Here is a 123,358-nt window from a genome sequence, read left to right on the forward strand (position 1 = left end):
CTGGAGCAATGTTTTGTCAGCCTGTTTTTGGATCAATGAAAAAAAGCTTTTTTTTTGATACTAAAATCAGGATTGTTAGTATAAAGAGTTAAAAAAGTACAAATCGTATTCCCTGAGTCTTGAAACAACCTGTACAATAATTAATAATATTTTTTTACAGTTTTGATTCTCCTTGCTAGATTTAACAAAGTTCCAATTTTAAAGAGTTGGGGTATTTTTGCATCTATTAGACCTTTTAAGGAGACATTCTTAGATAATGGTGTTAATATAGTCCAAGAAACTTGAGTCTTAAACTCTTTAATATTCTGGAATATTGCTACTATAGAAAAGCAACCTATCATGGAGGTGGCACAAAACTGTGCACTGAGATCCTGCAGGCTTGATTTCTAAAGTGAGGTTCTGAAGTGTAGGATTTGATAATGATTAGAGATTTAGCAACTTCTTTTCAGTCGTGTTTCTGAAAAACTGCTTCATGAAAGTCCATTTCTGCATTTCATAGCACTGTCTTCTGCAGCTTCTAGCAGTTACTATTAAAGGCTTCGTCTAACAGTTAACAAATGTCATCGAAGAAATGAAGGAATAGACTGATAGATTTTTGTGGGTTTATATTGAGATCTCAGCGTCCATTTAAACATCTTTGTCTTAGGATCTGCAATTAGTGATTACTCTTTCTTTGTGAATGTGGTGTTAATATTGCCCATATACAGCTGTTGTATTAAGAGTCATTTGTCCATGGTAACCCTGATGTATCTGCTGAGTTGTTGTTCAAACTGAGCGGGATGGAGATCTCCCTTCCTGAATGGAGTTCATTAGATGAAATTATTCTTATTTTTTGCTGTAAAAGTCTTTAATTCCTTTCTTCATGTCATCTGCAGGAGGCTTGAGGTATGCCTGTGGCTTTGTGGCTCAGAGCACTCCCAAATCCTGAAAGGTAGTCGTGGAGTTGAGTATTTCCAAGATTGGGCAGCAGCTTCCAAGACTTTTCACAAGTACAGGCTGGATTTGTCATCACATCTTTCATACACACTTCTCTGGGGTTTGCCTGAGCCTCAGGGATGCCTTGATTTCCTATGATTTGTGTGAGCACATACCCAGTAGAGAAATGAACAGACAAATGCGAGAAGCTCTGTTGCAGAGGAGGAGGTGGCAAAGTGACTCCTTGGTGGTGGAGAGTAGACTGAGAAGAAGAGAGAAGCCTGTTAGCAAGAGCCCCCAGTTCCTCCTGCAAAGGAGACTAAAGGGCCCGAGACAAGAGCAGATTTTCTCAGAGGAGGGAGCAGTTTTGGGAGGCAGCAAGAAAGCAGATGGGATAAGCACAGCAGCCTGGGAAGACACCTGAAGGGCTGGGGCTGGAGAGAAGAGGGGCTGATGCAGAAAGAGCAGAAAGAAGGAAAGGGATTCTTTCACAGCTGTGTCTTCACAGGCTCCATCAGCCCTAGGAGGACAATATCACTTCCTCCACCTACAGCAACAACCCTTCCAAGTGCATCTGTAACCAAAGAAATGTTGCCAATGGGAGCACAGCAAACACAGGCGTTGCAGTGAAACCTCCAGGCCGGAGGAGTGATTGCACCAGTGTACTTGAGTGATACTCGGGTTACCTCAGTAACTCTGTAGTCCATGGAGGTACAAGGACCTTAGGATAGGCAGGCTCTGGATTCAGGTGTTGTAGATTCCTTTCTAGAAGTCTCTAGCACTCTCCATTGCCTGTAGGGAGTCTGGCTTAATCTCAGGCAGTGGGATTTTAGATGATCTCCAGAGGTCCCTTCCAACCCCATGTGATTATTGCCATGTGCTTTCCCAAATCAGGGAGAATATCTAATCTCAGTCTGGTATCGACAAACTGAAAACACAGGAGCTTTTTTCAGTGTGACAGGTCTGGACCATCACAGGACCTATTGTAACTTGCTCTCTTCACTCATGTATTAAAAAAAAAAACAACTCCAAAACAAAACTACCCCAAACCCACCACACCACCTCACACCAAAAGAAACCCCAAAATGGGTATGTTTTTGAGGCTTAGAGTGGAGCAGCTAGTGCAGATGACCACCAGGTACTCTGCTAGAGATTGAGTTGTTTGCAAGCTACACCCAGTCATGTCACTGTTTGCTCAAGTACGCAGCTGAACGCAGTGCGATGAGCAGCTCGCTCACCTCGAGAGAGTGTTTGCAGCCAGTCTGTATCGCCCTGGCACAGCTGGCTCTTGCTCTGCTTTACCCACTAACTAGGCTGTTACTTAACAGTATGTTTGACTGGTTTAAAAACAATTATATCACTGGGTCCCCCCTTCAGCAAGTATCAAGGAACCTACCACCGCAGCGCTGGGGAATAAGAGGCAGAATGGCTTTGAAAGTTAATGTGCTGCCAACAACCAACCTTGCAGCAAAGGGTTAAGTGGGGCCATCCTTGTAGACTGTCACTCACCAGACTTTTTTTTTGAGTTGACTTGCTAGGATTTTTTCCCTCTCCTCCCACCCCTTCCTCTTCTCTCTTTCTTTCTTTCTCTTTATTCTTTTTCTTGAGTCTCTTTTGATTTCATGCTGGCTTTTTAAATTGAGGATAAAGTTAATTCACCGCACAATGCGGCAGCTGGAATGAAATACGGCCAGTCGCCCGTGTGGAGGGGAGGGCTCTGTGCTGGCTGGGGGTGGCTCCTTGCATCTCCTAAGGCCACTACAGGCTGTTGCTGATTTATTGATAGTGCCTCTAGCGACAAAGCAAGAAGTTAACTAATTATGAACATATGGTTCAGCTCATGCTTGACTCACAGCCACCTTGTTAGCCTGGAGCTGGCTAGGTGTTCAGAAGCAGGAGAAGAGGAAAGTTTTGGGTGGAAGGTGTGGTCCAAAGTCCCACTGACAAGCCAGAGGGGAACTTGATTGATCCTAATCTATTCTTTTTGTTAGGAGGCAGCATGCTGCTGTCAGGAACAGCTTGGTAATAACAGATTTGTGGCCTCTAAGTCCTTGTGGTTATAGTCAGCACGCGACACTCGGTCGGCTCCTTGCATACTCTCTACTTAATTGGTCTCAATGGTGGGGTCTGAAATGAGACGGTAGTTCAAGGTGCAACACATGCTATACCTGAAATTGCAGCCTGTGAGCTGCCGCACAGATGTCAGCTTTTTACCAGTGGGCTTACCACTGGGGACCCGGAGGGTCCATACAGAAAGGGACAAGGGATGTCTGAGAGGACCCTGCAGATTTTCAGTGCTTAATGTGGAATTAATTAGAGGAAAACTTAGAGGGTGAGTGTGACTGGTAGAGGAACAAGGAGAGACACACAGAGAACTTGTTAGGAAGTTCATCAAGGTGGATTGCAATTCTGTCTGCGTTGAGTGGTCAGCAGGCATAGTCTGGACACAGGAGAGTATTTAATGGGAATTGATACCAGCTAAAGGGGGGAGGAGGGTGTCTCTTTCTGTCCATCTGTTGGTCTTTCACAACTGAATTGGGCTGTGCTACAAGATTCAAAACAGTGTGGTTAGAGGCTATTTTTTTTTTTTGTAGGTGTACATGGTCTCCAGGAAGAGTGGGCTTATTGCTGTCTGACTTATAAAACAATTTTAGAGTTCTTATGGTTTGCTTAACTGGAAATGCTGAGTGTAGAAAGATAACAATTTTAATAATAGGCAGCAGAAAGAACTCCAGGGATGAACGATTTGACATAGCCAACAAACAGGTTATTTTATGACTACCTAGATGAAGCAAAAGTCCACATCAGCAGGCTAATGGAGATGGTTAGTGACCTGTACTAGGCACTGGTGAAGCTGCATCTGAAGTGCTGCATCTAACTTTGGTCTTCACAGCACAAGAAAGATGTGGACAAACTGGAGAATCTAGCAAGAAGGACACAAAGCTGGTCAGGAAGCTGGAGCAGTGTGAGGGAGTTGAGTTTGCTCAGCTTGGAGAAGAGGGCTAAGGGAATCTGATGGCAACCTTCCCTGCCATGGGAGAGTATAGAGGAGAGAGAGGCCAACTCTTCTCAGATGTGCACAGTGAAAGGATGAGGAGTAGTCAAAAGATGGAACAAGTCATGTTCCAATTAGATATGTGGGACAGAAAAAAACCCAAACTCAAAATGTGATAAGCTGGAGAGGGGGTGGAATCACCCTTGCTGGAGGTTTTCATAACTTGCCTGGGTCAGATCCTGGGCAGGGTCTAAATTTGAAAAGGACCCTTAACTTTTCTATGACCTGGCTGCAGCTGGAACACAGCCCCAGGCCTGGGACAGAGTGACATGGCTTGCGTTCTGTCATGTGCTGCTGTCCTGGCTGGCTCTTGGCTCCAGTGTCATACCACGATGCACATGGCAATTATCATTGTCACTTCTATAATGTAATGAAGTAGAGCAGTTAATCCGTGGATAGAGTCAATCTGTATGCAACAGTTTGGAATATAATTCACCCAGATATAGCAATAGCTTTTCTTAGCAGAGGCTGTGTATAAGCTGTGGGTAGCTGCTTAGAGCAGGAATGACTTTTGGGGCTAAGTAAATATCTGTCCCTCTGCTATTTCTTATTACCTCCTGTGAGTGGATGCTGCAGCTGAGTTGGGGACCAGAATGTGAAAGGCCCCTGTGAGGCCTCGTGCTGCTGCTGAAGGTGATTTGAGCTCCCCTGGGTGACTGCACTGCTGCAGGCTGGAAGCACTGATGTAATTGGTATTAGAGTTCACGATATAGAGATGTTAAGTTAACAGGCATCTAGAGGAAGTGGAGGGATAAATTCTCAGGGTATTAAAGGTGCTCTTACAAGGCAGTGTCAGCATTCCTCAATGCAAAAAACAGCCACTGCTTTGGTTTGTAGCAAGTGCAGGCTATTTCAAAAGATGAGACTACGTTCATGAAAATTCAAGAGAACTGGGCTCAGGTTTGAAAGCATCTGGATCAAACAGTGGTTTTGTACCTAACTCAGAAAGGGTGCTGGGGGTGAAGATTAGGATTTAGATCATGATCCAAAAATCCCACAAATACTCAGGTATGTGTGAATTTGAAGTCCAGTTTCAGACTTGCTGCCAGGGAGATGTCCCAGCTGCCAAGTTAGGAGGAGCTTTTCAGACTTTATTTTGAAGTTGTTGCTCTAGGGCAGGCTGTATCTGAGTAGGAACAGTGATTTTTTTCTTTAGCTGGTGCCAAATAGAAATCAAGTATCAGTGATCATAGTTTTCTGAGCACCTTATTTCCTCTGAAGTTGGCCAAAAGGGAAAAAATCTAAGCAGGCTGCCTAGTGCCAACAGATGAGACCAGCACATACATATCAAAGGCAGAGACATTCCGTAGTGAGTCTCTGCAAAGTGAAAACTCATGTTCTCTGCAAGTAACACTGTGTTCCTGCTTGAGCATGTGGGGGCCTTGAAGCTTCTTTACTATGTCAGTGAATAAAGTGACTTGTCTCCTTGTGCAGATGTTGCATGAGTGTTGCTACACCTGTAATTTTATACTCAAAATCCCATTTCTTTGTCTGAGAGCGCTTTACATCACTATGGACTAACTCTTTAGGTGCATTCCCATTCAGAATTCAACAATATTTCCCCATCTGCTAATTTCCTTTGGTTTCCCAGCTGAACTCCAGATCTGTGTCATGACGCTCTTATTTTGATCCCAACTGCTGCTCCCTTTCCCGCCAAACACAGCCATTAAGATGGCTTGGATCCTGCTGCAAGCAATATGTCCGGTCTTTACCCTACAAAGGTATTGTTTAAAGAGCTCTGAAGATTTTGAACAAACTGGCCTGGCAGGGGGACTTTCAACTTCCCCTCCCTTATGGGCGCAACAGCCTGTGTTTGTAAACAGAGCCTTAGAGGAGGAGTGGGAGCCACTAGAGGACTGTCAGCTAGTTAATTGGATGTCAGCTCCCTGCCGGGGATGAAGGCTAATGAGTCATCCTGTATAAAGGGAATGGCCCTGAGAGGAAGGCAAAGAATTGGACAGCAATAATCACATCTACAGAGGAGCCCGGAGCCCGCCTGTTGGGATAAAGGCAGAGCAGCATTTGGGGACAGAGGGCTTCCCTGTTTGGGTTTCGTTAAACAGAGATTAAGAAGGTTCTGAATTTGTAAAGTTGAGATGTTATTGCTAGTGGCTGTGGTTAAACATGTGGACAGTGGTCTTAGTATACAGTATAAACACTTTCAGACCATATCTTTTTGGTTGCCTTTGTTTTCTGAAAAATACATAATAATTTTTTAAAAGTAAAGAAATCAAAATATATTAATGGGGAGTTTAATGCAGGAAATGAAAAAGGAACAATAAAAGGAACATTGCAATCATTACATCAAGTTAGGAAGTTACTCTTCCCTTGTGAAAAGTCAAAGATTAAGTCAATTTTGCTAAAAACTGCCTTCTAAAATGATGAGGCTTTCATTGAAAACCTATCCTTCAAAAAAAAAAAACCAACTTTTTGGAAGCTAATATTTTGTGCATAAATTTTATTTCAAAGAACTTATTGATTGGAAATATTTATCAGTGTAGTTACATGAATAAGTAGAGGACTTTTTGTTTACATCTTTTTCAAGAGGGAAAACATGAGTGAAAGATTGGCTATTGGCATTAAGTTGTATAGTAAGAGCATATGTTGTCATTTTACCAAAGGAAAGAATAACAAGAGGGAAATAGCCACTCACACACAAAAGGTAATATAAGGGCTAAAAAAATCATAAAAAAGGTGGCTGTACTGGGAAGTCATTTAGGCCTATCTGCATGCCCTAAAATGAGCTGCTCTGTATCTAAGCTTGATGGGTATTTGCCAGCTCTTAAAAAAGAAGGTTAGAATATCCCTTGCCAACCAGTTCCAGTACAACACTGTTCTCACCTGTGGAGACTTCTCTTGATGTTTAACTTAAACCATGGTTGTAGCAATTTAAGTCTATTGCATCATGTTCTATACTCCTTGGAAATAAAATTAATTCCATTTCCCTTTTCAGCAACCTTTTGCCTATTTGATACCTTCCTTAAATTTTCCTCAGAGGAAACAAGAAATTATTTTCCTCCTCTTCCAAGGTATCCAGATCACCTGGTCTTTCTAGGGTCTACCACAGGACTTTCTGTAGTTGCTATTTATTATTTCCTGAACCACCAGGAGAAGGCAGGGAAGGTAAAGCAAGACCTGCTGCAAAGATAACTTGTTAGCCAGGAGAATGTTGTAGGCAGGAGCTACTGCTCATTGGAGTGTCAGAGAAGAGGAGATGGTGCTGGATACAGACAAGCCACAATTGTCATCCTTAAAGCTTCAACAGTTCTCTGTGGCCCACCCTCATCCTGTCCTCTGTAGCACATAAGCAGTGTGCACCCTGATCCTATTATAACTCGTGGCAGTAGCACCAGGAAGACCTGTATGCCTCAATGCTCTTAAGTCATTCAAAAATGGCAATTCATACGGGCTGACAGCCAACTGAGTAAATGAGGTGTTGGCTTCTCTCCAGCTTTATGCAACATGCTGAATTTTATCAGTCGTCCTCTGAGGTTTTCAGTATAGGCAAAAATGCAAATAGGCAAAGTGGTGTTGCCCTTGATCTACAGTCCTCTCTAGGTACAGTCTAAAACTGTTCTAAAACAGCTGAGGAAATATCTCATCTAGTTTCTAGAATTGCTGAAATGTTGCATGGTGGCCTGGAACTGTGGGACTTCATGGGTAGGGAAACTCTGTTTTGAAGGCTGTAGATCCCTCAGTGGCTGTTGGCAATCATAGGAACTCAATCATAGGCAATCATGGGAACTCCTGTTTATGCCTTCTAACAAGGTGGCTGTTTTGGCAATAAAAAATTCTAATGAGCCTGTATGTATAGAAAAGAAAGACAGCTTGCAAAGAGCAGGAGGGATAGTGTAGTTCCAGTTACACAAGGGAGGATGAAGCACTGTGTCACCTCCTTCCAGAGCAAGCGAGACACGTTAGCTGGACAGCACGGTGTATTTACCTGGCTGCTGCTCGAGCTAGATCTGATCTGTGGAGCAAAATCAAAAGGCTGTCAATCCTGCACCAAATTAAAACAGAATCATGAGAATTAACGTGCTTTATAAATGCGGGTTAAGCACACTGTAATTACAGTCAGCTGCCTGGCTAGTGCAATCCAGTGGCACTGAGCTAGGAATTAAGTTGAATATACAATTAATAGGAGCTTATATTAAAGGCATTAGTAGAGTTACAAAAGCTTGTAACAACAGAGTGTGACCCAGCCTTGGACACAGACAATGGGGTTTTGTGTGCTATAATTAGCACGCACAAAACCTCCCCATTAACTTGACAGTTTTCCATTTGTTCTTTAAATAATTGAGCAGTGCTAAGCACTCTCACCCCATCAGAGATGGGAGCTGTGCAGTCAATATGGAAGCGTCAGGGATCTCAACCTTGTCTCCCTTTGGACAACTTGGGCAGTGCCAGCTGCTCGGCTGAGATACCTGACAAAATCATTTACCTACAAGGTCAAGCTCTGCCCCTACACTGCCTCTGCATGCCTGACTGGTACCAGGACTGGCACAAAGAGTTGCAACCAGTCCTCTGAAAAGCTGCTTCTCATTTTTCTCCTCCTTACTGACCTGAAAGAAGTGGATCTCAGTGCAGAGAAATGTTTTGATGAGAGTTAAGGGAGAGGAGCAAATGCAACAGGAGGGAAGGAATTTTCTCATACATGAGCTAAAGTACAAGAGATCTTGCATTGAATTGAAGACCAATACGGCCAGTATTTGTGATCTGTGAGAGCTGGCATCTTTGAGATCACTCTGTAGGTCTAGGGCAGAGCTGGAGAAAGATTGTACAAATTAGAGGTAGCAAGCTGCTGAGGTTGGGTGAATGCACAGATCTACATAGGACGTCTGAACCTGAAGAAGGTGAAAAAAGCTTAAGGACTAAGGGAAAGCCCTTTGGAGGCAAAGAATGTTCAACACCAGTCTATTTGCTTTGAGTCCCCCATGCAGCTTAAAAATCAAATGAGACTTAACACGTGGTCTTTTGGAGGCATGTTATCTATGTGACCAAGGTGGAGTTGGGTGGTTAAGGATGAGGAAAAAGATTTGCTCACCTTCGGCTCAGACAGTGTGTGGCTGTGCTAATTAGCTACTGCCATGCTCCACTCATGAGACTTGCATCACTCATGGCACTGGTCTTTGGGACAGGGTGGCAGTGCGTGCAGCCCTGTAGCAGTGAAGGGCATGGCAATGCCCTGTAGCTGCTGGGGTTTAAGGGATACTGACCTCACATCTGCTCCTTTTGTTCCCTAAAGACCAATTTCTCCTCCTGCATTTTACTAGGATACCTGTGATCAGATTGTTTCCCACTAGATGGAACTTCCCCTCTTAAGAGAGGAGAGATGGCTGAGAGGCAGTAGAATGCCCAACAGGGTCTTTCCGTGCTGGGACAAGCACCTTGGAAACTTGGTAGCCAGATACAGAGATCATCCAGAGTAGCATGCAGTGCTTTTCAGCAGCCACTGACTTTCTGTTCCTCCTATTTGCTGGAAATGAAATACAGTCAATTCCTAACTGCAGGTCTCTCTTTTGAGATTATTTCACACTTCGGTTGACCTGGTTTTCCCCTTAAGATTTGGCTTACACCTAATGTCCTTTCAGAGCTCATCTGTATTCTCAAGGGATGCTCTTCTTTCTCCCTTTTTGCTGTCATCACACAATTTTGGAGATAGGCATTAATCCCAAGGAATGTTATTTATGCCTTATCTTCCCTGCTGCCTGACTTTCTGTGTGGACCTGAACATTGTTTTAGTGCTCACCTGAGGCAGAAGCATCTGTTTTCAAGGGTCAGGTACCTCGTAGATAAGGTGACCCTACTTTTCCTGTCTGAAAGAGCAGCCTTCTTTTGCACCCAGGTTTCAAAATTTTGCCACTTGCAGAAAAATTCTGTATTTCCAAGAGGCTGCACAGAAGATTGGAATCATTGGATGAAAATAATTCCTTTATTGCTTCCTGCCTTTCCTATTAACTAGGCAGTCCTTGCCGGAGGTTTTATAAAGCACGCATTACCAGCGGCTCTGGCTTTCCTGTAGTGTGCTAATATGTAATACAAATGACATCTGTCACGTTTGATTTGTTCTGGTGCTTAAGTCTGGGGAAGAATAGCTTTCACTTGTGATGGGAAGTTTAGAGTATCTCCCTCTGTATTAAACTGTCTTGCAATTTGTTATGGTCAGTAAAGAGGGCTGTTCTTTGCTGAGGCTGAAATAGAAGTCCTACTAATGTGCTAATTACTAGTACTAAATATGAAAGCAATGCTTCCAGAAGTTCCTGAGCTGCAAATTCTTCATGACTAGGAAGTTACTTGGCTGAAATATCACCCTGCTCTTGCATTCTTTCCTGGCTATCTTCTACTGGCTGCAAAAGAAGACAGGGTTTAGAGCTAAATGATCCATTGTAGATACTGTTGTATCTACGTATATGTAAAGATTAGTTGATTTAACTTTCACTCCTCCTCAAAATAAGGGCAGATTATTCAGCTGTGTGGTGGTGGGTTCCTTAAGTTGCCCAATGTTTGCCACCTCTCATCCTAAAGGTGATGATGCCTGGAGGGTTAATGTTATCTGGGGTTTTGCTAGTGATGAGTTAGTAAAGATGACTACAACAAAATGTTCTGGCCCAGACAGTCGGTCACGGTCTTATTGTTATTTTGAATGGGGAAAAAATGTAAAATATCAAAATTATTTTTGAATGACATGTTCAAAATTAAATTAGAGAAAGTAATGAAATTTGCTTCCTATTTTGGTCTACCCTACAAATCAGCCCCAGGTTGTCTTAGGTTGTGTCTCTCTGTGCCACTTGGTTCCTGGCTGTCTGTCATGTTACTCCCTGCTCAGTGTCACAGCCCGTACTGCGGGTGCAAAAGCTTTCTCCTGTGCTGCTGTTATGATCTGTGGGTTCTTTCCTCATTATTTTTTCACTTAAAAAAAAATTCTCTTGTTACCTGAACCTTTTGGTTTCTGCTTTCTACCTTCTGTTCTTTGGCATAATTAATAATTTTATGAAACTATTTGGCAGATGGTTTCCATGAAGCATAAGCAAATAAATTATTCTTGTTTTGCTTAGAGTTGTCGGGGAAAGCAATGCTTGTTTAGATACACTCTGCACATGTACTTTTTATTGAACGGTGTATATTTTTAATATATATATATGGACACACACATATGTATATATACGCCCAGTCTGTTTTATCACACACTTGTGTGCATGCCTGTTGTGTGCCCTGGGTCCGGATAGATTTCATACATACGGTCTGACTGTCTGATTGTTGCTATTATGCTTCAGAGTATGTTTTCAAAAATAATTTCCTGCCACATTCCTGACTGTATTTGTAGGCTGAGTTTATCCTCTTCCCTGCTGTTCCATGATCTGCCCCTAGGTTACTAACAACCCCAACAGACAGCCTGGCTCATGCTACCTGCTGCTTAGATGCAGATTAACTCACTACCAGCCATATGGACTACCGACTTCACAAATTCCTCTCCTTTTGCTTTCTGCTCTCAGAAAAGTTAATGGACAGTTTGCTGGTAAAGAAAACGAAAAACAAAACCCCAAACCTGGTGACATAATCACCTGGGCTTAACACAACTGGCCCCTCCATCTGCCTTTGCACTGGGATTTGTGCACATAAAGCAGAATAGGGTGCTGTGCGCAATGTGGTATTTACAATACCATTGAGTTAGACAAAGGCATTATGCATATATTGCATGTATATAACCTTATATTCTTAAAAAGATCCCCTAAGGCTTTAATCAGTAGTGGCTCGTTGTCATTGGTGGTTTTCTCTGCTGCCGTCTCTGACCTGGGCCCTGGTGCTTGAAAGCTACATCACCTTAAATGTTATTAAACTGTCAGGCCATGTTTCAAGGTAATTTTCATGGTGGGTTTATAAGATATGTGTTTGGGGAAGGGTGCATGTGAGTCCAGAAAAATAGTTTTTCAGGAAGTTAAGATGCTATGACATAAGGAGAGGGCTAGAAGGAGGTCTGTCTTACATTATTGGTGCTGCATCTCAAGATTTTATCGGAAAACTAAACTCTTTAATGTCACATGCTGACTTTAGGGTCTCCTTTCTAAATACTACATACTGTCTCTTTTTTAGAGGTGGGAGCCAGGATGCTCAGGAATTACTGGGCTGAGTCTCAGAGGTGCTCAGGGCCAGTGTCAGCGAGTGTTGGTGGTGTGCTGTGCTCCTCCTGTGCTCGTGGATCCTGTCCAGGTTGAGTGTGCATCAGGACCAAGTCCTGATGGACTCTGCTTGGGCCTCTGGCAGTCTGGGGTGGATGTGGACATCCAAAGAGATGGTAACATTAGTCTGTGCCCTCAAAAATATGTCATGCTCTCTGAGACGCAAGTGAATATACCTTAAACGACCTCATCCAATCATTGGTCATGAAATACCCCTCTGTCACTGAGGCACTCTTATTTAAGACTTAGATCACAGGTGCACTACCTCCAGTTACCTGTGGATTACAGTATATATCTCCAGTTTGTAGTGTATATTTATCTGCAGTATGTGTGTTGATCAGGTGATCTGATGCATAGAAATATGTCAGATTATCATATTTATTACTATTGCTTGAATACTTGTTTTTACTAGAAGTTGGATCCTTAATTTAACCCTAGAGTTAAGATTTACTGTGCAAACAATACTTTACATAGTCTTTCTGTCCCTTTGGTAAAGGACTAAATACTTACTAAAACGAGGAGGACTTAAGTTAGCCTGCCCTTGTGCAGCGATTCAATTTGCATAACTGCTGACCAAGTTCCAGCAGTGCTGGGTTTATGAGTGTCTGTTTTCTTAAGTATTTCTGGAGTGATTTGTTCTTTGAATATTTTGGCAAATAAGAAATTTAAAGCTGTAGGAAGAATCAAGTGAAAAATGCAATTTAAAATGTTTAAAATGCAAATTGATTGGATTATTTTTTGCAATGTTTTCCGAATTCTAAATAGGAAATATAAGGAAAAGTCAAGGAGATTGTAAAAATATTTATGAATTGCACCATAACAATATAAAGTTATCTTTTTGGACTTCATCCAGCACTTTGCAGGCTGCCACTTTTTCTCATCCCTCCTAAAAGTTAAATTTTGCTAATGTTTCACAGTTCTCTGAATTTTTTTAGTCTTTGGAGGAGGGAAAAAAAAAGAAGAAAAGAACCCTCCTTAAAATAGAGTATCTGTCATTCTCCAATGGGAGGATGCAAACTTGGATAAAATAAAAGAAAATGAAGAGACTACATATAGCTCTTATATTCCAAATGATTGACTTTTCATAAAAAGATTTCCAGTCTTTCCTGTTAGAAACAAAACACTTTCAAATATTGTAACTTATTATTATCTTTTAAGCTCTGTTATTGAGCATCCATAGAGGAGGCAGGCATCACGTGTGGGAAGTACCTGAGGGGGAAATGTTGGGAGTTTCACATCAGATAACGTACTCAGCTTGTTTGATGCTTTGGTTCCTGCCTTGAGCTGTAGTTGTTTCTACAGAAACTAGTAACATAAAGATATGGATTCTGCCTTCAGTTTTAATTGAAGGGGATTTATAAGGGATTCTGAGAAGTGGTGGTTGTTCTGAAAGAGTATGTCCCTTCTTATAGACTAGATCTTGTAACATAAGTGCCTTTGAGTCAGAGACAAGTCTTTTTCCTGGTTTTATGCAAGCTGGTAACAGACAAATGAGATTAAAAGAATGAGCTTGTTCCCAGGTAAATTCACTGGCTGGTTCTGCTGGAAGTATTGGTGCTGAGTCTTACCTGAATAGAGACAAGTAGAGCTATTCATCATTCCTGGGATGCTGGGGAGCCAAATATCTGGGGACATCCATCCACATGAGCCAGCAATGTGCACTGGCAACCCAGAAAGCCAACTGCATCCTGGGCCGCATCAAGAGAAGCGTGGCCAGCAGGTCATGGGAGGTGATTCTGCCCCTCTACTCTGTGCTCCTGAGACCCCACCTGGAGTACTGAGTCCAGCTTTGGAGTCCTCAACACAGGAAGAACATGGACCTGTTGGAACGGGTCCAGCAGAGGATCACAAAGATGATCAGAGGGATGGAGCACCTCCTCTATGAGGACAGGCTGAGAGAGCTGGGGTGTTTCAGCCTGGAGAAGAGAAGGCTCCAGGGAGACCTTATAGCGACCTTTCAATATCTGAAGGGAGGCTACAGGAGAGTCAGAGAGGGACTCTTTGTCAGGAAGTGTAGTGACAGGACAAGGGGTAATGGTTTTAAATTGGTAGCGGTGAGGTTTAGATTAGGTACTGGAAAGAAATTCTTTACAGTGAGGGTGGTGAGACACTGGAACAGGTTGCCCAGGGAAGTTGTGGATGCCCCATCCCTGGAGGTGTTCAAGGCCGGGCTGGATGGGGCTTTGAGCAACCTGGTCTAGTGGGAGGTGTCCCTGCCCATGGCAGGGAGGTTGGAACTAGATGATCTTTAAGGTCCCTTCCAACCCAAATCATTCTATGATTCTACATGCACTCTTAGTTGACTGATGGCATGGTCAGAGCAGTGGACATGATGTACAGTTTTAAGGTCTTTGCCTCTCTGATAATACATGTTCAGCTTGAGTCCTCTGTCCCATCCTTGTGTAATGAAAATTTCTCAGCAGGATGGTGACTTGTACTGTGGCCCCAGGTCCTTGAGAGGGGGGAGGAAAGGAGGGGAGGAAGAGATTTCTGTATCAGCAAATACCTTGGGAGGGGATGCAGGATATTTAGTAAGCACGTGCAAGCCACCATGAGAGCAACAGGGAACCAAAGTCTTAATGAAACCCTTTGACAGGAGGGTAAGGCTGGCTGGCGTGGTCACTGGTGCTTAGCTCTGGTGCAGACGCCAGCCAGGCCCTGCTGAAATAATCCTCTTAGGGAAAGAAAGAGTAGAAAGCGTTTCCATCTGCTGTATGTTCTCTTTGGATGCAGCATTTGCTGTGTCCGAGTCTTCTATGTTTCTCCCTGTTTTCTCTCTCTGATGCATGGCAGATCTTAGGAGGGGAGAAGCACAGAGGGATAGCCATCCTCATTTGGACCTAGGTGTAACCATGGAATTGGTTTACCTCCCATGAATCACTTTGAGTATGGGCTGGCAGCCCTAACCACCTGCCTTGGTGCTTCTGTTCTTACATCTCCACCTTATTCCTTCTTTCTTCTCTGATGCTGGATCACACTGCTTTTCTTCTGGTTGCTTCCTTAAAGATCTCATGTAGAGTCACTCTGCTTTCTACAAGCTGTCTTCTGAAGCTCTGCTGATGGTTTGGTACCTCTCGGGACTAAATGGCTGCTGAGATTGATATTTAAAAATACTTCAGTTTTGGTACTGAAAATCCTGAATCCAGCCACCTGGGTGTTAATGCAGAGAAGAATGCTCTCAACTAGGTCTGAATTCTGCTGATCATAATCTGAAAGAAATGTTTTATGCTTTTTTAAGGAGTAGTTATGAAATCGGATTTCCCACCAAACTGGAAGAGCCTGAGCAGGCCTTCTCTCTGGCCACTCTGAAACACAGACCTGGGGTGGTATTTGGTGCCTCAAGACTCTCAAAGGAATGTGTTATACACACAACCTATTGGTTAAGGGTTTGCCATCTTCAATCTATAAGGACAGGTCTCTGCATCTTCAGAGAAGGAATCAAACATTCATACCTTGATTTTATTTCCACTCTTGATTTTTTTTTAATTATTTTTTTCTCTTTTGTGTTGTAGACAGTCTTTGATAGTTACTTTGTGGTATTAAATTAAAAGGTTTTTAGACGTACATACATACATACAACATCCTCGGTGTACTGTGCGCTTGCTGTTCTAGGAGAAGCTGGTCTTAGTCATGTGGTTTTTGGTCTTTGTACTGGCCAGGTCAGGTAAAGGAGCAGCAATGTTTATTTCAATATTAAGCTGTCAGCAGATTATAGCAATATATTGTAAGGAAAAAGAGGTTCCTGAACATTATTAAGTCTTTAGTTTGGGATTAGGAGGTTTTAAGACAGATTTAATTAAACAGAGCAGGGACACCTTTATGAACCTGAAGTTGGGGTTAATTCACTCCCCTAATGTGCTCCATTTCTTGATTATGCAAAGATGAAACAAATTCCATGTCCTACCTGGGGAGCCCTGGACGGGAATGTGAAGTTTCATCTCTGGACAGTTCAGTGCCCTGTCAGTGAGGCCATGATTAATAACCATGTCAGGGGACTCTTGGTGATGGGATGAGATGAAATACAGCGATGTCTGAGAGTGAGCCAGTGCCACACAGGGTGCTTTCATGGAGATGGTGGTCCTGGCTGAATGGATCTGTTAAAAGAGGTTCTTCAGAGTTGCATCAAGATGGGGGGAAAAGAAGAGTGGGACCCAAAAGTTGTCAGGAGCTTATGATTAATGGAACTGGAGATGGGTGCTTATTTAAGGTTGCCTTTGTGCTTGACATATCTTGGACTGTGATGAGTCCCTTTTCCGTAAAGTGGTGAAGTGTATCACATGCAATTAGAGCTTACCCCAACTGCCACCACCACGGTAACCAAATACAAACAAAGCCTTTTCAAAGCTGTCTTGAATTTCCAGTGGTTTCTCACTAGATGCTTCCCACTTTTGCTTATTTCTGGACCCCATGGCTCAGTGCTCAAGGGGCACAAGGTTTGCATTTGAGAATGCTGATTGTGTTGCACCTGGCAAGCTTTTCCTCTTTACACCTGTGTTAATACAGACATGGACCTTACATTTGTGTTCTGTGCCAACGGCATAATGCAAAAATTAAGCATGATGGTATTTTATCAGGAGAAATGAATGAATGCATCTGGATATTTGGGAATGTTGCAATGAATCGTGTGATTCTAGAGCTTGAAATCCAAAAGGGACCACCTTGCCTCAAACACCATATAACTCTGCTAGTTTTCTTAGTTCTCTCTACACTGAGGTTTTGTATGTGATTAAAACATCCACTCTCAAAAGGCACCTGCCCTGGTTTTGAATTACTGAGGGAGGGGTGGTGTGTGTCACTGTGTGAGAGACAGTTCCAGTGTTTAACCACTGTTATTATTTAATGTTTTCACTTTCTTTCCACTGTTAGCAGTAGCTTCGAACTGTTGAATGAAATGTACCTGCAACTGGAAACATGCTCATGTGTGGCTGTTGGTCACATCTCAGTCTTCTTTTTTGGTAGACTGAATAGACTCATCTCTCTCCACTTCTGCCAGGTCACACTCCCCTGTGTCTTAAACTAGTTGGTAGATCTTGGGGTGGTGCATTCTTTGCAAACCTGGCAGTCAGCACTTGAACTGACTTCTGCCACCTTATATGCCTTCAGGCTTATTCCTCTAATTTCTAGATTTGAACTAAATCAAGTCATACTACAAGTCTGACATTAGACAAAAAAAAAAGTGGTTATCAATCCAAATACCCACAAATGTTGGGCAAGGTGAGGGAAAAGTTGTTTCCCAGTTTTGTAGCTTCAAGTCTGTACCTGAAATTAAAGCTATAAACTCTCTTAAAAAAAAAAGTTTTAAATCCTATGTGTGAACTGAAAGTAACCAAACATGCAAACCAAGTTTCTGTATCCTTTGCAACTGTTTTCTCATTTCTTTTTCCAAGCATCTTTATAAATCTGATAGGAATTCCTGCTGCAGGCAATCACAGCTGAACACTGAGTCAAGGATACAAACAAAGTCCAGGTTTTCAAAACGTTATTTTAGAAGTAGTCTACAGTTAATGTACTATAAGCCTAATGTTTTCAGTCAGACCACTTTATACACACAGCATTCAGGGAAAATTTTAGGTTGGGGAGGAGTCAGGGTTTGGCTTTATGTAGGATTCTGGATGCATCTTGGTACAGACTTGATTTTCTCCTTGATGGGATTTTTTTGTTTGTTTGTTTTGTTCCTGGAATACCAAACAGCTTGTTTGCAGCAAGGTTGTAGCACTATTGACATGCAGATCTGGACTCCAGCCCTACAGACAGTTAAGGAAGGGAAATAATGCCACCTTATGTCCTGATTTGTCACTGCCGAGCCTGATATTTGGTTCAAGTCAAATGCATTATGAGCAAGGAGTGCTGAGGACTGAGTTCCCCCTCCTTTCTGGAGTTACTTCCACTTGGTCAGAAAGAATATGAGCTGAATGTGAAATGCTTGGTGTGTTGGTAGAGATTTGGCTCCTACTTTGGATGAGTTTGGCAGCATCGAAGAAAAAAAATTAAAAGACATTTCAGTCCCAAAGAGCTAACAGCAAACCCTGCGAAAGTGATATTGCAAGTCTTCAAACCTGTAAATATTTACATGAAACACTTCCTGGGTTACTAGTTGATGAAATAAAGTTTATAAATGCAAACAGCTTAGGCATGTGTTGAGGCAAGTGATGGTGGTTTGAAAATTTGCACATCAAATTTAAAAGATTTTTAAATTCCACTAGAAGTGGAACTGCATTGCAAATGTATATTTACAGGCAGCAGACTTTGCTTTGCTTTTGACAATTGCTTTGCATTTCTGCTATTAGATTTTTGTAGAAAACTAATCAGAATTTTTAAGAAAAATATATTTATGATCTGAAATTTAGTAGGAATGTGTTTTGTAGAATTAGTTCAAGTACTAGAAGCTGGTTGAGTACTAATATGGCCAGGTTTAAAATTCATGTGTGAAAAGGGTCTCTGATTATTGGTTTGTAGTCCCAATTGTTCAGAGGGGAAAAAAGTGTGATTTAAGAATTAAGGGATACAATTCAAGTTTTCATGTGTACACTTCTACATGCACATCACATTTCATTACTTTATTGTGCCAGCATTGCAGTTAGTGTTAGCCCTTTTTTTAAAAAAAAAAAAAATGCAAGTCAGATGCCCAGTAATCTGGCTCTGAAGTGAAGCATTAAAGAAAATTGGTAAATATTCTGGTTTTACTAGACTTTTTCTTTAGAATAAAGAAGTAATTATGTTGTAAATTAATGTGATTTAGGTAAACATCTTTATCAGCTTGGGGTTACAAACATGCAGTCAGTATGTGATCTGAGTGGCTGCTCTCTTCTAAGACTGGAATACACTTTTGTAGTATTTCTGTCAAGATGTGTGTTTTCGTCTGTGTGAAAAGGATTTGGAGACGTGCCACATAGGTTTATAACTCCATCCATACCAATCAAAGAGGGGGAAATGCCAACTAACTCAAATAGACTTTGGATCTGACTTTACTACTGACTAGGATTGAGGGTAGGCACCCCCTTCTTCTTCCAGGTCCCCCAGAGAGCCAGCTGCAGTCATCTGTCTGGCAGCCAGGAAAGTTTTGCGGGTTTGGGGGTTTTTATGTTTAATTTTTATTTGGTGTTTTTTTGGGGTTTTTTTATTCGTTAAGAGTGATGTGGAGGGCAATATTCTGAAAGACCAATTACGATTTTGCTCACAGAAAGGGGATGTAAACCTACCAAGTGGGTGGTGCTGAAGTCATTGGAACTTACTGAAATAAGCAGAAGTTGAATGTGGTGTGCTTAGAAAATGGACAGACAGGTAAAGTTCCTTAAAGTATGAGGCAAGACTCTTCTTCCCAATAGAGACTTCCTCACCTTTGGTACAAAGGTGGTTCTCCGTATTATTCATTTTCTGTTAGGGACGTTGGTGTGCTGCTCTAAACAACCTCAGGCACACTCAGATAATAAACAGGTTTGAAAAATAATGCAAGAAGAAACTAGAAATACAAAGAACCAAATACCAAAGGCTACCAAAAGGTCACAGCTACAATTTTGCATGTATGGAGCTCGCAGAAATTATGGATTTGATGAAACTCTATGAGACTTTTGGGAGTAGGTATGTGATCATATTGGATCATGGCAGAGGAACTTCTGCAAGGGATGGTGGCCTTCAGTAAGGAAAGGTGTGTTTCTTGTAAGATAATTATTTCAGTCTCACAATAGGACAGGCGTGAGCTTGGTTATTTGCTACATGTGTCAGCATAGGAAAAATGCACCGTAGGTCAGTGTCCATCAACTTCTCTGTATTGCCACAGTAGAACTTACTAAAAATACCCATGTAATATCATAGCTTCAGTGGTCAACTGAATGATCTGGCACCATTCTCTGGAATGGAGACTTTAAGTGGAATTCTTAATTCTCAGGACTTCAGAACAGCTTCCACTTTCAGTTGCCTGCTCTTCCTTTTCTTTTCCTCTCTGTTTCCTGGGTGCTGCATGCCCGATATCTCTCACTGGTGGTGGAAATATGGCCCTTTCCTGCAGAAAAGGGCACTCAAGGAGTATTTAATTTCTCCTAGCTGGGGAATAAAAACAGGTTTTGATCTTCCAGTTTTACTACAGCATGGATTTGTTTTTCCTCGTACACAGATTGCATGGTAGGGGGTTGCCGTTGTCTAAGCAACTTCTTTGTGATGGAATCCTATGGAGAGAAAGGAAAAAAGAATCCACTCACTCTCCCGCTTTGTAATCTCATTCCAGGATTTTGGCATCATCTCTCTGTGTATCGGTTGTGCAGTTTAGAGAACGTTTTACTCTGCCTTTGCTATCTTTATGCCCTCATCGGCTCCTCTGTAGGTAACACCTCCTTCTTGGCTCAAGTTCATTTTGTTTGCTTTCCTTCTGAACCCTTATCTTCTTGGTTAAATAGAGTGCTGAAATAGTTGGCAAACTTTGGGCATCTTTAATTATCATTAGCAAATTGTTGAGAACACACTGGACAATTGATGGTCTGGTCTTCAGAGTGCCATTAAAAGAGATTAGAAAAGGCTGTTTGTGTGCGTTGTACAAATTTGTTTGTTTTCAGGCACTGAGAGTATAATGAAAATGTCCCAGCCAGGCTTAGCTGTTGCCGTAGTACCAGTCAAAGCCTGGGACATAGAGTGAGGCATCATTTTTCTGGGTTACCCAGGACTTCTGAGTTACTGAAACTGGCCTATCTGAGTGGAAGGCAAAATAAAAGCCAAGTGCAGACTGACTGCCCTACCTCTCCTCAAAATCTGCCCAGGAATGTCTGCACAGCAGTTGCAAATGGATTAGGAAGCTACTTGTATATAATGACATCACTTAATTATATAAATCAATAAAGTACAGGGTGAATATCTCAGGTGATAAATGCATTAGCTGCAGCAAAGATCAGTAACAAATGTTGTAGTTAAGAATGCGAAAAAAAATGATATGGTCTCAAACATCCTCAAGAGAAGTTCCAATTGGAGGTAATGAGAGATCAGCCTGCTCTTTGATACACAGACAGTTAGATCTTTTTAAGTGTTTTCTTTGTCTAATATAAAAATACATTCTCATTTTACTCTGTGCAAGAACTCCTCTAAACATTTGGTGTCAGTAATGTCTTATGTCTGAGGAATTTCCCAGGATAAATCTTTCAGCATCAGAGTGTGTAGAGTGCGTGTGGTGAAATGAGGGTCAGAAGGATGGCTCCCTGCTGCTAGCTGTAGGTCTTCTGCCTCAGTTTAAAGTGCTATAGAAAGCTTTTCTGGTTATGTGTGTCAAACAGGAGACATGCTGGAAACATCCTTCACACTTTGTAGAAATTCATCTGGCTTTCCCCTTTGCGTTACCCATGTGTTTCTCACAATGACTTTGTCACTTCATTTTTGGATTCACACATGGGTTTGAAGTATTGAAGTGAAGCTTGACAAAATGTCATAAATTTCTCACTTTCCTCAAAATTCTGAGTGGTTGTATTTCAAATCAATGATACTTTCAGGTTTCCTTGGAAATGTGCTGACCTCTAGCAAACACTTACAAACGTGACTTCAAGAAGCCTGGTGGGTTTGATATGGTTTCTCATAGTATTCTGCTGAAAGTTTCACAGTTGTCTTGGTTGTATGGATATCATCATCCAGGCTCTGCTTAGTTATATATTTTAGTAAAGTGGAATTATTGGATGTCTGGAGAGGATTTCCAGCTCCTACAGCAATATATGCTCTGAGCTCTGTTATTCTGTTTTGCTTAGCTGAGGTGCCTAGTACATGTTGCCACAGCTCATTGTATGAGACAGTCTGGATATTGGAACAGTCTCCCCACATGTAAAGCGTTAAGGACTATTTTCAACAGAGATGAGCTGAGAATTTTGCTGGCCATACAAACCACCAAATGATTGTATACATCACTACCTGGCATTAGCACCTGAAAGACCTTACACGTTAGACACCCAGGGTCTCCTTGCCAAAAAATGCTGTAGATGCTAAACTTTTACATGTGTTTAAGGAAGCCTGAAGAAGTCTGGGAGTGAAAAATCCAGCTAGGGTTATGAACCATAGAAAACGCCCTTCTGATTTGGGAATTTTCTGGGCTGAAAATAGTTGCAGACTGGAAGAACTTAAGGGAGAAGTATCATACATGTGTGTGCTCTGTCTAGCAACTGTTGTGGTCACTGTTGATGCTGGGGTGTCTGCTCTACATAGGTATTCACTCTGATCCAATGCAGCAAGCATTATTATGCTTTATGTAAAACTTCTATCTATTAACCTGTTTTTCTCATATCCTTATATTCTAGTTTTAGTCAATACTGAATTCTCAGATGATTTGGGTATGACATGGAATATTTCCACCTAGAGCTGAATGAATCCTTTGAAGCTGCAGACCATTTGACATACAAGTGAATCTAGATTTGATGCAAAGTTTTTACTTCCTTAAAAAGTACTGTACTAATGCAAAACATAATGTTGATACTTGGTGTCCCATGAATCATACCACCTCTCCTGTGTGGCTGCTATGCTTTGGTCTCCAAGGGAATTCCTTGTGTGAATCCTACAGCAACAGTTAACAAAGCTACTGTCCACAGCTGTATGCCCTAGAAGGGCAGCAGATGACAAATGTTAAGCAGGTCTTTTAGCCACTTTGCCAGCCATCCATTGATTAAACCAGATTTGAGTAGGATACCTGATTATCTGTTGCAGTGACAGGGATGGGGGCCTGTTGCCCTCTGCTGACCTGCTGTGCAGGCAGTGGCTTCCAGCAGAAGGTTTGAGTAGTTACTGGTCAGTGTGTGCTAGCTCTGCTGGGACAGAAGCTGCCCTCTGGGAAACCACAACAAGAAAGATGTCAGAGGAGGAAGAATAAAATGCTGGCCTGGTGGCTTGATGAGACAGTAACAACATCTATGAAAATGTTTAAATTTTCATTGACTTCATGTGGTTGATTTAGGCAGAGAAACTGTAACTATCAAAGGCAGGCTTAGAGGCAGGAGGAAGGTTCAGCCAAAACAAGTCTTAAGACATGAGTGTTTGTCCATTCCTGCAGGTCTTCAGCCCCATTGCCACAGCATATTTTTTTGCCTGCACTCTGGTGGAGCAGAGTGACCGTTTCACGTGGCACTACACATGATGCAGTCCTTCGGTCCTTCCTCTTTTTGACCCCCTAATCAATTTTTTCCACTTCCATTTGGGAAGAAAGAAAAGGTTGGGGGGGGAGGGAGAAGCAATTTCTTTTTAATTGCTTGTTTGTCCTTGTCTACTTTCCCATCCTTTCAGATTTCTCAGAGCAGGGTTGGGGGTGTTTTGTCTCTCTTATTTTCACTGGTACCGATGGGGAAGAATGACATTTTCTGCTTGGATAGAAACCAATCGCTTCCCCAGACCCCCTTGAAAAAGCTTAATTTTCTCAACTAGTCAGTATTCCGTCTTCGTTAAAAAGTCCCAGACTGGAATTTGGATTTAATCCTTTGACTCACGTTTTTCCTTCTTTCCCCTGCTTTCCACATCTCCACTCAACACTTCCCAAAGTACTTTCCTCGCCACCTTTTTTTATGATCGTGCACTCAAGTTACCCTTAGCTCAGGAGCAAAAAGGACAAAAAAAATACCCCACAAACAAAAGCAAATAAAAAAGCCCCTCACCAAAGTAAATAAATAAGTAGACAGAGAAAACAGGCTGCTAGTTCATTTTCTTCTGCCTTTCCCTTAAGGCATGAGGTAATGCCAAACTATTCAGTGTGTGATGCAACTGCCTGATGGACGTTCAGAGAATCCCAGTAGTGGCAAAAACAGAGTTTACCCAAGCGCGAGTTGGCAGTGAGACCAATCTCCAACAAGAGGCTATTTAAAGCCACAATGTGATGCATTTTTAACATTTTTATTCAGCACAGGATTTAATTGCTCACTGACAAACCACCTAGACGTTTGTGCCTGAGCGTTTGTGACTGGAATTGTTTGCTATCTGTGTTTTGTTTCAGAGCTGTTTGGCCATCAACTGAGAGTCTGAGTTGGGAAGGAGAATTTGTTCCCTTAGCACTTGCTGTCTGAGATGGGTCAGGAAGGGTTTTAACCTCTGGTCATGTCTTGCGTCTTCCATTTTTCTCCACTTATTTCTTCTCAGCAACCTTTCCCCTTTTGCCAGCTTGTTCACAAAGGGTGGTGGATATGAAGATGTACTTGGCTGTATTAGCTTCACCTGGAAATGAGAAGCTGTAGCATGGAGAGGTTAAATGCCTTACAGAAGGGTGCAGAGATAATCTGTGACAGATTGAGGAATAGCCACAGTTCCTGACTTAGAGCCACCAGGATGACTTGATGGTACAGATGAGCTTTACTCTAGCTAGCTTTTCAGCAGCACAGCCACAGCACAGCCTACCTGCCAGAGCTCTGCAGCTTGCTCCCAGTCTATGGCCCTAGGGATTATACTGTGACCACATCTGCCGTAGCTGTCTGATGATAGCTCATGTATATCTCTATACCTTGGTGTTCCAAGTCTGGAATGAACGTCACTTGATTCCAGAAATGTGTTACATATACTTCTTGTTGACAGCAAACCATGATCCTCAATCATCTGTGTGCTTCTGTTTTTAATTCTTACCTGTTGCTTCTGAAGTCTTGAGGTTGGGTTAATTTTACCAATTAAAAATCACCAACACTTAAGAAACGTGCTGCATCAAAATCAAGTCATGTTGTCTGATAGGACTCAAAGGCACGTTTCAGCCCTCTGCTGGGTTGGGGCCTTGATGTCCGCTGAATGTTCTGACATCCTTGGCCAGGGGTAGCTTTGTGCAAGTCAGTGAGGGATGATGGAGCTGCACGTGCAGCTCAGCAGCTTTATTTCATTAGGGCTACCCAAGCAGATGAGCATTAGCAGTATCTTTTCAGAGTTGTCAGCAATGAACTGGTATTTTCAGCAACTACAGCACCAAAGTAACCTGTTTCTTCACTAGTGTGGGCTTGTGGGAGGCACTGTATCTTGCAGTACCTCAGTTTCCCCACCTGCTGAATGGCAGCAGGAGTGGTTGTCTTCCTTTGTGAAGCCCTCAGAATCAGCTGGTGCTGGGCTCTCTGCAGGCAGGCACTGCCAGCTCCCAGGAGGTCACTGAGGGACTGATCATCTGGGTATATCAGATATGGGAGGAGAGTCCAAGAAATCCCAGGCACTCCTGGTAGCCTTCCTCTCATCACAACACAACTTCTGGTACACTTTGCTTAAGTATTAATTAACAAATGAGCCAATCCACAAGCACGTAAATGATTGGCTTGGGTGGACTGTCCTTTCCCTTCAGGCTTCTAGGCTCTTTTTTTCTTTTCCTTTTTTTTTTTCCTTTTAAACCAAGGCAATGTGTTAAATGTGGTGACTGTGTTGACATTGCACAATATAGAACCACTCGCTCCTGTATCGGGTCCTTTTGCTGCCTTTGCATAGGAAGTTACTGCAGAAACATGTTGCTGGGACGTTGCACTTTATGCCATCTCGTTGCGTGGCAGGAGTCCAGGCCAGCACCCGGGAGCGAGTCAATGTATGAGATTAGTTTAATCCTCTCTCAGAATCCTCTGATGGGGAGGGGAAGGACAATGACCTAGTGCCAGCGTTTATTTTGTCCACAAGTTCAGTTTGAAAAGGGAGGAGAAGGTGGTAGTGGTGGGGAAAGGGGAGAAAAAACCATCCTGGAGTTCATTGGGTCTGGAGCGATGCCAAGCCCAGGGGGCAGCTCGCGAATGGGGAATGAAGAAAAGGGGGGAAAGAAGAGTGGAATGATGATTAGAAATCACAAATGAAAGAATCCTGAAGAGGGGGGAGAAGAAGGAAAAAAAAAAAAAACCACAACAAAAAAAACCTTCTCTGCTTCTCTGAATGTCTGTAGGGAGGAAAAAATTCCTTGCCTTTTCTAAGGGTTTTATTCATTAGCAGATGCACTTGCTCTGCTGCCAAGGGAAAAGGAGCACCCTGATCAGTCCTCCCCTCTCTCCTTGGGAGGCATCTACTGGCTCAATGTCGGTGTGAGAGAAAATACCATCTCTCCCCTGATGAATCTTCTTTTGTGCTCCTGTTTCTTGCAGGACTCTTTGGTCTCCATCTCCTTGCTCCAGCAGCACCCTTGCTGGCTCTCACAGGTGGATGCACACATCTGTAGACACTTCAGAGCTCACTAAGGACAGCTTCTCTAGTCTGCTTAGCAGTGCAGAATCATGACATGTAGGAAGATGCCTTCTAATGCCTCTCCTGTGCATTGCTGTCCATGGGGAGCTGTTAACACATAGACTAGACCTCTCACATGAAATCACCAATGCACAGGATCTAAATCCAGTTGTGATTCTACATTCTGTGAGCAGTCCTGGATCTCTGGGCTGTTTGGGTGTCTGTGTGGTCAGTAAACCACAAGCCTGTGTTTTGTGCAGGCAAATGCTCTCGCTGAGTGCTGTCTGGGAGACCCACAATTGCTCCAGCAGGGCAGGAGCTGGGCTGGATGCACCACAGCTTGGTCTGGTAGCAGATCCTCTGATCAGCTCTTCCTTCCTCTGCAGATACTTTGAATGTGAGCAGTCACCAAGAGAAGAGCTAGCGGTGCACCCAGGAGAAAGCAGGTTGCAGGGCACGTGTGCTATCCACAGCAGACTCCAGAGGGAGTTTAAGTGACTGCTTTACAAAGGAGCTTCTTACGGCCCTGCCTCTGCCACAGGAGCCTGTTTAAAAACCAGGAGACATCTCCTCTAATCTTACCCCTCTTGTGGAACTGTTTGCCGTGCGTTTTACTCATATTCTTTTTTACGGGAGGAGTGTCCTGTATACAAGCTCCCAGGGACACCCAAAGAAAGTTCATCTCTAGCCTTTTGGGCTTAACAGCATTTTATTTTTCCTCTTTATGTATCCTTCCAGCTATTCCAAGACATTTTAAAATAGGAGAGAGCATGACGTATATCCTGCTCCCTCCTTTATGCAAAAAGCAGCTTTTAGATCCAACTGCTTTCCCCGGCTGGGTAAAGCCCACAGTTCTTTTTTGGCCAGCAGATCTTGAGCCCCATCTCTCTCCACTGCAGCTGACCCAGCCAGGGGTCAGCTCCAGGGTTTACTACTGTGTGCTTGTGTTTCTAAAGTGAGACATTCTTCTTTCAAAAAGCACCCAGGTAAGGTTCATCCGCTTCTTTATGTGGTGGCTGACTGACTGAGCACACACCTGGAGCACCTCTGCCTGCTCAGCATCCCATCTTCTGCCAGGAACTCAGCTGGAAGGTCTCTGCATCCGTAGCCATCTCCCATCTCCCTCTCCTCCTGGGTGAACCTTGCCTTCCTGGTTACAACTTCAGCAGGAAAACGGGCATTTGCTGGTCTCCCAGGGATTCTTATTTCTCGGCCAGCGGGACGGCGCAGTGGGCATGCAGAAAGCAGTGCCTTCTCTTTGCTTCCGCAGGCGGTTTGAAAGGTGCCCCGGGGCAGCCTGTCTGCGTAGGTGGGATGTGACCCTCAGCGCTGTTATGTCCTGTCACCAGCGGCTGCGTGTCCCTCGGGGGGGCTTCTGGCAGCCCCTGAGGCTTCCCTCTCCCTGCGCCGAGAGCCCCATCTTGCGGCACGGCTCGGGCTCGTCCCGCACGGAGCTCGCCAGCCACAGCCGCCCGCTGGTCATCTCCAGGGCTTCAAGGGGACAACCTTTGTCTCTTCTGTGACAAAGGAAGATTTGGAAGAATGATCCAAGCCTGGCAGTTCTGGGGAGAGAAACCCCTTCAAGAGCTATGAAGGCATAGGCTGGGACCCCTGCAGCAGCCCAGGGAGGGGGGGAATCCTTAATATAGTGTATAAATGCTCCCATGGCTTTTTCCTGGTTCCCACGGTAATGCGTATCCCATTTTCTTTGAAAGAATTGTGGGTAAAGAAAGAAATGAATAGAAAATGCATTATCCAGGAAGACTATCAGCTAAAGGTAAAATAGATTCTAGCCAGCGGTGCGGAATCTCAGGGGAGTGCACATCTCTGCGTGTGTGTCATGTGTGCGTGATTTTTTTGAATTTTTTTTTCCAAATTATTATTATTTTAAACCAGATGTGATGTTTGGACCTGAATCCAAATCCGGATCTGAATTTCCTCATAGATCAGGTTTCTTTTGTTCTGGGACCCCATTTTAATTTGTGGACAGTTAGAGAGACAGAAACACATGTTTCCTGGAAGCGGTCTGTGTGACCTGGATCATTAAGGATCAACAGAAGTGACTGAAATACCACATGTGAGTGCTAGTGGACATGGTAACAATTTTGGAAAACTGGGGCCTTGTTCCAGGAGTGCTACAAAATGTAATTGTTTAATCTAGTAGGGAAGAATAAATGTTTTTGGAAGCTGGAAGTGTAATTGATGTAGACCCTGTTTCCTGCCCTCAGTGTGCTATCTATCAAGCCTGCTTATTGCATTGATTTTTGCCTGTTCTTTTAAATTAGTCCTGACCACTTCTTAACACATGACTAGGGCTTTCAGAGGGGCAGAGCTGCAGTAGAGTAGGATATTTGTGTAGTGGGAGAACTGTCTGATGGAAGGGGGTGACCCCCCTGCTCTGCCCAGCCCCTGCCAATTGCCCTTGCTGTGTTCCTTCTGATGGCAGCAGAGTAGCAAGGTCCATGTATTTCCAATTGATGTCATTTGGGAATTTGGAGTGCAGGAGCTCTGTAATCCCAAAGAGGTTGTAGAGACTTTTCTACTAGCCAACAAGTTCATGTACACTTGCCCATCAGAGTCAAAACTGAATGCAGTGCCCCGAGATTCACCATCCCTCAGCCGATGGGGCCATGTGCAGTAATACTTAACTCTGGCACATCCTAGTGTGACAATACAAGACACAGTTATCCTGGGTTTTCAATTACTTTACAGGAAGCTGTCAGGAAAGAAATACTCCTAGAGCAGCCCACTAAGTCTCGAGTTTAATTCCTCTGTATATTTTTCTAAAGTGATCTCAGATTATAACTCTGCAAGTGGAAATCCAGGGGGTGAAATTTGCTGTGCAGTTCCATGGTAAAGAGTATGTGTGTGTGAAAGGGGTGGGGTGAGAATCCTGTGTGGCTTTCGCTGCTCAGCTGTCCACTGAGAGCTGCCTGGGGTAAACACAAGCTTAAATTGTGTAAAACGTGATCGGTACTCGGACCTGAATCATTGTTCTGAATCTTCTGTAGGAAGAACATACTTCAAGACATACATTTAATACATGTTATTTTTGCAGTTATGTAAAATATGGGTCAAACCTTATTAGAGTTTTACAACCCTTCCCAAATTATGTGCTTGACTTGTCATTTTTGCATGGGTATAACCGCTAAAGTAAAATTCCGGGCAGTGAGGAATCACATGTAGCAAAACCACACAGGTTTGTTTTGAGGACCAATTTCAGATGCAGCCTTTATACACAGTCATTGTTAAATCCTGGACAAAAATCAGGAATAGCTTAATACATGTGCTGTTATTCTGTCAATAATGAGCTTCCTTTATTATTAGCCATCTCATGGGAGGGAAACTGAGGCAGGGGCACAAATCCCTTGTGTGCTAAGGCAGAGGAATGGTCTGCATTAGCCACGGCAAGGATTCGGTGGCTTTAACCCTGCAAACAACACTTTGGAAGTTTTACCTTGTAGATACATCTAACTGGGGACTGGTTAAATATCCAGCCCTATTTTCCTGCTTCCTTGCTAGACAGCCCACTCCAGCATGGAATAGTAGTTACAGCTGTGAGTTAATTGGCCTTTTCTCTGTGTGGCAATAGTCTATTGTAACATGTGTCATTTGTATCAGTTTCAGTAACACAAAGCATAATGCTTTCTTGGCAAGTTAGCCACCTGCAAACCTTCTAATCTAACACTGTAATTAAGAGTTTGCCTCTATCCAGCTCCGGTGAATGATGGAGTATGAGCACTGGGACTGGGTGCAAATGCTTTACTGCATACTTAGTTGGTGAATGTACAACACTATTTGCAACCACCGTCTCTTGTTTCTGTAATTATATTCAGATTGTTACAGTGACTTACTATAAGCTTGATTAACTATTGCAAGTGGGTGTTAACAATCATGTTGCTTTTTTGATCAATACGTTTAGATTTTGAAACACATAGTAGCAGACAAATGCTGTTAATGTTACAGCCGGGGAAACTGAAGCAGGACAGGTTTGTTTTCAAAGTTGCTTGAGGAGTTTTGGCTTGTGGGTCTACCTTTCAGAAGGAAGATGTCTACCCTCTACCATGGCTCACAGAACAGAGACATCTGAAGTAGTGTCCTCAGCCACCCAGTTCAGCAGGTGCCCAGCAGTGTGCGGAGATATAGCCAAAGTTGAAAGAGGAATGGCCACACTGTCACAGTGCTGTGCCCAGGCAAATAAACCCTGGTGCACCTCTGCTGCCGCACTTCTGCTGTTGCCTCTGGTGGTGGTAGAAGCTCTCTTAGCTCAGCCACCAGCTACATGCCCCAATTTCCATGTGGCATTCCTGTGCTGCTTACTAAACAAGGAAGAGGAACTTGGTCTAATAGTTTAGGGTTTTTTTCTGGTAGTGCTCTTTGAGTAAGCAAAGACCTAAGATATTAAGAGTTTGGTATTTAGGTTCAGTACTTCTAATTTAGCCAGGAATCAGCCAGTTTTCCACTGGGTACCTTTCCCTTCCATGAGAGCAAGGGAAAACAGCAGTGCAGCACTGCACAGTGTAGGACCAGATGTTCACTTGTAGCCTTGATGTTCACAGGAGTATGCAAAATCAGATGAAGGTGCTTAGATGCTTTAGAGGGTTAGCATTGCTCAGCAGAGTGGGGAGAGGGGCAGCACATTTACTGGGGAGGTGTTTGGATGCTAGTTCTTCTAAATGCATAAAACAAAGAGAATACTGGTTTTGGGGTTTTGGTTTAAGACAAAATCTTTCCTACATGCTTAGTGAAATTCTGATGCTCATTCAATGTTTATTCAAACAAGCCACTTTGATGTGATTTTTTTTTTTTTTTCTTTCAGCTGGCACTGGGTTTTGTTCAGCTCTCTGCCCTAACCAGCCCTAGAGCATGGCATCCCCACAACAGCAGCAACAGTGCCATTTTTTTGTGCATACGTGCTTTACCAGGGCCCTTTGATGCACCTTCATGTAGTTTAGCCTCACACCTCAGCCCCTTACACATACAGCAGTTAGCAAAGGGTTATGTCACACAGGGTATGACAGTGAACTGTCTGCTGCAGATCAGAGCGGGGACCACCTGTGTGGTTTCTAAGCTTTTCTCATGTGCCAGAAACGGTTGTGGGGGAATCCTGGCGCAGGCTAACAAAAGTGGGAGTTTTGCCATTGACGTCAGCAAGGCAGTAATTTCACCCAAGGCCCGTAACAAGATGCGATGGACACAAACCAGGACTCTAGAACAAATTGTTCTGTATCTCGTTACTTGTCTCCTGCGCCAGCCCCTCTCTCCACACAGCACATGGCAGAACCTCAGGATATTCTGCAACCCATGTGTAAGCAGCACATCTTCCCTAGGAACTGGAGATGACAGCACCATCTCAGCAGAGTGACAACCCTTCATGAGCTCACATGCTGGGTCTGTCCTTGTTCAGGTGTCTGTATTCTACACAGCCCTCTGTACCACGCTCCATGGTTTGCCTGGTGCTCCTTTTGGGAAGCCTAGCTGCTGGCTCAGGCTGGGGCAACGTTTACGTGCCCTTCTCTCTGTTTGCAACTGCTTAGATGAGTGACGCAGCCCTGTACCTTCCTAGCCGAAAAAAGCACAAGTGTTTATTTGAAAAGCGGGTCACTGAGGAGTGTTTATAAGGGCTCAGATTGATTCTGAGTGGTTATAAAGCCCTTCCTAAAGCTCATTAAGAACCTGCTGCACAAAGGGAGTTGCAGCTCTTTGACAAATCATCTCAGTACTGTCACACAAAGGCAGCTTAATCTGAAATGTCGTATATTATTTACGCTCATGAGTGATGGAGGAAGAGAAGTTCTGGAAAGAAGAAAGGTTATTAAGCCAAGGGGAACAGTGTCATGGGCTTTTGGCTCGTAATGGGCTTAAACATAGGTCATTTGAACAGCAGGCTGTTAGGCTGGCGTTAGACCTATAGGCTACTTAAAATAGCAGCATTTTAATAATTTAAGAGAGTATCAGAATCAATACATGTGAGGTGATCAGAAATAGGCTGGTGTAATTCCAGGAGTCTTCCACTGCATGGCTGGACTTGCTGCAGGAGGAGAGGATGTGGGGTATTCTTGAAAACTGGAGAGCATCTAGAATGAATTAATTGTGGAAAGATTTTTAACCTGTATTGAATCTGCATATATAAGTACACGTATATTTTAGCAAACATATTTTTCTGTTAGCTGTCACTGGAGGAAAAAGTTATTTCTTTAGTGCAGACAAATGACTGTCTATTTGATTTAAGGTCTGTTGTTGTGAGTGGTAGTGTTTGCTCCCTACAGCTACTATACATGCAGACAAACATAGAATTATGTGGTAGACATGCTAAATGTTTATTAGTTTTTTCAAGGCTAACCACAAAGAGAAAATGAAAAACAGAAGGAGAATAAACTCTTGTTCTTCAGCTTTTCTTTAACTAATGGAGGGAAATAGCTCTAGGCTGGTAATGATTCACTGTCCACAATGGAGGCCCCTGACCCAGCTTCCTAGTTGTGGTTGAAATTAGCTGTTGAACTGATCAGATCTGGCAATTCTCACTCTCTTTACCAAAAGGTGCCAGCACAAAGTAATTATTTGCCCTTGTGATCTCAGTTTTTGTTGCAACCCCTCCTTCACCTTATCCAGACAACAGAATGCACTTCAGAGTTCCCAGATGATCACCCTGTACAACCCTGCCGAAAGCTGGCATGGTCCTTTGTGATCTTCCTCCCAAAGCTGCAGCTTAGGCTCTAAAAGGTACCTTTGCTTCTGCACATCTGGACATGCAGATGTAATACGTAAAGCTTCAGTGGGAGAGCAAGAGTGAAATACATGTTCTTCAGCTGCAGAAAGTGTCTAGATAGCTTGGGTATTTCTCTTTGCTACATTGGGATTGCTGACATATAGCTCCTTGCTGGATGATCCTCCTACCATCTGGCAGAGGGAAATGGTGCACATGCACACATACAGGTACACGCGTGTATGGCCACCACCACTTTGCAGCAATAGTGCTTGCTTTTGCATGCAAAATCTTTCTTTTTCTTAGGAGGCAGTGTGCTTTGCATTTCACTTTATGTAAGTCAGAACAACTCGTGCCAAAGGCATCAAGAACCTAATGGAAAAATCAGTCTTGGAAAATGTTTACGTGGAAAAGGTTCCTATCACACTGGAGGGTTGGCATTGCTTTGCTTATTAGATCTGCTAGTGCTTGAAGTGATGGAGTGCTTGACCAGATCAGCAAGATTAAGGCAGCTGAAGGGTTTAGGTTTCCCCCTTTGCTTGCAGGTGAAAGGCAAAGGAAAGAAATGCTTTAAGGAAGGAAGAAGCAAGATGAGAATTTGCTACTTGCCAGCATCAGCTCTGAGAGGGATTTGACCAAGGTGAAGGAGGACTGGCCCTGGCAGATACTGACTTTGCATTGAAGAGAGTAGACTTAATTAGAAGGACAGAGCCAGCCTTGCAAAAATAGCATCTGTGCTGTTGTGTACACCAAATAACCCAAGAGAGTGTGGTTTGTTTCCATAATAGTGACTTACAGGGCCAAGTAACACTTCTCCAAACCTTTGGCTAGCAGCCATGAAGTCATCTTTAAACAGATGCTGTCAACATGAAAAATCATTATATATATATATTAGGTTGGAGATATATATCTATATTAACATTCCTAACCTGTATTACTGAAATAAACTCTTTTGGCTTTTTTTCCTTTAAGCCCCACTGACTCTTTGCCATCTCTGTGGTTTATTCGCCTCAACCCTAATTTTATTTCCAACATTTGACTAGTCAGTTCCCCTTCGATCCACAAGCCTTTTCAATGACAGCACCAATAAAAGGAAAAATGACAATTCTGTTACCATTTAATCTAATGTGGGACCAGAGGTATGTTTGGAGCCATTTTCCCCTAACTGCACATTTTCAGCTTTCCACGTGTTAGGAGGTTTTTACAGTTGAATTCCTCCAGTGCTCTTTTTTTCTGTTGTTTTACTGCCTGGTTAGGTGGCTGTTACTACCCCTCTCTCATGTATCTTACTCTAAATTACTGGGTAGTCATTGCTTGGTTCATAGCATCGTTTTGACTAGAATATAAATGAGTGTGTTCCTTACACCTGAATTTCATAGGGAATGAGTACCTGCAAGTGATTAGCCTGGCAACATGGAGGGTTAATGAATGTTTACAAAATGTTGTGAGATCAGTGGATGTAAAATCCTGTATGATTTGCTCTGACTCCACTTGGCTACAGCTCTGTGAGATTCAGTTCTTTGCTCTGACTCCCTTTAGTGTGTTCCCCAAGTCCCCATCTTCGGTTTACATGTTTTTGCACTGTATGGTGAAGCTAAGGAACTGGAGTTAGGGCTGGCTTGAGCTGGTCCATGACCAGCTGGTCCACGACCAAGACCATTACCTGGTCTTATCCCTGTGATGAGCTGTCCAAAGTTAGACATCCTCTTTCTGAGCAAGGGGTTCAGGGACTTCACTTTGAGATTGTGGCTTAGCTAAGTCTGGCTCCAGGGACTTCTCAGTTCTTTGATGAAAACTCTGTTATTCTCCATTGTATGAAGCTGCTCCTTGTGCCTATTGTGCCAACTTGAACTCTTTCTGTTAGTCACAGTAATCCCCTTTTATTCTCAGTCTGGCTTATTTTCTTTTGTTGTAAGCAAGCCTGATGTGTTGAGCGTTTCCCGTACTTTTGCACTCTCAGGTTAATTCATGACAGTGAGCTTTACTGGCAGGTCCTTGCTGGTCAGGAAGCTCTGATGATCAGAGGTGAGGATGACACTGTGTTCCTGAGATCCTTGGATGCAACAGAGTCAGTGTTTGGAGGCCCAGAACTTTCTTCAATGCCGATGGGAAGAAATGGAGTCGTCTTGGAAGTCTGGAGTGAAATTCTGTCCTGGCTCTCTTCCCAAAGGATGTTGTGTACCAGGCACTCTCCATTCCCAGCACAGGCATTTCTGCAGAAAACAAGACCTGTCTCAGAGTTACTCCCTTGAGATGTGTGATTGTCACCACAGTTTTCATCCATCACAAAAACAAATTAAAGAATTATTTTTTTTTCCCCTTGGCTATTTTGCTTAAAGAATCACTATCTTTAAAAAGGAATTTCATATCTTGGAATAAACTCTTTTGAGCATATTTTCTTACTGAAATGCAAAGTCTAAGGTATCAGCTGCCAGGTAAAGGATATTTAAAAAAAAAAAAGCGAGCAAGGCAGAGCTTTGAGCTATTCAAAGCAATCACAAGCAACACTTTCTCTGGCATCAATTCAGGTAATTGTTGTGACATGTTAGTGACTTACAGTGAAAAAATCCAGGTCTGAGAGTGAGGATGATAAGATAAATGTATGTTTATGATGGGAACAGACCTTGTTAACAGCGTGTGGCATTTATGTTCCTCTTAGATCAGTGGTTTATGATCAGAAGCTCTCCAGCAGGAAACACAACTGCAGTCTTTCAATATGCACCTGACGACACTTAGTCTCAATGACTCTCTCTGGCTCTGCTGCAGACTCTGTGCTTGTTTTTGGGCATTTCACTTGATCTCTTAGTGGCCCTCTTCCTATAAAGCAGGGATCTCTGTCCTCTTTTGTTAGCCTCCGGGAAGGATCTGGAGAGGTTGGAGTGGATTCACCAGTGTGAAACAGCAAAGAGTATGTGCAAATGGCTGTCTTGTGTCTAACTGCAATTTCCAGCAAAGATTCCTTACAGAAAGGCAGAAAAGCCCAGGTATGGATTAACGAAGAAGGGTCTGGGATCTGCAGCATTGGATGTGTTTGGATGGAGTTAACCTCCTGAGGTTCCTCCTGGCCCTTGTTTAATCTTGGATTCTGTGAAACCAAGAGATATGCATAATAATGCCATGCCCTCAGGTTCTCCTACCATTACCATGAAACAGTTCATAAATGCATTGCTTTGAAATATTGGGTTTTCTTCCTGTAAACTGAACCTGTCACCTGTTATTCTTATCCTTTATTTTGGGTAATATCTGCCTTTACTAACAACAGTACTTGAAGTCAGTGAAATGCAAACAGCAATTTTAGCCATTAGGGAACAAAATATTAATGAGCAGTCCATGAACTCCTAAAGCTCTGGTTCAAGTTCTGGATAATGGTTTATCCCTGTCTTCTTACTGATTGAATGTGTGCCCACCCTGACTGTGACATAGAAATCAGATAGTCTCAGTGGATAATTTTCAGTAGAATAAATTTGTTATTGGTATAGTATCTGATAAAGAAAATAATTAAAGGTGGCCTCATCACTGGGTGGAGACAATGCAAAAAGCTGTAACTCAGCAAGACCCCAGGAGGGTCCTGCACTGTCCATTGTCACTTTGGTTCTGGCCATAGGCACTCTTGTTCTTATTGTATTTTTTACTACAATTACATGTTTTGTCTTCAAGAGTTAGTTTGTATTTTCTGCTTTGCAGTCATTGTGATGAACTTGCTGGAGTGCATATTGATTTCAGATTTTCTGCATCAGAGCTTCTATCTCAAGATGCTCAACAACTTTTCTGTCTTGGCATTACATTACAAAACCATATCTCTCTTGAAGCAAACTCCACTAATGTGAATAAGGAGGGATAACCTGTTTGGAGAGTGGATAATAACACCTTCACAGCAAGAAACTAGGAGTTTTTTGTTTCATATGTAATAATATGGAGCTGCATAAACCTAATCTGTTCTTGTTTATAGTCTTGTACCTTTAGTGCAGGAAAACCTAACCTGACACTGTGTCAATATTAATAAAATGCATCTCTAGTTTTAAGAGGTTTTCTCTATAAGTAATTATCCTTATTTTATTTTTAAACTGAGGAATGTGATTCCTTGTTAAGTAGTGTTTTCTGATTACTAAATTCCAGGAACTAGGGCTGGTACTGCAAGACCAAAGGGAAAAATAAAAAGCATTCTTTGGTTTCCCATTGTAGGTATCAGAGGGAGGTCTACAATACTAACCAAGAATGGTTTGTTTTGGTTTTTTTTTATGGTTTGTTTTGGTTTTTTTTTATCAGAAAGGCAGATATTACCCAAAATAAAGGATAAGAATAACAGGTGACAGGTTCAGTTTACAGGAAGAAACCCCAATATTTCAATAGGCATAAAAAGGATCTTTATTTGAAGGAAAAATAATTTGCTATATAAAATAACAGAAGACAGATATAAACACTAGAATACCCACTAGATCCTATGCGAGTTTGTATAATATCTCATATGAATGCAGAGACTGCAAGACTCTTGCATCCACCAAGGGTAGTGTCCCTTAACCTCTTTGACTGTACTCCTTATGATTCAGACTTATCAAACTACTGTCCTTGATCCTCTTTTGACTTCAGCTAGAAGGGATTCATTGGCTCCCTTGGCTCAACCGTGGTCTTGCCTGAAGCCTTGAGCCAAAGCTCACCAAAGTTAATGGTGTTATTTCTCTTGATTTAACAATCTTTGAATCAAGTCCACTAAGATGGCAAGATGAGGTCTCTATCACACAATCCATAGAAGTAAATAAATATGACTATTAAAAAAAAAGGACAAAATCTTGATTAAGAATAATTTGCAAAATACAATCAGTATTTCCCCATGTTTAGTTGTGTAGATGTCAGTGCTGTTCTTGTTCCTTTAAGCTTTGGTACAATCAGTTCCCTGTATGTTATCCAACAGATTTTAGGGGTTTATAGGAAGTTTTGGTATCAATAGACAACATCTGGCTTTCTGACATTTACGTCTGCATGAAGTAGGTTATTCTGCAATTCAGGAGTATAATTATAATATTTGTTTCAATATTTCAAGTGTGTGTCTGTTCATCCTCAGTAATTCTGCAGGGATATGCGCTGTTTTCACTGTGTTTTTCAAGTTGCTGTGGTAACAAGGAGATACTCTGCTTATTATTTTCCATGTGCCAGATCTGTGACCTGGCTATTGGCCCAATTCTATGAGGTATTTAATACCACCTGAAAGTTCCAGTGCCATCAGCTCACACATAAACCAAAAGTTACCGAGAGCATTTAGTCAACCTCATTGTTGTGAAAATGGTTGTATGCTTATTGATAGTCATGGAAGAATACAAATGTGATGCACTTTTTTGACTGCAGGTACCTACAAGTGATGCAAGTGTCAGACCTGTTGAACAAGATGTGGGAGAAATCAGGTGGAGTTTTCTCCGTAACAAGAGAAACAGAGAGAAATCAACTTCCACCTTTAGTATCTATAGGTACTTTGTTTTTCCAGGCTGTATCCCATAATCTGTACCTGCATTTCTTGGGCAGAATACCTGAAAGCGTAAATGTCAACTGGGCAAGTGTTGCTTTGTGTAGGATCTCTGCAGTTGGAGCACACCTGAAATGCAGAGGTAGGGTTCTCTGAGTGTTGTCTTTCACTAAGTGGCTGTGTGATCACAGAATCGTATGTGCAGTAGCTGCTTTGGGCACACAGTGCAGTGTGGAATAGGTGTTTTCCCTTGTGTTGTTCTAAAGTTGCTTTTCCCCTTTCTGAAAAACTAGTGTTCCTGCGCTTTTACTGTCACGGGTCCTTTCTCAGTGGTGTAGGATTCACTACCTGAACCTGTGTGGCAGAGCTTCCTGGGGATTAAATTATGCCATATCTAGGTACACAGAAAACTATATAGACAGAGACATAGTCTATAGAAACTTACACTAACTCTGCTTTGTCCTGCCAGCCATCCTGCTGTTCAGGATAACAGTTTATGCTACAAGACCCACCAGCTTTGCATACAGTGAAAGTAACACTGAGTCTTCAACTGAAGCATGTTCTGATGTTGCCTGAAGAATGTTATTTTGTCAGTATTGCTGCCCCTTCCTAGCAAAGGCTGAGAACTGACTCAAACCATACTGCACTGTACACCCATTTGCTGGGCTAGAGAAAACTGGAGAGTGGTATGGGTGGATGCAGGGACTAGCAACTGCTGGGATTACGGCCATCATTCTTTTTACTTTCTGCAAGATCTGTCAAAACTTCTGAGTTCAGATTTTTGGAGTTTAAGCAGTGATGGCAAAATATCGGTTGAGAAAACATTGTCTAAAATGCACCTTTGAGCAGGGAATTGACTCATAAAAAGGGCACGCACACTCTGTGCAGTAGGGCTGGATTTCACTGGGAGCTCTTAGGTGCTAAATTCCTGCAAACACTAAGGAATATACATAACTAATGAGGTGTAGCATAGCATTTAGAATATGCTCTGAATACTGGCACCAGACAATTCACTGCACCAGACAATGCATGACCTCACATAACTTTGTATTGTGATGAAAGCATCTGACTGATATAAATCACAGTTCTCTTAGTGCTTGACATAGGAGACTGTGTGTCTGAGCTCTGCTTGGATGTGCATAAGCTACAGAATGAGCATTATGACCTCAAATGTCACCAGAAATCTCAGGCTTGCTTTCCTCCCATTGATTACTTACCGGTGCAAAGCAGCTTTGTACTGCAAGGTGGAATAATGATTCTCAGTTGTGTCAATCTCCTATATTTCCCTTTCAAGATATTGTACAAGTACTTTGATATAATGGAAAATCTCATGTCAGGGAAGTTTTATCTCACATAGGAATTGCGGAATTGAGGTCCCATCTAGTCCCTATACATTGTGGCCTGCACTACATTTACTTCTGAAGTCCAAGCAACCCTGCAGTGAGCAACCACAAAACTAGCTATGCACAGCTGAAAATTTATTTTTAAGATATTAATTTCTAAAAAGTATCCTTTCCAAGGTTTATTATTGCAAATCTTCTATTAATCTTCATCAGTACAGATTCAATTCTTTCAGGAGCAGTTCAAATGAATGATACTTTAAAAAATCTCATGTTGGAGCAATTAGAGAAATAACAGTTTTCTGAAAAAAGGATACACCTGAATGTTATTTTTCATTATCAAGTGAGAGAGGGGAATGTGGGCTTACTATTTGAGGTTCTGGTAAAACATTAAATTCTGCACTCTGTTGTGCTTTGGGCTTCTTTTGTGACTATGGGAAAATATTTGGATAAATGCTCGTGTTGCTGTGGCTCAAATTTCCACGTGTCATCTGAGTCATGGTCATTGTCTCGATGCAGGTGCTCAGTTCTCCCTTCATGTAAGGTCATGCTGCCTTCATGAAGCTTCCTTCATTGTGTTCTGAGCTAAGTCTCACTACTTTACATTGGCTGAGAGGTGAGAGCTTTCACAGAAGTGACTCACCCCAGCAAGGTGGTGCCCAGTATCTTACTGGTGCCTCTGGTGTTTCTACATGAAATGTACTCTGAGCATAAATTCACATTTGTTACACCAAATGGCTGAAGCCAGAAGCAGTGGAGGGCCAGCCTGAATACAAGGCAAGGTTTTGCCCTGTGTGCCTTGTGTTTCTCTGCCCATGTGAATCAGTTGAACTCCAAACTGCATTCAGAGCATGAGCTGTAGCTGTGTGGATGTTCGCAGAGCTTTGTCTTGGGTGTGATTCCTTGTCTCGGTTTTCCACCTCTAAATTGGAGAAGGTTCCATATCCCCAGAAAACAGCTGAATTGTGAGGATAAGCGCATAAAAAGTTGAGGTCAGAGAACTCCTGATACTACTCTGTTCATATTGCAATAAAAAACTCATCCCATACCCATGTTGGCTCATAGACTAAGCTGCAGGCCAGAGTCACTCCTGGAGGAATTTGGATCAAAAAGTAGAGTTTTGTTTTTTTCCCCCTGATTTTCTGTAACTAAAGCTCTGCCTTTCCACAGCTGCTAACCGATACCAAGCACTGTCATGCAGAGATAATTTTATTCAGAAATTAAGGCGAATGCCTTGAAGTGAGAGCACCAGCTGCCATGGAAGGATGGAGCAGAACCCAGGTGTAAGACAGAATTGGCTGTGTTTGTATCTAATCCATTGTCAGGTTTACTTGGAGAAAGCATTGGATTGGGACACAAAAGCCCTAAACTGTTTCTGTGGTGGCTGTTCCAGACCAGGTGTATGATCTTAGGTGAGTCACACCATATCCCTCTGCCTCAATGTCCTATAAGTAATTACATCCCCACTGTTGTAAAGTGCTGTGAGACCAGCCAGTGAGTGTTAGGTGTGATTCATTATCTTATAGCAAATATACAACACACTTTGCTTAGCATCACAGGTACTGTAGTTCCAAAGGCTTGGCAGGCTGCCATTAGAGGTCACTGTAGCTCTTCATGTACTGGACATAAAAATCTACTCAGAATCACAGCTATTGTCGCTTATCTTCCAGTTTAATGTATTTCATAGGTATTTGCATAGGAAAGAATGGGCTGGAGTTAAATTAAATCAAGTTAACTGAGATCACGTCTGGGGAAGGCACATGTTGAATAAAGATCACCAGTCTTACATTTGGTTTCCCTAGTGATACTACAAATAGTAAAAGCAAGCCAGAGAAGATTGCATGAGGGTGTTAAAACTGTGCTTCTCTCCGGTCATGAGGATGTGAATCTGTCCAGTTTGGCATGCAGGTGTGCTTTCAGAAAAGCATTAAACACGACCATGGGAAGAGAATAGCACAGATGGTCTAGCTACTGCTGAGTCCCCTGAACTTGGGGCCTCTTACTGTGGACATACTCCTGTTTCTTCTGGATTTTGAGATAAACAGCAGAGCTTGTTGTGATTTGTGTTTGCTATTATTGCATAAGAGAAACGGACAAATAATATTTTTTAAACTTTCCAGTAAGATGTAAATATGGGGGGGGAAAACATGAAATACACAAGAAGTGAAGCATGGCTAGATGTGGTTGGTGCTATACAAACTCTGAATATTAAGCAATCTAGGTCTTAAAGAGGTTATAATACAGTGATAGGAGTAATTGTTGTTATGGCATTATTTTTATTTTTTGTTGACAGTAAACTCTAGTAAAGGTTTCCTCTTTTTACTTTATAATGTAAGATGTAATTTCTATGAACATGTACTTTTACTGTTTTGCATTATAAGCAAGTATCTTAATCAAGAGATATTTCTCTTCTGCTAGTATAGCCACTTAGGGATAGGGGGAATGACAGGAGTTGGCGAAAATGGTAAAGCATCTCTTCAGGTAATGCCCAAGTGGAATAGAGCACTGATGTGTCATTCCAGAATCAGGGGCATCTACCATGGGACTGTGTAGCTCCACATGGATGTCCCTCAACAGGCTAGAATATTTTTCTCTCTGATATGAATGAGTGGTGCTAAAGATAGTACTGATCAGCAGAGATGAGTATGGAAAATAAAAGTAAAGGAGCTTGTCTGGGTAAAAGCAAACAGCATGCGGTGAGCTGAGCTAGGCAGAGATAAGTGATAAAACTATGGGGTCTTCAAGAACAGATCCTGTGCACAGAGCCCCAGGGTGGGCAGTGTCCATATGTCAGATCAGAGTGAGCCTAATTACATCCCAGTTTATAACAGCACGGAGGGGAGAGCAATGCTGTGCAGCACCACCTGTGCCCCAAGCTGATCTATCATTTTTATCACACCACTCCCATGTTCTGTGAATCCTTTGCAGTTCCTGGTGGTTTCTTCTTGGTGGATATGTTCATCACCTCTTTGTTGTAAGACTAATGAACCTATTACTGCAATTCTGACAATGACTTGGGAAAATCAATGAAATAAAGAAAAGCTGCTAGCACTTAGTATGCCTTGCAAGCACACTAGCTTGGAAGGTCATTGCTAACAAAAGGAATTATTTTCCTCCTGTCAGTGGTCTGGCTGGAAGCTGTTAATATCATGCAGGCCTAAGAGAAATGAGTGGTGTGAAACCTGCCAAGTTTTATTCAAAGGGTTGGTGTCCATATCAGAAACCTTGCCACCCCAACACACTTATGGGAAGTAACGAAAAAGGAGTGGAAAAAGACTTTTTATACATTCATTTATGTGTGGCTGGGGTTTTAGCAAATTTTCTTTTTTTTTTTAAATATGAACTGAAACTCAGTAGTGTAGCTTTGGATGTTTAAACATTGGTGGTCATACGATGGCTGTACTCTGCCAATGCAAATACACCCCTGGTGTGTTAGGTGGGTGACCTGTGGAGATAAGGATATTTTCATGCCACTGTACAAGGTACTGGTAAGGTATCTGGAAACAGAGCTGCAATGCACAGCAGAAAGGCTCTGGAAGCTATGTGAGTGCAGGCCCACAGTGTTTGGGATGGAGAATTAGTGGGACAGGAAAGGATAATGAAGGAAGACAGGTCTCAACAGGAATGTGGGGCGGAGTGAGAACTGATGCTGGCCAAGTACAGTGGCCAGTTGCGACAACAGCTCCTTCCACCTAATCTGATCAACCTTTTTGAGTGACCAACAAGGGAGAGTGGACTGAAGGGCAGAGCAGGCTGGGTGAAAAGACTGACCCTGTGGTGAAGAGCTTCAGGAGCAGGGATTGGGCCAGAACCAAAGTAAAGACTCTGAGATGGTGTAGAAGAGCATCATTACAGGGACAGGAGTAGTGGAAACGTGTTTGATACCCCTGTAGTGTAAAACATTGATGATTAATAACTCTCTTAGTGTCAAAAGGCATTTGCCAGGTTGGGTCTTTCTGTCCTGTGTTCTCTATGGTGCTATGATAAATACTGTTCCCTTCACCAAAGTGGGAAGTTGGTCTGGATAGGGCAAGAAGCACGAGAAGACGAGAACAAAAATAGATGTGCAGTTCTCAGTCATCCTGCTCTGGAAATGACAGCCTTTACAGAGTGACTTCCATCTGTGAGGCTGGTGGAGGTCTGTTTAGGCACAGGGAGGTCAGTTCCATAGGTTTGAGCAAACAGCTTGAACTGTAAGTGGAAACAACCTCCCATGTTCTTTGTCACACAGTACCTAGGAAAATCTTACCAGAGCATACTCATGCCATGTCGTTCAGAGTGCTGCTCTGCTTCCCCTCTTCACTCACAGTGCCTTTGAACATGCCCCAGACCATTTGGCAGAAGAGCTGAGAGATACTGCAGGAATGCCTAAAGGGCTGTCCTTGCCAGGCTCCGCGATGAGCTCCTGCCAACCCAGAGAAATAAGGGACGAGACGGCCACCAAGGTCAGAGCTGGGCTGAGCAGCTGCGTTCTCTTAGACTGTAGAAACAGGACAATTTCCCCAGAACCCTCCAGCTCAGCATCATATTTGGATAGTCTGCTGTGCTTCCTGTACACCCGTGTATTCTCACTGAGCATCTTGAAAGCATTTTGGCCAGCATCACAGGTAAAATTTCCCTTCTGTTACTAATATTCTTTTTCCTGCATTTTAATTTAATTTCCCCTATCATTTCTTCTTTTTCCACTGCACATTTCCCCTTGAAAGCTAAGATTGCACAAACGGATGTATAGTCTTCCTCCCCAAGTGCATGTAGCCTTTTCTCTGCTGTTTGAAGAAATTAACATTTGGGCTGAAGTACACCTGCAATTCCCATTAATGTAACAGAGCGAAACCGACCTGCTGGTAGAGAGAAAGAAGCTCTGGACTCCCTTCCTCTGACAACAGATCTCGGGGGAGGGAGGGAAAAAGACCCAGAAGATGGTAGGGAAGTCTGTTTTCCAAGTAGCAGCTATATGTAAGGTGTGCTGGCTGCTGGTGGAGCCTGCATGTCCAAATCCTGCTTGTGTGCTAAAGCCTAGCCTGGCCATTAGGTGCTTTGCTCTGAGGAGCCATGAAACCCCCTGCTTCTTGCGAAGGTATTTAATCCTCTAGGGGTGTCATCCATAGATTTGTGACCCCGATGGACGAGTTAAAAAGTTCTGTGAATCAAACTGTGTATGTTGAAGCTGTATAGAGTGGAGGGAAAAGAAAAATGAGGGGTTGCCTTCTTTTGAGTTCAGCTCTCATGTTGAGTGGTAGGAGGCTAGCAAGCAATTTCTGCTATGGTTGTTTATGCTCTGATTATCCATATAGGGCATTTAGTATCTTACCCTACATTTGCAGTTTAGGATTTCGGCGTAGACAGAAATATATTACATACCACTGAAGAAATCTAAAAGAAAGAGGAGGCACACAAGATGAAGAGTGAGCAAATAGGAAGTTTGCTGCTTACTAGTGTAATGTTAAAGTATAATTCTGGTCCCTTAATCTGGTAAAACATAATAAATTCTGACAAAAGCTGTGCATGAAGACCAATTAAAAAATAAGTTTTAAACAGTTTAAGTACCACAGAAGGATGTTCCAGTCAAATTATTCTTAGCAAAGTGAGTCAAGTTATTTATTGAGAATAATGTTAATGAGGAAATAACTTCACTATTTTTTCCTAATCTATCTGTCCTTTCCTAGTATACTTGTTGTTTGCCAAATAATTTGGACCAGCACATCTGTAGCATGCTTTTGTTCGTGCAAGCTGTTCCTTGTTTGATGTTTGTAGCATATCCAGATGATAGAGTATTTTCCTTCTTTCTGGAAGGAGTGACTGAAGGGTTGTGAAACTGGGGCACTGTCAGCAAGGCTTACAGAAGAATATATAAATTTGGATGAAGAATAAGACAAAGTCTCCAAAGACGACCACATGTTTTGCCTACTGTGTCCTGTTAATAGATCAAGCTCTGAAAAGTCATTGGAGACAATGAGAGATGGGGGGGAAGATGTATATACTGTATCATGCAATGCTTATGTACGCTTTGCCTTCCAGTAAGTCTTTACCTTCCTGCTCTCTAACAGGATTGTGAAAACCCACCTGGTTTCTAGCTATTTGGCCAGCTCTGGTTACTAAAGATAAAACAAGTGTATGGGACAGTTTCTTATCTGAGCAGTGAATCTGTTTTGCTTTGTGTATTGCAGGAATTAACTCATGAGAAAAATATGAAAGTACTAAGAAAGGACATGGCAGGTAATTGGTTGCAAACTGGCCTCAGACAGTCTTTTGCAAGGATGTGGGAACTTTCAGACAGTCCTCCTATGGTATTTCATGCCTTGTTCTGAGAGCGTGAGGGCTGCATGTTTCCTTTCAGTTCTTTGTGAGGTAGCTCATGTTAATGAGATTACACTTAGGAACTCATCTCCTTCAGCTTCAGTTGCTCCTGAACTTTTGTGTGATTATTACCTATTAGTATCTGTAATGTCTTCCTCTTGCTTTAGCCATTTCTCTCAACTCTCTGCTGCTGCTGGTGCCTCATGATTATTACAAAAAGGGTTTTGTTCTCTACTCTTCTCCATGGTGAGGTCCTGTGTGATCCAAAATACTTCTTGTGACTCCCCTTTCTGTATGCAGTTGGTAGATAGTGCTGCCTTTGCCAGGTGGAGGAAATCAGCACCTTTCACATCACACCCTGTATTCTCAGCTGTTTTCAGAGGGTCGTTCTTGGTGCTGGCAGTTCAGCTGGGGATTGAATTCAAGACAGTCTTGCACATCTTCATGGTAGGCAGCTGCCTTGAGGACCAGCTCCTGTGGCATTTAACCATTTCTGGTCAGAATTTCAGTTGTATTTGCAAGATGTTCTTTGTTGTGTCAAGCAACCAGAGGATATTACTTTGAAGGATAGGTAAGAAGATATGGAACCAACACAGCCTTTGTGATTGTTTTATATGATGTGTATTCATGTAGTTTGAATTTCAGTATCTCAGCAGTTCATCTGAAAATTGGAAGTAGGCAGAAAGAGCAGAGGAGGCTGCGGCATTGAAAGGAAAAAATGCAGAACAGAATTTCAGGCTGCAAGATAGCTGGATTCAAAGTATGTTTTTCTTCTTTTCCTTTCTTTAGAATAGGAAATGAATCCCAAATTCCAAACTGTATTCCTCATAAAAATCAGCAGTAGCTGTTAAAGCTGAATGGGTGTAAACAGGAGCAAAACTGGTCCTTCAAAGTTCAATAGGAATTGTGGCTAGTGGGTGCAGTTTGTGAAAATGCAGGCTTCCTGATATAGCAAATCACTGCTCACTGTTGCATTAGCCCTCTCAGTTTCAGGGACTGACACCCCAGCACCTTCCAGGTCTGCAGTTCGTAAGGCTGGGGATTTGCAGATCCCAGCCAGCCAGAAAGCAGGATTTGCAAGGCGAACAGGAAGAAAAAGAATGGAGAACCAAAAATAAATCTCTTAGTCCAGCTGGCAAATATTCCCAGGCCACAATTGTCTTTGGCACCCCTCCACCCCCCAAGGTCTCCAATGGTTCTGAGGCCCCCACCACAAGAAAATCAAGGGCTTAAAAATACAATAATTAAAGAAAATCTTGATGTCATTTGGGTTTGGGAGTCTTTGGAGGTTAGTGTTGTGTGAGTGTGTTTGCACATATGCACTCTGCTTTGTTGGAGTCTGAACTGTTCAATTACTGAAGCCATCTGCCCAGGGGCAGAGGAAGGGTACTCTTACCTACATCTCCTCACTCTGAGAGTCCAGGAACTGGTGGGATGAAATGGCACTTCTTATAGGTAAGCAGCTGAGGTGGCAAATCCCTTCCTTTGCTTTGTGCCAGCTCCCCCCTGCTGACCTGAAGGGTTTAGTACAAAGCTGGCTGTTTCTTTGAGGGGGTGAATAAAACAAGGACTATATTCAGCTTCACCTCGTGACACAGTTGGTTTGGGTCAAGTGAAGATACTTGTGGTTGCCTCAAATGTTCTGTATATAGGACCAGAGAGGTAATTAAGAGAACTGTGCCTGTATGTATCTTAATTTTGGGACTGAACGTAGGCAATATGCTTATTTCAGCCTCACCTATGAGAACAGGAAGAGAACATTTACAACAGATTCGTTGATGTGATCTGTTGCTGATTGAGGCTTGTCTGCATTAAGGACCTATTTCCTCTCAGTTCTACTCGCATTCGTTGTAGACAAAGCAGTCCTGCCCCTGCTTCCTCATCCTTTCCAAACTGGTTGGTGCAGGCAGTTACACTGCATTTGCTCTCACTTTTGGGTTTCCAGAGGGTGCCTGGAGGAGACTGTCCAAGCAAATAACAGATGCATCCCATCTCTTTGGGAGGTGCAGGACTGCCCAACAGTGAAATGTGATGCTGTTGTGATTGTTGTGTTTCAAGAATAGTGACTTCAAAGTGGTTGAGTTGAAGGCTGCTTATTATAACCTTAGCTGGTCAGAGTTTAGGATGGGGCAAATTAAGTATGCAGAAATTAAAATGATGATACAGGACAAAAACATACTTTCCCTTTCCCCCTCCCATCTCAGGGAGAGAATTCACCTTAGACTCCTCTAGCACTGATTTCAAACAAAGTATTTCTTAGCAGCAGCCTGCCAGCCCTCCTCTGCATACCTTATTCAGGAAGAAAATATCCCTAGTTCAGCAGTTATCTCTTTGGGTTTTTTGGAAAGGTATTGGGAGCAGACCAGATACATCTAATTCTTTTCTACTGAATCTTGAACTAATCCAGCTGATCTAGATGCTGAGTGTTGTAGATTCAGTGTGTCTGACAGTTTGTAACTACGTAATTAAGAAATATTAGATAAGACAGTTTAGTTTTCCTAAGTCGTGTAATTTATGATAGTTTTCTCCCAGTTTTGTAGCAATTGCTTTCTTATCACTGAGTGCAGTCTCATGCCTTGCTCATCCTCCCAAAACTGACGAAGGAGGATTTTCAAAGGAGTCTTTTCAAAAGAAAGGAGACAGAAATCATCTCTGAAGAGTGACAAGGTACAGAAAATTTCTACCCTAAAAAAGGAAGTTTCAGAAATGAACATCACAATGCAGGATTGTTACAATGGTCATTACCTTTCATTGTTATTAGGGTTTGCTCACAATAAGCTCTTTATTCTCCATGTTCCATGGCCAAGTGGTAGTGGTGCTCACTGGTGTATATGCTGGAATAAAATAGTTGAGCCTTCATTGGGAAGGTAGAGCCCTGTGCATCTAACACCTGACTGAACCATCAGTGTTTCTGCACTGATGGAGTGAGGGGACTGGAGAAGAACTAAGTTCTATTAAACTTCAGCTCCTCTTTCTTCCACTGCAGGTGATGTATAGATGGGATCAGATCTTCAATTCTTCCACCCTTTGCTTGTATGAGCTTTAAAACTTTCTTGCTGTTCTCTTTTCAACAATAATAGTAGTCACCTGCTGGTAGTTTAGAAAAGCCTTACAGTGTGTAATAGCTGACAAAAGCCCAAGGAAGATGAGGTCTCAGGGAATATACTTGGAGCCTGAGCTCGCATTTCTCTGCTCCCTGAAGGGGAGAAGGCCAAAGCTACAGTTTTGTTCTCTGGGAGCAGTCCTTAGATGTCAAAGGGCAGGGAAGAGAGTGAGTAGCTGTAATCCTCCCAGCAGAGAGGCCATGCTCCCTGCTCCAGTGAGGTATAGCTCCCATACCATTGCCTTAGATGATACACGGTGCTGGCATGTGACATCTGAATCAACCTCAGAGCAGGTCTTGAAATGGGCAGCAAATATGCACGCTGGGAACACCGGTATACAGACTGGAAGTCAGCCAGAATCATTTCAAGTGGTCAGGATTAGAGTTTTGTCTCATGCAAAGACAGTATTGCTGTTGTGATGCTCATTTCGGCATCCCATGAGAGCAAGATGACCAGGTCTTTAATCTGCCATCTTACCACTGAAAACCTTGCTCTGCCTCATGACCTGAGCCCTGCTTAGCTGCTGTTAGCCAGAAGATGACAGAATAGATAACTGAGTGCAGCAAAGTCTCTTGTAGGTGGTACAGATGGGGACAAGCAGTTGACCCCCATGGCCATGGGGAGCTGCTGGGTTGTTGTAACAGACCTCTGGGAGAATGAGTTCAGCCTTTGTTGCTGCTAATGGTTACAAGCAACTGATCTCCCTGTGGAAGTGCCATAAATGAAGAAGAGTAATTTTGCTATTAAAAACACTAAAATCTTCCATATGGAAGAGAGAGGTTTTTTTGGTTTTAATTGCTATTTATTTTTCTCATTGTGACCTAAATATACATAGCACCGTCCAGCTGGCTGAACCACAGAGCAGAATGAAATATCTGCCCCATCTATAAAGGCACAAACCTATAAAGTGCAGATGACAGACTGAAGTCTCAAATCTCTGCTCCGTTCACATATATGGAAGTTTTACCATTGGCTTCAATGAGACCAGAACCAGGATTTGGCTTACATGACAGGAGCATTAGCCAAATGAGCACAAGCACATGAGTCAGATGTTCTGGGTTGATTCCTGCTGTTCTGACTGCTTGGCCAACTTCTTCACTGTTCTCTGCCTCAGTTTCCCCTATTTATCAGTGCATAAAAGACTGAGGATGTCTCAGTTCTTAAATTAATAAATAAAACTCGCCTTGCATCGACTACTGGTTTTGTAAGAGGCTTTTGAAACTTCACTAGATGTGCATGTTTGCTGGCATAAAATCTGTTTGCATCACAAGGATTATCAGCTCTGTCATGAGTGTCTCTGTTAATTCCCAACAATTCTGTTTATAAAAAGACCGCAGCATCATTTAACTGTGCTCAGGTACAAAGAAGGCACAGTCACTGCTTTGAATCAGTATCTGATTTTTCTAGAAAAGGGATGAAAGCAAGGAGCTTTCCATTTCCCCCATGGATTGTAGGTTGGTTTTGAAAGGTGTCCAGCTACAGAAGCTCTGCAGACACAGCTCCAAATAAGACAGGGTCACCACTGCGGGGATATTACTGTGGTGAGTACAGGCACCATTGTGACCATCTAAGGGCTTAAACACATATGCGTGGCTTACTTAGATAAAGCGAAGTGGGAGAAGCCACTCGGTGGATATAACTTGGTATTATTTTTGGATGATTCCAGCTTTTCTCTCAAATGCCATCTTTGTGCTTAGTGGATGGTTTATCTGACTGTATTGCCGTGGTTAGAGTGCAATGCACAGGACAGCATAGTTTGTGTTAATAATAATAATTAATAGGAGGCCAGTACAGTAACAATTGGTTCAAGGACAGCATCTCTACCGTTAAGATAGAAGGTTTTTTTCTGGACTCCAGAGGCTTTGTGTCACTTTTCAAAAGCTTTATTTTCTTATTTTTTAAGCTTTATTATTTCAAGATCCTAAGGTCTCCTGCCAGGCTTAAATTATCTTTTTTATATTTATTTGGCTTCCCATTGAAACCATCCATTCATCCAGTTTCCATAAAACCCCTAATAACTATTTTAAAGTTTTTGTTCTTGGCTCTTTCCAAACCTATAAATACTGGTTTGAAAACCCAAGCTGAATTCTGTGTAAATAATCCTCTCTACCCCCTCCTTCTCCTCTGGTTATAAGTGAGGCCTTCAGTGTTTTCCTTCTCAGCACTTGTTAGTTAGCAGTGGTCCACGCGCCTCTCGTTTGGGGGCTAGAACAGAGAGGGGAAGGTAGTTATGATGTATGAGCAACCTGACAGACAATGTCTCAGAGACAGGATGGCTGCAATTGCAAAGGAAAATAGCAGCAGGTAAATTAGTTAAAACACAGTTGCACTCCAAATGTCTTTTCTTCCTGCCTTAGTGTAATCCCATATTCAGCAGATGTGTGCCTCTTAGTGAGCACCCTGAAGCAGGTGGTTATGTCTGTCAACAGCTCTCAGCTTCTGTGGCAAACACAAACCAAGCCCAGCCCTCACCAGTGAGTGCTGCTGGTGCACAGGGAGAGCCCTAAGAGACTCACAACTTGCCCCATGTGATCTTCCAGCATGTGAAATGGTCTGGTGAGATGAGAAATCATAGTCCTGCCCTGGGGTGGCTGACCCATGCTGCTGTGTAGCTTGAGAGACAGCGTGGAGGAGGGAGCAGTAGAGAGGTCCCAGCAGAATATCGGTGCTTTGGGGAGATACTGTTGTTTAAAGATCTAGCTTTTGGATGAGAAGCCAGCCCTGATGTCTTTTTCCTGAGAGTAAGACTTGCCACTGATATCAAAGGTGATGTCTGCTTATTTTGGGAAAGTTTTGTTGTTCTTCTTGATAAAACAAACCCTTTTATGCAAAGCTAATCCCTAGGAAGTTTCTAGCTACGCTTCTACTAGTGTTAGTATGGAGCTAAACCAGGATGCAGAGAACTCGTGTGACCTTTGCACCAAGTCTGTCAGGAGAGGATGGGGTTCAGTCTCTTGTCTTTTCTGTGTCTTGTTGGCCGTTCTTGACATTGCGTAGGTCGTGGATGCTGGGTCCTGTTGGCAGTGGAATTGCCTTGTACCAGCTTGTACTGCCACAGACACTGGTTTATTGCAGCTAACCAGAGGCAGTTCTTCACTTAAGTGCCCAGAGTGAAGACAATACAGAATCAAATGTCCCTCATGAACTTCACAGATGTTCAAACTAACTGGTGTCACAAGTGAGATGCCAGACCTAGAGCCTTTGAACTCCAAGGAAAAAAAAATAATCTATAAGTCTTCAGAAGCTTTGGATCCCCACCAGAGATAAAAGCAAATCTTATAATATACTTTTTCTACGTAGAGACACTGAGTGGGGCCTCTGGCCAACATCTAAAAAACCAGGGCCTAAAATTAGTCCCCTAAAATACCAAGAGCAGTGAGTGGTTCCAACTGATACCAAGTTAGGAAAAAGGGCCCGAAATAAACAGATTCCTCAGTAACCAAGATCCTGTTTTTGAGACAAGTGCTCATTCTCACAAATCAAAACAACAAGAAACCAAAAAGAAAAAAGAATGAAAACATCAAATCAAATCCCAGCAACCCGACGATACTATCAGCCAAAGCATGTCTTACTAGAATGTTTTCCAAAATTCCTCCGGGAGTACCAGTGAGCCATGAAGAGGATATTGCTCTTTTCTGAAGTATTGGATTGGGGTTTTTTGGAACACACCACGTTTATTTACGTGACAAATCTGTTCTTCTGTTAGGTCATGTATTTGCTGTATGGTTCTTTTGTGAGGTTTCTTCCTTTTACAGGCTTATGCTATGAGATATTTATTTCTTTAAAGCATTTTTCTGCATCTTTTTGCTTTGTGATGGACAGTATGATTATTTGTCTTATTTGACAGGTAAAGTGAGGAAGCAATTAACAACAATAAATACTGTGTCGAGTGGATAAAATTGATGTTCAGGGACTCTCTTGCTTTGATAGGTGTGTGTACAAATTGTTCAGTGCAATCCTGTTCCCTGGCTGAACTTGTTTGGAGTACCAAAATATGAATGTCAGAAAATATTAATAAGAAAGACAGCAACGCTGAGAGCATCTCCAGTTTCTTTAGATATAGTACTTGGATCTGGTTTTCAGACCTTTCTAAGTTTGTGGTGTTCCTTTCTGTATATGGTGGAAGTGGCCATGATACTATAGTTTCTATTACTTGTATGTCTCAATTAGGAATATATACTGTATCGCTTCAGGATGAATGCTTAAGCAATAAGGCATAGGAAGCTTTACAAAACAATTAGATCTTTTTTAACTGTATACCCAATTGTTACATTGTCTTGAGCATCTAGTGTATAGTTATTGTACTTAAATTGATGTATTGTCCCAACACCCTACTTCTTAATCGAGATCTCATTGTTCAGTTGCGCAACCAGAAGACAATATCTGATCCAAGAGACCATGTACTTGCTTGACTCTACGCAAAGGGCAGGAGGACTCCTACCAGCCTGAACCGTGTAGTTCCCCAAAGTAAGTGCAACAGTGCAGGTTGCTTCAGGCATCAACCAATTTTTTGGCATGTATCTGTAGAGAGCTTAAGAGAGAGTGAGTATGATTACTGGATTAGTTCTCATGCTTTTAATGCAGGATGAATAAGTAATATCTCCAAGAATATGCACCTTGAACTCCAGGTGTGAGGAAGCATCTAGAGGACACCCGGAAATATGCAGCAAAAACTAAAAAAAAAAAAATAAATAATAAAAATTGTGTGTTTGTGGCTCTTCAGTACCAGAAATAGAAAGTCGTCTTAGTTATGCACAGTCTCATTTCTAACAAACTTTTATTCTGCTCTTTATTCCTGTTCTGACCATGTGAGCTCCCATTGGGTGCCACACCACCAGACTGCCCTGGCAGCTGTAGACAAGGCAGAAGACACAGAGCAAAGAAAACATAACTGAAGTACTCTTAGGGCAGGACAACTGCTATACAATGCCAGTAGAGAATTTGACCATCCTTTTGAAATGCAGCAGGAGTTTCCTTTTTTGACCAGGCATCTGAATAAGGGCTGAGTTTCTCCCCACACTGCAGTCTCTAATGTTGCTTGTCCTCTCTCTATAACTACACAATTCACTAGTCCCTGTAACTGGACAAAGGAAAGAAGCTGAAGCTTCCAGAAGCCCTACTGACAGCTCACTTTTTAGTCTAATTTAGAGGGAGGTGGTCAGAAACTAGAGAGACTGGCACTGTTGCAAAACACTAGATAGACCCTGACATCGAAAAAGGGCTTTTTGCAACACTCTGCAGAGCAGAGCCTTTTCCATTTTAAGTTGAAGTGTAGTCACAGTGGCAGCAGTGACTTGTTCTGTCCAGTGTCAGTTTATGATGGAATATAAATGTAGTTTTAAAAATACATATTGGGTTTAAATGCTGATCAAAATGTCAGCATATTATTCTGTGGTCTTGCAACAGCAGTGTTCTAATAAAATCATAGCCCTTCAGCTTCTGGAAGACAACGCAGAGAATGATACTCCTCTGGTACTGTAAGTTATATTTTCCCTTTACAGCTCTGGCAGATTTCTTGAAAGTTCAGTGATATCCAGGCAAAAACAATCCTAAACAAACCTGAAGTAAGGAATCCTGGTGTTACCTACAGTTGGAGTTTCCTCTCTCTAATTCTAACAGAATGCTTTGATGATTGAAGGGGTTTTTTTAAGTGTGTGTGTGTGGCAAGAGGTGTTACATTCCTCTCCTCCATTCTCATTCAAGAAGCATTCAAGAAGGCCATTTTAGTAAGCAGATATTTCTATTCCAAAGATCTCCACAGGCAGCTGAGACACTTGTACGCATACCTCAGCTACCATGTGGGGTAATGCACTCCATCTCTCTCCATGCTGGAAGTCTTAATGGTGCTTCCACTGCATTCACAGTGTGTACTTGTGGATATCGCCTCTTGCCCAGACCCTCCCTACAAACCTGACAGCAACATTAAAATAGTAGAACATTTGTGTAACTCTTCAGTGGCCTGAAGTTTCTTTCCACCTTAAGTAATGTACAGGTAATTTCTTATTGACATCGAAGCTGATGTTGTGAGGTTTCCATAGACATAACTTGTTGGGTTTAGTTTGGTTCTTTGAGTGGTGTATGAAAATTAAATATCATAAGAGCTGGGTTAAATTTTTCAAATCTAAAGCTGATTACTGTGAAAATAAGTTAGTTTGTTTTCACAGAGGAAGGGAAAGAGTATTCTAAATCATGGCAGAAAACTTTGCGTTATTTCCAAAATTTGGAACTTGCATTTCTTTTCCATTAAAAATAATCACAATTTGAGGAAGTTATCAAAATTATTAGGCTAGTAAAAACCCTGTGAGCCTTTTCAATGATAGGGATATTTGCCTGCCACAGCAGATTCCAACTTTAACTTCCAATTTACTTTTCCCTTTAGTTGCTTTAAGCATTCCTTGGGCTCGTTCTCTCAGACTACTTTTGTATCAACTCCAGTTTATCCTAAGATTGCAGCATTTCTTTATATAACTTCAGTTAAGCACTTTTGAGGGCATCACTGAAGGAGTACCATGCGTGAAGGATTTGTGCCAGCTAAGATATGTAGTGACTGTCTCTGAAATAATTTATTTAACTTTGTTCAAACACATAAAAGTACGTCTTTTTCTGTTGCTGGGATGTTTATGGTCTAAGTATCAACTTTCTTCTGTGAAGGTAACAGACCCAGTGTTGATGAGTCAGGCTTCAGTAGACCTATGCTGATTCAGACTGGCTGAAGATCTGAGCAAATGTAAAGTTGTGTGGCATTCAGAGTTGGAGCAGGAACCTTAAATCAGAGGTCTTTTCCATCTGTAACGTGTGGGTATGGCAAGAGTGTTATCCATTGGAAGGCGCATGCGGTATTGTAAAAAGATAAGTGCAGCTCAGTTCCTCTGTCTTGTGGGTGCTGTAGTTAGCAGAACTCCTAACTCGAATGCCATGCTGTGCTCTGGATCCAGATGAGTCACGCAGACTGGCTGCTTCTGTCCCTAAAGACAGGGAATGTAATGTTTCCTTCCTTTCTTCAGAGGCCTTGTCTCCAGCAGCAGCAGCAAGGAGATCTTGTCCCTTTGCTAGGCAGAAAAGGCAAGTCACCACATCAGCTTTTCAGCCTGGAACCAGTCCTGGAACTGGTGAGGCTCAAGCTTTGGTAAACCAGGAAGCATAAGTCATGCCTTCATTGCTCCTGAGCAAGGTGGCAGCCAGTGTGCCAGTTTCAGACACTTCCCTGGCTTTCTGCTTGCTTTCTGCCACATGGGCGATGTCTCTAATGTAACACTCACATCCTGTACGTATTATTGTCTGTCTGTACACGTAGGTACCCAGACGTGTGGTTGCCTTCCAGTATTCAACGTGTTCCCACGTGTTGTCTGCCCAGTGCACTCTGAGCCTGGAGCTGTGGGGATGTAGCACAGCTGAGCTTAATCTGCAAGGGAGGAAAGTTAAACTCAATCAGTTAATCAACCCACTGTAAACTCAGAGTGCACAAACAAACAAGAAATACCACAGTCACCTTAATGTAGGGTTAACTTGACTACGCCCAAATCCTTTGACTGTAGGTCTTTGGGACAGGAGAGGGCCTTTCTCTTCCATTTATACAGCTTTTGACATGGCAGGGCTGTGACCTGTATTGGGGCCACAGTGAGTGGCAATCTAATCTTGTGTTTTCTTAAAACTGCAGCCCATCTCAGCTCAGGTGCAGTAATTCTCTGAAGCTCAGACAGAAACTAAGGATAATAAAATGCCTCATGGTCCAGCTTTCTTGGATTTCAGGAGCCTCTGGAAGCCTGATTACATGGGGCTTCCTACCTTGCTGGTACATCACTTCAGGCTTTCCCAAGGTGCATGTGGCCATCGACAAACACAGACCAACAAACAGGTGCAACAAACCATCTATCTTCACTCCCCTGTGCTGGGGGTGGAACAGGGCTTAGCTTTTAGTGAACATCTTGCTCTTCTGTATATGTCGTGCGAGCAATATTGGCTTGTCACATTCAGCTTTCTGCACAGAGAAGTCGGATCTATGCAGCCTACTAAAGTCCCTGTCCTTTAGTGGAAGCAGAGGAACCTATTCTGCCCTGCAAGTAATAGTCTTCAGACTACAGGAACGCTAGTGTGAAGTATAGGGCATAAAGAAGCTCAGAATCAGATGGTGACCCCACGTGGTGGCTATGGGCTAGGGCTTGCCAGCTGGATACATGGCACAGAGGGTGCACAGTCATAGTAATTAATTTCTTGCCTCGGGGTGGAATAGCAGACTTCTTCCACTCGCACTTATGTAGAGCCAACCCCTTTTCCAAAAGCCAGTGTGCTCACGTTACATGGTGTTCAAAAGTCCTCAGTGTTCCCAGAATATTTCCTTAGCTTGTTTGTCCAGTGAGGGGCACAAGGGAAAGCAATTATTGCGGCAAAGGTGGAAAATGGAGGTAACGGTTCAATCTAATCACCACCCCACCATGGAGAGAGCTGCATCTCTCCTAACCACAGAGGAGGTGTTTAGTGCTCCAGCTCAAGGCAAATATTTCCTCATCACTCAGCAGCAGTTAGGCAGGATGTGCCAAAGCCAGCCAGGTCTTGCAGCATGAGGAAAACAAGAGCTGCATGGAACTGTCATCAGCAACAAGAGTCCTAGAGTTTAGGCTCAGCTCTTCTCACTGCACTAAAACAGATGACAGGCAACATTACACAGCTGCAGAGATTAAAGTTGAAGAGATTTGAATGCAGACCGAGAGGCTGGTCACTGCATTTAGTTCTCTGAAGAATCCTCTCTGAAAGTTCCTCTCCATCTGTAGCTGTGCTGAGCTGCTAACTCAGCGTAAAGAGGGGCATCCCTCCATAGCCCACCCTCTTCTTAGGCTGAGACCCTGTTCCTGTGGAATCAGGGACCAGGCTGGATTTGATGCCTACGAAGTCTAGAACTGGACCAGGCTGTTTTGACAACTCCAATATACTACAGTTGAACTATGATCAAACTCTTACCCCAGTTCCAAGGGTGGGGATGTTGTGTATCATTGAAATTACATTACTTCAGCTAATGAGTAAAGTGAATGCACTGTGAGAGCCTGGGTTCAGACTTTAGAATAAAGATACACACATACATTGCTCCATTACTTTAAGTGTAGTACAGTTTTGCCTTCAGAAATGTGGGTCTGAAGGTTTTCAAACCTTCTATCCACTATTGTAGACAATTGCATCAGTTCCTACTGTTCATGCACTGATCAGAACTCAAAGCTGCATTTTGCTCAGACTGGTGTCCTGAGTGTAGAACTGTGTTAGGTTCTTTACTTTCTCTCTAGATCAAGTCCAAGAGGTGGTATGTTATTAATGAATAAATTGCAACTTAAGTCAAATTTATGACTAAAAATTTGATGAAGAGGTTACTGAAAGAAAACCATCCAAGTGAGCCTTCAAGAAACTTCAGGATAAAACATTGCTTCCCTGCAAATTGATCTATAGATTTATGTACACTGATGCCAAACTGCACTTACATATAATGGCTTTTCAACATGGATGCTATATGCTGGCTGTTGGTACCCCAGTTGCAACTTTCTCAGACATGTTTTAATTTTTAAGCCCCTAAGAAGTTATTAAAAAGATCTAAATAATTACAAAGGAATTGTACAAGGACCAATTAAAATGTCAGTAAGATATTTGCTATGTCAAATGTCAAGTCACATACTCTCGTTTAATGAAATCAGTTTCCAGTAGAGTTCATAACATCCTCAATGATCTAAGCAGTGCACCTGACAGCTTGCCTGCCATCTCGAGCTGTAAATCTGGGTAACTAATGGTATATCGAAGAAGAAAAGGTCAATAAACGCAGAAATGTGTGGAGAATCTAATCTTTCCCTGACGCTTGTTATTCCTCCCTTTTCACTCTCCCTTCGTTTTATAATCTGTCACATTAAACTAGTCACGCTTGGCAAGAGCCTGATCAGGACAAGTTTCCGATAAAGCTGCATCCGTTCTTGTCACACAGCATCAGATGGGCAAAGGAAATACGTGACCACAGATCTGGGAACAGGCAAAGGGAAAACTCTGTTCTGGAAATCCAATTTAAGGAGGAGTCATAAATACACATAAATGTATTAAATTTGAGAAAGGGGAGAGACTGCAGAAGTCACTCGTCTCTCCACGCACAATTAAAAAGGTTTTTCATGACTTTGGTTTTGTTTTGAACAAAACTGCTACTGTTGAGAAGAAAAAACGTCTTAGGCTTCTGAGCAGTATACCTGGTTGTCTTTCCATCTTCCAGTATGTTTTTTCCCTGTAGTGTGCTTAACACTTTGCCCAGTCCAGAAAGAAATGACTCAGTCAAAAGGACTTCCTCCATCTCCCTTGGGTGATTATTCTGCAGCCTATTAGGTCTTCCCATTAGGAAAGGTTTCCAACATCATTTTCCCTGTGCTTGCTTTTAAAGCATCGTTCTATGACCAGATATTATCCTAAACAACGCTCTTCCATCATTAGGGTTTCCATTTCTTCTGTACTTGTCTATGGTTATCCTATTCCCTCCAGCATTTCACTGGTGTTTAGTTGAGCTGCAGATGTTTAATGTATTTAACCTTTCCTTGTATGCCAAGCACAGGACTGGCACCAGGATATTTATACACCATTAAACAAGGGTGGTGCCTGTTAAATGTAATTACTTTCTTCTGATGCATTCATGGTAGAGGTTGTGCTAGAGAACAAGGGCAGCTTCTATTCTAAACTACATGGAAAAGGTGCAACTGCTAAAAAAGAATTACTTATAAACAGACTATATATAGTAATATATTAATTTAGTATCTAGCCTTGATTTAAGTCCACAGGGGAAGCAGTTAAGTTTATTTGATGCTGACCTCTCAAACAAAGATGTTGCATGCATGTGTGCACACGAGAAATTCCAACTAAACTGATGAATATTATCAGGTTTACTAGGATTCTGTATTTTAACTGTAAAGAATATCTCTAAAACCACTAGAGTCTTTTAGACTGTGGGAAACATTACAAATGTTACCACACTATGTCTGGATGCATAATATGTACGTGTTTTTATATCTCAGCATATTTGGGTTTCTTTGAATTTTAAGATTAGCTCTGAATTTCTTGAGTATGCAAAGCTCACTTCAGGGATAGTTGTATAATCACTGTATTGTGTATTACCATAAATTGCTAATATGTACTGTCTACTTGAACTCTCTATATTTTTTTAATTAAAGGTAGGGTTGATAGCTCTGTCTCTTCTTAAAGTTGTAACCCTTTACATTTACTTATCTTTGGTTGCTTATAAATTTTTTTTTGTGCCAACTCTGTCTGTCGGGCACAGTATGGTATGTGTATGTAAACGTTATGATCATTTTAGTGAATTTTTTTAGGAAAGGAAAATGTGATATAAAAGTGCAAGAACAGTCATACCAGGTCAGACCAGCCATCTGTCTCGCTCAGGATACTCACTCTGACAGTGGCTAGTACTGCAAGCATATTTGACACTTCCTTCAAATATTCTCCCAGCCTCCAACAATTTGTGGCTGAGGGATTTTTGAACCAGACAAAATATTTTGTACTTAATAGTTCTTAAGGGATTTTCCTTTGGTGACTTTGTTTTTGAATCTGTGTAAGCTTTTGGCATCTAGAATATAATTTGGTGAGGAGTTCCACTGTTTAAATACACACTGGCTAAAAAGAGGAGCTTTCTGGTTTTTGAGCCTATTTCCTGTCATTTGCAGTTGAAGATCCCAAGCTGTTATATTGGAAGCAATCATTTTGAAGGCCAGCTTCTGCCAAACCCCTCTTGGTCCTCATTTTGGAATAGAAACAGTCAGTTCAGAGCCCCTTGGTATGTAGGCAAGGTAGAAGTATTTAAGATTGTTTCTTCCTGTGTACATCACTTCGCATTTATTGATGGTCAATGTCATCTGCCCTTTATCTGGCCAGACACTCCATCTTGTCACTTTCATCTCAAATTTTCTGTAATCAGTCCTTAATTCCTTGCATATCTAATTGTTGGTGGAAAGCTCTTTTCTCACTATTGTCTTCCTTTCCTAGATCATTGCATAAATCTTATTTTTCTCAAGTTAAAAATTTTCCCGGTTTTCTCTGAGCAGCTCTAGTCACTTCATATGATAGAAAAGAGGAAGTGTGAGTTAGGATTGTGAGGAACGTGCATATTACTATGACCATGAGCATCCCAAAATTTCATGGGTTGCGGAAAACGGGATGTAGCAGATGCTCCACAGCAATGATTAAGGAAACTGGAGATGTTTGATAAAAGATAAATATCTTTTATTTATGTAACTTTAAAGGATGGACTTTAGATACCAAGGGTCAGCAGAACTTGGCTAAAGAATTAAATAGCAAACCCAACAGTGACTGAAATTGAGAGTGAGACTTGCTTAGAAGTCAGTAGGGTGTTGTATCAGATGTAAAAATAGCGTTCCTGGGTTAAGAATGAATAGAAACTAGTCCAGGAAAGCAATTAAGTGAATGTCTTACTGTACATGCTTGAGTAAATATTTTCAGTGGGGATACATATTCTGAAATTAAAAACCATACTTACATGCTTCGCTAGACCCCTTGAGGAGTTATATAGCTGTCTGTAAATATTGAATATATGTGAATTATTTGAAATGTATGACCAATTTGAAAATAACCTATTTATCAGTGTGATTCTGACTGTCAATCATGACTGATCATTAGTTGTTTGCTTTTTTTCCATACATCTCTCCGAGATTCCCAATGAGTTGCAGAATTTTGTGGGTCTTCTCTGGGGTCTGGTTTGGTCCCCATGGAAGTTAATAAGTGGCAAAGCTCATCAAAAAAAGTATCAGCAGGATTTTTTTTTTCTTTTCTTTCAAGATTAAGTTTCTTAATCTTCTCCATTCCTTCCCCTTGTTCCTCTCCAGGAGATCTGTTCCACACAGCCCATGGAATTTTGGCTTCTCATTTATATTTGGAAGAAAAACAAATTTCAAAATGTTGGAATTTCTCATAGATCAGAAATTCCTTTTTCCAGATAGGTCCCAGTGGATTCTGTGGCACTTGGCTTGCTTGTGTAGGATTGTCAGGCAGAGGTAGGAACACCTGGATGAAGGAGGAGGGACTGTACGGCAGCACACCTACCACCTCGCTATGAGATAAAGCACCCTCTGCCCCAACAATGATAACTGAGCCCCCTCTTCTCTGATTCATTGTTAAATCTGTCCCAGAATAATAAAGTTCCTTTGCTGAGTCAGTCCAACCTTTCCAGCTGTAAAGGTAGTGGATATCTTTGTTAGAGAAGGGATTCTCAGAAGTTCCTAAGAGGCAGCTGTCAGCTCACAGCAGCTTTCACTGGGACATTTCAATCCTAGCCTGCCAGTAAGGGGGAATTTAGAAGTGTGCCAGGAGGCATTGTTACTTCAGCTGATAATTTTTCCCCAACATAAAAAAATAAAAAAATAACAGAAGTAGGAGATTCCACCTAGTAGAAAAGGAATTAAAACAGTCCCAATGTCTCCCTTTATTCACAGTCCCTGCAGCTATTGTTTCACCTTTCAGTGTGTCATTTTTGCTGTCTGCTTTCCAATCTCTTTCTTTTAAGATTCTTAGGAGAATAGAAGAAAGATGAATGTCACTAAAGTGTAGTAGAAAATAGGGATAAGGGGAGACAGGAAGTTATTTTACATGGGATTAAAAAAAAAAAAAAAAAACCCAAGAAGAAATGTATAGGGTGGCAAGTCACAGGCAGGGAAGTGAGGGAGATCGTGAAGGAGTTCTGCTCCTCTGCTGCTGCTGTGTCCTTTCAATACCCATTGCAACCCTGCAGACACAGTATTTGAGTGCAGGGGGGTCACAGGTCTTCGATCTCCAAAGCACACGTTTCCTATAGTCATTTCCACGAGTATAAAGAATATGCAACAAGCTACAATTTCACTGTTTCACTGACTTTTTTGTCTTTTTTAGCAACGGACAGTCAAGGTGTACACTTACACAAATGAGAAAAGCACCAGAGTAAATTTTAAAGCACTTTCTTCCATAAATGATAATGAATTTCTGTTTCTTTGTTGGAAAACAACAATTGAAAGAGGCCTAACTGATCTGATTTGTTTACGGCACCCTTAATCCTATGATAAAGTCAGTCACAAAATGTTCTTATACAAGTTGAGCAGTCAGGAAGGAATGATAAAATGCTCAGTAATGGACAAAAAAAGAAATAAAATTATCTTCAATGTGTCTTCAGGGACAACAGCAGATACCTCAAGGTTCACTACTTAAATTTAACATACTAAGTTCTTGGAAGATTGGACAATAGGAAGCTTGCAGAATTTTTCAGATTACATTTTATTTGAATTAGTCATAGCTAGAGAAAACTATGACTAATTTCAGAGGGGTCGAGCTCAATGGGTCTCAATTCAGGGAGAAGGTTCTGAAGTACCAAGGTATTGCAAAAAATAGGAAATAGAAATAACTGGAGAAGATTTAGTTGTGAGAAAAAAGACATTCCTTAGCCTTGTGTCAGTAATTACTCATGATGTACCAACACGCACAGGATCTTTGCTGTGCAATGTGTTCTAAAGCTCTGTTCTTCTTAAGTCACTTAGTAACATGAATCGCAGAAGATTAGGCTTTCTTCATAGAGCCCTTTGAAGTCCAAGAAATCCCTTTTGCTGGGACTATAATGTTTCTGACAGCCAAGTCCGTGCTGTCACCGTGGCACATTCCTTGTGCAGCCACCCCATGTGTAGGGAGCTGTGGTGCCACTGCCGACACTCAGGTGGAGGTTCAGGAGAGACAGCAGTCTCATTTGAAACACCACCAGCCCAGGTTCAGAACATGCTGACATAACTGTCCAAAGTGAATTAAACTCCTACCAGTGAAGGTTGTGGACACGTTCCCTTCAGAAATGTTTTTTGCTTGGTTGGCTTTTGCCTTTGTACTGCAGTACACTATGAACAACCCTCAGTTATGGCCATTAGGGTATTTTGCTTTCTTCCATGCCTCAGTGCTTGTGACTTCTGCCTGCAAATTCTAGGACCTGGGTGATACTTTCTTTACACCTGGGCCTTTAGCTGCCCCCCAGGATCACAAAACTACATGTGACGAAGGACATACCATTCTCATTTCTGCCCTGGGTTGCTCAGTATTGCTATCTGTTTTGGGCATAAAGAAGTGCAGGAAGCAGCAGTGTGACCATCTATTTAGCCAGAGCTGTGAAGATAAAAGGAGGGTCCTTGGATTTTCTACTTCGCACGCAGGAAACAAGAAAAGATTCTTTGGAAATGCATTTCAGGTCACTGTCTGACAGTATAAACACTGTTCATGGCACCCACCAACCTGCACTTGTAATGGGTCTGCCTCAAAGCTGTCCCTGAGTACGTGATGGTTGAAATGAAGATGAAAGAGCTTTCAAAGATAGGGGTGGTACACCTGGTTGTTTCCCACTAGTACTCTAGTGTCGATTATCAGTGGAAAATACCACTGCTGTAAGGCAAAAACTGCTTTATATAGCTCAATTTAGGCTCCAGTCTGCTTTTATCCAGGACTAACTCTTTGAATTTCAGTATTTTTTTTTTAATTGACACCAGTACAAAGAGGAGAAAATCAAGTGATAAAAATCTTTTCCAGTAAGCAATCCTGGAGCTGTCTTTGCCATTAAAGTCTCTCTTCACAGCAGGGTCTTAAGAAAGTTTAAGGAATGCGTGTCTGTCGATTCAGGAACAGGCACAACAAGTCTAAGCGCCTTCCTGAACCACTGCCTTAAAATAACTCCACCAATGGCCACTTGTGCAGTGACATTTTGGAAATGTGCACCGCCTTATTAGAAAACTCGACTGTGAATACCAGGCAATCTACTGTGGTTCCTGGGATGTCAGCCCAGAATCCCAGCAGCCTTCTCATCTCAGCATAGCTCAGAAAGGCAGTTTTTAAATTAAAATCCTCATGTAAAATAATAGACCTTGCGAGATGGGAAGCCTCATAAATTGAAAAATGTCAGTTGGTTTTGCAGAGGTTGCTTACTTATTTTCACCTCATAAACATTTCAGAAGGGATTCTAGCACTTTGTTAAACTGCTTCAGTATTGGAGTCTTCCATGTTTATTTATACACACCTAGTAAACTCCCTGAACTAGCCAAGGGGCCTCGTTTCAGCAGCTCCATGGCTGGTGACTTGAACTTTTCATTTTTTTTGTTGCACTGGATTAATGTTCTGATAGACAAATCTGAGCAAAGTGCGTACATTAAATGCAGATGTTTGCTCCCTGAGGAAATGTGAGAGCCCACCAGCTCTCCAGTCCAGGTGCACTTGCCAAAAGAGGCCTGGTAGTTAGATGTCCAACTTGGTGTATCTTTTCTTTCGAAGTTGCAGCCAAATCTCTGTTTTCTCTCTGGAACAGTTATCTTGGCTTCAGACTCCATCCCATCAGCATCTTACCTGTCATACTTGGCACAGGTGGGTCTAGCACTCTCTTCAGGGCTTCTAAGACAGGATCCCAGCCTGACATAGGTTGGCTCAGCTACAGCCAAGGTTATTGGCCAAATTCTCAGCTGCTGGAAAGTTTAGTTGATTTAAAGTCATTGTGAAAATCTGTGCAGCTCTCTACAGAGATTTGTTTCCACTTTCAGGGTATTTGTGCTGACTTTTTAACACTGGAAACTTGCTTAAGCTGGTGGAGTAAAGTGGTGTTTCCTTGATTTCAGCTGGTCTGAGAGTCCTCTAATTCTGCTGGACCGTATCTTCATTTCAGTCACACCAAAGTAAATGCTACTGAGGACAGAGAAGCTCTCACACCAAATTAATACTGTGAGATTAGAAGAAGCTTTTTACTTGTTTTGTGAGTTAATCCTTCACCCTGTGCTGCGTGTCCTCGTGTGTCCTTCACCCTGTCCCTGTGTGGTGGGGTCACTCCCAGTTTTCCTGCCCTGAGCTCCCCCCTGCAGTCAGCCCTCTGACTCTGCAGCAGGGTTGCTCTGGAGCTCCCTAGCAGCGGTACTCAGGGTACCCCCGCTGAACACCAACGCAAAGCTAAGCTTTCACCCAGTGAAAGTCAGCATGAGCCAACAAAGTCAGTACTTTTGGGCCAGTGACAGGGAGATGTCATGGGCTAAAACCACAGTGTAAAAGGTTTTCACGTGGGTGTTAAGGGATGTGTTCGTGACAGACATCAGGCTAGCTTAACCGTCTGGACATCTCCTGCATCTGTGGGTGGGTTTTGTATCATTATTTTTTTTTTGAGCCATATACTTTCCTCATCTGGAATATCTCCATTGATTTTAGTGTATTTCTCTTGATTTTCATCAGCACCAAAGAACATTTAGTTCATTGTTCATAATACTGATATTATCTCAACCCTGCAAGGACTATGGCAAATGGGCCAAATATAAAGTGGCAAGAATATCCTCCACTGGAAATTTTAGGAAGAGATTTTGCAATCTTCTTTATCTGTGCAAATCAGTGTGTAAGCTGGCCAAAAGAAGTGTCTAAACAGAACTTGTATAGAGTGGGTGTGCAAAATGAACATGACTCTTAATTCACTGGGACTAACAGGAGGTATTGAAGAACATGAAAGGAGAAGTGTCATGCAGGGTGCACATGTGGGGACATAGCTGCATGAAGAACAAGGGAAAGTAAACCCTGCACAGATTTATGTTTTCTGTTGATCTAGCTGCTGGTGGAGTGGTGAATCTGTTGTTGCTACTACAGCTACCAGGAGCATGCAAAAGGTGTGAAGGTTGTGATTTTTGCAAAGCATTTGGGACAATTTTCTCAGTTCCTAGCTCTTCAGAGGACAGTACCCAAAGCAGTGCTTGCTGTTCATTGTGAGAGGGGAAGGAGCAAGTGACCTGCACCTTGTCTGCTGGGAACTCCCTTGGATGTGATGCCCTGTTCACGTGCTCTCCAGAAAGCGGCTGTGCTTACCTGTGTGCCAACGTTCCGTGTGTTACCATGACTTTTCCCAGTCATGCACATCTATCCTGCCAATCCTAAAATCCATATTTGCCTCTCAGATTTAACATCTGTCCTTCTGGTGTGCTGAGGATTGACTGTGCATTGCAGGTCAAGAAGCGTTCCCTCTCTCCCCGTCCTCCTGTAGGTGTGAGCTCTGCTGCTGGGGCGGGAGGGGAAGGGAATGTGTTAATGGCTCCGTAACGAGAAGGGTGATTTTTCCTGGCAGCGCTTTTAGGTTTGCTTCCAGAATGCGTACAGTTATCATCTATGCTCCTTTAAATTCTTTCCTTTTCTCAGAAGAGGTCGGTGCATAGAAAGAGAATTTGGATTATCAGGCTGCTGGCACTGGCCTGCATTTTCCACTGTGTGTGCTTGGAATACGGTTTGGTCCTGCACCTCTCCTGATTTGTTTACCTTTTCCCTTCCCCTCTTCCTGCTCCCCCCCAGTAAGCTGTTGGATTCCTCTTTTCTTGATAAACATTTAATTTTTTAAGTGAGCCACTAAATCCTTTTTGCAATTTCTCTGAAAACTTTAAAATTGTGCATTTGAACTCCTGGTGAAATGACTGACACGTTAGTGCTTGAGTCCTCAGAGTGCTCAGAAGACACTGAATTTGGGTCCTTGCTACTGCAACAAGAGCTTTGAAAATGTTGTATCTAATCCTTAATCCAGAGGTGTCACAGCTGTCAGCCTAATCTGGTCTGATTGCAGATGGGGAAGTGCTCAGCATATGGTGTGCTGTCACACCCTATGTGAGTATAGAATGGGTACCACCTCCTTGCTTTCTCTCTTGCTGCTGTCTCCAGTGTGCTGCAAAATCAAGCCCTGATTGTAGCAGGCAACGAGCAATCAGAAGGTCAAAAGAGGAGCAAAAGGGCCATGACAGTGGTTGAAAGGACCTCTCCTTCAGGTGTTTCTGCTCAGGGTTTCTGCAACCTTCAGAACAGAATGTGGCTGAACAGAACTGGAGAGGGACAGGACAGTTCTGGATCAGTCTGTATGGTAGAGCTTCGCACAAAGACACTCTTCAGTCCCTCTGAGCTTGAATACCTGTGGTTTGAGTATCACTGCTCCTGACTTAGGTACGTGAGTCAGGTATTGCAATTTAAAATTCCGTGTTACGGATTCACATCCAGCTCCAAGCTATGGTGAACAGCAGTGATCACTATTTCATAGCCAGCTGATGGGTTCTTGGGAAATGAGAACTCCTGGCCTCATCTTTTTGAAACATTGTTAGTGTTGTGAAAAAGGCCACCTTGGTCTATGTGATATCTCTGCTACTTGGAATCAATGTTTTTAGGAATGTAATTTTATTTTTGAAAGGAAAACTATTTTTTATTACAACGGTAATTATAACTAGAGAGTTTCTATGGTGCAATCAGTCAGCACTTTTGGCTGTTAACTGAAAGGTTGGTGGTTTGAGCCCACCCCAGGATGGGTTCTCCCCTTTTGTCTGCCTATGGCAAAGGGATTGGAACTAGATGATCTTTAAGGTCCCTTCCAACCATTCCATGATATTGGGCTGTAGGGTTTTGACCATGCCAGGCTGTCAGTCATAAAATGTGATATTTGCTGAAATGTGATATCTGCTGCCAGAAAAGGGGTTACTCTCTGTACCCCCACAGTGAGCCCAGGGCTTGGGAGAGGGGAGGCAGTGGATATACTTCCATATGAAATGACCATGGATGCCTACGATCAGTTGATAAAAAGTCGTGGTTCCTAGGAACTAGTCCTGTTTCACAGCAAGTAACAGAAACAATACTGCTTCTATTGCTGTTTTGCTCTAAAAGAAATATTAATGTAAAAATAGAGTAATTTAGAAATAACTATCTTCTTCCAGCTAGCTGTCATGGCAGCAAAAGCCCCATAACAGAGCCAATCCCCAAGCCAAGGTTATTTCTAAACCACTTCTAATTCGTGGAAACCAATTTGCAAAATTTTGAGTGGTTTGGGAATAAGAAAAGTCACTTTACAAATCATTGTCTGCTACAGGAAAAGCAATTGTCATGGACTCAGAGTATAAAAACATGATATGGGGTTTTTTTAGTATATCAAGTCATGTGACAAATTAGGGGGATACCAAGTAACATAATTTCAACACCGTCAAACAGCTCATGCTCCGCTTGCATGGTGATTATCCTCTCAGTTTACACAGATCTTTGCACTCCTGTGGTGCTTTAATAACATCACTTTAAAACCCTGACATTTGGGTAACATGAGGAGCAGCAAATACTCGCAGCACCTACAATCATCAGTCACTGTTAGCTCCGGGCTGAGGTTTCTCTGCTTTCTAAACATGTGGCTGTACACTTAGCTTAAACTCCTTTTTCTGACACCGGGAATTTCCCATAGCCCCCAGAAAACAACCTGGGGAGTCTCTGGTCGGTGTGCCCAGCTGCCTGAAGCCTCGGGAGCCTGTGCAGACAACAGGCAAAGGGAGAAGTTTGCAGCTCAGCCTCAAGTGCTGTTCATTAACCCTGGCTGCCCCGGAGGGGGAGGCTGGTTACCTTGCGTTTGTGTGGCAGCAGAGTGAGGGACCTGCTTGAGATGGAGGAGGAAAAAAGTCACTGAATAATAGAAGCCAGCCTGTGGTGTGAGGAACACACAGGACCAGATGGAAAAAAGGGATGGAAGAAGGGCAGGACTGAGGTGCTTCGGGTAGTAGTTGTGTGTGATAAGTGCCTTGAAGAAGGAGGCTCTGATTTTTCTCTCTGTTCAGTCTATGCAGCCAGGCTTTGGTTTCTTTTGTACTGGTGTAAATCACAGACAGCTCCACTGACTACAGTGCAATGACAGCACTCTCTGCTATCAGGGCTGATTGACTTGAGAGCAGTTATTCCACTTATAACCTGGCTGAATAGAAGCCAGTCCTCTCTCTGGGTCAGGAAGACGAGGAATGGCTGGTAGCTTGATGTTTTCCAGTTGCCGGGTCTCTATTCGGTCTAGTGAGCACCCTTGATTAATTAAATGCTCCCTGCTCCTGAAAGTATTGGAGGTCTCCGAGCGTTTTGTAGGAGCAGAACCTACACCAGTGGCATCACTATGCACCCAGTAATGTCTGTGTGCAACCCAGCAGTGTGCAACTGCTCAGCAGCCTGGCATCCCCCAGCCCTATGGAGTCATGGCATGGCACCACCAAAGGCAGAGTTTTTGTCCCACTGGGTGAGCAAAGCTGAGGTACCTGTGGCAGAGTGGAGCCTGTTGCTTTTTTTAGTGTCAACCTGAGCACTCTTTTGTGTTCAAAATGTTCCTTGTGTTATTTATCACGTACTGTTATTAATTGTAATTTTATTGCAGTATTTACAAAAAAAGTCAGCCACACCTTCTACATTTACCTTAAGCACATCTGATGTACAAGGCACCAAAACCCCCACAATGTCATTTTCTCCCAAAGGCAATTAGGCTTTTCTCTGGCAGGGCTGGGCTGTGGGGAATGTAGATGCTTCGGACCCATAAAGGATCCTCTTGTGATGCAACGTCCCAACTTCTGTGACATGATGCAGTTCAGTAGCCCAGTTCCAGATCCTCTCCTGTCCGGTCACTGGACTTTTGTTCTTGGTGGCAATGTGCTTGACTTGGGGCTGCAAGATAGGGCTTAGAGTGCTTAGTCAGTATTATCTGCTCTATTTCATTCCACTGGTTGGTTGGTTAGTTGGTTTTAAATATATTTTGGATGCCTAATAATTCCAATAAGAAATTTCTAAAAGAACATCAGAGAAGCCATCCGCAGTATTTAAATCACTATGTTAATGCAACTGAGCTCATGCGGCTAAGAGATTGCAAATCATTTTCAGATGCCGTCAGCATCTTTTTTTTGTGCTTGTCTATGTCCTCCCATGACCATTGCTTGGAGAGCCATGTACACACTCGAAGGATTTGCTTTGAGGGGAGGGCTCAAATATCAAAGTGGAAAAAAAGCATTCAAACCTAAAAGCTGACCATAAAGCCCAGCACATCATTTTCAGAAGCAGAACATTATTGTTACTCTGCTGACAAACTTCTTTTGAGGGCAGCAGCACGGTCCAGCACCATTTTAGATTTGTCTTGAAGCCGCACGTAACCAAAATAAATATATGGTTACATAAGAAACTATATTACGTTCTTGCTCCTGTGTTCCAAGTCTAATTGTAAAGTAAGCACAAATCCAGTATGTCTGCCCTTATGAAGGTAGAGGGCCAACCACATGAGATCTAGTTGGTTCGCACCTGGGATAAATGGGTCACCAAGTGGAAGGAAGGTGGTTTTGTTCCTTCTTCTAGGCTCCTTGTGTAAGATGTGGAGGTCCCCTGCAGATGTGAAGACAAGGGGACAGGTAGGGAGAGGAGCTGAACAGGCTCCAGAGAGCAGCCACGTCTCAGGGATGGCTGTATGTGGGTTTTGGACATTACCCAGCTTGGTGTGAGTAACTGAAGCCCAGAGGATTACATTGCTCGCATGAATCAATAATAATTTATACAGCCTCATTAGTATGCCAGCAGCACTGCCTATAGTTATAGTTACTTAATGCTGTGCAGGGTACGAGCCTGGTTTCTGCTGTGTATGACTAGGGAAAGAGTTATGTGGCGAAGCTGTGACAAACCTGCACTTTTAGAGCTAGACTTTGAAATTTGGCAGGGGATAATTGTAATTCTTTGCCCCTGAAAGTGTTGTGAAAATATATGAATCATTGTTTATTTCCAAAGTACTTGGACGCTATAACTTCAAATGGGACAGAAAAACCCATGAAGGAATCCAGTTTGCTTCAGAGCAGAGATCCTCGTCAAAGACAGACCTTGGGCTGCAGAGGGGAAGGATCTGGCCATGTGGCTGGCATGATGCAGAGAAGGACAAGGAAACATACAGCAAGAATGAGCAGGCAACGTTAGGACTTTGAGTTTTCTGAAGTTGGCAGTCTCTCAGCTTTAATCAAGCACAAATTGTTCAGTTCCATGCAGAAGGGACTGGATAATGTTCACTGCCCTGCGCTCCCTACAGGAATAAAACCAGGGATTCCTCCTGGCTTCTTGGCTAGGCTAGGGCACAGCAGCCACAGAAGGAAAAAAGCTGGTAAGATGAAAGGGCATTTTCCATGTCATAATGTTCTGAACAGGAGTTTATAGCCCTTGGCAATAGGATGCTACACAGTGCTCAGTATTCTGTCTCCATTTCTCGACCTGTAGCATAGTAGAATAATGTGTGTATAAGCTCCAGAGGAAGGACACTGCAGCAGAGAAGGGAAATTAAATAAAATCTGAGGCACTTGGCCATCAGGACAGTGACTGCTACAAAAGCCCACTGGAAGTGAATGTTATCAATGTGAATGGCTACACGTTGACAGAGGATAAGTTACTTAAGAACAACAAATTAAAATGACACCCACCTCAGACAACCAAAGTTTGAAATCTCTTTACAAATGATGCCACAATGCTACATCAACAGTGAGGACAGTAAGGCCCAGAGAACTGAATCTAAGGTCTCCTAGTCAAGGTAAAAGTGAAGCTGCGACTCACACCATGCAACTCCATAGGAAAGGGGCTTTTAGAGGAGACCTGAAGATCCTGATGGACGAGTTGACCACAAGCCAGTAGTGCTATTGCAACAAAGGCAGCCAACAACATCTCAGGCCGTGTTAATGTGTGCATGGACCTGGAGTGCTGAGCTCCCCAGCACAAGAGAGGCATGGACATACTGGAAGGGCCACATCTTGGAACACCTGGCATATATGAGCAGATGGTGAGAGTACTGGGATCGTATAGCAGTGATGATCTTATCAAGGTATGTAAATACCTAATGGGGAAGTAAAGAAGACAGATCCAGGCTCTTTTCAGTGATGCCCAGTAAAAGTACTGGGGGCAATAGGCACTGAATACAGGAAATTCCATTTAAACATCAGAATTTTTTTTTTTAATTTTTTTTTTTAACTGTAGCAGTGGCTGAACTATGAACATGCTACCTAGAGAGGCTGTGGGGTCTCAATCCTTGGATGTATTCAAAACATGAGCAATGCCCTGACTGAGCTGCTTTAGTTGACCCTGCTTTAAGCAGAGGTGTTGGACTAGGCAGTCTCCAGCAGTCCCTTCTAGCCTCCACTGTGCTGCAATTCTATAACAGAACACAGCTCTCCTGAATCCCAGGGTAATGTTTGCAATAAATGGTTACTGGGGTCCTGGACATCTGCTCTTTTTTGGTTAAACGTTGCCAACAGAAGTATATGTTCAGGTATGGGGCTACACATGCACAGATGGTCTGTGTGTGTGTGTGTGTATACCTGGAGAATCCTTCTATACACAGGCAAGCCAGAGCATCTGGACAGCCTGCCAGAAGAAAATGTGAAAAATTGCTGAATTCCACCTAGACAGAATTTCCAGCTGGAAAAAAGAGGACGTGTCTGGGGAAACCTGGCCGTGAGTTATTCCTGCCTCCAGGACCTCGCACTAAGTCTCTGCATTGAACAGTTTCTCCTGGAAGAAATACTCGCCCATTCAAAGAAGGTCTTTGCACACCAGAAACAATATATTAATAATTTGATTGTATAGTGGGTTATTTGCTATTCATCCCTTTTTATATTCTTCCCTTTAAAGCTTCTTGGCTTTTCCAGTCAAGGGAAAGAAATGAGCATACATAGTTGTGTTTATACATAAAGGCTTGCTGCTTTTGTGGACACGATTAATTCATGCATTTGTGCCACTGGTTTAGTTTATGCACATTGCTTGGGAAAAATAAGCTGTAAGAGTTTAGTTGGGGGGTTATTTTTACTACTTTTTATTATAGCTATGTCATATAGCTCGCCATCTCTCTGTTTCAGTCCTCTCTGGAGAACCATGACTGCAAAATACAGGAATGTAAAATGCTGCAAGTTGAGTGACCTCCCAGGCAAGAGAGGGAAGGAATAATCGAGGAGCTGACAATCAGTGCCCGGTAATTTGTTCCTGTAAGGGTACATGGACCTACTCTAATCAGCAAATACCTTCCCCCTGTTGAATACAGAAGCTCTTGGTCTGTCAGATAATTCATTTGCAGCAAAACCAAATCAGCTCTACATGCAATGTGGCCACCTCTAGAGGGCGGTGATTGACTGATTAATGTTTGTGCTGTAATTGAAGATGATTACTGGTTTATCCTGGATTAATCCAGCTGCAGCTTTTTAGCAAATTACAGCTTCATTGCAGAAAGATGCAGAGTCTACCAAAGAAAGTCTTCTGTCCAGTTGAAGTAATAGAGGAAACACGGCCAAGCAGAATTTGACCCAAACATTAGGATGAATTTTCAAACTGTTGTGAGATCCTTAATTCTTAGAAATACTGGAGACCTTCATTTCTAGAACAGCGTTTGTTTGTGCCATCCTTTGCAACTACATTTAAACCAGAGCAAAACATGGGAGGAAAACAAATCAGTCAACATCAATTGGTCTGAACTACCAGGTTTACACCAGCAGCTTGCTCTGGTTGGCTTCCAGCACAGAATGATCCCACTGTGCAAACCACCATCCCAGGGATGGGCTTACCAGGAACTGGGGGGACAGCACCTTCCTTATTAACATCATTTGGTGCAGGAATTGCTTCTAGGGAGAATCAGCTGCCCAGCCCTCCCTTTTCAATGACTTCATCTTCCTCTACCTGCATCTCAGCTAAGAAACTAGTGGCAACGTTTCCTGTGAGTGGACCTTGTGTGACCCTGTCCAGCTCCCACACCATTGTTTTTTTGTCTGAAGAATATCACTCACCTTTCCTCTGTCCCCCAGACCACTGTCATCATTTTGCTGCTTAGCTGCTTTCTTTAATTCTTCCATATCCTTTCTTCTGCTGCCAATGAACCAAACTCCAATCTACTCAGCTCTGCACGGAAAATGGTGATCAGTTGTGTGAAGAAAAAGTGCGAACTCAGGACAGGGTTTCAGAACAGACACATTTTTTCTTCTTGTGAGCATGTCTTTGAATTTAGGCTGCTGCTGCACTACGTTACCACACTTGTAATTAGCTATGGAGCTGAAATATGTGCTCTGCAGCCCCTTTGCTGCTCTGTGCTTTGTGTACCATAGTACAAGGGTTCATGGGTCAAAAAGAGCTTATTTCACTGACAGGTGATATCAGAATATGTGTCTTTGACAAGGGAGGCAGTGTGAAAACATCAGCACCACTCCCCCTCTTCCGTCTTGGCACAGAAAGATGGGGCTGGTTCTCACTTTATTATCTTTATATTTAGCATTGACTCCAAGTAGCGTAGCTAGAGGGGATGGAGACACAATCTACTGATTTTAATTTATGTGTTGCCAGTTTGAATTAGGACCAGGCTGATATTGGCCCAGAATTATTACTGTTTGCTTAGTGCTTTGAGACCTCTTTGTATGGTTTCGTTGCCTCTCGTCCATTAGCCTGTGGACCACTGTGTCCATAGCACAAAAGGCCCTGTCACCCTTCTTGGCCATCTTCACTCCTCACAGCCGTCTTGGGCTGGGAGCCAATGACATGGCACAAAAGATAAACTGTCCTTTTTATTTCCAAACACATCCTCCTGCATCATAGCATGAGCGTTACAGAAAAAGCTTGCATTTCAATAAACTGTCCTTGTTTGGGACTTTTGCTTTTTTCTGTGAATACATTTTATGGATTCTTAGATGTCATGACCCAGCTCCTATCACAAGCAGTTAATTCTAGCACAAAGGACTTTTAAAAAGTACATATATAGAAAGTGCTAGGAGGAAACCTAGCATTCCTGAAGAATGTTACTCTCTTCAGTTTTATATGTTGCTTTCACTTTGTGGGTTTTGCTTCTCAGAATCTATCTGGCTGCAAGGAGTCATCTTAAATGGAAGTGACACAGCAAAAGCTACTTTGATATCTTGCAGATTTAAAAATAACTGTCTTAACATAGTTTTTCCTTCCAAGGTACAATGTACCTTGAACTGGAAAACGTGCACGCACGTTGTTAATGCACGATCTCTCTTCCATAGTTCTGTCTAATAGTGAGTCATCTGCTCTCTGGCTCTGTATATCTACATGAAAATAGATGGGAATCAGCTTGGTTTCAGAGATTCCCTCATATATTGACTAAACATTTGTGGTGGTTATTTTAAAACATTTCCCCTTCTCTAGACAAGATATGAACATAAATGCAACAGAAGTAATGTTGGATGTTCTCCCTGAACCAGTGATGGTGCTATAAAATGCCGGGTGTTGCTAATAGAATAGAATAGAGTAGAATGCTAATCCACTTTCAGACTGGTGTGTTAATCTGGTAGAATGCTAATCCACTTTCAGACTGGTGTCAGAGTTGGGCTGATTTTGTTAGAAGAGTTTATTGTCTTAAGAAATAAAAATAGATTTAAGGCACCATAATTTGGAACCTGTCAGTTGTTTATCTCAGAGCCACATGAATCAGTATCAGCTGAGCACCTGACTTGTGGAGATCAGCTCTTTATTAAAAAAAAAATAAAAAATTAGAGTTTTCATTCGAAAGGAAAAAAGTTCCTGGATTATTTCTTAGAATTTAGAGGGAAAACGTTCAAAACTTAAAAAAAACCTTCCACTTTTTCTAGCTTCAATGTTGTCTTTATTTCCCATGCTAAACCCAGAACTAGCTCTTTCTAATGACACACTGAAACTCTGAATAATTGTAGCAATCAGAATGTCACATGCCTTTGCTCTATGCCAGCTCAATCAAAATTCCTGAGGATAGGTCTACTGCTTTGGCCACGATGCCTTCTGCACCCCACACTATTCGTGTTGATTTGTAAATGACAAATGTGCAACCTTGTGTGAGAAATCAGTGATCACTGGAAAGGGTGACATAATTTGAAGAGGGTGGAAGGTAGAGTTGTCATGGGACAACATAGTGACAGAAGGGGGAGACTATTGTGAGTTAGACCACGGTGATCCAGTATATGTTTTAGTGGGAGAAAAAGGATTAAAAGGAGAAAAAGGATTAAAAGTATGATACAGCAAAACTAGCAAGTGTGTGTCACTGTATTTATGGGTCATTTCTAAGATTTTAAAGATGAGGTCTGACAAACCCAAATATAGTTTCCAGAGGCAAGGCTGATGAAGAGTAAGATTGTTCAACACTTATACAAGTGAACCCTTGCTAATTCTTGCTCTCTGAATAAGAACCTGTCTACTAAAGCAATTAAGGAAACCACTCAGTCAGCTAAATTGATTTGCAAACTAGTATTAAAAGAATTACAGAAAATACTTGCAAGAGTGTGAGGGCAGCAGTGAGACAAGCTTGGATGGTAACAAAAAGACCTTCATGGCTTGTATCCTTACCATCTCTGATTTCTTTGTTTTTGTCTTCATAGTTGAGAAAATCACATTACGTTTGTTTATTCATTTATGGTTAAGACAATAAAGATTCCTTCCAAACTTTTGGTTGTTCTAACTTAATTCTATTGTAAGTATAATTAAACCACAGTAGTGTTGAGGTTGTCTGTTCTTTGGGTGCTCTGCCAGCTAAGTAACCACTGTACAGCATTTTCATTGCCTGGGAAGCTTCCTTATCAGCCTTCTCCAGGAGGTGTCATAAAGGTATCTTTAAGTTGTTGCTAAATCTAAGTCAATGCAGAGCAAGAAATTAAATGTTGACACTCTATTTTTTTTTTTTTTTTTTCAGAAAAAACCATGGTGTAACAGTAACACGTGTCCTATTCTAAGGTCAATAGCAGCCTATGAAGATGGCTTTTATTCAGATATGAGTCTTTTATACCTAGTCAGATTATGGTAGTTGTATCTATCAACATCCATTTCTGAAATCCTTTAGATTGTATGCTTTTGTAGGAAGAGCACAGTGATAAATTTAATTTGAAATAGAAAAAGTGCATTTTACCTAAATGGAAGAGATACAACCTCACAGTAGGTCCACGTGGTACAAAAGTGGATGGAGCTTTGTTATAGGATCACCAATCAGTGGAGGGCCTAAAAGCAAATTTTACTATTGGGTCTTAGACATCCCCTTAGAGTCAAAGAAGATGACAGTATGGCTGCATTTCTCCTCCTGCTTTTTCTGCAGCACACCATCCCACTCACTTTTGTGAGGTGCTAAGCTTCAGCTGGCTGAGTCTCAGCCATCCTCCAGGCTTCACCCTGTGTTGTGAAATACTGAAATGCCACTCAGTTGTCTGTTGTCAGCTTGCTTACAGTGGCACAGCCCATGCCTCCTACCAGCCTCATCAACATCAAATGTGGTGGCAGAATAGAGCCCTAAAGAGGTCCTGCTTTAAAGAGCTTGAGGTAGGACTTGTAAAAAATTCCCAACAGGAGTAAATGCTTGCAAGTGCCGCCTTTTCTCTTTCCAACAGAAAAAGAAAAAAAAAAAAAAAAAAAAGATAAAAAAAACCTGAGCACCCAGAACTTTAGTAGCTGGTCATCAACACATCATGGTCATACGTAGCAGAAGTACCCCATAAATCTAATAATATCTTGTGGTTAGATCATGGTTATCTTTTTCCCAAGATCCTGCTCACGTGTTTTATACAGATCAGTCAAATACTGCTGTGTCCTTCGACTTCTAGCAAGAAGCCTCCATCTAAATGGAGGTAGCACTGTAAAATGGAGCATAGTCCGGTTCTCCTTTGGTGGCAACGTTTTTAGCTGTGTTTCAGCAGTCTGGCATCGTTTGGCTCTGCCGTTTTGGTTCTGCTGCAGCTGTAGTATCCACAGAACCCATTGGGACCTCTGAAGTTGCCATCACTGTTCTGCTTTGCCCCGCAGTGGAAACCAGTCCCAATCTGCCTGCTCCAGCCTGTTGTTGGTGTGGGTGCTCATGTGGCTACTGAATGTTTCTGCAGCACTACACCAGGCCAGGCTCCCGTATCTGCCTGCAATGAGAGATGCTGTAGAATTATTTGCTTTGCCTCTCCTTGTTCTCTGGGACTGTACGTTTGTGTTAGGCTCATGATCAAAACCAGCCTCTCATTCTCCTTTGACTTTTTTTCCCCTGATACCTCAGTGAGGATGTGTGGCAAAGACATGCTTTGTAATTAACTGCCCTGATTTGTCACTTTATGTCAGTGTAAAGTTATGTCAGTGCTTTGTCTCTGCAAAATTCTGTGGCCATCTTCATCTGGGAAATGAGCTGTGCTATGATATGATTAAACTCTTGTCTTTCTCTAATCACTCTGATCAAGACAGATGTTGAAATCAAAGCTTGTGCTCCCTGGCTGTAATGTTTTTCCCACTTATTGAAAAGCTGCATTTAAAATTTCCTTTTACTCTCTGTTGCTTGTAGGAAGAGTTTTTGTCAAGTCAGAGTAAAAACTATTTTGAAAGTAATGAGCCTATCTGTTTAGAGAATGAAGTCACTATGAATTAACTGTTAAGGAGTCTGCACAGTTTGGAATTTTAGACCCCAAGATGCATCTACAATTGCTGTGTGAATCAATTAAAAGCTGACATTAAAAAGGGGGGGGGGGGCAAAAGAGAAGATAGATTTATTCTAGTGAGGCAAACAGGGGAAGAAATAGGTCCCCTGGTACTGCCTAGGAAGGACAGGCAGCTTCGTAGCTCACACTTCACAATCATTTCAATAACTGAAATGGAGTGTCTGAACGACTTAAGTTCTTGTGACTTGCTTCGCAAAACGCACTCCTTATCTAATGTGAAGTTAATGCAATCCTTCTAAAGTTATTCCTGTTGTCCCAAAGAAATAAAGTTTAAAAAAAATATAATTCAGGACATCAAGTTTCCGTACTGCAGTTTACAACAGTGAGAGGTTAGAGGAATGGTGATGCTGCTGAAAATCTTTCCACTCCCATGGCTGTCTGAATCTTGAAAGAAAAAAAAGAAAAAAAAACACATCACCAAACACAAAAACCTAGACCTTTAATTAAACTAATCATCTTGAATCTTGATCAGAGCAATAAATACAACAAATGTGAGGCAAGTATGTGTGTGAGAGTGCAGGACAGAGAAAGGTTTAGGGCAAGGATCAGTGGAAAATCTTTAGAAATGATGTAAGAGAAAGCAAAGGCAGGGATTGGAGTTTGTAGCCTACAGCAGAGACTATAAAAACTCTGAAAGCAAGCTGAACATTAGGGATAAGTTAGGGGGAAGAACTTAGCAGGACCATTAAGGTTGGAATTGCTTGTATCCAATGCAAGGTAAGAGGAGTGAGGAAAGAGATGGGGTTGGGGATGTTTTGTGTCTTCTGCTCTATTTACAGAAGCTTTCTTCCCTTCTGTGCTTTCTTCCTTTTAATTTTTTCAAGGTTTTTGCATTAACAGGCATGCACAAGGTACACACATGCCCACGTCTGATGGGAAAAGCACAGCTTCTTTTTCCAGTTTGAGATTAAGATAATAAGATGCCTCTCACCTAGTATTTTTGGTATTCAAATTGAATTAATAATACTCAGTGGAAACTTATTTCCTTCAGTTAATCAGCCAATATTTAAACAAGATGTGTCAGTGTATTTTACAACAGTGACTAGTTAGTTTCATGCTATTGCAGTGCTTTGCAGTAAACTGCTGTCTGTTTATATTGCTATGGATTTTTCCTCTGTATGTTATTGTAAAATGCAGATTACTTTTTAAAATAAGTTGAAGAGCTGTGACAGAATAGTTCCTTTGCATTACTAAATAACATATGTGGTAGACAAGCTTTCTGCATATAATATATTTTAAAACACAAGAGAAATTATTTGGGAAAATAATTTATATGTCTGCAAAAGGGTTTTATTATATCCCACATTAGATAAATGTTGATCCAGATTCTGCCACATTCCTGCAATAATAGAATAACCCTGCAAAAACATTCCTACACTAACAGAGTAATTATCATTATCCAGTGATCTGACTACTTCAGCTTTGTACCACTGTAAATGAAGGCAGACTCTGATTCAGTGATAATCATTGTAATTTCTCCATTCTGAGTTCAAAACTATTTGACTGTTTCTTTTTGCCTCCCAGACTGGAATTGTACAAGTAAATACATGTGAGTAACCTTTGGTTTAGATGTCCAGAGGCTACAATAAAGTTCAGAATCCACTTATTTTTGAGGTACAAGCACACAGTGCTTTTAGCTTTCCTTACGTGGCTTTTCAATTTGGAATAACTGTCCTCTCATGGGCAGTGCAGAGCTGAAAACTGAGGAGCTGCAGGGACATTTTGTGTCCCTACCAACTGATTCACTCAGGAAGCCTGGGGCAAATTATTACATTTATCTGTCTCTGCCCACCTGTATTCAAAATGCAGTTCAACTTACTTTCCTTGTAAAATACTCTGAATATAATAAGAAATAACAGGGAAAAAAACAACCAAGCAAATCTATGAGGTTAATGATGGGAAAATGGCAAAATGTATCTGGCTCGACCAGGTGTTTTTCAGTATTTATAAATACCTGCCGCACTGATTTCAGCAGATTAGGTCTTCATTTTCACTCTTTGAATGACTGGCAAGTGTACCTCTCCTGGCTTCTTAAGCAGCAAATTTAAAAATCTGAACCATGCAACCATTATAAGAGCTATCTTGATTGACCCTGTGAAAGATTGCAAGTGATTGCAGCTTTCCTTTTCTTCTTAGTCAGCCCAGAGAAACAGATTATTCCCTGATTTCCATTTGCAATGCATCTTCACCAAACAGTTGGCTTTTCTTCTTCAGTTAATGTCCTTGATCAGAACATTTAAGTGTTTATCCAGTAAATCAGCATCAGTGTTTGATTCTCTTGTCAAAAAATTCCAATGCCATTGTCTCTTAAGAGCTTATCTTGAAAGTTAATCTTACTGGCCTTTAAATGGCCTATGTTTTTATATTGATAACATATTCTGATACTACACTCTTCATACCAGGTAGGAAGAACTTCCTCTTATCACTCCAATGCTGTTAGAAAAGGAGATGATTTTTCTAATATAGAAAACCACTATATATTTCTGGATCTTTATCAATAGAAAGGTTTCTTACTTTTACTTTCAATGCTGAAGATGGCACTCTAACAGTGAATAGCTTTTAGTTCTCAGCTAAAGATGAAGGAAGAAAGCTAAATGTAAAGTTGTTAGAAACATTAAGAAAAGTTGGCATGTTCAGTCAGTATATGTATAAATAGTGTAGGGTTAAGAGCTTGCTGTCATTGAAGAATAGTCCAATATTTAGTTTTCCATACACTTCATAGTGTCCTTCTTATTCAATAATATCTAGGTTTCTAGACGGGTTTTATCACTTCTGCTGTGTCTCCTGCTTCACAGTTTCCTACTTTTATGGCATTGAAGTGAGTTTGAGGTTTTAAATTTCCAAAATCTGTTGCTAAAAATGGTTTGATTGCACAGTGTAGTCACTTTTGCAAGATGTTCAACTTGTCTCCTTCCTGCCCATTCTAAACAAATCCTTATTTGTTCTGCATGGCTGTTTGGTTTCATGCTCTTTATTCAAATGAAGAGATGAGGATGACGACTGAATGGTCTTCCACAAGTGTTTGTCCACCTAAGGCGGTTAAGTTTTTCCAGCTTCATGCTTGTGTCTGTTGAAAAAATGTGCCCCTGTAGGGCTGTGTTCATTCGTACAGTTTCTGTACTCTGTGTGGGAACTGGAGTGCCATATTTTGAGTCTTTATTCATATGAGCCATGGGATCCGTGTGCTGCTCCTGCAAATGTTGCTCCTTCCATGGGCAGGGTCAGTGCAGACTCTAATCAAGCCCTGCAGGGACTAAGCCATCGTTGAATCTGCTTTATCTGAGTAGAGATGGTCAGAACAGTTGTATACTCAAATATCCTCTGGCCGCATGTACATCTTCCAAACGTGCAACTATCAATAGCTGACTCAGCATTTACAATAGATACTGGGTAAAGTACAGGCAAAGATGACTGTCACAGTGATATGAAAACATGTTAGGACCAAACACTGGAAATCATATTGTTACAGTGAATGCAATTATTGAAATGAAAACTTTGAACAGCAATGACTAATCTGGAGTGCCTTCTAGAGAAACCTTTAAGGAACTTCATTTCAGAAAGTGGAACATCCTTGGCCTTGAAATACTGTCAGGCAAAATGTTTCATTTGGGACACAGAAATACCTATACATTTTCTCAAGATCACTGGTCTACACCTCTTGCATAAGTTCATTAATTTTAAGTTCTGTCTATTTACATCAGGTGAAACCTACCTGAACCTATGTATCTACATATTCAGGAAACTGAAAATAAAGGGAAATTTACATTGTAGAAGTTGACAGTGTCTGTGCCATATATCTAATAAAATAAATCACAGGGTCATATGGGGTTGGAAGGGACCTCTGGAGATCATCTAGTCCAAACACCCTGCCAAAGCAGGTCCACCTAGAGCAGGTTGCACAAGGACTTTTCCAGGCCGGTTTTGAATGTCTCCAGAGATAGAGACTCCACCAACTCCCTGGGCAGCCTATTCCAGTGCTCTGCTACTCTCAAAGTAAAGAAGTTCCTCATCATGTTTAGGTGGAACTTCTTATATTCAAGTTTGTGCCCATTTCCTCTTGTCCTATCCCTGGGCATCACTGAAAAAAGACCTGCCCCATCCTGCTGATACCCATGCTTTAAGTATTTAAAAGCATTGATCAGATCCCCCCTCAGCCTTCTCTTCTCTAGACTAAAAAGATCCGTCCTCCAGCCTTTCGAATTCTGTAAATTGTACCATACATCTAATAAAATAGATGGCATTGTTTAAAAATCTACGCGTACTGCAGAAAACACATTATCAATAACACAGAGTGTGTGACTGCTTACATTTCATTTTGTCACAAAGTCCCATGCTTCAATGTCTTGCTTCAGTATCTTTTTAGAAAGCAGTATGTAAAAAGTGTTCCATATCTCATCTGTGGGATGAGAGCAAAAACACCACTCTAACCTATTTTTGGACTCAGCTTTTTTTTCCTAAGGGTGGGATTTGTTTTGATTTTTCTCCCTTTTCTTTGATATTTACATAACTAGAAAATGACACTTGAGATATACATGGTCCCTCAGGAGTTTCTGAAATCACTAGGACTGCTGGTATGTGTATATTTTTGACTTTGTGGTAATGAGTATGCTCAGAGAATCAATGCTACAACTTTTAAAAGTGGAGCAAATTTGTTTCAGCAAGAGCAGACTTATTCTCAGAGCTTCGCACAAGCTATTTATAAATTATTCTTTTGGTAAGATACTCATCCGTCATAATTTTATTGGCCATAAAGTAGATTCCCATCAGGTGTCCAGTCTAAGGCTGGTGAGGCTTATGTTAGGACTCAGTGGTACCTTTGATTAAGGTAGGTAGCAGCACTTAATAGTCTATTTTGTGGCTTTGGAGCAGCAACAAAATACCTCAGTAAATGCCTTGCAGACACCCCCGTGATTTCCCCCAGCTGGTTGGAATTTGCATGGTATGAGAGATCCTCATGGCTAACAGGTGATGAAGGCTCATCAGAACCATCCCAGTTCTCATATAGCAGAAGGACTGGAGTCCTAATGGGTGCTGCCAGGAGCTTCCCAGTGTTTATGGGACAGTCATGCCTTGGCCCTGCATCAGGTCAGCATCAGAGCATACAGCACAAAACCCCAAGGGCTTCTAGACTCAGCCACAATGTGCCCATTGCAAGAGCAAGGTCCTCATTTGTAGCTGAGCTCAGGCATGTCCCCTGTTGGTATCACAACAGCAAGCAGAGCAATCATCAATATATAGTGGCAGCTGAAGTGAAAGATTACAGTGCAAGGCATGAAGTCTTGCCTCAGTCCTCTTGCTAACAGGCCAGCAAGAAAAATAAAGCTCTTGTGATTTATACTTGCGGAGTAATCTCCACAGTAATGTGAAATATGATAGTTCAAATGGGTAAGAACAATGACAGCTGTTACCATTTTTGACAGGCAATGGGTTTGGAGCTGGGTGATGAATTGCACACTGTCTGGGGTTTGTTCAGCCCACTTATCTTCAGGGTGTCATTTTGTTTTTTGGGTTTTTTTTTGGTTTTGTTTTTTCTTTTAAAGGAAAACATCTTTTAAGTCCTTTGGTTTGATGTCGGAGACTTAACAGTTTCTGTTTGGTAAAGAATTTTGCTTTCTTGTGATCTTTTCTTGGAAAATGGCTCTGCACAGATTCCTAAGAAAAAGTTTTGAATGTTTATCCTGCTTTGATAAGGTAGAATAAAGTTCTCTCTTTTATCTTTAATTTTATTTTAACTGGATCTGCAACAAAGATACCTAATTATATGAGGAATTTTAATTTTGACACATTTCAAGCTAAAAGATCACTAAAACATATAAATATGTCTGAATCTCAGACTTGCAGTTACATTTAGTGAAGGGTAAACCATATTTTATGTAAGATAACACCAGACCCTGAGATATGAAAGATGTGGAATTATACCCTAATCCCTTGACCTAGCTCTGTGAAATTTGTGGTGAAGTGTTTTTCAGAAGAAAGCTGGAAATTCCAGGCTTTTCAAGAAGGAGGGTGGCTGTCAGAGCTTTGTTTGTTCCCCTTCAGTAACAAATACTCTCAAGCCCAGGTGTAGGTCTCTCTGGGAATGGGGCAAGGTAAAATTTGTACAGGGTGAAGCAATAACCAGAGCACGGCTGGGAAAACCCCTTTTGGAAGGAGGGCTGTGCTTACCCAGTTGCAACAGATGAGCTCAAGGAGAAAAAGCAGCAGCTGGTGTTAACAACCGAGATCCTATGATATGGCTGAAAGTGGAAAGCAAAGTCTCAAATTGGCAGAAGATCGTGTGATTTTAATTATGTCTGCATAGTCCTCAATGCAGTCATAATGCACTTTTAGTTTTGCAGATGCTTTTCTAGAGCTAAACTGCTCCACTAGACCAAACCTGCTTCTTTCTCCCACCTTTGTCACAACACCACTGAAAATCAGCATAAAAGGATCTTGCTGGACTTAAGTTTTGCTCCCTTTTAAACCAGGGACGTTGCTTCTTTGCTACTCATTTCCATGGGAACCAGAGGCAAGCTTAAAGTCCTTACGATTTCCTCCGCTTCTAATTTCACTGGCGTCAAGTTCTGACCAGTTAATCAAATGTCTTTTGTGTTGCAGGTGCCTTAATGTTTATTTTGATTAGTGTACCAGTTGCTATTTTTAGCCCTTTGGTCTTTGGGTTGAATGAATACCAGCACAGACCTTAAAGCATAATAAACATGTGTTTTTAACCTTGCCATTTATTTTTATGTCTCTGTATCCAAATAATCAGGATGTGGTTACCTGTGAAGGTAATAGACTGCTACTTCAAATTTCAATGCACACCCACATACAAAAATATACATTGTAAAGGGTTACAGCTTTAAAAACACCCAGACAGACCCTTGTCTGACTTTAATGGCTGTTGCCATCGGAATGAGAGACAGTGGTACCACCTGGCTTACTGCTTTGTCTTTGTCCTTTGATTCCAGTGCACTATGTCTGCTTCACCCCTGCAGAATAACCAGCAGCTTTATTCCTCACTGTTGATCCCCCATGGACAACATAAGAAAAAAAAAAAAGAAGATATAGTGGGGTAACAAAATAACAGAAGGACATGTAAAACGTATTGAAAAAGCCAAGCAAGAAACAGACTTTCAAGAAACAACACAACCAATGTCATATCTTTACTTTTTAAAACTGGACTCCAAACACTTTTCTTCTTTGTAGTGTGGGAAAAAATACAAAGCCAAGTGTTTTTTAGTATGTATTTTCTGCCTGATCTAATGGGAAATTTTCTATGCAGAGGATAAAACAACGATCATACATCACAGAAATGTATTTAATGTATTTATACATCCGTTCTGTTTCTGCTTTTGCTAAGCAGAGAGTCAGCAAAGAATGGCACAATCAGGTTTGAATTATACTCTGGGGCAGGACCTAGAGACAGAGTAATCAGCAAATTAGCAGATACTTTTGGTACTAGAGGCCCCTGTCTAGTTCTTATTAACATCGGCTGAAATATTCCCACCTGGGTGAGCTGGAAGCCTGTCAGGTGTTAAGAGCTACATCCAGATGAGGGCTTAAACAATGCAGCCTAAACCCGTGGCCAAAGAAACCCCTGCAGTGAGCAGCTTCCTGATCCTGAGCCTCCCAAAACATGCCTCCCTGTGTTACTTAAAGGCTCTGTAGGTATCTGCAATTCTACAGCTGTGGCACGTGGTCAAACACCACCAGTCCAAGCAATGGATTCCTCTGTCAGCTTTTCCTAGGTGTGGGAGCTGGATAACTTTATTCCAGGATCTCAAGAAAATCCCAGAAGTTGTGACTACCATCATGTTGGGAACTGGTGAAATGTAACCTTGCTTTCAAAATGTTGCTGGGGAGGTATGTGATCTCTGTAATAGCTTTATGCACCTGTCCAGCATGAGAGGAGGTCAGGGTCAACCTGGGTGGCTACAAGCCAAAGTCTCTGAGTTTACAAATGAGTGTCTAGTTCATCTGGTTTTAATGCAAGTTTGCATTTATTATTCCTGCCACTGCAGGGACTGGGCCATTGTGCAGAAAGGAAGGAAAAGATTTGCAAGGCTGTAAAGGAGCAGAGGAGGGAGCTTATTCTGCACCCGGAGGTGAAGGGCACTCAGCTGGCACTATCTGGGGTTTAGGCAGTGGCTCTGTAAGATAAAACAGATTAACAGCCACAGGAACAGAATCTCCTGTTGCTTTCACATCTTAAAGAACTTTGGAGTGAGGTTCCTCTGTGAACTTGGCAATGCATCTGTGAAGCCATTAATAGTTTTTTCTTCTTTGCAGATGCTGCAGTTCCAGCTTGTTGTGGTGCATTTGGCCCTTGTGATTACCCTGCTGCGGTGGCACTCTAGTTCAGTGCTCCTCGCAGAGGCAGTGCCAGAGGTAGGTGAATGTTTCTGGAGGTTGTCACATAACCCTTTTCTTCCTTCAGTTGTTCTTGGCCACAGAGTGTGGAAGAGACCATGGTCTTCAAACTGTGTTGGAAGGTGAACGGTTAGTATTGACTCTGCCATGGCAAAGCAGGACAACTTCCACAGTGAAGAGGGTGATGCAAATTGCATATCTGTGGGAGGACAGACAGAAGGAAGTCTCACTCACGTTCATGCAACCTCTTCTGAAGCACCATGTGGTTTTCTGTGTGTTAAAACATTGTCCAGAGACTTTGGATAGAGAGCTTCCTGAAGAGGAGAAGGAGGTGATGGAAGGGGGGGAAGTAAACTCCTCTAACACTGAAGGGAAGGTTTCATTCTTCTTCTTAATGACAAATAATAGCATGAGAAGTCTGCAGCTTTCAGAAGCCACGAGAAGATCCCTGAAAGAAGACCATCTTCACAAAAGTTACAAAGTAAAGGAACCAGAAGAGACCAAGACAGGGAAGGAGCAAAGTAACTTGCCTAAGCTTGCAAAGGAAAGCAGCAGATGAAATGGGAGAACTGTCTCACATTTCATCCAGTACGATATGCAGAGGTTGCACCTGAAAATACTTTTACTGCATTTTCTTTTTGCATTTCATCTTGACATAAAACAGATCTGGCAGAAAAGGTATTTATGTAACGGTTTCATGCCATAAAAATATCAAGGATCTAAAAGTTTTATCAAAGTAGCACTGTTTGGCTGTAGGGTCTTTACATAGGTTTTTAAGGCAGGCTTACAAGTTAGATGCATACTGAAGAATACTGATAGATCCTTCTGCCTTGCTCTCTGTCTTCAAGTGAGCATGCCATGATTATACAAAATAATATTTGCTATAGAAAATAGGGCTTGGGGGAACCACTCCCCACATTAGTGCTGCAGCAGCTGCTGTTCTGATGCCACAGGGATCTGGTCTCCTGCCTCTGTCAATAACAGGTTTTTGTGAAAAGAATGTAAGAACAGAACATCTTCAGAGACTTCCTGATCCAGAGATGTGCACTGGACCAGGGCATGTTGTAGTTACTGATGGGCTTAAATTTGTCTTTGAAACGGTCTAAAATCTTGGTATGCATGACATCCTTTGGCAATGCTTTCCACTACATCTATCTGCTGTATTTAAATGAAGCTCCTTATATTTATTTTAAATCCACCATCTGGTGACTTCACTGGGTGTACTGGGGAGCTCTCTTTCTTGAGGAAAAAGTTACTAGTCTTTATTCACCTCTTTGTTGTTTGTAACTTTATAAACCCTTCACTGTACCCAGTGTACCCTATCCTCATCTCTTCGCTTATCTGTGAAGTTCACGGTTCACCATAGGAAAACTGTTGTCTACTTCTGATTATCATTTTGCCTGTCTCTTTACAATTCTATTATATCATTTTTAAGACAAAGTAAGTGGGATGGCACAAAGGACTCAAGAGCAGAGGTTATTTTTTACCTTTTAGTTTCAAATGTTACTGTAGATATTTATCCCCACTAACCAGAGAGGAGAGTTCGACCTTTTTTAAAGGCATAATTTTGTTGCAAAACTCTCTGAAAGTTTTATAAACCTGAAAGGGAACAGAAAGGATTACTCAGTGCACTTGAAGCTCATAAAAAATAAAGTCAGAGGACAATATGAGATCCTGTACGAAAGAATTAACAGTGCTACATCATTTGTGTGATCATTGTGTCCATATGCTCCTCCTTACCTAAGGATCACAGTTTTATACACTCCATCACCAGTTATGCCACCCAGGAGTAGTGGGAACTGTTTTCACCACAGCTATGGTGTGGACCCCAGTAGATACAGGCATATTACATCATCTATGTGATGGCTTTCTTTACATTTGTACTAAAGCCACTGTGTCTGAATAAGAAAAGGTAGTTGTGTCCTTCTAAAGGTAGAGGAAAACCTGCTTCAAGGCATGTAATAGAAGTTTTGGTTAGAAGTTATTATTTATTTCTATGAAGATTAAGTGGAGCAAGTCAGCAAGCATTTCATCTGAAGAGAGAATGATTTGAGCTTGACACTCGCTTTCATAGACTAGCTGCTGCCCTATATTTTTCTGTTATTTTCAGAGCAAATGTTTCACTTTGATTTGTTTCATTTGTCTCTTGATAGACCCCAGTATTCTCAGCTATTATGGATAGTGAAGTATAGTTTGGCTTTGAAAAGGTGCTAAGCCTAATGCCTTAGCGCAGGTTCAAAATTCTGTGGCAAGTCAACATACTGTTCTGTTCTTTCCTTTCCTCCTCCCCACATAGTGTTACTGCATAAATTCTTTAAATGTCAGTGCTGAGCAAGTTTATCTTGGGATATTTTTGCATAACAATTCATTAATTTGTCAGCTTTGTATGGAAAGTTCTGTCTATGTTTTGATTACTATTTATTAGCATTCATTTAAGAAATGAAAGTCAGTTTTCTGAAAAATATCAGGATGGATATTGGAGTCTGGTAATGGTGACTGCATTTTTTGAAAGGATTACATTACATGCTATAACTGATACTAATCACACTGCTGAGATAGGGATAGTGGGCTGGCCTACAAATACAGCTTTTGTGAAGTAATAAATGTTCGTAATTCTTGCAATAATAATGAAGACGAGTTCAATTCTATTAAAAAAAAAAAAAATCCCAACCTTTTATGGCAAACTCCTGTGGGTAGAAAATGGCCATGTTTCATAGAAAGAACTTCATTTTAAAGCATTGGCCCAGATTTAGTATCCTAGTGATTATGTATTTATGGGACTGCTTCTGTGACACTGGTTCAAATGGTTTTTCTGGAACTTAAGCAGCAAGCAAATGCCCCTGCTTTCTTTTGCAGCCTTTGGAGCCTTCTGCTGCTCTGGGCATGGGAGCAAATCCCACTGCCAGTGAAGAGAAGTCAGCCACCAACCTGGCAGCCAAACTGTTCCTTCTTGATGAGCTGGTGTCTTTGGAGAATGACGTGACCGAGACCAAAAAGAAAAGAAGCTTCCCGGGATTTGGCTCCCCAATCGACAGGATTTCTTCAACCTCTGTGGATGCTAAAGCCAAACAGAGGTAAATTCTTAGATACTTCTACCAGTGATAAAGTTGGAAGAAGGCTGTTGGTAGATGTCCTGGATACAGATGGGTTAGCTTTAGCCAGCAGCAGGTTTACTGTTGTACTGAGATGCCTCTGATGAGGGTACTAGAATCTCTACAGAAACCATTCTGGTTGCATGATGTGTAATCCTTCAGCTCTGATGAATAATACATGTACTAGTTCATTTATCCCCAAAGTGCCGTACAGCTGACAAAGAACATTCAAACAGATGCATTTTTTTTTTAGTACATTTCTTTCCAGTGATGCGAACTAAGTTTAAAACTGACTTTTTGATAGTAAGATTTTTTTCAAGCAAAAATATGCCTGAGGTTCAAAAGCAGAGGGGCAGGGCTAGGTGTTCCTGAGGCTGGTGTGAAGAGCAGGTGTGGTGTGCACGTCGTGAAAATGGGCAGACAGTTATTAGAATGGGCTTCAAGACCTTGATCAACTTACGAGCAGCCAGGGTTTAATCAATACAACAGTACAGCAATACCGTCACGGTGCACGCTTGAAGATAAGCATGTTTATAACAGGGCTAAGCGATGACGGTTGATAGGGCTGGGGAGAGCCAGTGAGTTTGGGGCAAAGCTCAAGTGGCCGTTCGCTACGTCTGAAAGAGCTTAACTGTCTTGTTCCCTTCTTCTGGTAACTGTCTTCTTTTGGATGGAATCCCCAATGCCACAAAGTATTTAATAACATGCTTAAAGCTTAATCTGGAAGTGGAAAGTATTCACGAGAGCCAGTCACCGTTACAAGTATTTTTTTCAAACAGAGTTTTGCAATATTTTCTTGTTGTTTTTCCATTTATCCACCCAGTCTGCTACCAGGACTTTTTGACTGCAGCCAAAAGTGATAAAACACAAAATTCTTAAAACCTTGAGTAGAGCTATTCTGTTCTGTATATCTCTTCAAGAGATCAAAATCAGCTCATTCTCTGTTTGCTTTTTAGAATGTTTTCCCTTTTCAGGGGAAGAAATGCAAGGTCATTTTTGAAGCTGCAGTGCCTTTTTTGCAAAAGTACATGGTATTCCCACTTTATGTCATGCTTTTTAGGTGGAAATCTTGTTTCATCTATGAGCAGTATAAGAAAAAAAACAACCTGAAAAAAGGAAATTGCTGTGAAATTTGTCTAAGTTTTCTAACAGCTTGTCTCTGAACACTGAGCTCATGCAAATGAGTGACACACTGCACAAAATTCCTCCTTCCCCAGCCTCATCAGCACAGTTGAGATTATCACTTTGGGGGAGCTAGTTAACTTTTGAGTTTGGTATTGGCTCATCTATTAGAACCATCTGAGCTGCCTTGAACACTGCATTGATAGTCAGATAGTACCATCAGCAGGGACTGCAGATCAGCTGAGGGCCACCAAGCAGCAGAAAGGCTGGGCCTTTGGGTGGAAACAGGCAGAGGCTGCTGCACTAAGAGGAGTAAAGCAGAGAACTGAGCACCCAGTCGCTGTCGTGCACACAGTATATAACAGCCTACTCCTGTACCAGCCAAGAGGGTTACCTTTAGAGACCAGAAAACGTCTTTTGAAATGTGAAAGCTGTTAAATGGATTCAGCCCCCTGAATTAATACAATGTGTGCGATGTCTGGCAACACAGCAGAAACTTTTGGAAAAAAAGCAGTTCAAATGTAAATTCACTTAACATTGTTGTGGCGCCCAGAAGTTACAGGAAGACTCAGATCCTATTCTTGCTCATTCTCATCAATTTATAAATCTTTGACGGCATGGCAAAAGCACGCAAAAAGACATGAGTCTTCAGAAGACGTAGAAAGATCCATAGATGGAGAAAAAGAGATTCCGGGAATCTTAGAAAAGGCTGTTTTAAATAGAAAACGTTGCTTTGTCCTCAGTAAGTGCTGAAGCAGGCACAGTCTGATTTGGAAGCTGGGAGGGAGCAGTGACTGTCCTGTTGTGGCTCTGGATGGCCGCAAGAGGGGAAGCTCTGCCGCACAACCTGCCTGCTCAGCCTTTCCCTTTGGCAGGAGGTCACAATTTCCTTCTCTGTTTAACTACAGAGCATGACAATGTTACAACTAACGATGTGGAACCCACTCCCAGTCCAATCTGGGAAAATAATTCCCCTTTTTATCAAGTCAGGCTCAGCATGACTCCAGCATGTCCCCACCTGCCCCCCAACGAGTTTGTGTCTACACCTTGGAGGGTTGGGGGGGCAGAAAGAGTGATGCCCTTGAGGATGGACTGAGGACCAGCCCTTTGCTTTCTTTCCCTTTGCTTTCCCTATGGCTTAGTGGATCAGTGCTGGATACATAAGTGTTTGAGGAAGGGACAGCGAGGGCTATACAAGCGGTTCCCCCTTCATTTGTGATGTTCTGCGGCTGCTCCAAAGTGACCCATGTGGTGCTCCCTACATATGTGCTACTCTGTCAACTCCTGTTTCTTCACGTTGTCTGGAAGGAGCTAGGAAAGAGGCAGTGTGAAATGGGCTGCTGATGCTGGAATGATGCTTCTGTGCCCTTGCCTGAGAGACGTGAGGAAAGGAGACTGCTCAGAGGAGACCATGGACTATACAGATAGTCCTGGGTGGGGTGTGCAGACCCCCCAAAGACACAGGCTGAGTGAGCACGAGAGTGCTAGCAATTAAAGTTGGACTCAAGTGCACCATAACACACTCTCCTGGTAGTTACTTTGCATTTGCAAACTTAAATAACGAAATTTCTTATTTATTTTCCTTGACATGGACTGATAGAGAACAGAGTTCATTTTCCAGGGTTTCTCTTGGAAAGTATTTTTCTGGCAAGTATATCCAAGGACAAAAGTTGAGGTTATTCTCAGCTGCAGAAAATCTCATTTTCATAATTAATTAAAGTAAAACTTCTGCTGCTGGAAAAAATTTTCAAAAATCCTGAATTAAGATGGGAAAACTTCTTCTTTACATTAAAAAAAAGATCATAATAAAATATTTCTGCATAGAATTTCTTTCACGCTTTCCTCATGCCCTCAGTCATTGAATCATCAGGGAATGTACCATATGGAGGAAAAAAAACAAACCCAAACCCTCCCATTTTCAATCTCATCAAAGGGTTGCTACTATACAGTTTTGAGAACAGCACGTTGCAGGATGCCCCATAGGAAAATCCTGCTAGGGCTCCTCTGACTTGTCCCCTCTGTACTTTCTACCTCCTTGCTTACCTTTCCCTCAGCTGGCCCTGGAGATTTCAGAGATCCAGGCTAATGGGTCACCTGAACTACATGATACTAAGCATGAAACTGTTCCTCTTTATATGTGCAGTGCATCTCCTCTCCTTTATGAATAACAGTTAACTTGAGAATTTTGCTGCCACATAAAAATGGAGATAGTTGATCAACATCAGCCAGTCTGTAAAACAGGTGCAACTCTTGCCTATTCTTTTATAAGACAAGTGAAGCATCTTATTTTTAAACACTTGCATCTTTGGCTGCTCCTACACAGCTGTTCTGCCTCAACAATAAAGTTGTTAGTGGGATGAATAGAGGAATTACAGATGTAGTAACATTTTGATTATTCCTATGATGTCTTTCCCCAATTCTTTCCCCCCTTCTCTCCTTTTTTAACATGTGCAGGAAAGCGGTTGAGCTGCCTAAGAGAAGGTTTGGAGTTCCTCTTGACCGAATTGGAGTGAGCCGTCTCAGCAACACCAAGGGTTAGCAGTTCCTGCAAAGTAAGCCAAAGTACTCCAGGTGTGGGCAGGCTCAGAGAAATCCCCTGTTCTCAGTTGCAAGGAGGTACTCAAGTAATGCCAGTCGGCTTGGAAAGGGTGGCTTGGGAAAGGATGGCTTCTTATAACATGGATTGTGACTGTCCATTTAGCTTGAATGCCCAAAATTAGAACTTGTACCCCCTCTGCAAGAAAACAAGTACTTCTATCGTTTTCCATCTCCTCTAGATCACCTTACAGTGTGTTTGTCCAAGCCTTGTGTTTCTGACATGGGAAAAGGTAATGTTTACTGCTTTTCTGCCTACAGGTGCTTCTGTTCTGAATGATTGATGCTGTATTGGAAACATTTCAGGAATACAGAAGATGCATCACAGCATGTCTTGTCATTGACTAATGATTCAACATGCAAGGAATTGACGTCCTGCAAAATCTGTTTCACGTTGCATTTTACAAATGTTGCATTTACAAGTAATAACAAATTCAATTTATCAGGTCAGAATGCTCTCACAGTTGTGCACAGTGCCACTGATAGGAGGGAACAGAAAATATGTATATAGTTTAATTGCATGGCATTTATTTCTTAAACCTGCAGAAGTTCATAATCCTAGCAAGGACTGTTAGATTTTTTTGGATTGAAAATAAAACTTCCAGAGATGCCAACAGCAGTCCATGAAAAGCAGACAGTTTGCTTTGCACGTTTCTTTCAAGAAGGTTTTTGTTTGGTAGCTGAAGGGAGGATTTAACAGCTACAGGACAAACCTAGAATGTATTTGAACTGCTGTTTGGGAGAAGATGTCTACTGACTTCACTAGGAGTTAGTCTGAATAAGAACTATGACAATACCTTAATATTTGTCCTGAAGTTTTTAGCAGTCTTTCTCTTATCTCTTCACCATATTTAGACATGTTTTCATCATATGGCAGATCCTGGAATGTGGTAAGACTTCTAGTTTCCTCCTCTAAACTGACGAATACATTTCACTCCTCCCTATGCATAACATAGGATAGCATCCAAATATGAAGTCATCTGCTTCCTAAGCCATCTGCATCATATGCCTTATTTTAGACTCTTGATGAGTGCATGGGGCATAACCAGACATCCAACTCTTAAAGTTCAAGAATTTCTCACTCTGGTAAAATGTAAACGTGTCCTCTCTACTTAATTTCAGAGTAAAACAGGTTATCTTAAATCCTGTTTCATGCTTTTCACTTCTTTCCAGATAATAAAATATAGCTGAAAAGAGCTGTTTGCTGACATCTCAATGCTCAGATTCCTAGCTGACGTTTTCTAAATGTCACGTGTTCCATCTTGGACTCTGATCCATGTCAGCTAAATTCCTTGGATTGCTATTCTTGGGTATAAATCAACCTGAGAATTACCAAAGAAGATACATTGAGAAAGGGATTATGCAGGACTAAAAAAAAAGAAAGAAAAAAGATTCTTGCCAAGCACCCTCTGTTGGGCAGAGGGTAATGTTGGAGAGAGGAAATAAGAGTTAATTTCCCGATCTTATGTGAAGCACAAAGCACCTGGCCATCAGCTAGCAAAATGAAGAAAAATACAGTCAGCTTTTCAGTCAGCTGCAGGAAAAGAGAAGTCAATGAGTCTTTGAAATTACAGCTGCTCTGAGGATTATGACTTTGGAACAATTGCCCCAGGTCAGGCCATGGTGGGAGATGAGGCTCCCACTCAGAAGGGCAGGTAGCATCCAATACACGTCTGAATGTATGTGCTCAGCCATAGCAGGGGCCTTTCCCATTTTCCCTCTTGCTTACAGCCCTACCCTGAGACCACGACTGGACCAGCCAGAGAAACTTTGCAAGAAACTTTGCTTTTCTTGACATCTTTGATATAGACTAATGCTTCTGAGAACAGCTGCACAAACCAGTGAATCCCATTAAGAGGTGCCCCCATCTCTCCCATCAAGCAGAGCACACTCTGGTTGAATTAGGTGATAATTTCTACTTCAGTGGGTAAGTTATCAGTGCTTGTGTGTGAGGTGATGAAGCACTGCAGATGCTTTCCAGACAAAGATCTTGAAAGTCATAGAAAGAAAGAAGAGCTGTAAGTCCATGGTCTTCTTTGTTTTTTACTCTCTGCTTTCACCTTGGTCCTACTGCTCATTTTCTGCCTTTACACTTGCAGGTGAAGGCTCTGAGAGCTGGATTGAGTGGGTTTGTGTAGACTGGCTGACCAGAGACAGGATTTTCTGTCCATGCTAGAAGCAAATCTGCAACTGCAGACAAGCCCAGACTCTGTCCTCTGCAGTGCACTGCCACCATCTATCCTGAGCCCGCCCTGTGGTTTAGGGAACAGTTATCTTATTGAGCTGAGCTCATCCAGACAGTCTGAAGATAATCTGCTTGCAAGGCAGCCATATGTATGGGGCAAGGGCAGATTAGGGAAGTGATGTACTCCTGGCCACTCATACAGCTGTCCATCAAAAGCAGCACGGACAGATTCATTGTCTGATGTATTTTGAGAGACTCAGACCAGAAGAATCCAATGCTAACACAGCAGCCTTTCAAAAACACTGCTGGATCATAAAAGTATTGGAACAGTTGGCAGGTATTAGCCTGGGCTTCCAAATGAAGATGGAAGGCTTTAGAGCCTGTAGTTGTGTGCAGAAATGCCCTCCATGTGAAGGGTGATGTGAAATTAAAGCAGGACAGAGGTGTCTGTGGTGGTATTGCTTGAAACTGGGAGCTGGAAACCTCAATCTTGCTCTTGGCTCCCACCTCACTGCATAGATTACTTGGGAGAAAGTAGCATCCTTTCTGCTCCTCTACTCCATCCACCGCAGAGCACACTGAGACCTCCTGTGGCTCAAAAAGCTCTCTTTAAAATCCATAAATTGGCAGGTGCTCCTTAAAAGATGATGATGTCTGAAAGGCTGAAACCCACAATTTATTTTCATAGATGATATTGGATAGCTTCAGTCAGCATGCATAGCATGAAAGTCAACAAATGTGAAATGAGGATATACTACAGCATCCGTTGCATGCTAGCTTTGCCCTGTGCTGCCTATTTGCAAATCTATTTGGATGCCCATGAGGATTTTCTACTAATAAATCAACATGGTCTACTAGAATGTGTAAGGGAAATCCCTTTAATTATTGCCCGTGGGTCATTAACTTTTGCAAGAGTGACTGCCCAAGCAGGTAAGGTGTGAGCAGCCATGATCTGGAGGTGGCACTTGAGGAAGAGAAGAGTTTCTGTTCCATGTGTTTAAAAGAAAGAACAGGACATCCACAGAGACATGCTGAGACTGAGCCTAGGGAGAGCATCACCGCCTTTCCTCTGAATTAAGAAATGAATTGCATTCAACACTTATCTGTGACCCCAGCAGAAGCAGCAGACTCAGCAGCATATAGTGCCTGTGAGGAAATATTGGGGTAGTTTGGGTACCATAAGCACTTAAATAACTGCTGATAGGATATAGAACACCATGTGGGCTAAAAAACACTGCTAAGCAGCATGGTGCATTGCGCTCCAGGGAATTCCTGTGTTTAGGATCAGAGCAAGCTGTTAAATAGCCACAGACCCTGCATCCCTTTTCCTGACTCACTGATGAGTTGTCACTTCGGGTCGGGAAGGCATGGCTACAGCTAGCAGGTGACAGATGGAGCCTGCTGCTCCAGCCTTTCATTGCGCTGGGATTTCCTGCAAGCTGAAAGAATCTGAGCTGAACACCAGCTTGCGGCACTCAGCATAGGTCTTGTAATACACCTCCCTTTCATATGGAGCACCAACATCTTAAAGAAAGAGGGACCCTTCTTTTGGCAGCAGGCTATAATTTCTCCTGGATTTGGTGCTGTTGAGAGAGTATGTGAAGGTATGCTCCCACGTACCTTGTCACTTGCAAAAGCAAGTGCATTTTTGTGCATTTGCACAAAAGCAAAGGAAAAAGGGGAATGTGCTCTGAATCACTACCACAGAAATAACAAAGAATTAATGTTAACAGCAAACTGTATTTTGCATGTCATTAGACCTCACTGATATAATTAAATTGGGTTTATTCCATAGATGCCAGGTTTGGCCTGTAATAGGACAAAGAGATCTCCTGTTAATGAAGTATATACAAGTGGTGAGTGTGCACATCTTGCCGGAACCCAAGGCAATGAGTGTAACATGGTATTTACAGCTTTGGGAGAGGTCAAGTTTTGAAGAATATGTAGTATGCAAGCTACAGTTACATAGCATGGCTCAACAGAGCTGGAGAGATGGTTCAAATCTAGTCAAAATCAGACCACACATTCACAGTGGCTACTAGATTCTGCTCTCATTTACACCACTGTAAGCCTCAAAGTTAACATCAATGGGCTTGAGATTTATTCTGAATTTACACCTTTGGGAACATGGTCTGTTGTTTTTGCAAATAAATGTAGGCAACATGACTGAAGATGAATATATGTAGGAACCACTGATGGATTGTGATCTCTTCCTTTTGGCCACATGCAGACATAATTCTGCAGCAGAAAAAGCCAGCTAGCATCTGCACTGAGCAGCCAGACAAACCAAAAAACTCTTCTCAAAATATCTGTTTGGGCGAGTTAGGTAGAAATCGGTGGGTCTGTTCCAGTCCTGCGAGAACGGCAGCCCACACACATCCATGAGGAAGGCCAAACCCTTATTCCTAGTTCTGGTCAAAAGGAAGGGCCCCTTCCTCAGACATGTTAAAACAGGCCTGTGTTGTTATAGTTAGGTGTTTAATAGGAACCTTTTTTTCCATTGTAAAGTTCCCATTAACCATTAGGTAAAAGAGCCTACATCAAGGGAAATACGCTGCCCCTTGGGCCTCTGCAAGAGGTGAGAAAGAAAACAGCACATGCTTCTGTGCAACAGAAAATCTTTATTGGAATGATATCCAAAGGATCCAGACTTCCGCGCCCGTCCTCCCCCAAGCCTACTGTGTACGCTGACGGGACAGGAGGAGGAGCAGCTCTGGCTCAGCAAGCCAAGGCAGGCAGCCCTTCGCCCTTGGCATTACACCCAGCCTGCCTTCCTGCCCCAACAGCGGGCGTTAGGTCATCACAGACCTGCTCCTGGGAGGCGACAGGAAACCCAGACACCACCGTGAGCAACGTCTGCAGATGTGGGCAGAGACCCAAGCTCAAGGGAACACTGAATTAATGCTTGGTGCCTTGGGGGAGCCTGGTGAGAAGGGGGAGAATGTACACTGGCAGCAGACTGAATGGCACGCACAGGGTAGCAAGGAGAGTTGGGAGGCACCTTCCAAGTAGAAGGAGGTTAAACCTGGAAGGAAGGAACAGTGGAGTGTGCTAGTGGGCTACCAGCTCCTGTCATGGTCCCTGCTACACTTGGCTGTGGTGTGGTCATGGAGGATGGCATCTGAGTTAGCAGCACGATGAGAGAACAGGACAAACTCTTAACACATTAATACCCAGCAAGGCAGTTTGGGGAAGGGCTCATCTTCATCCTCCAGTCCTGGCAAGCCTTCATATGCAGTATTTCCAAAAGCAGGCTGGGAAGGGATACAAGAGAAGAATGTTAGCATTCAAAGGACTTTTTCCAGCTTCCCGCTCTAGCCCTGGAGCGGGCTTCAAAAGCCCATGTCCTGAGAGAGTTGGGGTATGAAGCCAGCATATGGCTTCTGGACAGATCTCAATAACCATCTTTGACTTCATATAAAACTTTTAGAAGGTATTTCTTTTAGCTTTTATAATGTGAAGAAGGGGTCTAAAAGTTGTTTCCATGTTGCTTGATTTACAAGGATTTACTTTTCCCTTTGCTTTACTTCAGCAGTATCAGGAATCAACTTTTTCTTTCCTGTCTACTGCCCAGCAGTTTTGCTGCCTCAGAGATGTGGGCAGGGTTTTTCACCCGTGGCTGACTGGAAGAGCAGGATACTGACTTGGAGAGAAAGGATCTGCTGCTTATATTTTTTTTTAAAACCCAGTCGCTCTATCGCTCTGCTGGTAACTGTCCTCCAAACAACACTGATCCCTGTGGGATCTTCTAAGAATAGTTAAGGGAAGGATGCGTGTTTTGGTATTGGAAAAAATAGCTGTACCACCAGCATGCCAGGTTCTTTGAGTCCTATGTGGGTCTGCTATTGTTAAATGTGAGAAGAAATTTCTACTTGTTTTTTGAAAGCTTCTACTGAATGAGCAGTGCTCGTGCCGAGACACAAACTCCTCCCAGACTGAAAGGACTTTAGATGAAGGCAAAGATTCTCTGCTTTAATTTCTGGCAGAATCTGATTTAAACCTGGCAGAAGGAAGTCGTTTTATCTGCATTTGAACCTTCCAGACTGGTGGGGGCATGAATTAGATTAGCCAAATTAATGACAGCCTCCAGGGCTGCTTATAAATTGCAGATTGTCTAAGGATCACCTAAGCACTTAAGCAAGCCTTGCACAAAGGGATTTTCTCTCGGCTGTCTGGCAGGTTGTCAGCTTGCACACGCACAGAGTGTGTGGAGCAAGGGCAGAACCAGCTCTTTTGCTTTTAGGCAAGATATGTCATCAGTGACTTCTGGTTTACAGCTGCCTCTGCTTTGTGGAGGAATCCACTGAAAACCAGTGTGAACAGCATTGTCCATGTCCTCTTCAGGGGCAGCCTTGCAGGAGCACCAGTGCGATGTGCTCCTGAGTCAGTGGATACAGACTGGACAGAGCTTGGATTCCAACTGGGGGGCCTAGCAGATCTTAGCTTCCTGAATTCTTGGTTGATTTCCACATCCTTTTTAGCTGCTTTTCAGCAGCACAAACAAGTGCTCCTTTTTTCTCTGTAGGGAGGCAGTGACCTTGGCAGAGGGGAATGCATGCAGTCCACATGCCTCATTATGCCTTAAGGACTAGCTTTGTGCCCATAGCAAAGAGAGGAGTGCACTGCGGGGACGTGTTCATACAGAACTCACCTCCTCCAGGACAGTCACTCATTGCCATATAACCCCATGTTCCTCTGTGAAAAGGGGGATGCAACACTGACTGCCTCCAGTGAGGTCCTTGGTGTGCAGACCCAGTGTATCTGCCCTGACAGCAGACAGGGTTGGGTACACAGTCCTTCCCACCAGCTGTTAAACCAGCCAGCCATTAATAAGAGAGGGCCAGGACAACTAGAAAAGATGCCAACCTGTTTTTCAGCATATTTGGGGCATGTTTACTCTCACTGTCTTTGTTGCACAAAGGAAGCCCTGGAGATGAGAGCTGGACAGGATGGCTGCAGGGCTCTAACCCAAAACCTACCGCGTTTTTTGGGCTGGGATGCGGAGAGACTTTCCAAGGCATAGGCCACCTCTGACCCTTCCTCAGCTGAGAGCTGATCCTTCAACTTCTCCAGCTGTTTAAAAGCAAACACAGCAGTAAACAAATGCCCCATCATGAGAAGCTTTGCAGGGTGCTGGCAAGCACAGGGTGGCTCAGAGGCAGGAGGTACAGGCAGCCTGGCTGGCAGCAGCACTGGGAAGGATGGCGTTTTCCCTGGAGCTGGATCATTCCAGGAGGATCTGCCTTTGGAACACTCATACCTCCTCAGGTCCTCCTCCACTAAGCTGCTTGTTTCGTGGCAGTGATATAGGCACCCGCTGCTCTTTCCCCCCAACCCAGGGCACAAACCCCTGGGGAGAAAGGTCTGTGTAGCACCACTAAGAGTCAAGTCAGTGCTGGGGCAGGTTGTCTCCAGGTGTCCACCCACTGCAGCAGACAGCGTTTCTTCTCTACTGCGCTGGGCGGTCTCTCCCCTCCCTTGCCCCCAGCTCTTGCTAACTTCCCTGGGTTACAATGTGGAAAGTCCACAGTATTTCTTCTCCACTTGTAGCTACTCTTTTCTAGTAGACTGGGAACATCTATGGCTATCATCTAGACTTCTGCTCTGGTAGTGTTGCCACTGAGAACCCAGAGCTTACTGTCCCTCAGCACTGGAGCAAAGGGCTAGAGTAGGAGCTGGTAGCCCTCCGTCTGGCATGCCACAATGTGGGTTTTCAGTTTGAAGTGAAAAGTGCCAACTGGAACCCAGCAGGACCTCCACAATCCATGCAAACAGCTGGACCTGGCCTGAGAAAGGATAAAAAGGGTTTCCACTGCCTGCAGGGTTTGGGGCACAGAGGGAGCCGTGTCAAGGTTGCTGCACACCTTTCCCTGTTCCTGTGAACTTGGTGTAGGACGGGGCTTCCTCTTGCTCTGTGTGTGTGTGCACACTACGCACAGCCCAGCAGGGCTCTGGCCCTGGGTAGGGCCTCCCTTAATAGTAAAAAGGGCAAACAAAAATCAGTCTGGATCAGTGCGCAGTGGCTGTCCCTCTAACTTCAGCCCATTATCAGATGCAGCCAGCTGCTGCAGCGCCTAGGAAGGCACCAAGACCTCCCCTTCTCCCTCCCTTTTCTTCCATGGAGATTTCCTTTGGCATCTCTTTTGTTTCCTTGGCCTTTTCTAGCCTTTCACTGGTGGCAGAGGCAAGAGCTGCCTTTATCGCTCCAGTCTATAGCCTTGCTGGTTTTTTGTCTTTTCCAGCTTGTGCAACTATTTAGCCGAGTTCTGCTTTTCCCTTTGTGTGATATGTACTTAGATTATAGGGGCAGAATGAAGAGTAGCAGGATGTAAAGATAGAAGAATAGGGCATAAAGACAATATTTACAGTTGTTTAGCTATTCATGCAACAGTATGCATATATGCGTCTGTGCATTTACTCCTCTCACCTGTTCAAGCTCTTCAAATTTCTTTGCTAGCTCCCAGTCTGCAAGAAGAGAGAGAGTAACATCAGTATCTGCATTGCTTCCCAAAGTTCAAATCCAAAAGTTTCTTCATTTAAGCTCTTCAGTCATTGAGAAAACAAAAAGACCTAGTTATCATTTGTTTCCTGATAGTGATCTCCAAATCTATGGTAGCAGAAACAGTGACAGAAAAGCAGGCTTTTTCTGCTGAATTCTATGAGACCTTATCCTAATTCTCTATTATGAGGGAGACTTCATCATTCGCCAGGCTTTAGGGGAGTTGGCCCAACAAGGTCACATACTGTGTGATACCAGCTCGGGTGAAACTCACTGCTGCTTTTTGATTTTCATCCCGATAACAGCAAATCTCTAATGCTGACTTTTCTGTCCTTGCCTTTTATATGAACTCCCGTTACTTCCTTTAAGACTTGTTTATCCTCACATCACCCATGCAGGCACAAGTCAGAAGACGCAGATTTAGCCTAGCATAACTTATTGCTTTTTAAGTAAGCAAACATCGGGGTTGGCAGAGTGGAGCAACAGGAAAAGTAACGTAGCGGTGAGTGCACTAATTCCACACTTCTGAATATCAGGGGAGCACAGGGACCTGGGGACCAGCTTCATGGATCAGACTTAGAGATCTCAAGGCTGAGTGGTACCACATTAGACTGTCAAAAAACTACACAGATGGGTGAATGACTGCCCTGAGATATCCCATCCAGGACAAGGGAAGAGTTAGGTGCCTAGAATAGGGATCTAAAACCTCCAGCTGAATTGGGAAGGACCTGGACTAGCAATAGGGAAAGCTGCAGGAAGGGATGGGGTATTTCAATCTCACTCCTCTTGAGGACTGAGGTACCTTATTTCAGATTGAAACTGATGTCAAAACCAGTTAATTTTTTTTAATAAGATAAATGAAACAATGGAAAGCACCATGAAAAAATGAGCTCAGTCAAAGCTGAGTGACTGGACTACAGCAGTTCTCCTGGGAGGGAAATGCAAAGTGATCAGCTGGTTTTAAGTGCCACTTTGGGAAAAAAAAAATGCACTAAAATAAGCAGAAGAGCCAGGAAAGAGCTAAAGAATGTCTCTGCTGGGCCCCACAAGAAAGCCAAAACCCAGCCCTGGAGCTGCCTCCTTTGTCTGCTCCTAATGTGGCAGCAGGCGTTGGTCTGCATCTCCAGGGGGATTTAGGACATAATTCCCCTTGATTTCAGATAAGACTTCAGCACACAGACACATTGCCAGACTAGGGCTTTTTTTTCAAATGTTTGAAACTGAGCAGGAGGGTGCCAAGAAAGAGCTGACTGCCTTTGCAGTTTCTCCTAAAAGAAGGAAACCGTTCAGTCGAAAAATCCTGAGTATTTTCTGACAGATATTAATCCAACAGAAAAAGTAGCAGTTCCTAAACAAACCCATTGCATCAGGGCTTGGTTTGAGAGACAGTCTGGGGATGGGCTGGGAGTCAGGAGGTGGGGGCTCTGTTCCTGGCACTGCCAGCAATGACCTCAGGCAGATTCCTCTTAAGCATGTCTTTACATATCCATAAGATAGAGGCAGCGCAGACTGCATATCTGCAAGTGAAGAGTGCTGCTTAAGAGATGATTATTATTATTTTTCTACACATTTTTACCTCTTTCAGAATTTCAAGTGCCGATTTTGGCTCTACTTTCCTCAAGACATAAGCTTGGCCAATGACTGCTATGAATAGAAAATTATCAGCGGTCGAAATTTGGAACAGATTATCTCAGGCAGGGGGAAGGAAGTTAATTTATGGATGAAGCCTTGAGAAACTGCCTGCTGTAAATCCTCTGCCTGTGCTCTGCTCAGAGATTCATTATATTCAATTGTCTGGCATAAAATGCAGCCTTTCCTCCAGGAGTAATAAGTGCAATAATCCATAAACCAATCATAAAAATGTTATTTCTTGAATGCATCCCCTTTGCAAGAAGAATGCCTTTGTTAGTATAAGGGCTTGATTTATTTGTGTTTATTTATTTGTCCCAGGATTGTTTAACCACTACCTCACTGCATTAACAAGGGGCTGGGGAGGAGCACTGAGTGATTTTGATGAATGGATTTTCATAACAAATTTTTTCCTGAGCCCTGTTCTTGGCTGTTTTCACAGGGAAGAGCAGTTTCCTGCTCTGAGACCACCACATACGGCCCAAACCCTCCCCTGGCTGTGGTGGCCGTGGGAATAGTTGACCCCTGTAATCCACATGGCGCTTGTGATGGCTGTGCGTAGTGTCATGGAAAGCCCAAGTTTCTCTTCAGCGGGTCTGAGTTTAGCCACTTGCGAGAGGCTTTAAATTTGGTGTCTGTTCACAGCGCACAGACAGGAAAAGCCTCCATGTGGCCCTTCTTTGGCCTCTTGGCTGTGTGGGAAAAGCACGTTGTCTCAAACTCTTCCAGCAGTAGCAGGGGCTCTGGCTCAGACAGGAGGTCCCACTACCCTTGTCCCAACCTACACCTGACCCCAAGGGATCTCAGCCGTATGCTCTCTGCAAAATCTTGGTGCCACCGCATTGCCCTGTGTGCCCTTACAAGATGCTGCTGGTTTTAGCATACCAGCAAAACACTGAGCTGCCTCTCAAAGGCACATGGGGCTGTATGGGGTGTGGGTGGAGAGGTGACTCCCAAGGCTGACCCATGTCCCAGGCATAGCACACAACATCTCAGGGACAGCAGAGGCACAAGGACTGAGCAGCATCCCTTCTTGCTATTACTTATGTACACACACATGCTCCCTTCCCAGCTCAGTGCTGAGTGTCTGAGGGTCTAGGGTGTGTGTTTTTGGGCAGTTTTACATGGCATTGCAAAAGCAGGTTCAGGATCCCCATGATGGAGAACATCTGACATTAATCATGTGGAGGCACCATACTGGGTGCTTCCACTTTCTGAGCAGCCGGTATTTCTGAGGAACCTGAGGAGCAAGTTCCTTGCATTCATGCAAACATATATTTAAGAAGCTGAGATCTCTCACCCCCTTCACTTACCAATATTTTCTGGTCTCCGCCATGCAAGTTTCTTATTAAGAAGCAGAGTCAGCAGTGTGTCCTCATGATTTGTGTCTTCTCTCTCCGGAAGCACTCGGTTCTCTGCAGCACATAAAACACACATTTCTTGATCTCTAATGACAAAAAGGATGGACTCTCCAGCCCCCAACATTAAAACAATAATTAAGAAGGCTAAGAAGTGGAAGGAAAATGTCTCCTGTCAGCACTTTGTCAGGGTGGAAGGAGCTCAGGGGAAGAGGAAGATGTGTGAGCACGGAATAAAATGTCCAGCCAGGGAGGGCTGCGCAGTGAAAGGGTGCAGGATGGGGGAGCCATCCCTGCCAGCTCCGGGCTGCTGGCCAGTCTTACTGCAGCCTCATCGACATGGCTGGCTGCAGAGAGCCAGAGACTTCACCTTGATTTAGACAGTCCTAACCTCTTCTGCAAGGCGGATATAGCAGATGCCTCTGCAAAGCCAGACAACAACCCACGAGATCCTCTTCTCAAAACTGCAGATGTTCCCTCAACTCACACCATCCGCCTTCCCAAAGCCGATAGAGATGGGAACTTGCTCCTCATGAGGGCTGAAAAGCCCTGCAGCCCCACGGTCTGTTCTTGCGCTCCCTCATCCTTGGGGCTGCTCTGCCGTATTGTCAGTGGTATTAAAGGATTCTTCCTGAACAGAGCCAAAGTGTGGAGGAGTTTAAAGCAAGCGTCTTTATCCCCACAGAAGCCTCTTACAATTGCTGTAGGCCACGCAGAATTTTTCTGTTTTCCAGGAAAACCTTCCCCAAGTTGCTGTCCTAAAGCAACTTGGACCTCTCTATGAGGCCCCTTTAGGGAGCTTTCACAGTGGTTTTGCTTTAGTGGTTGTGGCTATGCCCTCAAATGAATGGTTATGAAGGTCAAGGGTTCAGCAGAAACCAACAGACACGAGGGATGGGACTAATCAGACTAAGGCTCTGAGACCCTCCCAGCTCTGCTGAACGGATTTCTAGAATCATCTGAAACCCGAGTGCTGCATTCATTTTTGAGAATGGCAGAATGTGAGCCACACTCTACTGGGAGAATGGCTGTACCCCAAAATCTTTGGTCTGAACACTCCTACCCTACAAAGCCCTAGAATTCTGCTTACAGAGTCCATGGAAAATACTAAGTAAATACGCAGAAAGGCTTATTTTCTCTTCTTCCAGGATCTTTAGGACTTTTGCTCACTCTGTTCAAGGAGGTGAGAAAGGAGAAGATGGTCTGGTATAGACAGCCCTGTGTAGCTGTGATGGGATGAATGCCATTACTTTTGATACACGAGACAAAACATTTTAACAGATGAGTTTTAAGGGTGCTCAAGAGTACGTGGGAATCAGCTAAAGTCACACAAATCTGCAGAAGCAGAGGGGCTCTGGCCAAAGTGATGCTCCAAGTATTTGCCCAGATTCAACCCTGCCTCATGCTGCGGCTGAAGCCGCCGGTCCTGATTGTGATCTCTAGAAATAAACCCGAGGGAGTTCGCAGAGCTACACGCTGTGTAGAACTTGCAGTTAGCGTGGAGTGCTGTAAACCTCATTCCTAAGTCTGGAAGACAGTTATGATTTTAAAATAGCTACTTTTAGTCATTTAGGGGATTTGCTAGGGAAAAAAAAAAAGCCCTATAAACACTCTAGTGAAAACTAAACAGAAGCAGCATTTAGATAGAGTGGCCTCAGGAATGTTTTGGTTGTCATTACAAAAATAAATAGGTGATATAAGAGGAAAAATCATTTGAAAAGCAATGTTATTTTCAAGACTATATTTAGCTGCTCTTGTTTTTTGTACTGCCAAGTCTCTTTAAGAAAGAAGATTAATGATTGACATTTCCCTGCAGAATAAGTTCGAGCTAAGATTAATTTAAATTATGGGAGAAGAGCGTATAAAAAGAAATTTTGTGAATAAAAAAAGTTCAGCAGCACCCTACAATGACATTTATGAGCTGTCAAATCTCATATGGTGCATACTGGATTTGCTACTCTCTGATATTTTAATGTTTTTCCTTGGAAATTTTCTTTTGGGAGAGAAAGAGCTACCCTTACCAGATTTCACCAGATCTGATATTTTTACTGATTAGCAGAATGTGTCATACAACCAGCTGCAGACCAGAAGGACAGCTTTAGCTCATGCTAATATGAACCATTTTCTGGGTAGTACCAATGTTAATTGATTGTTTAGTATAGCTCAAGGTTAATCTTATTTTCTTTCACGTATAAGCAAGCGTCGCATGGCCACGACAAGCAGCAAAGCAAAGCAAAAAGATAACCACCTACCTGTGTCATCTGGTCTGTATTCCAGCTTACCTTGTAGTAAAAACGGCTCTCCATGTGTAGATGGGACGTATGCAGTCATGGTCAAGATGGTTAGCACTCCAAGGGACAGCTGGACAGACCACATCTTCTCCATGTTCCCACCACCCAAAAGCATTCTTCCTTCAGGCACCGTGGAGGACTTCAATGCAACCCAGTGCCAGATGAGCTCACTTTTAAGAGGCAGTGGATGTGCCGTGATTGCAAATGGCCTTTGGAGGAGGGGAGAAAAATATCTCTTGAGATATAATTCAACCTGTCAATATGATTCACTCCTTTGGGAGTGGACAGAACAACCCAGTAACAGACGTCAGATGGAACCTGTTCAATATATCTCATATCAGACTGATTTAATGAATTCTGATGTTCCCACAGGCATGCACTGTCCACGCACACCGATATACATTCCATACGTACATACATTAAAAATATTTTTTCAGGGCTGCTGCTTTAACAGAGTTCAGACATGAGGACTCCCACATTAGCGAGGAAGATTTGTCTAACGTACAAGTTGCCGTATGTCGCCAATTTGGACAGAATCAGGTTAATGGTTTTTTGTAATATATCATCTCACTTCCTAGTGCCCATATTAATTAGAAAACTAAACAGAAGCAGCATTTAGATAGAGTGGCCTCAGGAATGTTTTGGTTGTCATTACAAAAATAAATAGGTGATATAAGAGGAAAAATCATTTGAAAAGCAATGTTATTTTCAAGACTATATTTAGCTGCTCTTGTTTTTTGTACTGCCAAGTCTCTTTAAGAAAGAAGATTAATGATTGACATTTCCCTGCAGAATAAGTTCGAGCTAAGATTAATTTAAATTATGGGAGAAGAGCGTATAAAAAGAAATTTTGTGAATAAAAAAAGTTCAGCAGCACCCTACAATGACATTTATGAGCTGTCAAATCTCATATGGTGCATACTGGATTTGCTACTCTCTGATATTTTAATGTTTTTCCTTGGAAATTTTCTTTTGGGAGAGAAAGAGCTACCCTTACCAGATTTCACCAGATCTGATATTTTTACTGATTAGCAGAATGTGTCATACAACCAGCTGCAGACCAGAAGGACAGCTTTAGCTCATGCTAATATGAACCATTTTCTGGGTAGTACCAATGTTAATTGATTGTTTAGTATAGCTCAAGGTTAATCTTATTTTCTTTCACGTATAAGCAAGCGTCGCATGGCCACGACAAGCAGCAAAGCAAAGCAAAAAGATAACCACCTACCTGTGTCATCTGGTCTGTATTCCAGCTTACCTTGTAGTAAAAACGGCTCTCCATGTGTAGATGGGACGTATGCAGTCATGGTCAAGATGGTTAGCACTCCAAGGGACAGCTGGACAGACCACATCTTCTCCATGTTCCCACCACCCAAAAGCATTCTTCCTTCAGGCACCGTGGAGGACTTCAATGCAACCCAGTGCCAGATGAGCTCACTTTTAAGAGGCAGTGGATGTGCCGTGATTGCAAATGGCCTTTGGAGGAGGGGAGAAAAATATCTCTTGAGATATAATTCAACCTGTCAATATGATTCACTCCTTTGGGAGTGGACAGAACAACCCAGTAACAGACGTCAGATGGAACCTGTTCAATATATCTCATATCAGACTGATTTAATGAATTCTGATGTTCCCACAGGCATGCACTGTCCACGCACACCGATATACATTCCATACGTACATACATTAAAAATATTTTTTCAGGGCTGCTGCTTTAACAGAGTTCAGACATGAGGACTCCCACATTAGCGAGGAAGATTTGTCTAACGTACAAGTTGCCGTATGTCGCCAATTTGGACAGAATCAGGTTAATGGTTTTTTGTAATATATCATCTCACTTCCTAGTGCCCATATTAATTAATCTGAGATATAATGAGTGCTGAAGTGGTGGGAAACAGAGGGGGAGAGCTCTTTTCATTTAACTGATTGGAGGATGTTGAGTGTGTCTCGCTCACCATGACTTATGGCTTTGTCAACGGAAAAGGCATCACACCCTATTTTGGGATTGTGTCTGAGAGGGGGAGTGCACATTTGGCAGCAGATATAGAATACATCAAGGATGGGCAACTGTCTTCAGTTTTTTCTGGGGAAAAAAAAAAGTGGAAGGTCAGCTGCTGGTTCTGGCTGCACAGCCATATTTTATTAGTTCAGAGCAAAGTTTTGAGGCACATTGCACATATTCCATGTCTTCTCAGCTCACGGCTGCATCTTGATTTTGCTTCTACTGGTTGCCTGCCCATCAGTATTGATCAGAGACCGGCTACTAGTTTTCTATTACAACCTCACCAAGAAAAATATGGTAATAGTAACAACACTAAACTTTGTTCTTCACTTCTGCTTTTTCTGCAGAACTGAATCATCTGTACCACACTTTGGCCAAGCTCTGACTTGTACATACACTCCTAGTGACTCACTTTGTGTGCTTTTTTTGACACCATATCATGTCAGATTACCCAACAGAGTTTCATCTGATGATACCTGCACTTCATCTTAACTAAAAGACAATATAATTTCCATGTTTGGGCTTTTGGCTTCTGGTCCCCAGCTCTCCTTACAACTTGCTGTGCACCTTGGCTAGCTATAGAATGACTAGCCTTTTAGTATCCCTTTTAATATTTACTTTTTACTAAAAAATGGAGGTGGGGAGGCTCAGATTTTTTGCAAGGAGTGCCTATGAAAAAGAATGTGATGCTTCCATTAAGGAATACATCTTTGTGAGGAAATACTCCAAAATTTTCCCTGCAGATATAATATGTAGAAATAAACCAAACTTGTCTTTTCTCTCAGTCTTTTAAACCAGTGATCAGCCATCTGGTTCTGCCTTTCCTTCTTCACAAAGTTCTGGTTGGACTGAAGGGCACCTATGTCTAACTGGGAACACTTTTCCAGCCACCTCTATCTCCCTAAGCTGCCTGTTTAAAACTGGTCAATAGCGAGCACCCCCCATGAAGTAGAGGCCATAAGTTGATGAGCATCACCTTGCACAGGAGTCCAGGGTGGACAATAGTATCTCTAACTCAAAACCATATTCTTAAGGGAAGGTCAGGTCCATTTTTACTTGGTATTAAATGGCTTTCCAGGTCCTTACCAGTATGTCTTGTTATCTGTTATGAAATTGGCTTTGCATTGGTATAGAAGGTGGGTCTTCCCATCTCCTCTAAGTTTATGCATAATCCACAGATCTCTCACTGTTTTTTCCTACTCTTGGCTATGAGGCATCATGGGCTATTGGCAGGTTCTTTCAGGAAGATGAGCTATTCCCAGGGATTTCCTCTTTCACTTGCAGAGAAACTTCTGTTCTGGGTCACTGCAACTGTTCAGCCCCCAAAGCAACTCATGTATAGAGTGTGCCAGTCCTTTCAAGTGAAGGTCCTGGTGAAGATGAGGGACTGCCATTCTACATTTACATACTAGAAGGGAGATTACTGGATGCTGTGAGTGGGTGGATGCTCTCAGCGGGTGGGTGGATAGATGCCTGCCAGACGCTGCCAGACACTAGTGGACTTTTTGTATTTGTTGCAGTTATGAGATGGTTGATTTGCAGTACTGGGCTTCTGTAAGACTCCCACCTGGAAAATTCCTTTGCTTTTAGCCTATTTGTCCAAGTGTTGGAAATACTATTACATTTTATTGTTCTTACATACTTTATTCTCAATAGAAAAACAACACAGTCCCATATTCTTCATATTACTTCACTCAGCGATAACATCTTCTACATCATCCACTGAGCATTTGTGCCTAGAGCTCAAAGATGGTGAGAACACTTAGATGCAGGCTCCATCTCTACCTGCCATGGTCCTAGCCTGTCTAAGACTCTTCACATAGAAGTTCCTCTTTCCATGAAGCTATGCAGACTTTAGGTAATCAAACACAATCAAATTGGAAATTTCACAAGGATGGACAAAGCCAACCAGTCCAAGAGAACAGGAATGAGAAGACTTGTCCCAAACAGCTGAGATGCCACTAACCTCAGCTGCACCAGATCTGAGTGTGAGAGAGATTACATAGGTCAGGCCCTTGAGGGTGTTAACAGTCCAGAGCAGCCTCAGCTGGAGCCTCCACCCACCCTCTCTGCCCATAGGTCAAGGAGACCCATTAAAGCTCAGCCCTGGGCTATGTCTGTTTCTGCCTGAGATATGTTGGAGGGATGCTAGTGTGCTGCTCAGCTGTGTCTTTGCCTGGCTATAGCCCTTACTGATTTGGACCCAGAGCTGCAGGTTGACTTCCTGGATTGACCTTAGACATATTCCATCAGTGTTAACCTGTCTGGTTCATTGGGCTGTGTTTGACTCTGATTGCTATCATCAGGCCTGATTCTGACCTGTGGATTGATTTCCAGCTTGACTCTGGATATGCTTCATCATTGTGAGCTTTCCTGATCATTGGGACTCTTGACTGAACCCAGCTGCTGTTTTTGGGCCTGCCCTGCTTGTACCTCTGGGGATGAGTCCCTGACCTGCTGGTAGCATCACTGCACTTGGATCCCTGTTCCCTAGGAAGTTGCAGGCCCTCACTGCTCTTGGACATCATCTTCCTCAAAGTGTTCAATTTCTTTCTGTGCACTGACTGCATCTTCTCTACCAAGAAGACTACTGGATCTTGCAGCAGCAAAGGCTTTCAGGTATGCTACATAAAAACCTGATTTATCTGAAGTCACTTTGGGTATTGCTGTTAGCTCTAATGAAGCCAGGACTGCCTCTAGAAGAGATGCAGTCCCCAAATAATCTAACTTTAGATTAAGCCCAAAGCAGTAACCCTTGCTGTTTCAGAGTAAGCCTCAGACAAGGGGCATTCATTGTGGGTTTTGGGTGACTTGTAAGATGCAGGAGGCAGTGTTGAGCTGCTGAAAGCAAAACATGAAAGGGCTACTTTCCAGAGCCAGCTTGGAGTGGCAGGCTTCCAGACCGCTTTGTATACTGTACATTTGGGGTTTGGAGAGAAGGAGGATGTTTTTCTTTTCCAGAGCTTCCTGAGAACACATGAAAACTTCTTATGCATCATGTATTTCAGGTGAGCCTCAACAGCATCCATGGGCTTTGCTGTGGTCTTTTGGTCTCCATTTAACCAGTTGCTTGGTCGCAAAGCAAACAACCTGCTGTGAGAGGATCTGCCAGGGAAGAGCCTTTACTTAATGTTGGGAGAAAGGACATATGAAGTGACCTGCAACCTCTGCACCAAGGATGGGACTTAGCTGTGACCAGGTAGTCTCAGATGGGAGAAGCAGGAATTTTATATTGTTTGGAACGTAGAAGGAGACTTCTGTCTCACTGTTTTCTTGCCTAGAGTATTTCTAAGAGTAAGATGAGGGTGGGCCCTGATAAACAAATTTGGCAATGAGGAGGTGACATACCTTGTAGAAAAGGCAGAGTAGGGGCCTAATAGACCTAGCAAAGTGGGGAGCTGGTGAGCTTTTAGCAAACAAGAAAGAGGATATATATAATGTCAGAAAGGCAGGAGTTATCTTGCTCCCCCACCCTGGGCAGCGACCTGCAATGTAATCCCTCATCCCACCATGTGCCTCTATCCCCTCTGTCAACTTATGTGCCCCACAAACTGTTTCCATCTCCTGTAGTCAAGTCCCTTCTCTCTTCCATGGTGCCTCTCTTTCTTGCTTGTATCACCGTTGTAGGCCTGATGCTATTTGTCTCTTCTGTCTGCATTCCATTTGCATCTACTTGCTCCTCTGTCTCTCCAACTGTGCCTTACCTGGTAGGAATCAAAGTAGCAGGTACTGAAAACCACCCTGTCTTCTTCACCCTCCATCCCTTACACATTTAATATCTGATTTCTCCTCTGCCTGTGTCACTCATACCCTGGGGTGAACTAGAGAACAAAACCCACAGGTTCTGTTACTTAAAGTACTACTGGAAGACACTCAGATACTCTGCTGATGTGTGGTGCAAAGTCCCTGACAGAGCAGCTTGGCTGCAGAAAGGAATTAAAATAATGTGCACATAAGCCAGGAGAGCAGCCCCCGTCACAGCTCCCTGAAAGGAGGGAGTGCATAATGAGGAGGGAGATGTAGTTATAAAATGAGATTCTCTGTTCCTTAGGGGACTGTTAAAACCAGTCAATATTTATTAAGCTTTTAGTCTGACTCATGCAATTTGTTCCCCCTTCTACGTGCTTCTCTTTTGGACTCAGCTGTTGCTTGGTCTGTTACTGCCGTAAAATTAGATGCTACGTTTTAACTGTATCCTTGCTTAGAGAAGAAAAAGGAAAGGTCCAAGGCAGAGTGTAAAGCAGTTCAGGTTGTCACCTTACTGCAAGCAACGAAGGGAGCACACAAAAGCATCACTGGCTCCCATCAGATGGGCAGTGCACTAAAGAGAAGCAGTTCCTCATGGTTAAAGCAGCAGAGGGCAAGAGGTGCAGCTGGGATGCCTGCCTGGCTTTCACATCCACTCTGGGGGCTGTCAGAAAACCACTCAGCTTCTTGGAGAATAAGCCAGCTCCAAAGTATCCTGGAGTGAGGGGCTGAAAGTGTAATTCAGGGATGTCAAAGCATGGAATGTATGTGGGAGGAGGCAGCCCATGAAGAGAAAGGAGGGAGCAGAGGCAGTTGTACCATTCTCTACTCTGCCTCTTAAGTCTTGAGCTGGAACACCTCCAGACACAGACTCCCATTCCTACTGACTGGGATTACTTGGCTGAGGTTTCTGGTGAGGAGATGAAGGCAGTATAGAAACCTTTTCTGCTTTGAAATGTCCTGTGACCTGCTGGTCTCAAAGTAATTTCCAGTGATGCTCCTGAATGGTAAATATCGGTGTGACTGTGTAGGGACTAATCTGACCCCTGTGCCAGGACAGTGACCTGAAGAGACATGATCTGGGGTGACCTGTTTATACCATCAGATTTACCCTGAGCTTGATCCCTCTCTGTTCTGACTCACCTTCTGCAAGCCCTGAGTCCATCTTGGATGATGAGTGTGATCAGTGCCTCTGAACTTGGCAGGGACACCGAGTACTGAGTAAGTGATGCTGTGAGGTGTCTTTGCAAGAGCAACATCACCTTACAGAAGCTAGTCCCCAGTAAAGGCAGTGGAAGTAGGAAGGCTGAGAGTCATTTGGAGCAGGAGCCTGCCTGGTTTTCTGGAGAACTTCTGCCCTCTCTATCATTTACAGGATGTTAGAGAACAGCCGCTTGGGGAAATGGTAACTGAGGTAATAAAGCAGTACATAGCCAACAAGAGGTAAATTCTAGAGCTGGGACTTGTCCTCCACAAATGTGGTTACAAGCCCATCACGCTTCCAATAGTTGCAGAACTTGGCTCATTCCTTCTAGAGAATGGGTATAAGTGGTCATTATCACTTATCCTGTGAGCACACAGAGCCAGGAAGATCCAAAGCGGTGGTCTGGCATGTGGCTTTTGATGGAACTTGCCCACTATCTAGATGGAGAGGGCAGATGAGGAAAGCCAAGCATGAGATGTGTTATCTCTACTGAGTAGCAGCAGGCTGTGCTAGGCTGCCTGAGTGTGTCCCCAATGAGCTGACATGTCTTCCCAGTGGAGTGGAGACCCTAGCTTGGCTACCAAAAAGCCATTATGTGCTTTTTAGTGTGGCACTTGGATGGGTTAATTAGCCTGGTTTCTGGGTGAAATTGCTGAGGTAGCTGTGTTGGTTCTGGAGTAGCTTCTATAGAGCTAGGCAAAGAGCTTTTAGAGAGCTTCTGTAGATCTCCACAGGGTACTGTCTGCCTGCATGGAGTTGTCTTCCGAAAGCGCTAGTTCCCCAGCACTTCTAAGGCTGCTGTCAGTGAAGCACTATGTCCTCCAGGCCACACTGCAGCCACCATTTGCTGGCTGCTGTACAGGCTGATGTGGACTTCACAGCTTCTAGTGTAACTGCAGAGGAATGAGCTGCCTTTGATTTTCTTGTTGCAGATGTTGGGCAGAAGATGCTCAATGCTACTTGCATCAGGGACCTCTGCAAGGATCCTTTGGCGTGGTCAGCAACCATTGTATGGGAACAAGTGTGTGCATCCATCTGTCTCTGTTTCCCCTAAATTTTACACACTTCCTTCTACTTCAGTCAGCTGCTCTCAGTAAGTCTAAACTGAATGTAGCTTGTACACATACTACTTTGGGTAACATGGCTGTATAGACAAGGCTGGGTGATTTCCTGCTAAAAATGCTGTTTGGGGCACTTTTAGGGTTGTGGAGGTCAACACAGCCTGCTCACAGTGCCAACTTTCATCCTATTGTTCCCCTTTCTTCTTCTTTGTCCTCTCAGTTCTCATCATCTGGCCTTCTGGTTTATCTACAAATGTTATCCATTTTATTGAAAACTCTCACTACAGGTCACCCGAGGGATGGCTTAGAGGGTACACAGAGGGTTTTGCTCTGAGGAAACTTGCACAGACAAGTATAAGCCTTGCATTTCTGAGAGCCTGTCTTCTTACCTATCTTTTCATTTGCACCCAGGGCTGCTGAGACTCTGATAGCTTCTGCACATGCAAAATACTGTTTTGTTGAGTGAACATCAATGCTTTGTGGATGTAAGTTTGCATATAAAAAATCATGACTAGAAATGAGGGATCCAACAGACTGTAGAATGTATCCATCCTTCAGCTTTTGGCCTGCTTGCCACCCTGCAGCTTGGTAAATAAGGCTGGCAGAAGTGATAACACGGGATTATTATTTTTTTTTAACCAGAAAAGGATGGGCATCTAGACATCAAAAGATGTGGGTTTTAGGTAGACTTAGTAATTTTTCAGTGGAATGTGGTAAAGTCACTGCTAGGTGAGAATGCACTGACTTCAGCCCCCCACCAAACTGCCTCTAACAACATCAATGTGCTGAAATTTCATCCAGGCAATAGTGACTGTGAACAGCTGAGAGCCGACCGTGGTGCTTCACCACTACCTGCTAGTTTTATTAGGCTTCTTATGCCTCCATTGTGCGGATTTGCAGGCAGCTTTCTGTGGAGCACTAAGTGAATAACAAATGTCTTTTCTGAGGGTTTTTGCTCTTCTGACCTGTAAGGAAAGATGCACAGTGGATAAGGGAAGAGGAAAGTTGCAAATTTTTAGTGTTGCTTCTCACTTTCAGTGGAAAAAGATTTTTTTGGAAGGCATTTGGTCTCTTTTGCTGATGTGAAACTTAACATGGTTTCACTTGCGGATAAAAACATCACCAAAACTACAACCCCTGCAAATATGTATGTAAAATTGTGGGTAAAGATGCAGAGCTAATTTGCACTGTGCAGTTTCCAGGGTAGCCCATACAAACATCTGATCTGTGCATGTAACCAAGCTGTGAGCAGCATCATACCTGACTTCAGATTACATGGGTTCTCTCTCCTACTTGAAAGTCAACAAAAACCCTTGTTCTGTAAACGCACAGCTCATGATTTTCCTAGTGCCTCTCATTATGTTACATGTAAGCACAAGTTTGGTTTCCTCTTTGTTCATTCTTTGCAGTCGCCCCATTCATTACTCCTGTGTGCTTTATAATACCTTAGTCCTTGTAGGCTCCTGCTCTGCTTGTCCTTCAGGGAACCTGAATTCCCACAGGCACCATTCAGCTACCTACGGAAATTGCACACCTGCTTCTTGGTGCTCCTTGCCAATGCTGTAATGTTTGCTTCCTCTCATTGGCCCCTTTTGGCACAGGACTTCAAACCTCTCTTAAAGTGCAACTTAGCTTAGAAATGTGGCGAGGTTAATGACTGAAGTGGGTCAAAGAGGAGAAAAACAAAAGCGTGTGTCCCCAGCTCGGGTGAAAAGGAAGGTCAGTCACTACTGACCTGCAGGTTTTGGACATGGGTTTGTGTGGCACTTGATATCGTGAGACACCTAGAACCACTTTTCCTATCCCTTTGCACTGACCATTAACTGATGCGCACATTCCTGCCTGTAGGATCATTATCCTCTGTGTCTATTCCCACAGCAGGCTCATCAGTTGGAAGTTAGCCTTGCCATCATTAAGGAAACTTTAACAAAGACTGCGCTGTTGAGAGCGAACATCTTGATGAAGCCTAATTTATTTCACAGTTGTTGTTATCCTGTTGACCTGAAATGACAGCAGGACACTTGGAGTGGTGCCCTGTTTATTTAAGAAGGAAGCACAGAATTGTCTCTCCCTGTCTGCAGGAAATGCTTAGCAGCATAAGGCACTCCCAGCTCCTGCTCCCAATGCTCTGCCTGGCAACTCCTGCCCCAAAAGCTGATTGTGGCTTTTTTTTCTGGGGGCCAGTCCAGATTGTGTTGCTTTTATCTATTTTTAAGAGTTCCAGCCTCTGCTTTGCACATCCCCTCAGGAATGTTTTCAGTGCTGTGAGAGGTGGGAAAGGGGTGTGTAGTGTACCAGGGTGACAATCTGAGTATACCCCAGGAGTGACATGTTTGGGGGCAGGATTAGATGCATGGGTGCAGACAGGGAAAGTGCCCAGTCCTGGGCCTCCCTGGGGTTTAAGACTTGTCTGGTGACACAGTCCCAGCTGCACTCCAGTAACTGATACCCTGCCCACAGCTGTCTGCTGGAACACACTCCTCACTGATCATGGTGTGCCTGGTACATGGGGTCTGCCATGGAGAGTGGCTGCTGGAAAGCACAGAGCCAAAGTGAAAGGACAAGGGTCCAAGGTCACTGGTTGCAGCAAGGGGAAGTCCATCCAGATATAAGGAGAAAAATCACAAGGAGCAAAGAGTGGAACAGGAGCTCAGAGATGATGTGTGATCTCCAGCCTTGGAGATTTTCAAATCTCACCTGGGTAAGGCAGTGAGCAGCCTCATCAGGTTTTGAAGCCAGATTTGATTTGAGCAGGAGGTTGGACTAGAGCCCTGCAAATTCCCTCCTGAGTGAAGCTATCAGTGAGAGAAGAGTTAAAGGTGTGTGCTGGGCACTTCATCTTAAGTTCTGCATCAGCTTCCCAGTTGCTTTTATTTGGGTTTTGCCCAGTTGGTTTTATTGAAGATTGAAATATCATCTTATCTTAAATAAAAGATAGTGGTTAATCTTCCCAGCTTTGTTTGGATTTATCTACCCACTGCAACATACACCATTTGTCAAGCTAGATCCTGTACAACTTGCACAGGAAAAGCTGATGTCAGTCTAGCAGAACAAACACATTCTGCTGCTTCTAGGCAAAAAGCATGGCTTTTAGATACAAGTGAGAGTTGGGAGAGTGATTTGAGATCCACCACAATGAGGATCCCTTTGGGAGTATAGGATGTGATGCTGCTGCAGAGTGCTAGCATTACATCAGTAACTTGTTCCCTGGATCCCGTTTAATTCCCTCTCATCCTCAGTCTCCCTGCAGTCTTCTTAGTGTTTTGGGTTCTTTTAGCTGCCTCTGAAACCTTCTATAATCTTCAAGTAATCAATGCCATCTTCCAATCTCAGAGATTTAATCTGAATACATCTCTCAAAAATTGAGAGGGAAGTCCAGTATAAAGAATGCAAAGAAAATACTTTGGTGTGTAGGACCCTGCCTTAGGGAACAGTGTTGACAAATCCTGTTTGCTGTTTTGACTCGTTACTCCTCCCAGGAGTCTGTTCCAGCCTTTCTCTGCTCTGACAGAGATGTTCCCCTCATTTCCAGCACCAAGAGAATAATGTCACTTGTGCTGCCTGCCTGAAGTTTTCTTGGGTCCTGGCAGAGCTCACTATCCAACTGATATCACTGAGCTGCAGCAGATCTTGCAAGAATAAATATATTTGCATGATTAAGGGAGCCACAAGAAGGCACACAATTTGTGTAGTAGAAACCTGAACCCAGGAACTACTCTGCTGTGACTCTGAGCATCAGGTAATAGATCCTGCTTTAGTGAAGCCTCGCATAGCGAGGCACACAGCTCTCTCTTAACAGCAGCCAAAATCGCATCAATACAGCATGGTATCTCTTGAGTGCAGTGCAGATTATGACTAATTTATGTTGCTGGTTTTGACCCTAGCCAGACAACTTAATATGATTCGAATTCATTACTGAAGACCAGACCAAAGAGCTGTGTGCATTAATACACACAATTACTGGGGTGGACAGCTTAAAAGTTGTGTTCTTAAATGCAGGGTTCCTGACCCTTTGTGACCTAGCTGTCTCTGTTGCATTAAAGCTCTAAGTGTATAAATGTGAATATTTCAGGCTTTCAGATTCTACTTTGTACTGAATACCTTAGACTGCTGAGAGAAGGAGAAAACCATATTCTAGTTTTGGAAAGCTGTGACCTATGTCAGGTCAGTACGTTCTGTGCCACTTCTCTTGTATCTTCCTGGTTGCTTGGTCTTTTCTTCCATCCTCATTTTTGACCAATAATAAGTGATTGTTCTGTGATCAAAAACCTTGATTAGTAAAGGGTGAGGGATGTCCAGAGGGATATGTTGACTCCAGGAAAGCTCAAATTTAGAAGAAACTGGAAATGGATTTTTAGACCCTTCCTAGCTGTAACCATTTGGATTCTTTGTGAGCAGTCCAGTTTCTATGCTGGAGTGAATGGAAAGAGAATTAGAGGGAGGAGCTGGGTAGAGCTGGGATGGCGACAGGAGATAATCTGTATGAGCTGCCCCTTTGGGGGACAAAACCCTGTGACTAATCCCCATCTGTATGATCATATGGAGTACCTGTGTTGCTGGGGTCATCCCATGCACTATTCACCTCAGTAAAAGGGTACAACAGCCTTCTAGGCAGACAGCTCAACAGCTCTCAGCATGTGTTAGCACCCAGGAGAGGAGTGTTAGATGTGTGTAAGTGAGAAGGGATCATAAATACGGGCAACTTGGGGGCATCTTCTGTGGAAATGGCTGTGGTTGAAGGAAAGGTAAAGGCAGTTATGGTTATGCACAGATTAAAGACAAAGCATATGCATACCTCAGGGGGGATGATGAAGCATGATTTGAAAGGGGCAGGATTAAGGACAGACAGTTCCTGAATTTCAGAGAACAGGACTGGAAAAACCTGGAACAGCACATGGCTAATACTCTGTAAGTCACTTCTTTTTCACAGTTTCCTTAATGTTTTCACTTTTTAATAAAATTGAGATATAATTCTCTTTGCCTTTTTTTTTTTCTTTTTTTCTGAGATCTGACATCCCACTGTGTTTCCCTCTGAGCTCCTGTCCCAGTTGCCCAGGGCACAGAGCTCCTCAGAACCTGTAGGAGAGGGGGAGCTGGAGATGGGCTCTGTCCCCCTTTCACCCCTGATTCCCTGTACCCACCAGTGGCACAGGGACCATGAAGCATTAGAATAGAAGCTGGAGGCCACTCATTTCAAATGTGCCAATACTGACTTTGTCCGCTGCTTGCGTGCTCCTGAGATAAGTGCTTTGATCATAAATAAGCATCTAACAGTCAACATGAGTGACTGGCTGCCCAAAGAAGCCTAGACATTCCTAAACTCCAAATCCTCTTCCTCTTATCTCCTCCCCTTTACCCAGAGGACACCACCACCTCATGGTGTTTTTTCGCTGCTGGAAAACAAAGGTGGACCAAAGCTGTAAATCCTCCCCACGTCTGCCAAAAGCCGGCTCTAACCCCTGAGCGGCAGAGTGCTACTGGGGATCAAAGGCCTCCTAAGGTGCTGCTTGGCCAGAAATCTTTTGTCTGCATCCTCAACATGTGCCCATCCCAACAGACAAACTCATCACACCTCCTCTTGCTTCCCCCCACTCCCTCTCGGAGGACAAGGTGCACCGTGCTGTGGCTGTGACAATGGGCTCCTTTGGGGCTCAGCCTGGGCACGGTGGGGTACGTGGAGGCGCTGGGGTGGGGGGTGGCTTTTGGGATGGGGAAGAAGGGGCAGGGGCACAGGTACTGGGATACAGAATCACAGAATCGCCTAGGTTGGAGGGGACCTTTAAGATCATGTAGTCCAACTATAAAAAAACCACAAGAAACCAAAAATAAACAAAAAAATAATAATAAAAAAAAAACCAAAATACACACACCAACACTAAACCATATTCCCGAGCACCATGTGAATTCGTCTTTTGAGTATCTCCAGGGATGGTGCCTCAACCACTTCCCCGGGAAGCCCATTCCAACGCCCGAGAACCCGCGCTCTCCGGCCGCTTTGAAAAGTAGGGGATTCTCCGCCCCCCCCTCTCGTGCCCCCGCCCCAAAATTAAAATTAACAATAAACAAACTCGCCCGAAGGCTGCCCAACTCTCCGAGCTCCCCCTGGAGAAGGGGAAAGGCGGCGGGGGAACAACCCGGGACCCCTTTCTCCACTTCCCCCCTCCCACTCGGTGTGTGTGTGAGGGGGGGCCGAGAGGGCGGTGAGCGGCCGCCCCGCCCCGCCGCTTTCTGTCCCCTCTCCCGCGCCGTACGGCCGGGCGCGCGCCGGCTCCATCCGCTGGCAACTTTGTGGCGCGGGCGGCGGTGCCGCCGCCGTTCTGCCCTCAGCGGGAGGCGGGCTGATTGAGGCGGGGGGAGAGGGAGGACCGGCCGACCGACTGACCGATCGACAGACCCCCGCCCGCCCGGGCCCACCCCGCCATGGCCGGCATCGGCATTTACCCAGAGGACACCACCACCTCATGGTGTTTTTTCGCTGCTGGAAAACAAAGGTGGACCAAAGCTGTAAATCCTCCCCACGTCTGCCAAAAGCCGGCTCTAACCCCTGAGCGGCAGAGTGCTACTGGGGATCAAAGGCCTCCTAAGGTGCTGCTTGGCCAGAAATCTTTTGTCTGCATCCTCAACATGTGCCCATCCCAACAGACAAACTCATCACACCTCCTCTTGCTTCCCCCCACTCCCTCTCGGAGGACAAGGTGCACCGTGCTGTGGCTGTGACAATGGGCTCCTTTGGGGCTCAGCCTGGGCACGGTGGGGTACGTGGAGGCGCTGGGGTGGGGGGTGGCTTTTGGGATGGGGAAGAAGGGGCAGGGGCACAGGTACTGGGATACAGAATC

At 42.9% G+C, this 123,358-nt stretch overlaps 2 protein-coding genes across 4 annotated transcripts; one reads left to right on the plus strand and one right to left on the minus strand.

Moving 5' to 3' along the window:
• Nucleotides 1–44,185: 44,185 nt before the first annotated feature.
• On the plus strand, nt 44,186–97,595 carry OSTN (osteocrin). Of its 3 annotated transcripts, none has more exons than XM_014945763.1 (5): nt 44,186–44,355; nt 87,657–87,755; nt 90,594–90,811; nt 94,406–94,503; nt 94,808–97,595. In XM_014945763.1, the coding sequence occupies exons 2-4, from the start codon at nt 87,657–87,659 to the stop codon at nt 94,488–94,490; spliced, it is 402 nt and encodes a 133-aa protein (XP_014801249.1). In that variant the 5' UTR covers nt 44,186–44,355; the 3' UTR covers nt 94,491–94,503; nt 94,808–97,595. The 3 variants fall into 3 exon arrangements, with proteins under 3 accessions (XP_014801249.1, XP_014801246.1, XP_014801248.1); XM_014945760.1 differs by having other exon boundaries at nt 94,406–94,485; XM_014945762.1 differs by lacking the exon at nt 44,186–44,355 and adding an exon at nt 80,013–80,102 and having other exon boundaries at nt 94,406–94,485.
• Nucleotides 97,596–99,332: 1,737 nt separating this feature from the next.
• UTS2B (urotensin 2B) lies at nt 99,333–108,696 on the minus strand. Its single transcript, XM_014945838.1, has 5 exons — nt 108,500–108,696; nt 106,173–106,274; nt 103,159–103,196; nt 101,711–101,804; nt 99,333–99,985 (listed from the first exon to the last, which is right to left on the minus strand). The coding sequence occupies exons 1-5, from the start codon at nt 108,621–108,623 to the stop codon at nt 99,960–99,962; spliced, it is 384 nt and encodes a 127-aa protein (XP_014801324.1). The 5' UTR covers nt 108,624–108,696; the 3' UTR covers nt 99,333–99,959.
• Between the last annotated feature and the right edge of the window lie 14,662 nt (nt 108,697–123,358).

Source organism: Calidris pugnax, unplaced genomic scaffold, assembly GCF_001431845.1.
Source record: "Calidris pugnax isolate Ruff unplaced genomic scaffold, ASM143184v1 scaffold111, whole genome shotgun sequence".
Classification (NCBI taxonomy): domain Eukaryota; kingdom Metazoa; phylum Chordata; class Aves; order Charadriiformes; family Scolopacidae; genus Calidris; species Calidris pugnax.

Bases quoted from the DNA above. Each gene is read 5' to 3' on its own strand.
- OSTN (XM_014945760.1), top strand. From the start codon at position 87,657: ATGCTGCAGTTCCAGCTTGTTGTGGTGCATTTGGCCCTTGTGATTACC. The intron at 90,812-94,405 runs GTAAATTCTTAG...TAACATGTGCAG, and splicing joins GATGCTAAAGCCAAACAGAG to GAAAGCGGTTGAGCTGCCTA. The intron at 94,486-94,807 runs GTTAGCAGTTCC...TTCTGCCTACAG, and splicing joins CCGTCTCAGCAACACCAAGG to GTGCTTCTGTTCTGAATGAT.
- UTS2B (XM_014945838.1), bottom strand. From the start codon at position 108,623: ATGCTTTTGGGTGGTGGGAACATGGAGAAGATGTGGTCTGTCCAGCTG. The intron at 103,197-106,172 runs GTAAGTGAAGGG...CTCTTCTTGCAG, and splicing joins GCGGAGACCAGAAAATATTG to ACTGGGAGCTAGCAAAGAAA. The intron at 99,986-101,710 runs GTAGGTTTTGGG...ATCCCTTCCCAG, and splicing joins ATCCCAGCCCAAAAAACGCG to CCTGCTTTTGGAAATACTGC.